At 35.9% G+C, this 144,179-nt stretch overlaps 3 protein-coding genes and 1 long non-coding RNA gene across 4 annotated transcripts; 2 read left to right on the plus strand and 2 right to left on the minus strand.

Annotated features, from left to right (window-relative positions):
- Window positions 1–15,166: 15,166 nt before the first annotated feature.
- LOC110689353 lies at window positions 15,167–16,263 on the minus strand. The gene is made up of 2 exons (XM_021866135.1): window positions 15,794–16,263; window positions 15,167–15,545 (listed from the first exon to the last, which is right to left on the minus strand). The coding sequence occupies exons 1-2, from the start codon at window positions 16,261–16,263 to the stop codon at window positions 15,167–15,169; spliced, it is 849 nt and encodes a 282-aa protein (XP_021721827.1).
- Window positions 16,264–63,955: 47,692 nt separating this feature from the next.
- On the minus strand, window positions 63,956–70,371 carry LOC110689362. Its single transcript, XM_021866142.1, has 5 exons — window positions 70,013–70,371; window positions 69,332–69,570; window positions 65,021–65,704; window positions 64,637–64,900; window positions 63,956–64,536 (listed from the first exon to the last, which is right to left on the minus strand). Exons 1-5 carry the CDS (start codon window positions 70,369–70,371, stop codon window positions 63,956–63,958), a joined length of 2,127 nt encoding a protein of 708 aa, XP_021721834.1.
- Window positions 70,372–71,390: 1,019 nt separating this feature from the next.
- Window positions 71,391–105,282, plus strand: LOC110689828 (exocyst complex component SEC6). Its single transcript, XM_021866661.1, has 25 exons — window positions 71,391–71,822; window positions 73,959–73,997; window positions 74,117–74,205; window positions 77,984–78,074; window positions 78,204–78,293; window positions 78,375–78,454; window positions 79,218–79,310; window positions 80,167–80,193; window positions 83,940–84,047; window positions 85,511–85,637; window positions 86,980–87,024; window positions 88,670–88,725; window positions 89,407–89,515; window positions 90,508–90,648; window positions 90,765–90,944; window positions 94,154–94,237; window positions 94,331–94,417; window positions 98,552–98,596; window positions 100,048–100,126; window positions 102,642–102,711; window positions 103,452–103,539; window positions 103,661–103,750; window positions 103,860–103,976; window positions 104,130–104,192; window positions 104,824–105,282. Exons 1-25 carry the CDS (start codon window positions 71,694–71,696, stop codon window positions 104,953–104,955), a joined length of 2,259 nt encoding a protein of 752 aa, XP_021722353.1. The 5' UTR covers window positions 71,391–71,693; the 3' UTR covers window positions 104,956–105,282.
- A 12,894-nt stretch (window positions 105,283–118,176) lies between these two features.
- LOC110689836 lies at window positions 118,177–121,123 on the plus strand. Its single transcript, XR_002504963.1, has 2 exons — window positions 118,177–118,464; window positions 118,618–121,123. It is a non-coding gene; the product is annotated as an uncharacterized LOC110689836 (long non-coding RNA).
- The last annotated feature ends 23,056 nt before the right edge of the window (window positions 121,124–144,179 follow it).

Genomic DNA, 144,179 nt, shown 5'->3' on the forward strand with positions numbered 1-144,179 from the left:
GTCTTCCTACAAAGCCAAGTGGGAGTAAAGTTAGATCTCGATGAGATTCGAGACGAGCAACAAATGGATGTGGATAACACTACATCAGAGACGAAGGCATATGAAATCAGCTAATTTGATAAAACATGTGTCGAAGCAAGCTAATTCCACTAGCAAGGCTTCTATCGTCCTCCTAGAATGAAAGGCTTCAAAGAGTTGAAGACAATAATTCTACTGTCGCTCATACCTATCGTAGGTTACTTGGGATCAAAGCAAATAGTTTGTTGAAATTCTGAGAAAAGGTGGATTCTAAAACTTTCTTATTAGAACGGTTAGAATTCATGGTCTACAAGAAAGCTTTGGATAAATGCCAACTCAGGAAATGGCTTGAAGCCATGAAATCCAGTATGGACTCCATGTTTGTAAAGATGTGTTAAGTCCATAATAGTCTTACAAATAGGGTCAAACCTATTAGTTGGGTAAGCCTATTCGGATTATTCTAGTTATGGATATCAAAATCGCCTTCATGAAATGTTCTTGATGGTGAGAATGTATATGATACAACCTAAGAGTTTGAAATCCAAAAAATCCTAGAAAGTTTTGCAAACTTCAGAAATTCATTTATGGATTGAAGTAAGCATTAAGGAGTTGGAACATTCATTTTGATTAGGCAATCAAACAGTTTGATTTCCTTTGTAGAACAAAATAATTCTTGTAGAGAAAAGAAGTTTAGTGGGAGATATTGGTCTTCTTAGTCTAGTATGTAGTTGACATACAATTCATATGAAATGATATGTCAATGCTAGAATGAGTCAAGCAATGGTTAGAAAGATTGTTTCTATATGAGATAATTAGGAGATGTTGAGTACATATTGGGAATCAAGATCGATCCATGAAGTGAATCTTGAAGAATGATTGGAATGAAGCGAGAGACTTATGTTGATAAGGATCTTGACAAGTTCATGAAGCAAGACTCTAAGAGAGGATGTCTTCCCATGTTTCATGGTATTTACACTTAGTAAAACTCAGTGCTTCGTTCAAAAGCTAATAGAGTTGAGTTGTATGGATAGTGTACCTTATGCTTTTGCAAAAGGTCCATTACATGTGCCATGAAATGTACAAAGCAAGATGTTGCATATGACTTGTGCATGTGTAGCAGGTTTCAAGCAAATTCAGAATAAGCAAACGGAGAATTACCAAGAATAGATCCTTGAGTACTTGAGAAGCACTAAAAGGAATATTTCTAGCTATTGTGTTAAATGGTAATTTAAGCAAGTTGTCAAAAGGTTACACGAATGCAAGTTTTCCAAACAGGCAAGATGATTCTAGATGGTGATCTAAATGCATATTTGTGTCTGGATGGAGAAGGACATTGTGCTTGAAGAGTTCAAAGCAAAGCACTGTTGCATACTCAATGTCAGAATATGTGTATTAAACTATAGTAAGATAGTTACAGAGGAAGTTTGGATTAAAATGTCATGTGACTCACAGGTCACCTTTGCCCAAGAACAAAGGAGCCAGAGTCACATCACAAATCCAAACAAAAGCATATAAGATATCACCTCAATTATGAGATCATTGACCAGCGAAAGGTCATGTTCTGCAAAGTTTTATTATGAGTGAGAAATCACTAAACTCCTTCCATGGACTAAGATATGAGAGTCATATTAAAGTCTTAGGATTGAAGCAAGTTATGTAATTCAAGTTGTATATGTTTTGAGAAAACATATTACATGAGAAATGCATCAATTTGCAGAATTATGTTTAAAATAGAAATTATTATTTCTCTTATTTAATTATGGTTTTGGAAATTAAATAAAATGTCCAAAATAATTATGAATTGATGGGCTCATCAGGTTGATGACCTGGTGAATTGAAACCCCACAGGTGAACAAAATTCATATATTATTTAAAGTTCCTAGTTCGAGATCATTAAAGTGGACATAAATGATTTCAATAAATGAACTAGCATGTAAGATTGATTGGATAGCACAGTTTCATGGGCTATAAGGGCATAGTGATGCTCGATCAATCACTTGGATATGCATGAATGATGCATGATCGAACTATTGACCTACTTTGAAGTTCAAGTATAGAGCTTCCATATATATTAGTGGATTCCTTTGACATGAGTGGAACATTGATCATTTCATTCAATGGATGTTGTGACTGTGGTATACTCAAACGTCTAGCCGTAACTGGAGATTATAAAGGGTGTTTCCCGGTTATTTCAGAAGTTGAGTGGGAGTCATGTTCCCACAAGATTGGATAGAGTCTACCTATTAAATTAGGAAATGTGTCATGGCCGCTTGAAAAGGGAGAATTCAGAAAATATGTGGCCACGTTCAAATGCATTACACAGTAATAATTTGGTTTTGTAATTCTAACTCAGATTTCAAGAAACGATTTGTAGATTAATATGATCTCGACATGTGATGCAATCATATTATCAAATCGACACATATATTGACTTAAGGAATTTGAATATTGCACCCTTGTCTCAGACAAGTGGGAGATTGAAGGAGTTATGTCTTTATCGTGTGCAATTACTAGATATATAAATGGATCAAATTATGGAGATAATTCAGTTCGTACTTTTGGGTCGTCGTTTTTCCATAGCTAGAGGTACTAACGATATTTGGACTAGTAAAATAGCCCAAAGCCCAATTGGACGGATCCTATAAGGTCATACAAAGGGTCTAGATCGAGCATTAGAGGACGAGGCCCATCACGGGCCTCATCACTGTAGGTGGCCGGCCATGTAAGGGAATTAAGAGGTTTTTAGGCTTTGTGCCCTAGTCTAATTATAATGAGATTATAAATAGACTAGGTGCCTAGGTTTGCAGTATAATATGCAATTAACTGATCAGTGTGATCAAACCCTAATTAGCAAACACAAAACCCAACCCCTCTCATAGTCCTCTCTCTCACACGGCTCTCTCCTCCTCCTAGTCGCCGGTGGTGTCCCGTGGTGGTAGTGGTTCGTGCGGTGGTCGGTTGTCCATAAAGGTGGTGATTGCGGTTTTCCTCAATCACTCGACCAATCTACTATTGGTGGACGGCTTGTTCGAATCTCGTGGACTAAGTAGAGGAGAAACACTTGGGGCTCTATTCTCTCCCTGATTTGCCTGTTGAACAGCTTCGTGGAATTCACGCGTCAAAGGTATGATTATGTGTCTTATGTGTTATGCATGCAATTTTGGGATAGGTACTTGATTGAATATGATTCATGTTAATTCCGCTGCGTAGTACCTATAAACTCCTACAACCCCAACACCGTGGCTCCGGCAACTCAGACCCCAACGCCGGTGCCGGCATTAGCGGCGCACTTGAACCCCCTCCCCTCAACCACCTCCCTCTCTCACGAAACCAAGCGCGCAACCACCGTCGAGTCCCCTCCCCAGCTCCCCTGCCCCTCCATACCCAGCCTGGCCTGCCTGCCTCCCTCCCCGGCATTGACGCGCCAAGAACCCATCCCCAAACCCAACTCCAGCGCGTGACTTACCCCCTCCCCCTCCCCTGAACCACCAAACCTCTCCCTCACTCCTTCCCCCGCAAAAACCCAGGCGAGCCACCACGATTTAACTCCCTTAAACACAGCTCCGGCGTGCCGACCTCCTCCATCCCAAGATTCTGGCCGCGTCGATCTCCACCGTCCACCGTTTCCAGCCACGTCGTCGAACTCCCCTGCCCCGATTTGCTTAGGTTAATGGAGCTTTGGGGTTGGGTTAAATGGTTAATGGGGTTAAAGGGTTGGGTTGGGTTGGCTTGGTGGGATTTCGGTCAGCGCAGTGGTTTCATGTGTGGGTGGGATGGTGATTCAAGGGTTAAGGTTGGGCAGTGGTGGCTGAATTGGTGTGGCTTAGGTGGTGGTGGTGGTTTTTTTACTATTTTTTTTAATTTTTTGACTAATCAAGAAGCGACACGTGTTAATTATACTTTAAAAAAAAATTACCTACTCAACCGGTTCCAAGTAAAATGGGACCATTTATAGCGGAGTGGGTATAAAGGTGGGATTATTTAAAAATAATCCAAAGGTGGGATTATTTTTAGCGGACGACCTAAAGGTGAGATTATTCCGAGCAATTTTTCCATTCAAAAAATTATGTTTTTACAAACACCTTTTATTACAAGCGGCTAAGAAAACATCAACTATTAATAAAACAAAATTTTATTTAGGGTAATGCTATACATGACCCTTAGGGAGATATATATAAGCATTAAAAACACTCTTGAAAATTTTATAAAATTAGGAATTCATGACAAAAATATGCATAGATCAGTGTAATTAGAGTGAATTTGTCATGATGCTCATACACAATATTTTTTTCAAGCCATTAATGGTATTCCACTAACCATGAAGAGAGTCAAACGGAAATTCAGTCTCAAAATCGAATTATCAAGACAAAAAACAAATAAATAAAATAAATAAATAAGCTGGTTATTCATGAAAAACAGAAGAAACATAATATTACGCAGAGTACTCAATAAGTTCCATTCTACGGAGTATAAAACATCAACATCAATTTTATTTCCACAATTATTCTAATTGTTACATACTTTGTATTGTACTCAATTATTCATACATCTGACTAAAAAAATAAGAATATGCAAAAAAAGTTTAGAAAATTCTACACAAATAATTTTTTAATAAAACTATTATCACTGAATTTGTTACCAATATGTTTTTTAAAAAAATTGTTACCAACATTTATCTCCATATCTTATCTAATATTCTTATTATACATTTACACCCCAAACCAAATGATTTTTGTTATTTTAAAAAGACTAGCCATGAATTTGGGTAAAAAAAAAAGATTATTATAGAAATAAAATACGAAGTATACTAAATTGAAGAACAAAAATCAGATGCAAATAAAATGAGAAACTAGAAAAATTACCCAATTGAATAGGACATTAAATTGGGAAGGAAGTGAAAGAGGGATATATATTAGATGAGGATTTTAGGCTGTAATTAATTATAATTTTTGAAAATTGGAATATTCATCTTCCCAAATTGAAGGAGTTGATTGATTGATTTCCAACGTCCCAAGGTTAAAAGAAGGCAAAAATTTTACTACGGAGACACGGGGTATACGCCTAACGCCTATGCAATGTTACTTTTTTTTTTTCTTCTATTTGGGCTTCTTGATATGGGGCCCTAGGCAGCCGCCCCGCCTGCCTTGGTCCAAATACAGGCTTATGTTTGGGACATCCTAATACAACATCATGCGTGGAAACCAAGTGAAGATATTGTTAAAAAAAATGCAAGCAAAAGACATCCACTTAAGGAAGTGATTCAAAGAGATCACATATCAATGAAAAAAGCAACTAATCATTTTCATCAAATCCAGAAACACCAATCAGTGGTGATATTAGGTATTCAGGCTTCCCTTCTAACAACAATCTAGCAAAAACAAAGGAGAGAGCAAGATGGAAAACATGCCACTTTGAGCATTGTAATACCCCATATATTGATACGTATTTTCTTAATTAATTATTACTTCTTAAAAAGGGTATTTTAGTAATTTAACTTACTATTTGAATTTTGGAGCCAAAATTTTGTTTGAATTTTGGCGCCAAAAGTATTATGAACCTAATTATTATTTTTAGATTTTGAATAAGATTTATTATCCATTTAACTTATTTTAAAAACCGGATTATTTATATATATTTCGGATATTTTAATTAAATAATATTATATTTTATTATTTATTTAAGATGGCCGAAAATTCCTAATCTAATGACTATGAATTTTTGATTTTCTATGTATAGAAAATTTGATTTTCTTAGATATTTTATTTAGTGAATAATTGGTATTTTATTAATTAATTATTTTATACCATAAATATTATTTAAACAATTATTTTCAATTCCTTAAAACTATCAAATTAATTCCATAAATATCTAAAGGGAGGTCCGATAATATGATCTTAGGAAAGCTCAAATTTTCGACCACCATGATGGATTTTTAATATGATCTCCTTGCAATCTCTTATTTTCCTTAATTTTATTTTTCCATCTATTAAATGTTTGACCATCTTATTTTCCTACCTTATATCTTCCTTGATTATTCCCCAAGTAATCTCTTTGCCATATTATTTTTCATGACAACATACTTTCCTTAATTTTATTATCCTTAGTCACCTTAATATCAAAACTTTCCATAATTCTTTATTCTCTTCTCCAAGTAATTCGTTAATTGTTTTTACTATAATTCTTCCTAAATTTTCCTACCATAGTTCATGCATGAGCTAGCCTATAAATACCCATTGATTCATGACTAAACACTCGCACCGATTCCCCTAAACTTCTCTTAATCCTCTCTTAATTCTCTTCTCATTATATTTTCTTTTCTTGCGCCAACCATCACCACCAAATACTACCCTCCACCCCCAGCGCCACCTGCCACTAACGTCGCCACCATCAGTCGTCGGCCCCTTGCCACCACCTCTCCTCTTCTTTTACTTTGGTTTTCTACCTTATCTTCTTCTCTTCTCTTATTTAATTAATTATAATTAATATGAGGGATTTATAAAACTTACTATGAGCAGTTTAAATTAATTAAAATCATATATTTATTCATATTTATGAGGAAATAATTTATAAGGTTCATGTACATATAGTTGGGGGTTTTTAATTTAATTGTTGTGAGTATTTGTTAAACTTATATTAATTATGGTTATATTTTTTTGTATGGTGTGTTTGACAAGAGTTCTTGAAGTTCTTTGTGTGATTTCTAGCAAGTATCAAAGGTAAGTTTAGGTGGCTTGATATCTTTGAAATTGATTAGATTGAAATAGCATGTATTATATGATTTTTATGATGATTTAATTAAATCGAATTGAATTATGATTTATGAAATAAAACCATTGGTTTTAATAAATGAATTGGAGTATTGATTTTCATATCATGTCTTAAATGATTTAAAATTATTTACCATGCATTAAAGGCTTGAGTTATTTTTTGGAACTATTGAGTTAGAGGTTTATTGATTATTTAAAAAGCTTCATAAGCATTTTTTTTATGAATACCACTATAAGGATTTATTAAAGACTATGGACTTTGTATGCCCTAGTCTTTCTCCAAGAATAGCCTTGAATTAGTAGGAGACTAGCTTGGGGGGTGGGCACACTTAGAGAGGAGATTGAGTTTTTAAAATAATTGATTTCATTGATCATTATTATTGAGTTATTGAAATTGTTTGAGAATATTGAGAATCGGTTATGAATCATGAGTTTTGGAATTTATTGGAATCGGTTTTGAAATCAAGTTTAATTTGCTAATAAATTGAGTTTAATTATCTTGCACTTATCGTACTTAGCATATTTTGCTAATTCGTATTTCTTATTTGTTTTGGTTCGCCCTGTTTGCCTTAATGGTAAGCAGTGTTGACTAATTTTAGGTGGAGTCAATATATGAGCATATGGAGTCCCAGGAATGTCTTCATATAGATTAGGAATGTTGGTCCTTGTTTTAATTATGAGTACTCATGACAATAGTTACTATTTATGGTTTTCATTAATAAAGAAAGAGTATTGAAGTTTTCCTCTGCAAAATATTGGTTTTCAATTAGTAAGTTTGAGTAGCCTTGCGTTATCACTCGGCAGTAATACACCTAAGTCTCTCCACAATGTAATTATACGTATTATACGAGTATTTTTGTAGAGGGAGATTTGGGGGTGTTACAAGCATGTCAACAATGGCTGGACATTGCCTAGATTATGAACCTCATTAAGCAATAAGAAAACCAAGTGGAACTTACAAGGTTGCAACTAGAAAGGGAGATGAAGCAAGGAAGAAAAGAAAAATTAATATGGAGTTATTTAAACACCTCGATTCAGAGCTAAACTTATCTTCGGAAGATCAAGAACTAAGGAGCAATTTGTTAAAGAAGTTGTACCCCTTAAACTGATGTATTAGTGTATCATTGATTATAGTTTGGGAAATTCTCCTTAGTGAACTCAGGCTTTTTAATTTTCTCAGTGTAAACGGAAAAAAAAAATTTATTATCATTGGCAAACCCTAATTATTTCTACTAATCTAATGCTAACATTAATGATGATTTGATGTAATTTTTTTTAATGAAAAAAAAATAAAATTCCTAAAATGCCCTAACTTAACCGCAACCTATCATCTTCTTTCTCATCTCTTTCTTCCTCCTTAGTCCTTACCTTTCTCACTTTCAAGCTCCCACCCAACCACCGCCGGCCAGCCACCTCTCCTCCACCCCCACCAAGCGGCGCACAACCCTCCCTTGCTGGTGCACCGACCTCCCTTATCCCTATCGCGCCTCTCCTTCCCCTTAACCCACCACCCTTCCCCAAACAATCCCCCGAATCCTCATTCTCTCCTTCTTAAATGATGAATTTTGACTCAAAATCTCCTTAATGTCTACAATTCCTCCTCCAGATTGTTGTAATTTCCTTTGTGTTGTACTTAGGGTTGAATATGGGGTAAATTATTGTCCTACAAATTAATCAGAAAATCAAACCTAAAACATGGAATAACATTGCAGTTAAATTTGGTGAAAATTATAGAAATCAGAGATCCAACGAAGAAGAAGAAGGATCACCGATTGAAGCCTCCATAGAACCGCCAGGAAAGGTAGAGCTAGTCGACATTTTTTTTTTCTGATGAGATTTCAGCAGCGAACGACACATGGTGAAGAGGGGGAAGGGCTGGGATAGCCGGCAAGGGAAGGGAAGGGGTTGTAACTGCCGGCGAGGGAGGGGAAGGGTTGTGACGACCGGCTATGGAGGATAGGTGTAACACCAAAGTAATTCTCTCTTAAAAAACCCGTGAATAACCTGAATAATTCCAAGAGAATTACTGGCGTGCTACCGCCACGTGTTCAAACGTTAAGGCTTTTTTAGAAAATAGCAGCGTAAAAACTAAAACAAATATATATAAGTTTCAAAACCAATAACCAAAACCAAATTAAATCTTACAACATGGAACCCTTAAGGCCCTTATTCAAAACTTAAACAATTAGAAATAGTATAAAAGTAAAGTTGAGTATAAATAACTTTAAATGTAAATAGCAATTAAAAAAAAAAGTAACCAACTCTCCACTCAAGATCCCACCATCTAGAACAGATGATGCATGTGTAAGAACCTGTGGTTAATCTGCTCCCCAATATTACAAGTGTAAAAAATGGATCGTCACAGGGTCATTGAAAGGCGAAGGCCATGACCAAAGAAAGACACACACAAAAGCACGCAATCAGCAAAGTTGAGTACATCAAGCTGCAAAATAAATTAAGAAATACCTAACATGCTACTAATAATCAAGCAGAAGCATCATTAAAATACAGACTTAACACATGCCTCAATTATCAAATTTTTTAAGACCACACTAGTTGATATTAACAAACTCATTTATTTATTTCATTGGATTTAGCAATAGACAAGGTTGTCCAACCCATGTCCCATTTGGAACATCAATAAAAGAAAAACCCCATGAGATCTCACCTAACTCCTAGTTTAAAAAAAATTGAAATAGGAGACTCATAGATCAGACGACCTCGATAAAAGTACACGGCTAATACCCCATATACCCCAACCCCTGATTGTCATTACTCCAGACGTGCACCAATCCAGAGTTTTATTGCTCATTCGTCTTGCACTTTACGTGATTTACAGGTTTAGACTTGGTGGTGACTCATATGCATAACAATACAAACATTCCAAACACAATTCAATCAGACAAGGCAAATTTCCAATTTAAATTCTTAATAAACAACATTTATTATTTATTCCTTTACTACCTCGGTGTATAAACACCTTGAGTGCATAAGGCACCCCAAACCTCGTCTTATAAGACTTGAATCCTTTACTCATCCTGTTTGCATAATCATGAATGAGTAATAAATTAATCTTTACACCAATCACATACCTTTGCCTCTAAGTGCACCTTGCATAATTAGAGCACAAATAATACTTGCAATACAAAATAAGGCACATCATTTGAAATTCACAATCTATAACCAAACAATTTAACCCACTCAACGCTATACATGATACTAAGTTCTCGATCCGTCCTTAAACATGCACCTACAAGCAAGGTTTCGTAACTTGTACATACCTTGTGTAAACAATTCGGTTTGCCACTTTGAAACTAGAAGTCGCCTTCTACAAAGTCCTATCCTAAACCAAACAATGAGAAATAAATCAATACCCAAGCAAATAAGTTTAAAGCAATACTAAACTACTTTAAACCTCTTAAATCATCAAAATAAAGCCTTTAAATTGTCCCCAATAGTCAAAGTTAATAATATAACATCCCAAATATAAGTTTATATGTTAAAATTATGAAAATATAGTGTATAACAAGAAATTCCAGCAGCTTTAAAGTAAGTAAATAAATCTGAAAATTTAGATTAAGTATATAAAATGACCCCATAAGCATCATTACTTGAAATTATTGTTATATAGCAAGTTAGTGTGTTAAAAACCCAAAAATATGTCAATTTAATGTAATTAGAGGCTTCAAAATAAAAAGTATGAAATCTGAAAATTTGTACTTGAAGTTGTAATTTAAAGTTCAAAGCTTTTTAATCATAAAATACCCACAATAATTATTTTATAGGCTGAGAAGCATAAAAAACATGACATTAACATATATTGCTCATAAAAATCAAAACTTAAATAATCTGAAAATTTATATATAATCAAAATAATCATACTTTGATGTAATTTAAACATAAAATAATTAGATAACTTGATTAGTATGTTATCAAGGCCTAAAATATGAAAAATCATGGTTTAAACCCTAAATTATACAACATATATAATCTGAAATTTTATATAATAATTTAAACATGCTAAAACTCATAAATTTATAATCTTTTATAATTTAAACATACTATCAAACCATAATAACCATAATTAAGAATTGAAATCAAATAAAAATTAAAGCTTTAAATCAAAATAACAAAATAAAAGAAGTGAGAAAAAAGGGAGGAAGAAGGGCAAACTGCATGGGGGGCGTGGCTGGTCCGTCGGGGGTGGCCGGAGGTACGGCTGGCGGCGGTGGTTGTGCGTCTGGGCAGCGGTTGGAGCTTCAATTTTTTTTTTTTGCTGATTTTGCCGTGAGAATTGAGGGAGGAGAAGAAGTTGAGGGTTTTATTTTTTTGTTTTTTCTGTTTCACGTGAAAGAGAGAAGAATGGGTGAGGGTTTTTATTTTATTTGGGTTTTATTCTCCTAGTTTTATTAGGAGTGGGTTTTGGGTAATTTGGGTTTGGGTAGGAATTAAGTAATTGGACCACTAATTTAAGGAAAGGGCTATAATTTTAATAAAAACTTAGTAGTTTTAATTTACTAATAAAGAGAATTGTATTACTTTTACATTAAATAATCCATACTTATAAAACTGAAATTAAATTATTGTAAAAATAATAAATGATTATATTAGAAAAATATGGGGGATTACAATCTACCCCTCTTAAAAGAAGTTTCGCCCTCGAAACTTAACCCAAAAATCATAATTTCTCCAAAACTGTTCAAACTTTTATGTTTTGTATTGCTGTAAATTACTTGCTCCTTAACAAGTATACTCAAGAAACTAAACTTTGTGCTCAATGAACTCATACTTGGCCAGAGTTTACATACTTTTATTGTATGTAAACACAATAATAATGCATAATGATAATCAAAAACATGAAAATTCAAGCAATAAATGGTATAGTTGAGGTAAAAGCGCGAAATTACATCGCATTCTACCCCCCTCAAAAGAAAAGAGTTACGCCCTCGTAACTCACCTCGTCAAACAACTCGGGATACTTATTTCTCATCTCTTCCTCGACCTCCCAAGTAGCCTCTTCGTACTCCTGGTTCGACCAAAGGACTTTCACTATCTTCACATCTTTGGTTCTAGTACTACGCACCTTGTGATCTTGTATCTTGACCGGTCTTTCTTCATAAGTTAGAGACTCATCTAGTTGAATAGTCTCCGGCTGCAAAATATGGGTTTCACTAGGCACATACTTCTTCAATTGGGAAATGTGGAACACATCATGCATTTTCTCGAACTCCATTGGCAAAGCCAATTTGTAAGCCACTTTCCCCACACGTTGGAGAATTTCATACGGACCCACATATTTTGCACTAAGCTTCCCTTTCTTGCCGAATCGCATCACACCTTTTGTTGGAGAAATCTTTAGAAAGCCCTTGCCCCCAACGCTAAACTCATCATCCCTCCTCTTCAAGTCGGCATAACTCTTCTGTCTATCTTGTGCTGCCTTAATACGCGACTAGATTAGTCTCACCTTGCTCACCATATCCTCCATGAACTCTGTTCCCAAGGTTACTCGTTCACTGTAGTCATTCTAGCAAACTGGGCTTCTGCACTTCCTTCCATACAATGCTTCAAATGGTGCCATCTTGATGCTTGCATGGTAACTGTTATTGTAGGAGAATTCGATCAAAGGTAGGTAATCCTCCCAATTCCCTTGGAAATCTAAAGCACAAGCTCGTAACATATCTTCCATGGTTTGGTTTGTTCTCTCAGTCTGACCATCTGTTGCAGGATGAAAGGCATTAATCATCATCAATGATGTTCCAAGGTTCTCTTACACTCTTTGCCAAAACTTTGATAGAAATCTTGGGTCTCTATCTGACACTATGTCCTTGGGAACTCCGTGCAACCGAACTACATTCTTCACATAGACACTTGCTAACTGCTTTTTTTTCCAGGTCTCTTTGATAGGAATGAACATCGCTGACTTAGTAAGTCTGTCCACAATCACCTAAATCGTGTCATTCCCAGTACGAGTCTTTGGTAAGCCTGTCACAAAGTGCATGGATATAGAATCCCACTTCCAACCTGGTATTTCTAATGGTTGCACCTTTCCCATGGTTCTTTTGTGGTCTATTTTCACCTTCTAGCATGTCAGACACTTTGATACAAACTCAGCAACCTCTCTCTTCATATTCGGCCACTAATAGTACTCTTTCATATCCTTATACAACTTATCTCCCCCATGGTGAACTGAATATGGTGCATTATGGCATTCCTCCATGATTTTTCTTTTCATCTCTTCGCACTTTTGTGGTATACACCATCTCTCCTTGTATCTCAGACTGCCTTCTTCATGAATCTTGAATTCAGTCTCTGCACCACTAGTCACTCGATCTCTGATTTTCTACAATGACTCATCTTCTAATTGCTTCACTATAATCTCCTCAAATATGGATGGTTGGATTATCAGGGCACTCAGCAACCCCTCTAACTGTCCTTAATTAACAACCTCAAGGTTTAATCTTCTCATATCCTCACACAACTCATTGGCGACAATTAAAGCATTGACATCATGGCTTGACCTTCTACTAAGGGCATCTGCAACAACATTCGCCTTTCCCTCATGATACTAGATGTGGACATGGTAGTTTGTGAGAAACTCTAGCCATCGACGTTGCCGCATATTCAAGTGATCTTGGGTGAAGATGTACTTTAGACTCTTATGGTCCATGAAGATCTTACAAGAAACACCATAAAGTTAGTGCCTCCAAATCTTCAAAGCGAACACAACAGCTGCAAGCTCCAAGTCATGGGTAGGGTAGTTGACTTCATTTTTCTTCAGTTGTCTCGATGCATACGCGATCACCTTTCCATTCTGTTGTAGGACACATCCCAGACCATGCTTCGAGGCATCACTATACACTTCGAATCCTTTTCTCCCATCAGGTAATACCATCACTGGTGCAGTGGTCAATCGCTCTTTGAGGGTTTGAAAAGCTGATTCACAACTCTCGTTCCACTCAAACTTTCTCTGCTTCTTCATAAGGGTAGTCATGGGTCTGGCTATCCTCGAAAAATCCTTAACAAACCTTCTATAGTATCTAGCAAATCCCAAGAAACTACGAACATCAGTCACATTCTTAGGTGTAGGCCACTCACTCACCGCTTTTATCTTCGCAGAATCCACAGATACACCCTCCTTCTAAATGTAATGCCCCAAAAATGCAACTTTCTCCAACCACAACTCACACTTAGAAAACTTAGCATACAACTTGTTCTTCCTAAGGGTTTCAAGGGTAGCTCTCAAGTGCTCAGCATGTTCTTCCTCATTCCTTGAATACACCAAAATATCATCAATGAACACGACTACAAACTTGTCCAAGTACTCATGAAACACTCGGTTCATCAAGTCCATGAATATGGCTGGTGCATTGGTTAACCCAAAAGGCATGACCGTAAACTCGTAATGTCCATATCGAGTTCTAAAGGCTGTTTTTTTAATGTCTTTATCTGCAACCTTCAACTGAAGGTACCCTGACCTCAAATCAATCATCGAAAATACACTTGCCCCCTTCAACTGGTCAAACAAGTCATCTATCCTAGGTACAGGGTACTTATTCTTCACAGTCACATTATTCAACTCTCTGTAATCAATACATAGCCTCAAACTTCCATCCTTCTTTTTCACAAATAAAACAGGTCTCCCTAAAGTGATGCATTGGGCTTAATGAACCCCTTGTCTAACAACTCCTGCAATTAAGCCTTTATCTCACTCATCTCAGCTGGTGCCATTCTATAAGGTGCTTTTGAGATAGGTGCAGCTCCTAGAACTAAGTCAATGGTAAACTTAACTTACCTCTTAGGTGGCATTCCCAAAATCTCTTCTGGAAAGAAATCTAATAACTAATTCACAATAGGTACATCCTCCATCCGCCTACTCTCACTCATACTCAAATCTTGAACACAACAAAAGTACAATGGACATCCCTTGTTCACTAGCTTCTTGACCTTCAAAGCAGAAATGATCCCAAAACCCTTAGGCTTCCCTAAACGTCTGTAGGACACTGTTTTACCCAAAGGATCACTCAGTTGCACCCTCTGCATCTTATAATCTATCTTTGCCTTGTATAAACTCAGCCAATCCATCCCCAGAATTACATCTAAGTCCCCTAATTTAAACTCAATAAGATTCGATGGAAAGATAGCTTCTCCTATTTTCAAAGGCAAGCCTTTGAATATTTTATTACAATGAACAAGTTTGCCCGTAAGCAGACTGACTGACACATCAACATGACTCGATTCAGTTAAGTTTAAATTACGCATAACAGAAGTCAAAATAAAAGAGTAAGCTGCTCCAGAGTCAAATAGAGTGTTGACATAGACAGAATGAATAGAAAAAGTACCAATAACTACATCCGAGGACCTCTCAGCTTCTCCCTTGCTCATCACAGACAAGCACCCGGGAGTGTTGTTTCTTGCCTAGTAACCATTGTTGTTGTTGCCTGAGTTGTTGTTGTTGTCATTTCCAGACCTATTGTTGTTGTTGCTACCATTCCCAAACTTCCCATTTTGACCATTTCCCTTATTCCCTGGTTGTTGAAGTTGTTAAGCCTCTGCTGGGTGTTCTCACCATTCCCACTATTTCCCTGTTGTTTCTGCTTGGTGTAACACTCATACTCCCTGTGCCCCCTTTTGTTATAGAACCGACAAGTCACCAAATTCCCATCACAGTCTCTCCTGGGGTGGTTCCTCCTACACCTCTTACAGTGGTAGGTTCTCTCTCCATTGTTAGCATTATAAGAATTGCTAACATTTTGGTTACCCCTATCAAATGAGTTCCCATTTCTAGTCCTCTTAAAGTTACTCTAGTTCTCAAATTTTCCAAAGTCCTTCCTTTTCTCCCCAGCCTTAGCACTCGTACTAGCACTCCTAGTATTCAGATGGTACAGGTGTGCATCTCTCTCATAAAACTTGTCGAGGGTTTTAAAAACTTTTCCGGCTAGGTCCTTTTGTAACTCGTCAGTCAATCCATGCTCAACCCTCTGAGCCTTCAGTTCTTTAGTCGGTACAACCTCAGTATCGGATCAAACCTAGAAAGGGTCATAAACTTATTATAATACTCAGAGATTGACATATCTCCCATTACCAGGCTTATAAACTCCTGAGCCTTCTGTTTCTTCAGGAATGGAGGGTAAAACTTGTCCCTCAAGGAGGTCTTAAACACTTCCCACCCAAAGTTAGGTTTGGCCCTAACGGTCACAACATTGTCTCTCCACCAGATATCAGCTTCGTCCCTAAGGTACATAGCGGCCTGGTCCACTTTCATACCCTCAAGAGAGTTGAGTGCCACGAACAGCTTGTCAAACTCTCGAATCCTGTTTTCTAGGAAAGTAGGGTCATCACCTCCCCTAAAAACTGGTGGCCTAGCCTGGGCCAGCTTCTTAAACATCTCAGCTTGGGGTTTGACTTGGTCTCCTCGATTTTGGTTCAAATTTTCAGCCAACAAACGAATAACATCAGCTAAGGCAGCGTTCTCAGCCATTCTAGCTCTACGCCTGAATTAAAATAAATATGCACTCCATTTAAATGAAACCCAAATACTATTCACACATATTCATTGAATCACAATATTACATTTTGTCACATAAAATGGTTCAAAAGGGTACTTTGAAATTGCACCCCCTTGTCCCAAGCAAAACCACACAATAAAATCACGATTCATACGCGGGATCAAATGAAGTTAAGAAGATAATTTCCCCATCCCGCGACACTCTTACTAAATTTAATCATAGACAAAGAAATTCTTCCCAAAATTATATGATCAAAAAAATTAAACTTGCTCTTGCTCACAATTAAAAATAAAATGAAGCTCTTAAAGTAAAATATCAACTTCTTATAATAACTTATATAAAGGTATCAATCCCAAATAATAACTCTGTAGCACTAGTTACTTATTAAAATTAATCATCCAAATCATACTATAATGAGGTTCTAATAACCATTATCAATGAAAAATGCCTTATTCATGCTAACACCACCCTAACAAAAATAATCCTCAAGGTATCACATTGCTTTTCTTATCTTTCTTCTCATTATAATTATTAACATCAAAATCAGGATCATTTTCATCATCTGAGTCTTCAGTAATTATTGCCTTGAAAAGTGGATTCGGATTCCTAGTAGCTTTCTTCCCAGCATTTGGATCTTCAGGTGGTGGTTGTAGCCATTCAAGCTCATCCTCATTTGGAAATTCAATAAGAGAATACTCATGGAACATTCTTTGGTAGGTTTTATTCTTATGCTTTTTATTCTTTGATGTCTTAAACTCATGTATGTACTGCTAGTCTTCCTCATCAGGATTAGTTGGCGTAATAGTCCTTCAAACCTCTCCAGAGTATCTTCACTTCGAGTATCATTCTTATCCTCATACACGACAATGGGGTTGTTCCTAGTACCATTATTCATACTTCCAGACGTAATTACTGAGTCGCTCATCTCTTTTCTATGTGAACCCAACGCAACGAATATTCAAAAAGCATAACACAAGCACATCACAAAATAAATCAATTAGAACATAATTACAACATGTTAAATAAAAAAGAAAATAACACTTCATGTGATAATTAAATGCAAAGATATGTATGAAATATGCATGCAATCCCTTCTTAAGTCTACCCAAAGCTCACCAAGTAGACTAAAAAAACTTCAAATTTTTTTTAAATAAAATGGTTTAAAACATACTTAGTTTCAGATAAATAAATAAAAAATTTAGTCTTTAAAATTTAAAATTTCAACCATTGAATAGGCGCTTAAGTCATACTAAGTTAATTGGCTTTATTGGTAATTTAATCTAACCTAAGCTCCCAGATACCACTTTGTAACACCCCAATAATTCTCTCTTTAAAACCTGTGAATAACCTGAACAATTCCAAGAGAATTACTGGCGTGCTACCGCCACGTGTTCAAACATTAAGGTTTTTTCAGAAAATAGCAGCGGAAAAACTAAAACAAATATATATAAGATTCAAAACCAATAACCAAAACCAAATTAAATCTTACAACTTGGAACCCTTAAGGCCCTTATTCAAAACTTAAACCAATAGAAATAGTACGAAAGTAAAGTTGAGTTTAAATAACTTTAAATGTAAATAGCAATAAAAATAAGAAAAGTAACCAACTCTCCACTCAAGATCCCACCATCTAGAAACAGATGTTGCATGCGTAAGAACCTGTAGTTAATATGCTCCCCAATATTACAAGTGTAAAAATTGGATCGTCACAGGGTCATTGAAAGGCAAAGACCATGACCAACGAAAGACACACACAAAAGCACGCAATCAGCAAAGCTGAGTACATACAAGCTGCGAAATAAATTAAGAAATACCTAACATGCTACTAATAATCAAGCAGAAGAATCATTAAAATACAGACTTAACACATGCCTCAATTATCAAATTTATTAAGATCTCACTAGTTGATATTAACTAACTCATTTATTTATTTCATTGGATTTAGCAATAGACAAAGTTGTCCAACCCATGTCCCATTTGGAACATCAATAAAAGAAAAATCCCATGCCTCCTTTCGGAAACATCAATAAACATCCAACGACCACGGGCACGACTCCGTGACCATAGTTAGTATGAGATCTCACCTAACTCCTAGTTTAAAAAAAATTGAAATAGGAGACTCATATATCAGACGACCTCGATAAAAGTACACGGCTAATACCCCATATACCCCAACCCCTGATTGTCATTACTCCAGACGTGCACCAATCCAGAGTTTTATTGCTCATTCGTCTTGCACTTTACGTGATTTACAGGTTTAGACTTGGTGGTGACTCATATGCATAACAATACAAACATTCCAAACACAATTCAATCAAACAAGGCAAATTTTCAATTTAAATTATTAATTTATTAGTGACAAACAACATTTATTATTTATTCCTTTACTACCCGGTGTATAAACACCTTGAGTGCATAAGTCACCCCAAAACCTTAACCTCGTCTTATAAGACTTGAATTCTTCCTTTACTCATCCTGTTTGCATAATCATGAATGAGTAATAAATTAATCTTTACACCAATCACATACCTTTGCCTCTAAGTGCACCTTGCATAATTAGAGCACAAATAATACTTGCAATACAAAATAGTGCACATAATTTGAAATTCACAATGTATAACCAAACAATTTAACCCACTCAACCCAATACATGATACTAAGTTCTCGATCCGTCCTTAAACATGCACCTGCAAGCAAGGTTTCATAACTTGTACGTATCTTGTGTAAACAATCCGGTTGACCACTTTGAAACTAGAAGTCGCCTTCTACAAAGTCCTATCCTAAACCAAACAATGAGAATTAAATCAATACCCAAGCAAATAAATTTAAAGCAATACTAAACTACTTTAAAACCTCTTAAATCATCAAAATAAAGCCTTTAAATTGTCCCCAATAGTCAAAGTTAATAATATAACATCCCAACTATAAGTTTATATGTTAAAATTATGAAAATATAGTGTATAACAAGAAATTCCAGCAGCTTTAAAGTAAGTAAATAAATCTGAAAATTTAGATTAAGTATATAAAATGACCCCATAAGAATCATTACTTGAAATTATTGTTACATAGCAAGTTAGTGTGTTAAAAACCCAAAAATATGTCAATTCAATGTAATTATAGGCTTCAAAATAAAAAGTATGAAATCTGAAAATTTGTACTTGAAGTTGTATTTTAAAGTTCAAAGTTTTTTAATCATAAAATACCCGCAATAATTATTTTATAGGCTTAGAAGCATAAAAGACATGACATTAACATATATTGCTCATAAAAATTAAAACTTTAATAATCTGAAAATTTATAAATAATCATACTTTGATGTAATTTAAACATAGAATAATTAGATAACTTGATTAGTACGTTATCAAGCCCTAAAACATGAAAAATCATGGTTTAAACCCTAAATTATACAACATATATAATCTGAAATTTTATATAATAATTTAAACATGCTAAAACTCATAAATTTATAATCTTGTATAATTTAAACATACTATCAAACCATAGTAACCATAATTTAGAATTGAAATCAAATAAAATTAAAGCTTTAAATCAAAATAACAAAATAAAAGAAGTGAGAAAAAAGGAGGAAGAAGGGCGAACAGCAGGGGGGCGCGGCTGATCCGTCGGGGGTGGTCGGAGGTGCGGCTGGCGGCGATGGTTGTGCGTATGGGCGGCCACAGGAGCTTCAAGTTTAATTTTTTTTTTTGCCGCTTTTGCCGTGAGAATTGAGGGAGGAGAAGAAGTTGAGGGTTTTGTTTTGTTTTAATTTTTTTTCTGTTTCACGTGAAAGAGAGGAGAATGGGTGAGGGTTTTATTTGGGTTTTATTCTCCTAGTTTTATTAGGAGTGGGTTTTGGGTAATTTGGGTTTGGGTAGGAATTAAGACCACTAAGTTAAGGAAAGGGCTATAATTTTAATAAAAACTTAGTAGTTTTAATTTACTACTAAAGAGAATATTATTTTTACATTAAATAATCCGTACTTATAAAACTGAAATTAAAATATTGTAAAAATAATAAATGATTATATTAGGGTTTGGTGGTTGTGTCGACGGTTGGGCGGTGGTTCTGGTTGTGATGGCGGCTAGGCGGCGACTATGGTTGCTGGGCGGTTGTTTTGGTTGTTGGGAAATATTTTTTGGATTGAAGTCTTTTTTGGGGGAAAGTTATTAGGGTTAAATTAGTTATTAATTCTTTAGTTAACTAGGGTTAAGCTTATAATATTATTAAGTTCACCATTGAATAAATATAACTAATTAAAGTTTACCAATGATAGTAAATTTTTTTTAATCATTTACCACTGAGAAAATTATAAAGTAAAAATTTACCAAACAGAATTTCACTTATAGTTTAATGTTGCTTGATTTCAAATATATTTTTTTTAATTTTCTGTTTTAAGTACCAAGGTCCGATTTTTATTTTTGCAACTTTTAATGTGTTGTTGATTTAGGATATGAATGTTATATTGTAATGTCATTATTAATAAATAAAAAAATAAGTTAAGTACATGTCTCGACTTAAAATTATATTGTACGCTTTATATGTATTAACATATAATTATTATTGATCTGACTAAACCCATCAATTGACTTTGACATATCACTGCAAAAGATGTACATTGATTTACATTACACTGAAAAAGAATTGATGTATTCAACACTGAAAAGAAAATACTAGATACTAGACACTGATATTCTTAACACTAAAAATGTAATAGTGGAAAATATTGCACACTGTCCAGGCCCGTTTCTAAGATTTTGGAGGCCTAGGGGTGGATAAATGAATGAGGCCCTAGTTAGCTAACGATTGAATTCATTAAGAGAAAAAATTAGTTATGAAAAAAAAGCAATACTTTATCATATGGGTATGCAATAAAAATTTATTAGTACAATATAATAACGCTTATACAAAACATTATCAACATTTTCTCGGAAACATTATTAAAATAAATAATACACCATACAATAAAGTTAAAGAATTATAGCACCGAATCTTGCAAGGTGCTATTAGTAAAGCCGGAAAGTCCAAAAGTCATCAAATATGGTAGAATGAGCAACACCTACACAAACATAAATATTGATAGCACAAATTAAAAATTCAGTACAATTGAATAATACATTTATGTTTATTATTTATCATTTGATAATTCGACATACTGTGATATTGATAATTCATTCATTCATAATTAAAAATTTATTAATTGACAATTTGATATACTATGATACTGATCCTTTTAAAAATATATATACTATGATACTAAAAATTCATAAATCATAATTAAATGTTTATCATTTATCATTTGACAATTTGATAATTCTTAATCATTAATCAAATATTGTAATTCAAACAAATTGAGAATTAACTAGAAAAATATAATCCGTATGAGGAATGACATTGTAAAAACTATAATTCATTTAACATTGTATAAATTATTATTTCAAAACTTCTCATGTAAAATTGAATAATTCATAAATTAAAATAACACTAGTACATAACTAACTTTAAGTAACACCTAAAAAGTATTACATAATATGGTAAAAGTGTTATTATAGACAATAGGTAACACTTTAATGGGTGATACATCCGCCCATGTTACCTAAGGTCTTATGTAATACTTTGGCTGACGTATGGTACCATTTTTAAAAGTGTTACTATAAACCTTCTTATGTAACACTTTTCATATTATTAGTATCATTTTTAAGGTGTTACTTATTATTTCTTATGTAACACTTACTTACCTTTAGTATCATTTTTTTTAATCATACAGTAACACTTTATCTGACATTTTGTATCACTTTTGTGATCTAATGTAACACCTTATTGATTATTATGTAACATTTTTCAATCATCTTTTGACATATAATAACACTTTATTTGACATTATGTATCACTTTTTGCAAACTAATGCAACACATTTTTAATTAATAAGTAACATTTTGCATATCCTAATTATTATTATTATTATTATTATTATTATTATTATTATTGTTATTGTTGTTGTTGTTGTGACAAAAACCTACAAAATCGACCGAATATATGAAAATATGCAATTTTTTATATTTTTAAATATAAAAATAATATAAACATGTACAACAACCAAGAATATGAAAATAAAATACATGATAGACCATAATTTGAATTGATATAATTTCATAGTTTTTTTTAAAAAAAAAAAAAAAAAATTCATCCATAAACACTAATTTGTTTGTTTGGCTAAATAATCTAATAATCAAACAAAAAGAAAATTAACTTCGGTCTCTTGAGGCAAAATAAGTCAGCAACTCAGCACAGCAGCAAAGAGACCGCAGTAATAATAGCAACTAGTAGTAACAGCGAGCGGATAGCAGCAGCTAGCAGTACCAGCAGATAGTAGCAGCTACAGGCCAGCAGACAGCAATACCAAGCTAGCAGACAGCAGTAGGCATTAGTAAACGTAGTAACAGCGTAGCAGGTAGCAATAGCAGCATACAACAGTACCAGACCAGCAGATAGCTATAGAAAGCAGTGTGTACTAGCTGTAGGCATCAGTAAAAGCAGTCATAGCAGCATGTAGTAATAACAAGACTGTAAAAATAAAAACTAACTATTGTCAATATTCTCGCTTTCTTAAAGTAAAAGGAAGACACTGAGGCTAATATATCACATGAAATAAAAGTGGTTCATAACACGTTGTATCTCATCTAAAACAATCCAAGTCCACTACTCCCACTGCACATTATTGAAAGATAGTAAAAGAAATCAAATATAAGAGTATTGATCTATGACTGGCAGATTGTCAATTCTCTCTTGCCTTTTATTATTTCAATTTCTTGAAGGAACGACTAGGTCCCGAAGAACTTTATACTGATGTAGACAGAATTAGCAATTCTTGATATAAGATATACTCTTTCAGAAAAGACTAATTACGCAGCCTGATTTACTAGGTGAATGAGGAGTGACTGGGTAAATCCATAGTATTTTCAGGTAAAAAACAAGAAAAATGGTAGCATCAACATCTTCCATAGCAGTAGAAAATGAGCTTACCTCGCCATTCCCGTTGGGTAGGAAAAAGAGTTGCAGCTGCTAACAACAAAGTCATCACTACAACTAGCAAGAAGTTGTGGCTGCTGTAGCTCCTTAAATTGAAATAAAATTAACATCTGAAAAATAAAGAGCATTAAAATCATCACCAAATGATGATAGAAACTTGTTTCAACATTCCACGGTAGCATAAGTGTTCTAAATTTTAATTAAAATAAAAAGCTCCCCCTTCAACAACATTGGCTATTTTTTTAAGACAAACACGGGGAATTAATTTATTAAGTTAAAATCCGCCACAGATATAATACTTTGGGGGATAGAATCCATACAAAAACGTTCATTACTAGTTCCCGTATCCCCTCTAGCCATAAAGTGAGCTACGGTATTCCCCGCCCGTCGAACATGAACACAATTAAAGAATATGGTGGAGTGATTCCCACATATATCTAGTAATCTTATAAATAATTTCAGAAGCCTTGTTCTAATTTCTTGTGAGAATGATTGTAGGGAATATTTCAAGCGTTAATCCCTAGCTCAAACCCCACTGTGATCATACACTAAAGTACGGTGACGTCCAAAGGGAAAGAAGATAGAGCAAAAGAGTCGCCAACAAGTATTTTAGGAACTTGTAAACCGTTCACGAGGTGAAGGTTACACCCCTTAACGATCCAAGAGATCGTCAACTTCATAAGTTCTTGAACCAAATAGGGTTCGCGGATGAATGTACAAATCCAACCTAAAAGAGATTGAACCTGCCCTAATAATAGGCCTCTACTTTATTCTGATCGTATTCATGTGCGCTTTCTGACTAACATGCAATCAATAGGATTAACCCTAAACCTGTTTATCTATGTTGGTTGAATATTAATGCACAAATAAATCTATTATTGGCGATCACTTGAATTATAATCATATTAACCCTAAATAAGATTATTAATTATCTTATTAAGCGTGATTACAAGTACAAATTCTCATTAAACATGCATAAAAGGCGTGATCAAGCAATAACAATAAATATCATCAAGCAACATAATAATAATCATCATAATAATAATTATAACAATCATAAAATTATAATCATCATCATAAAATAATCATGTTAAAGTATAATAATAATAATAATAATAATAATAATAATAATAATAATAATAATAATAATAATAATAATAGCAAGATCCTAGGCATGATACTAACAAGATTAATAACAAACCCTAGCATGTCACTAAGCAATAAAGATCAAAGCATTAACCCTAACATGATACTAACAATCATAAATATTAGGAAGAACATAAAAGGCATCATACTTTTAATCATACTTGATAGTAAAGTTACCCTAGACAAGATAATAGGAATCAAAATAACAATCTAAGCATGATTTCTACAAAGTAACATCAATAAAAACCATTAAAGTACTTACTTTGATGCCTCGTACCTCTTTCTAATAACAAAATACACACGTTAGTAACTTGAAGGAAAGTAATAAACAAAACAATTAAATTAAATAATTGAAAGAGAGATTTGGGACCAAACCCTCGGAAATTAAACCTTTCACGTCTAGGGCGAAGGCAACTTCGAATATGGCTAGGTGTATCTAGATCTAATGAATGCGGAATTTTTATATTTGAGAAAAGGCTAGTTTAGAAAAGAGAGAGAGAGAGAGTAATTAAGAGAATCTTGATGAGAGTTGGTGAGAATTGGTAAGAATAAGAATTGATGAATGAAAATGGAGTTTTTACGAAGTTATTTATAAAGAAAATCAGCCAAAAAGATAAAATATCAAAAACAGAGTTCTGACGCGGATAAAAATTGATTAGCGCCATGCGCTAATGTTAGCGTCTAGCGCTAATGTTGGCGTTAGGCGCTAATCCCGTTTTTAACGCGTTTTCTAAAATCATATATAATTTAACCGTACAGGAGGATAAAATTGTATTTTCCTCAAAAACATTCTTTTATTCTGATTAAAACTCTAAAAAGTCAACAAAAGTCAATTTATCAATGCTAATTGAATTACGAATGAAAAGAATCTTCTAGAAGAATCTAGAAGACTAAAACCATTCCTAATTTCATTAGGAATGATAAATCCATATTAGGCTCTCCCCTAAATCATTGGGCCGCATATAAGGCTCAAACCGGGCCCAGTTCAGTAAATTGACAATAACTTCCTCAATATTCATCGGAATTAGGCTAATAATATATCGTTGGAAAGCTCTTATCAATCCCCATCCAACTACACTACTATTGGAACCATATCATGGACCAACCAAACTGGATTGGCTGTTTTCTTAAAATAAATTTTCAAAAACAGAGAGAAAAGAAAAGAAATTAAAACTATCCGCAACACTAGACTTTCCACACTTTCATTTCATTCGATTATGATTCGACGCGAAAGGTACTCATCACTGGGTTTGATTTTGGGGAGACACAAATGGGTGTCTACAATGATCATCTCAAGTATTACTGCACAGAGGAACACATAAGCAATTCATCTCATTTTCTACGTTAGAGGCTAAAAACATGAAAATATCCATCAAGAGATCGAACTCAGCAACATATGCAATCATGATCGTAGGGGCTACAACAAGATAATGATCTTGGCATCAAATGCCACTTTCTTTGCAAAGGAAAATACTTTCCTAATAAATTGGATGCTTTTAACGGTAAATAATCCACCTTCAATTGACATTATTAGGGAATTGTGGAGGATCAGAGCATAAAACTTTAGGAATGAATCATATATATAGAATAATGCAGAAATTATTCATGAAGCTTAAGAGTTAGTGAACCCAGCAGTGGGACTAAAACTAAAGTTTAATGTAAAAATGTGAAGCAAATTAAAACAAGCTTGCAATTATTGTATTACATAACTTACATCTACTAGTGTAACTACCATGCGTGTAGTGGAAATTTTTTAACCATCAGCACCATGAATTTTAACGCTTCTAACATTCTAGTTCTAGTCCATTACAATAGTCTGTAATTTGCAAAAAAAGAAAAGGAAAAAAAAATCTTACTGTCAAATTGTGAGAAAGCAACAAGACAAAGAACCCAAATATCAAAGAAGTCAAACCAAACAGAAGCTAAATGAAATGAACCCACTAACCTAATCTTATACCTAAGTTTTTAGGAAACGGTGTCAATACAATTACTTTTCATTCCGAAAATTAATGGACAGACTATAAGTCCAATCCTTCATGTCACCATTAGGCCTCAATATCTATATGAAACACAAGTAATTAAATTTAATTATGCCAATCTAAGTTGGTTATCAAGAAAATATATACAAATTGATTGTAGTTCCCAATTTAGTACGATTCGAGAAACATACATACTACAAGTACCTCTCAATCTACATACTACGACAGTTTGAGCAATTTCTAATCATTCTAGTTAGTTGACGGGATTTAAAGTGCCAGAATTGCATTTCTAATCAAACCCATTAGCAAAATTAAAATGGGAGCTAAAGTTAATAAAATCAAAATAGTAAGACTAAAAAATGGAGATAATTTCAGCTATTTAATTAGCTTATTAATCTAATTAGCTTGGAATGCAAATCAAACTGATTTTAGCACAAAGTATAACTTTTACTTTAAAGTTTTAGTTACTCCAACGTACCACCACAACTCCAATTAGTAATCACAAATTCACCATCAAACAATAAAAACCGTCAAAATCAACAGATAAAAATCAAAGTAAAAATTACAAATAACCCAAAAAAAAAACAGAAGAAAGAGAATGAACCTCAATAAGCACCACCATTACCGCCTCTTCGTCGCCGCCGGCACCACACACAATCAATAACTTCTTCACTGCAGTTTAAATGAAGAATAAGTAGTGGGAAGAAATTTTAAGAAGAGATTTATCAATTTGTCACATCACGAACCTTGAAAAACCCTAATCCAGTCGAATCTATTCATACATAGATACAATCCCCTGAAATTTAAGATGAACCACAACCATTAGAGCGGTGGCCAAAATCCTCAAAATCATCCATTGGAGCGATGGCCAAAACCCTAGGCAGAGGACGCTTTCGCACTAGTAGCCGAAACCCTTTTATATCAGCCACCTTGCACTGGTGGCCGGCAAGCCGGTTACAATTAAAGAGGGAGAAAGAGGAGGGGCAGCGACCTGGTGCAGTCTTGATGAACGGCGTGGAGAGGACAAGGGAGAGCTGTTTGAAGAAGATGCAAAAGGGAGGAACATTGTATTAAATTGGAGATTAGAGCGTAAAAAAATAAGTGAAGGAGTTTTTTTTTTTTAATAATAATAATAATAAGTTATGGAGTAATAAATATATGTAATAAAAATAAGATAACACTTCTTAATGTTACCGTAAAATGTTACCTATTTTAAAAGTTTAAAAGTGTTACTTTGTAGTGTTACTTATGTTAAAGGTGTTACAGTAAGTGATACATTCTAAAAAAATGTTACTAAAGTGCTACTTATAAATCCAATAATTTTACATTTCAAAATGTGTTACCAACATGTGTTACATAAAATCAATTATGTACTAGTGTAAATTAATAACTTTTAATTTTTGGAAAAAAAAAATTAAAGAACTTACCAATGACTTAACAGCAGACTCGTAGTGTTTCTGATTTCATCTTCGAACGTTGAAGTCAAACTCCATAATAATGGTGAAAAAAAAAACAAATAGAAAAAATTGATTAAGGAAATTGATATGTGAAGAACAATTGAAAGAGTATAATTTTATTCTTAGATTTTAGTCCCGTTGAAAGTTGATGGCAAAGAAGAACATTTATGGGGGGAAATCAACTTTTTAGAATTAATTTGGGAAGGAAGATGAAAGATCAGAAAAATTAAGGTAATGATACAATTAATTGATTTCATGGATGAAAATTGAATATTACACGAATAAATTTGGTTAGATTATGGGAACTAGTTTGGCAAATTTAACTTCCCCAAAATGAAGGAGTTATTTTCTAGGAGAAATTAATGTGAGGGGATTATTAAGGGAATAATTTGATTAGTTGACTAATAAGAAATGCTGCTTACTTTGTAATAATCAGTATTAATTTCAATTTAAATTTAATATTTTTTTAACAAATATGAATTTCAAATTTTGGGGCCCTGGGCAGGTGCCCCGGCTGTCCCAGCCCAAATACGGCCTTGCACACTGATGTACTTAACACTGAAAAGGAAATAGTAACATTAATTTGTTTTTACGTACATAACAATGCTAAGGTGATACAGACAATACAAATGCATGCATCTACATAAGTGAAAAATTACTTTCTGAATCAATGCATGCAAGACTTCAAATTTGTCAAATAAGAGAATAAATATGACTACATACCATACACATTGGTCCTATAAGATGGATGAGACGCATTTCACTCGATCAACCATCCATTTTCCCCCTAAAAAACTTCTACCTTCCATTCTCATATCAACTTAGTTTTAATAACATGTCATCCAATGAAGTTCTGACTCTTCTATTTCCTCTTCCAATTCAGAAAATAGTCAAACACAACGATATGAAAGACGAAGGCATGCCCATCGTCTCGTTGACCAAATAATGGATGAAGTTTTATGTCCAATCCAATTGAAGTATATCAAATGTTAAATCAAGTTACAAGGGCTCCAAGGTTGATTGTTCCAAGGGATTGTGAGGATGGACACAATCGTTTATGGAATGACAACTTTGCTGACCATTTTGTGTTCCCTCCACAGTCATTTCGTCGGAGGTTTCACATGAACAAACCTATCTTTCTCCGAATAAAGCAAACTTTAGAAGAATTTCAACCCTTCTTTCACCAAAGACAAGATGCTGCAGGAAGATTTGGTGCTTCCGGATTGCAAAAATGCACAGCTGCTATGAGGCTAATAGCTTGTAGCACCTATGCTGATTCTATGGATGATTAAATTCAAATTAGTGCATTTCTTGCAAGAGATTCACTACAACATTTTGTGGAAGGAATCGTCTCTTACTTTAGTGATAAATATTTTAGAAAGCCCAATGAAGAAGATCTGGTAAGACTACTAAGAATTGTTGAACATCAAGGATTTCCAAGCATGATAGGTTCTATTGATTGCATGCATTGATGGTAGAAAAATTGTCCACTTCGATTAAAAGGTATGTTTTCTGGAAGACCAAAAACCCACATTAATATTGGAAGTTGTGGCATCATATGATCTTTGGATCTGGCATGCTTTTTTTAGGACACCAGGTAGTCGTAGTGATATTAACGTTCTTAATAGATACCTTTTGTTTAACGATGTTTTTGAAGATCTTGCACCTTCTATTAACTATGTTATGAATGATCGTTAACACAACATAAAGTATTATCTCACTGATGGTATATATCTTAAATGGACAGGATTCAATTCAGTCCTACAATATCACTGCCAAAATAATGAAAAATAAGATCTTTTTGCCAAAGTACAAGAATCTAGATGAAAGGATGTTGAATGTGCTTTTAGAGTACTACAAGCTCGTTTTGCAATAAAACGGATGTATCATTATGCATAATATGACCGTTGAAGATGAAAGAGATACGTATAAAATGTATTACAATCCAAATAAATATGATCAAGCTACAAATGCGCTTCGGGTAATGGAAATAATGAAGAGCTTTTTCAGTTTGAAAATAGCAACAACCGAATTGCTAGTTTGGAAAATTAAATGTCTAAGAGAGCTCGTGTTCGTGATGAAGCTATGCATAAAGCCTTGAAGAAGGCCTTATTTGAACATATGAGGCTCAAATTCGGTTTTAATAGTAGGCAAAATAATATGCGTTAATGGAGGTGTAATCGTTACATTAAATTATTGTACTTGTACTTAGTCACGGTTCGTTGTTATCTTTTAAAGATTGTTGTCATTTGATAGAATATGTATTTTTTAATTATTATTATTGAATTTAGTAAAGTTGCAATTATTGTTTATTTCTTAATTAATGAATAATTACTTACTAATTAAATCTCAAAATGCATTAATTTTAAACATAACTGATTATTACCAAGTGCATTAGTTATATATACTGATAGGGTTTAAGAGATAGATTGTGTGGTGGGGTTGGGTTGGGTAAAAGTAGGAGAGAGAAAATATATATTCAAAAAGTTGTGTTAGCTATTAGGATATATTGGTTATTAAATGGGTATAAGAGTGTTATAGGTGAGGTGAAAGATGGAGAAATTAATAAAATAACCTATAACCACAATAGTTGTTGTCAACCATTGTGTTTACTGATAGGCTTAAGTCGTATCACCCAATCAAAAGTAATTCCAAAATCCTCTAACTAATGCAGATAGGGAAGTAGGGTCGAATCCACAGGGAAACTGGTCTTTATATTCCTAATTAATTAAAGCAATCTAATTTATTAAGTAACCAAATTGTTATTAAAAAGGAGAACTAAACTACTAGGAGTAAAAGTGGGAAGGAATAAAAGTAGGGGGGAAATCAATGAAATAAAAGCCTAGGGAATAGGTTCACCAATAAACAATATTCCAAGGTAAAACATAATAATCAATCATCAATGCATAAATTAATCAGATCATAAAGGGCTTTCGCTACGTATTACAATCACAGAATTAATCTACCGGTATTAAATCTCATCTCTCGAATCTCGACTTAACCATTTATAAATTAATCTGCCTATTGAAACTAGACCTAAACATAAATTCTCATCTCTCGAATCTCGAATCAATAATGTCAAACTCATGTATAAAAGATCAGACCTAATCTAGTCACAGAGCATTAAATCAATCAATAGGAAATTAATCTAGCATTAATAATCAATAACAATAAGTTACCCCTTCATATTATTTATGGATCCCCATAAACCCTAGAAAGAAAACTACTCACACATAATTAAATATAAACTAAATAAATCAGTTAAAGGAGACATGATGAAAGAAATAAAGTAAATAACTGAGATTAAAGTAGAAGAAATTGTTACCAAAGTAATCAAAATTATGGAGTTGAATTAAGAACAAAGTAGAGAACAAAGTTGTAGAGCAGAGAAACTAATCTAAAACTAAGTAGAGAGAGAAAGTCTGAGAGAAGAGATACTAATCAAAAGGATTAAAATCGTATTTATATCTAAAACAATACTCCTAATTAAAACTAAAATAAATTGCCGGAATTAGCACTCTAAAATTCTCGTGCCCGATCGGGCGAAGGGCCGCACGATCGGGCCCACCTTTTCTTCAATAGGAGCTTCTACTTTTCCCCGCCCAGCCGGGCACGGCTTCAGGAGGGAGCTCTCTTGGCCTGGCCCGGGCACTTGGGATAGCTTGGACTTTGATTGGGCTCCGATTCTTCGGCCCAATCTGGATTTCCTCTTCAGGTCTTGAATACTCGGTCCAAATGCAAATCTCAAATTCTAAGCCTTTAATCACCAGTTCGATGACTCTAACCGGCCTTGGGCTATAAAAACTGGTTGTGCTCCTCCAATGCTTGTAGTCACTCCATGATATCTCGGGAAAATGCTCCAAAAGTGCAAATCCCTACAAAAGCCAACCAAAACTAGGAAAACACTAGAAAACACCAATTAGTAATAAAAGTGGCTCTAAAGAGCCAAGAACTAACACTACTAATTAGGACCAAGGGACGGGGGTAAAATAATATATAAAATGGACATATCATTGAATTAGGGATATATTCATAAGAAATATAAATTATGGAAGATTACTTTCAAAAGTCTGGTGTTATGGTACATACTATATAGTATTTAGCTATAAATATTTAGTTTATGGATGAAAAACAATTGAAATTATACTGACTTGATTAACAATTCTTGGTAAAGTTTCATTTTTAAATTTTTTTTACCCTAGTTAAAAGAAAATATAGAGAATTGAATATAAAACCTTTAATGGTGCATATATAGCCTCTTGTGGTACCTAATTTTTAGTGGACAAATTAGTCTATAGAGGTTCCACTTAAGTGTCTGGTAAGACTTTTAGTTAAAAACTTAGAGTTGCCAGCTTATTTTTACTCGATTAAGGATGAATTGTAAAACAATCAATTTTAAGAAATAAAACTAAAATCAACTACTAACTCCATAAAAAGAAAATTTAAGGCACAGTCTTGGGTTCGGGATTTAGGTTAAGAGAATCGAACGTCGGGAACTCGTCTTCTCTTCCGTTCTAAAGAATGGGCTCTTACTATTGCGTTGTTTAAATTCATGTTTTAAGGCATGTTAGTCAAATAAAATGGTATAATAATTAATATAAGGTAGGTTTGAGCACTGAAGTTGCACTACGTACCGATCATAGTGGGATTTTGAATTCACTCACGGATCAGAACCTTCGTAGTTTGGACTGATAACATATTTTAAATAACTAACCAATTCCATTGTTTTTTTTTTAATTTTGGTAGTTGACATAAACGTCATTTTTGTAAATGGGATTTTAGTGATGTTTAACGGATTCACTCATAAAAATAGAATGGACCACCTTGGTTGAGGAAAATCCCCCGATTAGTGATTACCAAAAATGTCTTTTGAACAAGACAATTCAACAAATGCATCCCAATTGATGACTTTTTTTAAGTGGATCAAGGGTTTTTTTTTTGAGTGAAACGATAAGAGTTCGCTATATAATCTCACTTTGGGTTTAAAATCACTCGAGGGTAATTTTTGTAATGTTTTAAGGGTTATGTGTTTGGACTAATGGAAGCGGCCAAATAAAACATAACACCTGTCAAGGTCTTACTTCCAAATAAAAGGGAACAATAATCTATTTAATCATATCCGGTTGTCAATTAATCCATCGAGGAATTTTTTTATTTATTTTGAAAAACATCATCAACCGGGCATTTTATTAAACTTAAATCAAATCAAGTTCCGCCAAAGTAGTAATACTTTGAGGGAACGAGTTCATACGAACATACTCTACATTACTACCCGTATCCCATCTCACGACAAGATGTTACATCGTATTACAAGCCTGCTCAACATACAAGATTTTAAAACTACTCAAAGAGCTCAAATTTTAGCAATATCCTCATAGTCACAAAAAATAGGAAAGTATCCCTTCCCCCCTAACCTGACAACTTGCACAACAGCAAGTGCATCACTTTCTATCCAAACTTTGGGAATTATAATGGGATATAGGCTTATTTTTTATATATAGATGGATAGTTATTACAACCTTATACAACTAAATAATTAATCTTAACCTCATGTTTGGAAATGAGGTCATAACCTTATATTCAAGTATCTAAAGTTATGATTCATTCTTGTGTTACAAAAGGATTTTTAAAAAATGTTCACAAAATTATAAATGATTTTTATTTCTAAAATCGTCTTAAAATAAAATTAAAGTTTCTTAAAAGATCTTTTATTTCTGAAATCATCCTAATAAAATTTAAAGTTTGTTATGACTTTTTATTTCTAAAGTCATCTTTAGATAAAATTAAAGTTCCTTAAAAATTCTTTTATTTCGAAAGTTATCTTTAAATAAAATTAAGACATTCTAAAAAGAACTCTTAATAATTAAAATTTTATAAGTTAAAATTTCATAATATAGGTTCCATGACACCATTAGTTTCTTAAAAATAAATTAATACAATTTTTAAAAGTAATTAAGAGAAAATTGTGTCTTTTAATATTTTAGATAGCTTGAAAGAAAAAAAATCATTAAAAATCATAGAACATCAAAAAAATATATTGGGAGATATGGTTAGATAGCTCTTAAAAAAATACTATCACTAGAGCTAAATAAAGGGAATTGATTCCGGACGTAAGACGTGTTACATTGGCAACCTTTAGGACGTGGTAAGTTACTCTTTATCCTTGAATATTCTTTACATAAACTCTTAATTCCTTAGATCTTTAAACTCACCTTAATCAAGAAATTATTCTTACTATATATAATTTAAACAAACACAAGAATACATTAACACTATATTTTTATATAGTTGTAGGGAATATTTCAAGCGTTAATCCCCTAGCTTGAACCCCACTGTGATCATACACTTAAGAATGGTGGAGTCCAAAGGGAAAGAAGATAGAGCAAAACAGTCGCCAACAAGTTTTTTTAGGAACTTGTAAACCGTTCACGAGGTGAAGGTTACACCCCTTAACGATCCAAGAGATCGTCAACTCCATAAGGTCTTGAACCAAATAGGGTTCGGGGATGAAGGTACAAATCCAACCTAAAAGAGATTGAACCTGCCCTGATAATTGGCCTCTACTTTATTCTGATCGTATTCATGTGCGCTTTCTGACTATCATGCAAGCAATAGGATTAACCCTAAACCTGTTTATCTATGTTGGTTGAGTATTAATGCACAAATAAAACTATTATTGGCGATAACTTGAATTATAATCAAATTAACCCTAAACAAGATTATTAAATATCTTATTAAGCGTGATTACAAGTACAAATTCCCTTTAAACACGCATAAAAGGCGTGATCAAGCAATAACAATAAATATCAAGCAACATCAAAATAATTATAACAATTATAATCATAATAATAATCAAAACAATAATCATCATAATAATAATTATATTAACCATAATAATAATCATGTTAAAGCATAATAATAGCAAGATCCTAGGCATGATACTAACAAGATTAATAACAAACCCTAGGATGTCACTAAGCAATAAAAATCAAATCTTTAACCCTAACATGATACTAACAATCATAAATATTAGGAAGAACATAAAAGGCATCGTAACAATCATATTTTATTATTATAATGTAACCGGTTGATGTTTTCTACACCATAACATCAATAAAAACCATTAAAGTACTTACTTTGATGCCTCGTACCTCTTTCTAATAACAAAATACACGCGTTAGTAACTTCAAGGAAAATAATAAAAACAACAATTAAATTAAATAATTGAAAGAGAGATTTGGGACCAAACCCTCAGAAATTAAACCTTTCATGTCTAGGGCGAAGGCAACTTCGAATATGGCTAGGTGTATCTAGATCTAATGAATGCGGAATTTTTATATTTGAGAGAAGCTAGTTTAGAAAAGAGAGAGAGAGAGCAATCAAGGAAATCTTGATGAGAGTTGGTAAATGAAACGGAGTTTTTACAACGGTATTTATAAAGAAAATCAGTCAAAAAGATAAAATATCAAAACAGAGTTCTGGCGCAGATAAAACTTGATCAGCGCCAACGCTGGCTATTGGCGCCAGGCGCCAACATTAGCGCCAGGCGCCATGCTAGCGCCAGGCGCTACAGCTGGTGTTTGGCGCTGATCTGGAAATTCATGAGTTTCCTTAAAATCAGATAAAAATTGTCGTACAAGAAGACAAAATCGTATTTTCCTCAAAAAATGTTCTTTGATTTTAATTAAAACTCTAAAAAGTCAACAAAAGTCAATTTATCAATGCTAATTGAATTAGGAATGAAAAGAACCTTCTAGAAGAATCTAGAAGACTAAAACCATTCCTAATTGCATTAGGAATAATAAATCTATATTAGGCCCTCCTCTAGATCATTGGGCCGCATGTAAGGCTCAAAACCGGACCCAGTTTAGTAAATTGGCCATAACTTCCTCAATATTCATCGGAATTGGGCTTATAATATATCGTTGGAAAGCTCTTGTCAAGCCCCATCCAACTACACTACTATTGGACCCATATCATGGACCAAAAAACTGGATTGGCTATTTTCTTAAAATAAGTTTTCAAAAACAGAGAGAAGAGAAAAGAAATTAAAACTTTCCGCAACACTAAACTTTCCACACTTTCACTTCATTCGATTATGATTCAACGCGAAAGGTACTCATCACTGGGTTTGGTTTTGGGGAGACACAAATGGGTGTCTACAATAGTAAACAAAAAAAATGCAAATGCAACTAAACCCCCATTTTCATAACCTATCACCTCACCAGTAGGGTTGACTTTCTAATTTGGAGTAATGAAAGATTTAGGGCTAATTTAGCACCTAATATCATCATTACTCCTATTGGTAACATCACATTAGTTAGCATAATAATAACAATTAAGGAAACTGGTGAGAAAAGTAGGGAAATAATACCTTGAGCTAGATGTAGCTATTTTTTAGATAACCCTTTTTGCTTAACAAGGATAAAATATGAGACTTCCTTAATTAAAGTGAAATAAGAGAAGACTAAATGATATATTTTTTGGAATTTTGAAATATTAAAACAAACTAGTGAAAATAAAGCTAATGAACCTTTTTTTTTTAGATTTTTAAGTAAAGAAAATAAACTTTAATTAATAAAGCTAGATTTTGAGGAATAAACTTTTTATTTTTTTAATATAGACTAGGAATACTTAAGAAAATAAACTATTTTATTTTTGTTTAAACAAAGATAAGAAATAACAATAATACTTGAAATAAAAATATTTTTTGTGGTTTTTTTTATAGGAATTAGAGATAATAACAATACTTAAATAAAAATAGAAGTAATAATTTAACTAGATGATGCGTTTTACAAGCTAATAAAGCTAAATTAGAGATATTTTAACTAAATCAAGAGATTAGAGGAGGATCTTTTAGAGAGAGAATTAGTAGGATTTTTGGTGCCCTATGTAACACTCTAGAAATAAATTTCTTTTAAAATACCTGGTTTACCCTGTTTAAAACTTTAAATAGGAATATCTAAGACATTACTGCCACCGTGAAAACGGTTAAGGCAATTATCTAAGACACACAGCGGAAGACTAATTTTAAAACCATTCAAAATAAGTCAACTTAAACAGTCAACCAACGAAAGTAAAGTCAAACCAAGTAAAATAAAATCAACCTACAACTTGGAACCATTATAGATCCTTATTAAAACCAAACCAACTTCAAAACTTTTGCGTTAGGCATGCATAATAATAATGTCACAAATAATTAAAGAATTAAGCACATCATATACTTATAGAAACTAGAATGATTCGCTCTTCACTCATGCCCATTCATGAATATGTAACATCACCTGAAAAGCTTCTCTTTACTTGTTTCCACTACTCTCCATTAAAAATGGGTCATCATAGGGCCAAGATAAAGACAAGGCCAACAAACACACAAAGCACACAATCAGCAAAGTCGAGTACATAAGCTTAATAAACATATTAACATGCAATTACCTGTCAACACACAACTTACCTTGTTGCACCTGTTTTTCAAGCATACTACATTCAACAAAACTTCTCACTAGACAACTACATAATTTATTTAGCGTTGATTATGCATCGAACGAGTTTCCCCACTAACCTCCGCCAATAAATTGAGGTTACTGACACGGGAGCTAACCGTGCCAGCATCAATAACCACTCGTAAGTGGCGGAATTCCTGCGCATAATAATACTAATAAAAGGAATGTACAGCATCCTGTACTCTAGTAGAAGTTATGATCAAATATAAAGTCACATAACTCCCCCCATATGTTCATACTCAAGGTATATACATTCCAAGAGTTTTGGTGCGTAATTTCTTTCACTTTACGTTATTTACAGATTATTAGATTGGGTGATGACTCTCAAACCATAATCATTCAATCAACAATAATTATTCAAACAATCAAACATACCAATATAATTCTTAAATAATTAGCACTACAACAAAATAAAGCAAAGGTAACAGTGCAAAACCATTGCCTAATATATAAAAAGTATTTCCTTGTAGCTAAGACAACACATATGAGGCGTAGTATATGCCTCCGTTGTTTATTCATAAGGCAACAAATTTTTATTCAAAAAGCAACAATTTTGAAAGCCAAGGTAAAATGATACATAAGGCAACACTTTTATAAAGACAACAAATGAAAAATGTTGCCATCTAAGGAGACAATTCAAAAATGTTGTCACTCCCAAACATTTAGTAGTTAGTAGGGCTCAAACTTGTGAACTCAATGTCACAAGGTGAGTTCCCCACCAACTCCACCAAACTTGCTTAATATAACACTCGCCATAAAAGTAACATCTTAAATTATGTTGTCTTTTTAATATAAATGTTGCCATAGATGGCAACATATATAAATATTAATGTTACATTTTCAAACAATAGTTTTGTTATTGGTATCTTTTCATCCAACAATTATTATGTTTATTGTCTTAAACCAAAAGAAGGTAACACTTTAAGCGACTGTTGCCTTATATAGTTTAGAGCAACAATTTTTTTTCTGTTACTTTAGTTCAAGGTAACAAATAAATATTGTTGCGTTAGATTATTAAGAGTAACAATTCTGTAAGTGTTGCAATCTTAGGTGTTGCCTATTCTCATTTTTTTTGTAGTGTAGTGACCACATAATATTTAATGTTGAACCCTTTTTTATTCTACCTCAGTGCCAATGACACCTTAAACGCATAAAGCGCCACAAATCCTATCACTCGGTGTTAAAAACACCTTAAGTGCACTAAAGCACCAACATATAATTTATTCCTTGTGTACTTAGACACTTACATAGCTCTTTTCCCATGCTTAAAGCATCAATAAAAATTATATGAACCAAAATAAAATTCCTTTTTAATATTCCAAACCAAATTAAACATTTATTTTAATTAAACATGCTCTCTAACATGCCAAGTTCATAAACAATATTTCAAACTATAATTTTCCATCCATTAATTCATCACGAATAAATCATGCTTCATAATTCAATCACCAATAACATCCAAATCATAATTTATTTTCCAAATCTAGCATGATACTACTTGTAATCAATTAAACACATTTAGCATGCTACTAAATCAATAAAATTATGCTAAGTACGCGAACATACCTTGATCTTAAAATCGCCACAACTAATAGAAATCACTCACTTCGAAGTCTCCTACAATTTAAAATCATAGAATTGAAGAATATTAAAATCCTCTCTACACAAATTTCCAACAATATATGCTACTATAAAACCCCTCATAATTTAATTAAAATAAGATGAAATTATATTTAAAACATCATACTTTAATCCCAATTAATGGGTAATTGAAATTCCTTAATGGTGTGTTTGGATTCTAGAATTTTATTTGAAATTCCGGAATTGGGACAATTATAGTGTTTGGATGTCCAAGAATTTCAAATGAGGAATTTGTCCAAATTATACAACTACCAAGTAATAACCCATGAAGGTAAGGATTTCAAATGACAAGGTAAACCATGTCATTTGAAATACTCAAATTCAATAATTCAAATGATGCATTTGAAATGAAATCTATCTTCCCAAACACAACCTAAAGAAACTTGATTTTTAATGCACTACCAAAAATTCCAGCATTATGTTTTAATGAAAACTTGCTGTAATTAGGCTTTAAAACACTTAAATCAAATGTTTAAACCATTGTATATCATAATCCTTCAATAATTCATAATTCAAGAACCTAGTGTTTCAAAAATTGGGGCTTTTCAATTAAAAATAAAATCTGAAAATTAATTTACATGATACTCATAATCAAACATCATAATTAAATCACAAAACACATAATCAATAATTAGATCTAGGATTAAACTAGTTTTAAAACAAAAGATTTTTTTTGTTTGAAAAAGGAGGGCAACCGACAGTCACCACGGTTGTTGCGGATGTTGCTAGCGGCCGGCGGCCCAGCGATGGTGGTGGTGGTGGTCGGAGGTGAGGGTGAGGGTGAGGCCGAGAAGGGGAAGGGGGAAAAGGAGAAAGAAAAAGAAAAAGAAAAATAAAGAGAAAGGGAAAGAAGTTTACCTTAGGTTTTCTCCACTCTGGACAAAGTTTGATTTGTCACAAGTGTTGAATATTTATACCCTTTCTCCAGAAACCCTTCTCCCTAAACTTTATTTTTTTTTAATCTTTCCTAATCCCTTTCCTAATAAAACTTTAATAAAATAAAACTTTCTTAAATTAAACCCCAACTTAAATAAAATAATTAATTAAATAAACTTTCCTTTTATAAAATATTTCTCAACTTATTAAAATGAATAATTAAAATACATTAAATAAAACATATCAATTTAATTAAATACTTCTCAGAATAGTTATTTTAAATAAAACATGTACAAAAATACGAGGTATTACACCCTAAAATGCGAAAATTAGAGGGGTATTTATAGAAAAATAAAGGGGTAAATTTGTAAATAAAAAAATAAATAAAAATATAATTAAAAGATTTAAATTGTATTACATATAAATTTTGTCCCTTATTAGAACGAGACATCTCATCATACGACAAAATCTTCTAAGAACGAGTATTTATAAGCTCTTGCCCTTAGAAGATTTTGTCGTATGATGAGATGTCCTTTTGTAAATTTATATGTACTGTTTAATAAGGGCAAAATATGAGTATTACAAACAATGACCCTTAAAAAAAATAAAAAGATGAGGTATAAAGTAATGTAAATTAAATAAAGTCATACAACATAAAATTGACGTGGACAAAGTAAAAAATATACTATATAAAATCATACGATTACAACATGAAGTTGACATGGTTAAGGGCCTGTTCACTTCAGCTTAATTTCAGTTCAGTTGAGCTCCAATCAGTTCAGTTCAGTTCAGCTCCTAATTTCCTTCTCTCATAAAATATTCATTTTAGCTCAGTTTAGGTCGGTTCAGTTCAGTTCAGTTCAGTTTATTTCAGTTCAACTCATTTCATTAAATGTGAACAAGCCCTAAGAGTTAAAATTATTCCTTAATCGAGCAACCTTAAAAAGTATAGACTTTTAAATTGTCTTTATCTATTAAAACACAAATTTATATTTATCAGGGTCATATTATTTCACTATTGACATTTATATATCAAACGCCTTACAAGAAAATTGAGTGCTATGATAAAAGTATAAGAAAAGGATACAAGATCCATTCCTTACGCTGAAACTTGTAGAAAACTTGTAGAGTTAAAGATGGAATCGCTATATGGGTAGGCCTAGTCACTATTACGCATTTCAATTCTATCAACTAACATACATAGACACTATTACATATTCCAATTCTAGCAACTAACTTACGTGCACAACCAAAATCCTTCATATTTCATTTTGATGCATAAATATTCCCCCTTTTACTCTTACCCATATATATTACAACATTTCAATTATCCTTACACAATTATTGATTTGGTTGATCCGAATTGATATTTATTGGATCCAATATTAAACGGTAGAATTATTTTAGTATGCGGCTCCTCGTGGTAAAAAGAAGTGTACATTCAAGAAGGCTCTTTTAGCACTACGACGTGTAATACATTTTTTTGGGTGACAATCTTTATTGTAGGAAAAGAAAAAAGAATGTTTGTTATTTCCCTACCTTTGTTGGCCATTAGACTTCGGAGTAGTGGACTTTATAGGTAAGCTGGCCAAATTTGAGTATTGTTCACAGGTCGTAAATATTAATATATAAAGAAAAGTACTCTAGCATTTTAAATGAAAATACTAATACACTTAGTGGAACGCTAAACGTCGTCCTCAAATCTTTAGGTAACTCCCACATTTATATCAAAAAATACGTTCCTACCCTTGTTATAAAATTAACCAAATTCACATAAACTTTCCACTTTCACTCTCCACAAATAGTTTAATTGTCATCTTTAGTGGTCACAAGACAGTCAGACACCCACCACCAACGACCACCATTTAACCACCGACCACCATAACTTTCAAAATCAACCAAATGATTCCAATTTTGCAAAATTAATAATATTAATAATAATAAATAATAATGACAATACTAACAAAAAAAATAATATTAATAATATTACAAAGTAATTAGTGATTGCGTCAGTGTTTAGTACTACGGAGTAGTATTTTACAAGTGACAGTTATTCTTCACTTTACTTCTTGCTGCTGAGGTAATAGCTTTTCTTTTGTCAAAAGAATAGGAAACCAACTAGCAATTGATCTGACTGCTTTGCCTAATTGATATTTCTCTGTTTTATCAGAAAAAAAAACAATCTGGAGTATTAAAACTAGAAAACAACTTCAATAATGGGTGTTAAAAATACTTTTTGGGAAAAATGCCCATTTAATTCGCACAATCAGGCTGGAAAACGCCTAGAAATTTCGAATCTTGGACGGTGGTTCGAAATTTTTCGGCAGTTTCACATAAAACGCCTAGAAATTACGAATCTCCATCGAAGATTCGAAATTTTTGGGCGTTCCCTCCAAGAGATTTCGAACTAATTAGGCATTTCAGCCTGTTTCAGAAAATTTAAAAAAAAAATCATTTTTACACATAGACATCCTCCCCTTGTCCTTCCTCGGCATTTTTTGCGATGGTGATGTGTAGATCTACACTTTTAGGATGTTTTTATAGTGTGGTTGGTGGTAGGGGTGAGCAAGAATATTGGGTACCCGGTCCTGGACCCGTAGCCGATCAGGACCTGTCGGGACCAGAACTGGAACTGGTGCAACCAGTTCCGGGTTTAAAAACCACGAACCGGTTATATCCAATTCCAGTTCCAACTCTTGATTTTATGGACCTGGTACCCGAAATTGGTTGCATTGCTATGTAGTTTGTGGCCCATGCATTCTGAACATATGGGACATTATAATCTGTTGGGCCTTATAATTTCCTAGCCCACACTTTATTTCTAACCTAATTAGAAACCATATTGTCCTTATATATAAGGAGTATTTTTTTTACCATTAATTGTTTCATTTCACCAGCCACCAAACCCCAACTCAACATTTCTACCTTCATCCGTTAAACATCAAACTCTAATTTGATGATTGTCCCACCCAACTTAAATTATTCACATAATTTTTATCCTTTTCCAAATTCTTATATCTAAACTCACTTTTATCCATCATTAATTTTTGGAAAGAGATAAACGATGAAGGTGTAAACAGTGTTGATGAAGAATAAATTTTCTATAAAGATGAATCAAGCTTCCATACTATTATTTGGAGATTTTGAAGGAGTTATGTCTTTGTCTCGTGCAATTACTAGATATATAATTGGATCAAATTATGGAGATAATTAAATTTGTACATTTGGGTCGTCGTTTTAGCATAGCTAGAGGTACTAACGATCTTTGGACTAGTAAAATAGCCCAAAGCCCGATTGAACGGATCCTATAAGGTCACACAAAGGGCCTAGATTGAGCACGAGAGGACGAGGCCCATCATGGGCCTCATCCCCTATAGTGGCCGGCCATATAGAGTGGATAAGGGAGTTTTAGGCTTCGTGCCCTAGTCTAATTATAATAGGATTATAAATAGACTAGGTACCTAGGGTTTGCACGTATGCAATTAACTGATCATTGTGATCAAACCCTAATTAGAAAACACGAGACCTAGCCCTCAGAAACTCTCCTCTCCTCTCTCTCTCACGGCTCTCTCCTTCCCGGCGCCTCCTGTGGTGGTTCGTGGTGGTGGTGATTTGTGGTGGTTGGTCCTTGTCCCGAAAAGGTGGTGATCACGGTTTTCCTCAATCACTCGACCAATCTAGTATTGGTGGACGGCTCGTTCGAAGCTCGTGGACTAAGCAGAGGAGCAACGCTTGGGGCTATATTCTCTCCCTGATTTGCCTGTCGAATAACTTAGTGGAATTCACGCATCAAAGGTATGATTATGTGTCTTGTGTGTTATGCATTTGATTCTTGGGATTAAGTGCTTAATTGAATATGGTTCATATTATTTCCGCTGCATAGTACCTATAAACTTCTACAGTGGTATCAGTTATCCTCTTGCATGAACGCGCTAGATCATAATAATACGATTATTTGATGTCTATGTTAATTTTATAATCAATTAAGAGGGAGAAATTAATTTAATTATAGTTCAATTATAATTTTAATGTGATTAAACTTTTAGAATCGATTAAATGTGATTTAATTATGCTCAAATAGTCATGAAGATGACCGAATTTTAGCTCTAATATGTTCGAAATTTTCGAAACCCCTAACCCTAATTTTCGAATTTTTCGAAATTTATAGCCCTAAAATATGATTTTTGTGCTTGATTTTTATTTAATTCGATTTATTTTGTAAAATTTTAATCGAATTGATTTATGCGTAAAAGTGTTTTGTGTATGATCATCAATTTAGTTTTAAAAGTTAAAAATTAAATTGGGATTAATTTTATGAAGAACCCTAATTTTAAGATTGAATGTTGATTTAATTTTAATTTTTTGGACTGATTTAATTTAATTTAATTTTAATATTTTTTTTTAATTAAATTAAAACACAAAAAAAAATAACTTAGAGGCGACGACCACGGTGGCTGCCGCCGCTAGTGGTCCAAGAGGGAGGGGAAGGGGAGGCGGAGTTCGGAGGGTGGCTGTGGCCTGTGGGCAGCAGCATGCAAACGTTGCACGGCTGCCAGTGATGTTGTCGTGCTGCTGCCCTTGCGGCAGTGGCTGCCGTCAAGGCAGTCAGCCACCGTGGCTAGCTTCGGCTAGCCAACCACGGTGGTCGACAGTGATGACTCACGGTTTTCAAAAAAAAGTTATTATTTTATTTTTAAAAATATTTCAAGATAAATATGATTTATTTTGGATATGATAAAATATTTTGAAAATATGATCTTTTATTTTAAATGATAAAATCGGTTTTATTTTGATAAAATCTTATATTTTAGGATAAAATCAAATATCCAAAAGTTGTTATATTTGATATTATCCATATTTAAAGTTGTTAAATTGGTAATTATCTATAATAAAAGTGGTTAATTTTGGATAAGATTGATTAGGATATTCTGAGCATATTCCAAACGGATAATAATTGATTTAAATAATGTGATTATCTCATAATTATATAGGATATAATTGATTTTAAAATTATTTGATTGGCTAGTAATTAGGATAGAATCTCCTAAATTTATTAGGATAATTATCTTTCTAGATTAAAATATGATTTGATTCTATCTCATGACTAAATTAAATGTATGATATTTTATAAACGGTCATGAATAATATATGATATTATCTAATTATGATTAAAATATAATTAGGAAATGCGTTGACTTTATTATGAACATTCGATGTTGTAGTTTAGACAAGCATGTTGAGTGATTTATTATATGGCACTTTTATAATATATGATATTATGTTGCTATATATAGACTAGTATGGCCCATAGATTCTTAAATACGATCTGCACATCGTGATGTATTTTTGTAATCTAAATACAGTCTGCGTATCGTTAAGTATTTTTGTAACTTTTATTTAAAGTAAATAGAATAGTTATTTAAATAGTGTTAGTCCAAAGAAGCCCATGAAGTGAAGGCCTAAAGGAGCAAGGTGGATGGAGATACATGATGATTCAAGTGGGAGCATTTTCATTTCTAGTTTTCTTAGGACTAAGGGGTCATACTATGTCATGCTTTATTAATTGCATTAGTAGATTATGGATGTTAGATTTTATTTATGTTGATTGATGATGAGCTAGAGTTCACTAAATAATCCACAACATAATAAATCTAGGTCTCGGTAATATTGAGGTAGCTTTTCCAATTAAAAACCCGATGAAACCTGTGATATTTATGATGGGTCATGCCTCTGGGTGTCATATTATATCTTTGGGGAGTAGGGGTAAATCACGTTTTACACTTTTAATTGGTTATACTCAACAAGGTTACCTAAAGGGTTTAGAACCTTGAAGCTAAGGGTAATAATTAAACATGTGGTGATTAATTATTCAACCAAGAGTTACAAGAGTTGTAATCAGTAAAGAGTTTACTCACCTTGAAAATGTAATGGTTGATGGTAGGGCCTCAGTCCAGTCAATTATTGCACAAATAAAGGATCTTTGAATAACTTAAAATTCAATTGGGATCAATTAATTATTAAATAAAGTGTTTTACAGTTACCTAATGAATGCATTTATGGTACTTTAATTATTAAATTAAACATAATTATTAAACTTTGCCTTATTTTGACATAGATGAGTAGCCGTAACAATGATGACAGTAATTCTTTACCTCCAACAATGAAAACAAGGCTTAACTTTCTCAACTTCAACGATTGGGAAAGCGAACTTAGAAGTGTTCTAAGGAACGAAAATCATGAATTTCGTTTAGACTTACCAATCAAGGGCAGATTTAGTCCAAGCATGACTCTTGAGAAGCATTTGAGAAATGTTTCAGATTGTGAGAGAACTACGCATGTGATGTTGTCTTCTATTCCAGAGGATTGGGCTAGAAGATTCATGAACTATGAACCTTATCTCTTATTCAAGTGCTTACGTGATGTTTGCTATGGAATTCTGAATTCCCATGTTGATGGAGAAATGGATGAAAACGTCAAGGAAATCATTAATATGGTTCCCAAGAATGACGATTCCTGGACTGGAAGTATTAGGTTTGAAATCCACAAGCTCAATGGCAAGATAATTTCAAGAAAACTCTTGCCAGGCCAGTCAGTACAGATTCATGTGGATACGATGGTTGAACTATTTGACCGCATGAGTATGTTAGGGGAGACCATATGAAGATCATCAGGTTCATGATATAATTATGCATTCTCTACATGATGGTTTTGACCTCGAGAAACTTTGTCAAGATGATGAAGATTCTGCAGTCAAACTAGTTGATTTACTCAAGAATCATGGAGAGGATTACTTGAAAAGAGAATAAGCCAGTGCTTGAACAAGGATGTCCCCATTTTCATGAGATGACAAGTAAGAGTTACCTAATACTCTTGTTATAAACATTTTAATTTTCACTTAGGTATGTGATACCAAGCTGCAGCGCTTAACATTATGAATGTTGCGCAAGAACTGCAAACAAGTGAAGCTAGCAAGGAAATGGAGCTTGAAGGTGCACTAGAAGTGTTTGAGTGGCCAAAGATAGCTTCATAGTTTTAAATTTTGATTATTTTATAATGATTTTAGAACAAATTTCCAGTTTTGATGAGACAATATTTCAGTTTTGTTAGAATACTGATTTGGTTTACTTGGCTTGGGCAAGTGTTGATCCATGACCAAGGTAATAAACTGTTTTCATTTTGCTAGATATGAGTTAATTTTGTTTTATAACATTGATATAATTAGATCACAAAATTAAAATTTAGATGATTTAAAGTACACTTACTTATAACAAGTAAAGTTAGGTCACATAAACCATTTGCACATCCAAAGTTATGGATGGACTCTTATTCTTATATGATTATGAATCACTTGAGAATTAGAAGTCATGCTTGATAAGTTAGGATGACCAAGTTTCCTTTTAGTAGAAAGGGTAAAAGAAGCTAAAATGACCTTATGGAACTTATACATATGATGTATATGAACCAATAAGTTAAAAATTAACAAAGAGATTTAACTACTTCATTGCTTTTACTAACGATTTAAGTAAATATATTGATAATTACTTAATGAAGTAATGCTTGGAAACATTGAAATGTTCAAAATTCCAAAATGAAATGTAAAATCAGTTTGAGATAAACAATTTAACACCACAATATGATTGTTGTGATAAATATTTAATTCAAAAGGAATGATCATCTAAAGGGAATTGTTGAATTAATTCACAATCCGGAAACACAATTAAAGTGTATGTTTATGAAGAAGGAATCAAAATTTGCTTGCCATTGTTCGATCCAAGACTTAATGATTTACAAATATTGTTTTGAGGATATACATTACAACAACAATTGCGAATATACTAAACAGGAAAATTAACCAAAGCAGTAGAAAAGATGTCATAAGAGTTATGATTTGGAAATGTTCCAAAAGTTATCTTTTCTAAACAGGATTAAGGGTTATGAAATCAATATAAAATGTTTACAAAGATGACATAATGCACCCTAAATCAGAAAAATAGTTCTGCATGGGTTTTCTCATGGAAACTAAGAGGTATTATTCCTACAATCGCGTAGAAACAAAGTGTTTGTTGCTCGCGATAATGTCTTTATAGAAAGAAATCTCTTCCTACAAAGCCAAGTGGGAGTAAAGTTAGATCTCGATGAGATTCGAGACGAGCAACAAATGGATGTGGATAACACTACATTAGAGATGAAGGCATATGAAACTAGCTAATTTGATAAACCATGTGTCGAAGCAAGCTAATTCCACTAGCGAGGCTTCTATCGTCCCACTAGAATGAAAGGCTTCAAAGATTTGAAGAGAATAATTCTATTGTCGCTCATACTTATCATAGGTTACTTGGGATCAAAACAAACAGTTTGTTGAAATCCTGAGAAAAGGTGGATTCTAAAATTTTCTTATTAGAACGGTTAGAATCCATGCCCTACAAGCAAGCTTTGGATAAGTGTCAACTCAAGAAATGGCTTAAAGCCATGAAATCCAATATGGACTCCATGTTTGTCCATAATAGGCTTACAAATAGGGTCAAACCTATTAGTTGGGTAAGCCTATTCGGATTTTTTCTAGTTATGGAAGATCAAAATCACCTTCATGAAATGTCCTTGATGGATGGTATGTATATGATACATCCTAAGAGTTTTGAAATCCAGAAATCCTAGAATGTTTTGCAAACTTCAGAAATTCATTTATGGATTGAAGTAAGCATTAAGGAGTTGGAACATTCGTTTTGATTAGACAATCAAAAGGTTTGATTTCCTTAGTAGAACAAAAAGGGAATCTTGAAGAGACAAGAAGTTGTGGGAGTAATTGGTCTTCTTAGTCTAGTATGTAGTTGACATACAATACATATGAAATGATATATCAATGCTTGAATAATTCAAGCAGTAGTTAGAAAGATTGTTACTATAAATCAATGATGATTAATAACATATTATTACAAACTATAAATATACTATTTGAGATTTTTTTTTACTATTCATATGTCATCATTGATTTAAATTTTTACCAATATATTATATATAAATATGATCATATAATATGTTGTTGGATTTGTCATAATATCTACTTTTATAAATTAATTTTTTCATAAAGTTTACAACTCTCATAAAAAAATTGATGTTCAAAGTTGTGTCTCGATAAAAGTGCAAATTTTACTCTAGCTTATAATTAAAAAAACAGAGGAAGTATATTTGAAAAATAATAACTTTTAGGAAAATTGATATGTCCATTTTATATAGTGTTTTACCCACGTCCCTTGGTCGTTATTAGTAGTGTTTTTGGCTCTTTTGGGCCACTTTTATTACTAATTTGTGTGTTCTAGTGTTTTCGTAGTTTTAGATGTATTTTACAGGAAATTGCACTCTTGGAGAATTTCCCCGGGCTTTATGGATCAACTACGGAAGCTAAAAGGACATGACCACTTTTGGAGCCCAGGATCGGTGAGAGCTGGTGATTAAGGGCTCGGTAATTGAGATCCCGAGGCATTTGGACCAAGTATTCGAGACCCGAGAGGAAACCCAGATTGGGCTGAGAAATCTAGCCCAATCGAAGTCCAAGCCTCAAGAGGAGCAAAGACCCGATCGGGCAACCTCTAGCCCGATCGGGCGCGGCAAACCATAGTGATGTGCATGCTAAGGCGCGCCCGATCGTGCGAGCATCTTGCACGATCGGGCGATGCTGCTGGGTAGGAACGCGAAGAAAAAGGTTTGCCCGATCGGGCGCGCGTTTTTAGAAGACCTGATTAAGTTAGTTTTAATTCTTGTTTTAGAAAACGTTTAAATACGATTTTGTACGGAATTATTAGATTACCTTCTTTCTTAGACTTTCTCTCTCTACTTAGTATTTTTCTCTCTCTTAAATTCTCTCTCAACTTTTGTTCTTAATTCTTCCTTTAATTCCAGATTTATTTTTGGTAACAATTTCTTCCTCTTTAATTTCAGTTATTTTACTTGTTTTCTTGATTATGCTTTTATTTATTTACTTGAGTAGTTTAGTCATGATGATTTGTGAGTAGTTTAATTTCTAGGGTTTATGGGGATCTAATAAATGATATGAAGGGGTAATTTTGTGTTTGTTAATTATCAACGCTTGGTTGATTTCCTATTGATTGATTAAATGCTATGCAATTAGGTTTGGCCAGATTTAATTGTATGAGTTTAGCAATATTAATTCGAGATTCGACAGATGAGAATTGATATTTAGGCTTAGTTTCAATAGGCGGATTAATTTATAAATGGTTAAGTCGAGATTCGACAGATGAGATTTAATACCGGTAAATTAACTCTGTGATTATAATACATAGAGAAAGCCCTTTATAATCTGATTAACCAATGCTTGATGATTGCTTATTATGATTTGCCCTGGAATATTGTTTATTAGTGAACCTTTGCGCTAGGCTTTTTAATATTTGATTTTCTCCCTACTTTATTTCTTTCGACCTTATTCTCCGTAGTTTAGATTTTATTCATAAAAATATTGGTTACTTAAATAATTTAGATTATAATAATTAATTAGAAGTGAAAAGACATGTTTCCCTGTGGAGTTCGACCCTACTTCCCTATCTACTTTAGTTAGAGGATTTAGGTAATTATTTTTTATTAGGGGATACGACTTTACCCTGTCAAAATTTTGTTTTCTGATTATATTTTTGTAGTCTAGATTATCCCCCTTTTTGCCTCAGAGAACATTAGTTCTTTGAGGCAATTCTCATATTTATCTTTAGTTCTTTGTTTATGCCCAGGTGTTCCAGATCAGGTTACCTCCCTTTTGATCCTGAGATCGAGCGTTCTTTTCATAGGCAAAGGAGACTCTATAGACAAATTCTGGCGGGTTCTGAGGAGGACAACGATCGAAGAGATCCTCCCCCTGATTCTAGTGACACAGATATTCCTTCAGATTCAGAATCAGAGATGACGGCCCATAAGAAACTCAGTGACTATTCGCAACCGAAGCTCACAGATTTCCCGCACCTTACTCCCACTCCGGCTCTAGATAGAGTTCAATTTGAGATCAAGCCCCAATTTATCACTATGATAGAGAGGAAGCAGTTCAGCGGAGCTAAGGGTGAAGATCCTAATCTTCACATGGCAGATTTCTGCCAATATTGTAACACCATTAGACAAGCCGGGGTCACGCAAGACCAAATCAGGGAGAGTCTTTTTCCCTTTTCTTTATGTGGCAAAGCAAAATTATGGTTTAATGGTTTGAATAGAACTGCACTTGGTATTACTGACTGGGAAACTCTTGCTTTGAATTTCTATAATAAATATTATCCTGCAGAGAGAACAGCGGTGCTAAGGAGTGCTATTCAAAACTTCGCTCAAGAGGCCGACGAAACATTATATGAGGCTTGGGAGAGGTTCAAGGATCTACAAAGAGAGTGCCCCCACCACAATCTAGCACAATGGCAATTGATCCAAGCATTCTATAATGGACTTGGAAATTCTTCTAGATCAGTGCTAGATTCGGCAGCTAGTGGGAGGTTTATGAATTTAAATGTGGATGACGCAGGACAGGTTATCGAAGACATGGCAATACACAATTCCCAATATGGGAATCCGAGAGGGTTTGCAAATAAAGGAAAACATAGTGTCGATTCCGTATCCTTTTTGCAAGCTCAATTAACATCTATTTGTCAAAAATTAGATAATCTTACTGCTGCTCCTAACTCTGTAGCTAATGTTTCTGCTTTTGCTAACCATGAAGCTTTTTGTGAAAATTGTGGAATTATAGGTCATTGGGAGCAAGATTGTAGGAGCTCTATGGAACAAGTTAATGCCTTCCAAACCTATAGGCAAAATAACCCCTATTCCAATTTTTACAATGCCGGTTATAAAAATCATCCTTATCTTTCATACCGGAGCACCAATGTACAAAATCCTCCACCTCCACAACAACCACAACAGCAAACATCACCACAGCAAAAATATTATCATCCTAATTCCGGCCAGAAAAGCCAAGCATCACCCTCATCATCTTCCGACCCTGCCATGACAGAAATTAGAGCAATGCTTGCCAACATGCAAAAGCATATGGAGAGTAGGGATGCGCAAATTGATTCTATCCTAGCCGATAATAAAATCATGGACAATAAATTTGCACAACTTTCATTTACCCTACAATCCCGTCAGCAGGGAGCTCTGCCATCGCAACCTATCCATCCTATAGATCATGCTAATGCAATCACTCTAAGGAGTGGTTCACATTATGATGGACCTCCTATGCCAAAGGAAGATAGACCAGTTCCTGATCTAGATTCCTCTATACCAAATGCTAATCCTGCTAGCCCTGCAGGGCTACAAATAGATACTAACCCTACTAATGTTTTCGTGAAGGGTAAATCGCAGGATAAAGGAGGAGATGTGTAGAGCCCGGTTATCAAACTTCCATTCCCTAATAGACAACTAAAGAGTAAGTTTGATAAACAATTCGGTAAGTTTTTAGAGGTTGTGAAAAACCTGCAGGTAACAGTTCCTTTCACTGATTTAATCACTCAAGTTCCTGTCTTATGCTAAATTTATGAAAGACATTCTGACTAGGAAAAGGGCCTTTAATAAAGTAGAAACTGTAGCTTTCACAGAGGAGTGTAGCGCTTTATTGCAAAACAAATCCCCTCCTAAATTAAAGGATCCCGGTAGTTTTTCTATCCTTTGTCACATTGGGAATGTTTTTATTGATAAAGCTTTGTGTGATTTGGGTGCTAGTGTCAGTGTCATGCCATCGTCTGTCTGCGCTAAATTAAATATGGGAGAATTAAAAGTTACTAATATAACTTTGCAAATGGCAGATCGTTCGGTAAAATACCCCTTGGGTATTTTAGAGGACGTACCTATCAGATTGGTAAATTTTTTATTCCTGTTGATTTTGTTGTTTTAGACATGGCAGAGGACACACAAATACCCATTATATTAGGTAGGCCTTTCCTCCATACTGCAGGAGCGATTATTGATGTTAAAAATGGTAAACTAACCCTTTCTGTAGGTGACGATAATGTTACTTTCAATTTAGGGAAGGTTTTGAAAGGGCTTATGTTAGAGGAAAATTGTTTCCATTGATATAATTGATATAATGATGATATTTGTGATGATAGCTTGCCACAGGTTCTTGCGAAGGATCCCTTAGAGGAAGTTCTCTGTGGGAATTTATCTAGCGACAATGCAAGTCTTTGGGGTAATGAGGTACAGGATATTGAAAAGGCTCTTTCCTTAAAAGAGTTAAGCCCCAAGGAAACAATGAAGGTAGTAAATTTAGTTCAGGAATCAAAACCTTCAGAGGTCAAGAAACCTGAGCTAAAACCTCTCCCTTCTCATTTAAAATATGTTTTTCTGGATGAACAGGAACTACACCCCGTGATCATCAGTACTGCACTCACTGATCTACAATCTTCCCAACTTCTAGGGGTTCTCAAAACCCATAAGAAGGCTATAGGGTACAGTATTGATGATCTCAAGGGTATTAGCCCTGACTTTTATATGCACAGGATACATCTAGAGGAAAATTACAAGCCCTGCATTCAACCCCAACGAAGATTAAATCCCAACATGCAGGAAGTAGTCAAGAAGGAGGTGATGAAATTACTTGATGCAGGTATTATCTATCCTATTTCTGACTCCAAGTGGGTAAGTCCTGTGCAGGTAGTGCCAAAGAAGGGTGGGATGACTGTGATAACAAATGAAAAAAATGAATTAATTCCCACTAGAACTGTAACAGGGTGGCGTATGTGCATAGACTATCGCAGATTAAATATCGCCACTAAAAAGGACCACTTTCCTCTTCCATTTATTGATCAAATGCTTGAGAGGTTAGCCAATCACAAATTCTTTTGCTATTTGGATGGGTATTCGGGATTTTTCCGAATTCCGATTCACCCTGAGGATCAGGAAAAGACTACCTTGACATGCCCTTATGGCACTTTTACATATCGTAGAATGCCCTTTGGTTTATGTAATGCACCCGCTACCTTTCAACGTTGTATGATGAGCATTTTTTCTGATTTCATAGAGTCTATTATGGAGGTCTTTATGGATGATTTTAGCGTATATGGTTCTTCATTTGATTCATGTTTAATTAATCTCGCTAAAATTTTGAAAAGATGTGAAGAGTGCAACTTAGTCCTTAATTGGGAAAAATGTCACTTTATGGTGACAGAGGGAGTAGTCTTAGGTCATATTGTATCTGATAAGGGCATACAAGTAGACAAGGCTAAAATATCAGTGATTGAGCAATTACCTCCCCCAGTTAATGTTAAGGGAGTTAGAAGCTTCTTGGGTCATGCGGGGTTCTATCGCCGCTTTATCAAAGATTTTTCTAAAATTGCTAAACCACTGACACAGCTTTTGCTCAAGGATGCCCCATTTATTTTTACTGACGAGTGTCTTGAGGCTTTTAACAGGATTAAGCAGGCTTTGATATCGGCACCCATCATATGTGCTCCCGATTGGAACCTTCCTTTCGAGATCATGTGTGATGCAAGTGACTTTGCTCTATGAGCCGTGCTCGGACAGAGGAAGGACAAGGTTTTGCATGCTATTTATTATGCTAGCAAAACCTTGGATGAAGCCCAAGTTAACTATGCCACTACGGAAAAGGAGTTTCTTGCTGTCATTTATGCTTTAGAAAAATTTAGATCATATCTAGTTGGTTCTAAAGTTACTGTTTTTACTGATCATGCAACTTTGAAATATTTGATAGCTAAGGCGAAATCAAATCCAAGGCTACTCCGGTGGGTTCTCTTGCTCCAAGATTTCAACATAGAAATAAAAGATAAAAAGGGAGCAGAGAACGTAGTGGTAGACCACTTGTCACGTATCAGGTATGATGAGGGTAAGGATTCTCTACCTATAGATGATTCTTTCCCTGGTGACAACCTATATGCAGTTGTAGAACAACACCCATGGTATGCAGACTTCGCCAATTATTTAGTGGGTGGAACTCTGCCTCTTGACATGTCCTACCAACAAAAAAAAAATTCCTTTCTGATGTTAAACATTATTTTTGGGATGATCCTTTTTTGTTTCGTGAGTGTGCAGATGGCTTATTTCGCAGGTGTGTTCCCGAATGGGAAGTCCACGGTGTGCTTACTAGTTGCCACACCTCACCATATGGAGGACATCATGGCCCCACTAAAACGGTGGCCAAGATTAATGAGTCATGTTTTTATTGGCCTACAATGTTTAAAGATGCTAACATGTTTGTGCAGGCTTGTGACTCTTGCCAGAGGACTGGCAACATCTCACGGCGGCATGAGATGCCCCAAACTGGAATTCTAGAAGTTGAGATTTTTGACGTTTGGGATGTCGATTACATGGGACCGTTTTTCTTCTTTAAAAGGGAACCGCTATATTCTTGTTGCCGTAGATTATGTATCCAAGTGGGTTGAATCTATCGCCACTCCTACCAATGACGCCAAGGTTGTCCACAAACTTTTTAAGAAGACAATCTTTCCAAGATTTGGTGTACCTAGAGCTATAATAAGTGACGAAGGATCTCACTTTCATGAACGGAAGTTGGACACCCTCCTCAAAAATTATGGTGTCTACCGTAGGACAGGTCTAGCCTACCACCCCCAAACTAGTGGCTAAGTCGAGGTTTCCAACCGCGAGATCAAGGCCATTCTAGAGAAGGTGGTGTCAAAATCAAGGAAAGATTGGAGTGACAAGTTGGACGACACTCTTTGGGCATACAGAACTGCATTCAAGACCCCTATAGGTACTACTCCGTATAGACTCGTGTATGGAAAATCATGTCATCTCCCGGTTGAATTGGAATATAAGGCATATTGGGCTATTAAGGAGCTCAATATAGATGCCAAACTAACGGGGAAAAGAGGTTACTTCAACTTAATCAACTCGATGAGTTTAGGTTGACGGCCTATGGTAGTGCTGGAGTCTACAAAGAGAAGACGAAGAAGTGGCACGACAAGATGATCCTTTCGAGAGAATTCAAAGAGGGTGATAAAGTGTTACTATTCAACTCACGACTTAAACTTTTCCCAGGAAAGTTAAGGTCAAGGTGGTCGGGTCCTTTTATCGTAAAAAGGGCCAACAAATTTGGTTCTGTGGAAGTTTTCGACGAACATGGTAACGAGTTCAAGGTTAATGGCCAAAGACTCAAGCAATATCATGAGGGGGCTACAATTTGTGCGGTTGATATACTTCACCTAAGTAGTTCCGATTCACTCTGAGTTTCACTGTGGTAATAGGGTCGTGCGGGATCTAGATAAACCAGCGCTTTCGGGAGGCAACCCGTATTTCTTGCTTTCTAAACTAGTTTTCTTTTTATTTTTTTTACTTTAGAGAGGCGAGGAGAGTGAAATTTTACCGTTTATAAGTGTTTTTATACAGGCATAGGTTTAAGAGGTCAAAAGACTTAGAAGAATTTGAAGAAGAAGAAGAAAAGCAAAGGAAACGACTGGGCACGGGCCCGATCGAGCGAAGCTCGCCCAATCGGGCGAGCAAGGAGGGTTAAAATTCAAGCCTCCTCTCGCCCGGTCGGGCGCGAAAGGAGAGCTGAAATCGAGCCTAATTTCGCCCGATCGAGCGGAGTTGCCCGATCGGGCGCGCAAGTGCAGTCAGAAACTCGAGCAAATTTTGCCCGATCAGGCGCAAATCAAGTGGAGGAAAAGATATATCGGGCGAGCCATAGGGCGAATTTTTTGTTCGTGTTCGCGCCCGATCGGGCGCGCAACTCCAATTCTGGAATTCAAATGATCCGCCCGATCGGGCGCGCCTGTTTTTTTGGCCGTCCCTTATATTTTTCTTCTTTCTTTCCTCATTTTCTTCATACTTCATCTTCTTCTCCTTTACTTTCTCTCTCTAAAACCTCCATTTTTACACCTTCAAACTCACTTATTCTTCAAGATCCTCTCCAATCCTTCCATCAAAACTCAATTTTTTTTTTTACATATTTCTAATCCTTTCATCTTTCTCTGCAATCTAGACCCAATTTCTACAATTTTCTCTCAATTTTCTTTAAACCCTAAGAGAGAGAAACCACTCAATTCTTATTCTTTCCACCATCAATGGCTTTCAAGAGGTCAAGAACGGTGAGGGGGGAAGGCTCAAGGAATCAAGAGGCGAGAATAGACCCGGACTTGCAAATTCCGGGATGGGAGAGGGTGGTCATCACCACCCAAGAGCAAAAATAGAGGATGCTTAACCTCATCACGAGGCAGGTAATTCCCACTTGTTTCATTCATCACCCTACCCTTATTAGACTAGGAATTGATAAGCATGTAGAAAAATTATTCAAAGGAGTTGGCATGAGCGGTTTCTTTAACATTCATTACGATACTTATGATTATTTAACCTTAGAATTCGTTTCTAGTTTTAATGTCATAAAATCAAATGCCTTAATTTCTCATGTTCAATTTCGGTTATTCAATAATGATATTGGATTGTCATTGAAAGAGTTTGGTAAAATTTTTGAGTTGAAATCGGATAGGCCTCTTGAACCACCCCAAGACAACATTGTCGTTGTCTATCAATCCCTTACGAGGGATCCTAACTTGAACCTCCAACATGCTAAAGGTACTTGGATACAACATCCCCTGCCAAAGATTTGGCAACGGTTTGTTGGCCTTACCATTTTTGGAAGGCATGAACCCGCCAACGTTAGGCGGGATGAGCTTGAATTACTAGGGTCAGACATGATCCCTAGGAGTGAAAAGCTCAATATAGTCCATAAAATGGCCAACCACTTCCAACGGGTGGCCAATGCGGCCGAGGCGGGTAGGTCTAGGGTACCCATTTACTTTGGTGGCCTAGTTACACATATAGCGGTCAAACACCTTAGCTTTGTCCCTAACGATGATGGTAAGGTAGCCGGCCCAACTCTTATGGACCTAACCTATCTAGGTAGCCTTAATTGGCTTAATGTCATGGGAGGGGATACTTGGTGGGTGATTCAACAGGAATCGGGTAGGAGGGATAATGCTTTCACTTTACCCCACCCCACCTTGACCAAATTTGAGAAGGGGAAGCCTTCTTACACTTTTCAGCTTAACGGTCAAGGTGAGGTGCAACCACCTCACCCTTCACCTCAACCCCATCACTCTCCCATTGACCACTCACCTCCTCACCATTCACCACATTATCCACCACCTCAAACCTTTACACACGATATCCCCACTTCCTCTACCAACTACAACATAGACCCTAACGCCCCTTATGACTTCTCGGCTTTTAGGAGCCAATTAGATAGGATTGAGACGGGGCAAGGGAGAGTTAAGGGTTTGGTTAAAGATTTGGATGCTAGAGTAGGGTCTCTAGATAGAAGGGTAGGACATGTGGAGAGGAACCTAGGGAGGGGTTTATACCCCATGTATGATGACTACGCCCGTCCGGGGGCTATTCCCCCCGATTCACTTGTCCCTGATTGGTTCTAATATCCGCATGGTGGATATACGAACCCAAGTGCCTTTGGTACCTACGTCGACTACTCATCGGTCCATGGTTATGGGACCGATGTACCTTTTGGTGAGCTTGGGGGGAATGTGGACCCTAACTACTTTGCAGGTGGTTCGGCGTATGGAGGTGGTGGCTCTAGCCATGGAGGAGCCGGTTCTAGCCACGGCGGGGGCTATTCGAGGATGGATGAGGATGAGGAGTAGGCTACTCTTCCAAGTCAATGAGGGCATTGCTTGATTTGGCTTGGGGGGGTGTTCTTTCACTTGGTAATTCTCTTCCTTTTCTCTTTTTATTGCTTTCTTAGTATAGTTTTTATTGCTTTCCTAGTGTAGTTTTTATTGCTTTCTTATATATGAAAAATACAATAAAATTGAAAAATAAAAAAAAAATTCAAAAATACGTTCCAATGAATTATGAATCATACTTCCCTGTGCCCCGTACTTGAGAAAAATTTGTTTTGATTCTTGGTTATTGATAATGAGCATTGTGGATTTGTTGGTCATGATTTGAAGTTTAATTGCTTGGATTCCTAAACATGAGTCAATTTTGTCCAACTACTTGTGAATATAGTGCTTGACTAGTTGATTTGGTTAGGAAATGTGTGATAGTTCCATAATTCCTGGTATGTCAATGAATTTGAGTATTGATTTGCAACTATGAGTAGTGTTTCATGACCTGTTATTATGCACATGAGGAGGACGAAGGCGTTCATTCTTTTGGGTAGCCTTCAGAGTATTAGATACATTTGTTCCCTTCTTGTTACCCATGTTGTTTCTTGTGTCTTTTTATTGTTTATTTAGCCACATTACAAGCCTATATGAGCCTGACAGGGTAAAGTCGTATCCCCTAATCAAAAGTAATACCTAAATCCTCTAACTAAAGTAGATAGGGAAGTAGGGTCGATCTCCACAGGGAAACAAGTCTTTTTACTCCTAATTAATTATTATAATCTAATTAAGTAACCAATATTTATAATTAAGTAAGAAACTAAACTACTAAGGTTGAGAATAGGAAGATAACAATATATGAAAGGATATAGGGCATAGGTTCACGAATAAATAACACTTCAGGGTAAAACATAGTAATCAATCATTGACATTGCATAAATAATATGATTAACAGGCTCTCGCAATTTATTAATCAACATAGATCTAACAGGCTCTGGCAATTTACTAGATCTAAGTTCTTATTGAAAATAGCCTTTAATATCAAATTAACATCTGCTCGATTCATCAATTTAATATTGCTATACTTTTACAAGCCGCAATTGTAAAACATTAAAACAATCCAATAAGAAATTATCATGCAATACCAATAATCAATAATAGTCAATCATCAATGCATCAATTAACCAGATTGTAAAGGGCTCTCGCTACGTATTACAATCACACAATTAATTTACCGGTATTAAATCTCATCTCTCGAATCTTGACTTAACCATTTATAAATTAACTTGCCTATTGAAACTAGACCTAAACATTAATTCTCATCTCTCGATTCTTGAATCAATATTGCCAAACTCATGCATAAAAGATAGGCCTAATCTAGTCACAGAGCATTAAATCAATCAATAGGAAATTAATCTAGCACTGATAATCAACAACAATAATTTACCCCTTCATATTATTTATTAGATCCCCATAAACCCTAGAAATTAAACTACTCACACATATTAAAAATTAAACTAATCAAAGTAATAAAATAAATCATGATGAAAGGAATAAAATAAATAACTAAGATTAAGGGAAGAGAAATCGTTACCAAAATAAATCTGGAATTAATGAAAGAATTAAGAACAAAAGTTTAGAGAGAGATTAAGGGAGAGAGAACTAAGTAGAGAGAGAAAATCTAAGAAAGAAGAGATACTAAAATCGTATTACGTAGGAGTATTTATACTCCGTACAAAAATCCTAAACTAAAACAAATTAAAACGACGCTAATCATCTCCTAAAAATACACGCGCCCGATCGGGCGAGGCACCGCCCGATCGGGCGCGCCTTTTTGACTCTAACACTAATCTCGCGCCCGGCCGGGCGCGTCACCGGGCGCCAGACCAAGCTTCTCCCGCCCGGCCGGCCGCGCCTCCGGGCGCCAGCCTTTTTGGCCGGGCGGCTCATTTGGGCCAATATTTGGACTTTGATTGGGCTCCAATTCTTCGGGCCAATCTGGGTTTCCTCTTTGGGTCTTGAATACTCGGTCCAAATGCCCCGATATCACCTATACCGAGCCCTTAATCACCGGTTCGATGGCTCTAACCGGCCCTGGGCTATAAAATCTAGTCGTGTTTCTCCAATGCTCGTGATTGCTCCAAAATATCTCGAGAAAATACTCCAAAAGCATAAATCCCTGCAAAAGTCAACCAAATCTACGAAAACACTAGAAAACACCAATTAGTAATAAAAGTGGCTCTAAAGAGTCAAAAACACTACTAATTATGACCGAGGGATGGGGTAAAATACTATATAAAATAGACACATTAGAGCCCCATTGGTTACTAGTCCCAAGCTTGGCTTGGGGGAGCTATTAGTTGGTGAGGTGAGGGAGTTGTGGTGTGCACATTATTTTCACAATGTGGGAATAAAATAAGAGTGATTGTTCTTTGATTTTTTTATTGGAAAATATTGATATGTTGTGTTTCAAAGTTAAAATTTCCAATATGAGTTAAAAAGAGAAAAAAAAAAAAAGGAGCAAAAGAAAAAAAAATAATGCTCAAGTATTCTATTTGAAGGTTGTTCAAGAAAAAAAAAGAAAAAAAATTCAAGTTTGAAAAAAAAAGAAAAAAAAAGAATGAGTTCAAGGTTTGTTTTTCACTCAAAGTTCTACATTATCATATTTTTATGAGTGATTATTGTGAGTGTTGGGATTGTTTATGATGATTAGAGTTGTATTTGGTGTTGGAGTTGGTTATGTTGATGGAGATGTATGATCATCATTATTTTGATCATGGGTTTATTAGGTTTTGTCTCCCTTAATGCATATCTTTTCTCTCACATAATCCCAAATCTATCCTACCTTTACCCCAGCCTTACATTACAAGCTTAAAAGACCTTTCGACCTTGTGCGTAGAAGTTATGTAAATGTGAAAGTGTTGTTTATCATTGCAAGTTATGACTTGGCATATTTCGAGTCGACTAGTAGGATGAGCGTTCATTGTTTTTATACACACGAGAGTGTGAGTTGGGAGGGCATTGTTCACATTAAAGGGGTTGGTTGGGGAGCGATCGAGTACATCCTTTACTCGCCACATAAATGAGAATTGAGTGTGTGAGTACTAGTCTTGAATTCTATATGCTCTTGTGGTTTGCTCTACTTGACAATTGTTGGGGAGGAAAGGTGATTAGATGAATAAGATTGATTGATGTTGAAGCGTGTTCATTAGATTTGCCTTGAATCGTTGGTTTTTGATTTGATGATTGGGGTGAAGTATGTTTTATATGTTCATTGATGAGCTCTTTTCTTAGGGACAAGCAAAGGTTTGGCTTGGGGGAGTTTGATATGTCCATTTTATATAGTGTTTTACCCCGTCCCTTGGTCGTTATTAGTAGTGTTTTTGGCTCTTTCGGGCCACTTTTATTACTAATTTGTGTGTTCTAGTATTTTCGTAGTTTTAGTTGTATTTTACAGGAAATTGCACTCTTGGAGCATTTTCCCGGGCTTTATGGATCAACTACGGAAGCTAGAAGGACACGACCACTTTTGGAGCCCAGGATCGGTGAGAGCCAGTGATTAAGGGCTCGGTAATTGAGATCCCGAGGCATTTGGACCAAGTATTCGAGACCCAAGAGGAAATCCAGATTGGGCTGAGAAATCTAACCCAATCGAAGTCCAAGCCTCAAGAGGAGCAAAGACCCGATCGGGCAACCTCTAGCCCGATCGGGCGCGGCAAACCATAGTGTTGTGCATGCTAAGGCGCGCCCGATCGTGCGAGCATCTAGCACGATCGGGCAATGCTGCTGGGTAGGAACGCGAAGAAAAAGGTTTGCCCGATAGGGCGCGCGTTTTTAGAAGACCTGATTAAGTTAGTTTTAATTCTTATTTTAGAAAACGTTTAAATACGATTTTGTGCGGAATTATTAGATTACCTTCTTTCTTAGACTTTCTCTCTCTACTTAGTATTTTTCTCTCTCTTAAATTCTCTCTCAACTTTTGTTCTTAATTCTTCCTTTAATTCCAGATTTATTTTTGGTAACAATTTCTTCCTCTTTAATTTCAGTTATTTTACTTGTTTTCTTGATTATGCTTTTATTTATTTACTTGAGTAGTTTAGTCATGATGATTTGTGAGTAGTTTAATTTCTAGGGTTTATGGGGATCTAATAAATGATATGAAGGGGTAATTTTGTGTTTGTTAATTATCAACGCTTGGTTGATTTCCTATTGATTGATTAAATGCTATGCAATTAGGTTTGGCCAGATTTAATTGTATGAGTTTAGCAATATTAATTCGAGATTCGACAGATGAGAATTGATATTTAGGCTTAGTTTCAATAGGCGGATTAATTTATAAATGGTTAAGTCGAGATTCGACAGATGAGATTTAATACCGGTAAATTAACTCTGTGATTATAATACATAGCGAAAGCCCTTTATAATCTGATTAACCAATGCTTGATGATTGCTTATTATGATTTGCCCTGGAATATTGTTTATTAGTGGAACCTTTGCCTTAGGCTTTTTAATATTTGATTTTCTCCCTACTTTATTTCTTTCGACCTTATTCTCCGTAGTTTAGATTTTATTCATAAAAATATTGGTTACTTAAATAATTTAGATTATAATAATTAATTAGAAGTGAAAAGACATGTTTCCCTGTGGAGTTCGACCCTACTTCCCTATCTACTTTAGTTAGAGGATTTAGGTAATTATTTTTTATTAGGGGATACGACTTTACCCTGTCAAAAATTAGTTAAAAAAAAACCTTTAAAAAGCATCATTCTGCGGAAAAAAAAACCTTTTCAAAGCTTTTGGACAAAAGAAAATCCAATTTATAGCTTTTTTGCAAAAGAAAACCCGATTATAATTTTTTTTTTGTTAAAGACAAACCTAGTACTTCTAATTCACTTGATTAACTTGTAATTTCTTTTGATTAGCCTCTAAATATAACATAACCATTTAATTATTTAACTAGTTCAATACCCGTGCGTTGCACGACTTATAATATTAAATAAGATTAACTAATTAATATGCGAAATTAATCCAACTTATGAGTAATAAAAATATGAAACAAAACTATCATCAACTGTATAGTGTGAATGATATGTTGTTGTAGAAGTGTTTTTGTTAAAACTTCTTGCTCCCTTATCATATAAGTAATCAAGCAATAAATAATTGTTTTATATGAAGAAAAAAATAACACAAACAAATCTATTTAAAGTCCAGCCCAACACATACAATGTTTGAATAAAAATTAAATTATTTGACTCTAACCACAAAAATCTAATTAAAGTACTTAATGCCTTTCAATCTCTACCTACTTCGTTCATTAGTTGGGCATTAATAAAAGTCCATGAATTGTAGCACTGCAATGTAAAAATTGATTACAAAAGTTAGAGAGTTTAACAATGTAGATTTAAAACAATGTTAGCAAATGATGAATATTAATTTATATATTAATTAGTGTTGAGTAATACCTTCTCATGGCAAATTTTGAAATACTTCTTTGTATACTACATTGTTTGTAGTGTTAGCAATATTTCCGTCCTTATCACATATTAGAACCTTCAAACCTTTCTTGTTTGTAACTTTGGAGATTGCAACATAAAGCTGACCATGACTAAAAACCGGTCTTGGTAGATATAAACCAACATGTGAGAGTGATTGACCTTGGCTTTTATTTATTGTCATAGCAAAACAAACTACCAATGGAAATTTTCTACGCTGAAGCTTGATTGGCAAAGTGGTAGTATCCGATGGGCTTAGGACCATTCTAGGAATGAACACTTTATGCCCAATGTTACTACTTGAAATTATTTTGGCTTCAACAACATACTTTCCTAGCTGAGTTATCAACAATCGGGTACCATTACATAAGCAAGAAGACTGATCAATATTTCTGAGAAGCATGACAGGAACACCAACCTTCAATATTAGCCGGTGATTTGGCAAACCGGAGCATCTAATGGTGTTTAGGAACTCGGGTGGATAAAAGTCTTCAATTCCCATGGTTGTATCTGCTTGACATATGCTGTCAGAACTCAAGTACTCTATTTCTTCACCTAGCATTAAAGCTAGCAAGTAATAGTCAATAAAAATCTTATATATTAAATTAAGAAGTAATCATTTATAAGCAAGTAATAATTTAAACTTTATTTTCACCTAGCATTAAAGATAACATATAATCATTTATAGCTTCAACATTTTCGTGAGTTGGTGCTAAAATTGCTCTATCTAGAAAGTATTTTGGATCCCACAAATTCTGAAGAATAGATGGATAAGTACTATCGACAATTGCTTCGATCGAATTTGTTGCTTCCTTTATCAGATTGTCATCAGGAATTTCTATAGTACCTTCACCATCATTTGGCTCTCCTACCGTACCATCTCCAATTTTTAATATCCACTCTGAAAATTCTCTTATATCTGTATTACTTGAATTTGATCATCCTACTTGAAGCCTCATATTTCTTGTCAATTTTAGGACCTCACAAAAATTCCACAAATAAGATGAATTGATTGTTGCAAACACAATGTCTTGTCTACTTCCCTTCGAGATAACTGGAAGGATTTGTTGAAATTCTCCTCCAAAGACAACTACCTTACCCCCAAATGGTTGTTCTGAAGGCCTTAAAACATCTCTTAAACTTTTGTCTAGTGCTTCAAAACATAATTTATTTACCATAGGAGCTTCATCCCAAATGATAAGCTTTGTCTTTTTTAAAAGCTCCGCCAAATCACTTCCCAATTTTATATTGCATGTTGAGTCTTCCGTTACATTCAAAGGTATTTTAAACCTAGAGTGAGTTGTTCTTCCTCGGGGAAGGAGAAGTAATGCAATTCCACTTGAAACAACAGGGAGCACAATTTCTCCTTTGGATCTTATAGCAGCGCATAGAGTTCTCCAAATGAAAGTTTTACCCGTGCCACCATAGCCATATATGAAGAAAACACCTCCCTCATCTTTTGAAACCGCACTCATGATTTTATTGTACACCTCTTTCTGCTCATCGGTAAGACTTGAACAAAGGGCCTCATGTTCTTGTTGTAATGATGATTTATCATACTGCAACTCATCTTGAATCAACTTGTTTCTTCCTTCTAACATGAGCATATCATCTGGAAAAGGTATCATGGGATATTTTCGAAGTGTGCTACCATTACTTTGCAAAAAAATTTCTATTTCAGATAAAGTGAAATTCTTTAGCTGATCATCTGTTAACTGCAAATCTATAATATAGTTGAAATTATGTCAATGATTTGCATTAAAGCTTATTGTAAGTATATTATTCTATTAAATGATTAAGTGAACAATCATAATGTGAAAATTGTGAGGTACGTAGAACATAATTATGTATACTCAATTATGTCCAAATGCATCAAGGAAATTTTCATGGATCGATCCTTCTCACAGTTAACATGGCCTAATATATTACAAAAAACTAAAAAAGTAAGTAGTGTAGATATTTATAATTGCATTCACATGCATGAAAATAAAGAATAACATATGAAAACCAAAAGGATATAACGTAAAGTATGTAAAATAAAAAAATAAAAAATCTTTTTTTTTAATCAAAATTGAGTTAGTTAGATGTCAAAAAAAAAAAAAAAAAAAAGGTTTCAAAAAAAAAGGAAAAAAAAAAAGAACAATATTGAGTTAGTTACGTAAGTCATGGTAATTTGCATTCACATGATCACATCATATTAAATATCTTATAAGAAATAGCAGTAATATTATATGTTAGAATATATTGATAAGTATCAACGTATTCTTATTGTATATTAGTTATAGTTATATATGCTTAGTGTATATTTGTCTTCCATTAATTGTAGGAAATTAGGCCTACTTTATAGCTTACCATACGTAGCTTACAGTGTATATAATGCATTTGATAGGGTTGTTAATATTTGAGGAATTATCTTCTTTTATTATAAACATAATATTCTAGGGAGAACGAATGAGGAACCTAATTAAGATCTAAAATATCTTACAGATTAAGATAATATTCTTTAAAAAAAAGGATATTCAAAGTATACCATTCTAATATTATATATAGGAAATTTACTTATGGTAATTTGCATTTGATTATATATATAATAGCCTTAGAAATAAGAAATATTCTATACATAAAATTGGGAAATAAATTAAGGAATTTATAAAAAAACTAGTTTACCTTAAGAAGTAAGATAATATATATTCTACAAAATATCTTAGTATACTACTTTTTTCTTTTGATGGGTACTATCTTACCATAGTAACTTACATGCTAGATGCTATGTTGTGTGTGTGTGGGGTTTTTTTTTAGTATGATATTAAAAAAAAAAAAATTGATTCCATGAGAATTGCATTACAAGTTAGAGAATATATACATTGTACAAGTTATAAGCATAGAGTTACAGCTAGTGGAACGACATATGTTTATAGTATACAAAGACCCACCTAATAAATAATCCAAATCTAACAGCTTAAGAAATAACATATCAAGGGAATTACAATGGTCACCTATATTGGCTATATATTATGAATGAAGTATCAAAAAAATGAAAAACAATCAAATCAATTCATATATATAGCTTAATCTTAATTACAAATTAACTATTAAACTTAAATTTAATCTCAAGTATTGACAAACAAATATTTGCTTACCTTAAATCTTAATTACAAACAAGTATTGACAAACAAAATTAAATTGGTCTTCTTAGTCTAGTATGTAGTTGACATACAATACATACGAAATGATATATCAATGCTTGAATAAATCAAGCAGTGGTTAGAAAGATTGTTACTATAAACTAATGATGATTGATGACATATGATTACAAACTATAAATATACTATTTGAGATTTTTTTACTATTCATATGTCATCATTGATTTAAATTTTTACCAATATATTATATATAAATATGATCATATAATATGTTGTTGGATTTGTCATAATATCTACTTTTATAAATTAATTTTTTCATAAAGTTTACAACTCTCAAAAAAAAATTGATGTTCAAAGTTGTGTCTCGACAAATGTGCAAATTTTACTCTAACTTATAATTAAAAAAACAGAGGAAGTATATTTGAAAAATAATAACTTTTAGGAAAATTAGTTAAAAAAAACCTTTAAAAAGTATCATTTTACGGAAAAAAAAAACCTTTTCAAAGCTTTTGGACAAAAGAAAATCCAATTTATAGCTTTTTTGCAAAAGAAAACCCGATTATAATTTTTTTTTGTTAAAGACAACTAGTACTTCTAATTCACTTGATTAACTTGTAATTTCTTTTGATTAGCCTCTAAATATAACATAACCATTTAATTATTTAATTAATTTATAAATTAAAACAAAAACCAAAAACCACCACCCCACCACCAACAAGCCACCTCTTCCCTTTCCCCCTCCCCTAGCAGCACCGCCTGACCCCCCATCTACAACCCCACAACCACCAATCCTCACCTGACCACCATACGCCCGCCTAACTCCCTAAAATTGACCACCCAGCCACCATGAAACCCCTAAAAATTAACCATCTCGAAATCCCCAAAAATCAATCACCGCAAAACCCAATCATTACTCCATTTGCACCATTGTCTTTCATCGAAATATCTAATTGGTTGTTGTTAATTGATATCAAATCACACCCATTCCCACCACAATAGCCGCCGCATTCGCCACTTTCAATCAGTCGTGTAGGTGGTCGACTTTTGGGGATTGGTAGGATTTTTGGAATAGTGGTTAGGTCGATTTTGGGGTTTTGGGGTGGAAGGGCAGCTTTGTGGGAATCTGGTAGAAAATAAAATTGTGTGGAAGCTTGAGAAATTGTCCATTCATGGCAGAAATTTATCTTCCATTTTTTTGTAAAATTCTCTCTCCTTGCAGCAGTGGTTTTCGTAACTGAGGTGGTGGATAAGTGGGTTGAAAGGGGTTAAAGTCTAGGGAAGAGAGTTAACTGACGATAGAGGTGGGTTTTCAGGGTGAGGGTTCAAAGGTGACGGTCAATTTGGGGAGGGGGTTGCTGCCGAGGGAAGGGGAAATGGAGGGGGTAGCTAGCTGGTGGTGGAGGTGGTGGTTTTTGTTTTTTATTCTCATTTATAAATTAATTTAATTATTATATGGTTAAGTGAGTAATAGAAGGTAATTAGAAAAAAAATAGAAGTTAATTAAGTGAATAAGAGGTACGTTAGGTTTTAACAAAAAAAAAAAAAAATTAACTTTGGGTTTTTTTTTATACGATATAACATTTAATATTTTTTTTTTATTTTAATTTTATTATTACAAAATGGTGCATTGAAAAGGTTTTTTTTTTTATACAAATTTTCCTAACTTTTATAGTATATGTTTATGCTAAATTTTGTCAAGTGGGATTGAATAACAAAATCTAGGTTACGAATTAACTAAATAAAATCTTAAAAGAAGATAATGCAAAAATAAAAGGATGACACAAGAATTGGTGACGAGGAAAATCCAAAGAAGGTAAAAACCGAAGGTAGAATAAGGATCTACCAAACTTTCACTATGTAAAATATTTTTTTTTTTTTTTTACAATCAAGAAAACAGAGAAGACTCATATGCCCTTTCTTGCTGTAACTGCAAGTTTATGGGCTTCAAAGACTCTACTTCTATTTACTTTCCTAATCGCAAAACTTTGGAATGAGAGAGCATATTTTTTAACTTCTTCTACAATTTGCTTGATCTCCCTTCTGGCTTTAGTATTATCCGAGACTGCTTGGGCCAACTCCATAGAATCAGTAAGCATCACAACGCTGTCCCTTTCTAAATTCGAGTTTTGTAGAGCCATTAGTGCCACTTTAGCCTCAGCTTGACAGGGGGAGGTAGCAAAAACGGGACTTTTGCCCCTATCAGTTACCTCTATCTTTAATTACCCACCCAACAGCTGCTCTCCATGCCTTGCTAAGCTTGCTATCCACTTTCTTCCAAGCACCATCAATGATGATAGTGTACCTCTGGTTTGCTGGTTGGTCATTGGCTTGGTTTGCACATGAACTCTGGTGTCTGCCCTCAGCTTCCCTGGTGGCTGCCATTCGACCCCTTTGTCCATCAGTTTTAGTCCCTGAGTCCCATCTCTGCTTCCAATGCTGCGTCAATCTGATAATACTATGCGGGGAGACTAAGGAATTATTGAAGCTGATGTTATTTCTTGACAACTAGATACTCCAGAGAGTACTCACGAATTCCATGGTTGAATGATTTTGATCGTCATCCGTTGAAAGCAAATAAAATAAGAAGTTAGACACCCAAGTATTTATGTCAAGATTCCTTCCTATTTCTGAATTGATGCCCAGATTGCTGCATTTCCAGATTCTTGTAGTCACTTCACACTCCCTGAACAGGTGGCTAGTGGTCTCTTCTTCCGCGTTGCATAGTTTGCATTTTGTGTCAATGTCAATGCCTCTTTTCTTTAGGTTACTCAACGTTGGCAGAGCATTGTTCTTCAATTTCCAGATGAAAATCTTGTGCTTAGGCCAAATTTTCGATTTCCACCATATTTTCCAGAAGCTAGAAGTCGGGGCTCCATTGTTATTGCTACCCTGTGCTTGCCAATATCCCGATCTTAAAGAAATGCCCTGTACTCGAAGGACCCCAATCCCAACCATCAGATTGCAGTTGGTTACCGGGGTGAATAGCAAGGATATCCTTTGCTATAACGGGGCTAAACCATTTCCATACTAAACCCACCTTCCATTTGCCCTGCTCGTCAAGCAAATCACTGATAAGAACTGGTTTTTGCACTGTGGAAGTAAGCTGACTGTCCTTGCATTTGATAATTTTATCAGTCACCCACCAGTCATGCTCCACCTTTATGCTCTTACCATTAGCTATGGTTCTTCTAAGGCCACCTCGCAAGTGATAAATACTCTTGAATATGCTTCTAGCACCCCAAGACATTGAGGTCTTCATCTCACCTCTTCGTCCTCTGTCAAACCGATCATCCTTGTACTTTGCTTTGAATATCTTTGCTCTAACCCGCAACTATGTAATATATTAATTGGAAAGGTTACAATGTATGCTCAATGTATTTTCGCAGCTAGGTTTCAATGTGTTTCTCATGGACGAAACTTCTTCCTCTTATAGATGATGAATAGGGTTGAATGTAGCTGTAGTAGAGTGATAAGTTGCCTTCCCCAGTATTTGAAGTTATCCTTTTAATTGCTAACCCTCAACTCAGCCCACTAACGATTGTATTTGGATGGCTAAAGACCAAGTCTTCAATGCTTATCTCGTTCTGGAAAAGAGGGAAGCTGTTTCTTGAGTTTCGTCCATCGAAGCTGGACTCCTTTCGTAGAAGCTTACTCTCCCGTCTTTGAACAATGGCTTACTTTCATTGACTTTGACTTATGAAAATTTACCCATAAGAGTGTAAATTGTGAGGAATTTTAAAGGGAGGAATGTTAGACATTTAGAAATGCATAACAAAGGGTATTCATGTAATTATGCATATGTACAAACGAATAAATATTCTGATATCATTGGATGATCAAATGGTACCATTGAATATACAGTGATACTATATATGCACATAATGGTATTATATATGCATTTAGCTATACTAAATTTATGCGTAAATAGTACCACTGAGGATTCAATCAGCATGTGGTCCACCATCACGTGATACAATCCGATCAAAAAATAGGTGTGGTCCACCAACATGCCTCTCTCTTCCTATCTCTCTCCTCTTTTCACTCTCTACCATGTGTTTTTATAATATTTTAATCAATGTTATGCATTAGTATATGCATAACTTTCCTCCATTTTTAGTTCCTCATAAATTGTAACTTTAATTACTTTGTAAATTAGCTCGTCTTACAATAAATTCTCCCACACCTGCTATTTTGAGAATTTGTGTAACTTCATTAAATCTGTTACTCAAATTGATAAATTGGAGCTCCTTTATTTTGTTGCGGTCTGTTAGTTAAAATAATAACCCCGTCTAACCCTGCGTCGTGGATTCCTCCTATTGTACATTTGTACATGTTTCTCGGAGGTAAATCGAACAAACGTGAAAGAGAATTCAAGATTTGCTGAGTTCAACTTTCCGAATTCTGCCAAATCGCCAACCCTCATCATAAAATTCTTCCTAATCCTCGAGAAATTCAAATTGCCAGCTAGAATTTTCTATGATTGATTGAGATCGCCTGAAATTCACGAAAATTGAAGTTTGAGCTCATCTTTATCTATTAGATTACATTGATTTTGATTCTAAGGCAAAAATGATGGTGGAAGACCTCGGTGTCGAAGCCCGAGAAGCGGCGGTGCGCGAGGTTGCCAAGCTTTTGCCTGTTCCTGAGCTTCTTCAATCCATTTCTTCGATTAAGGCTGATTACATTTCGCGTCAGCAGGTAAATTAATCTTTTTTTTTTTTTTTTTTTTTTTTTCTGTTTTTGTTTTGTTCTTTTAGATTTGATGCTTTTTAATTATTGCTTTATATACTGCAATTGTGCGCTTATAATTCTTAAGTAGGAGTGGAATTTGTTCTTGGTGATGTGGGATTAAGTTTTAGCTAGAATTGTACTCTTTTGTTCGAAATTAATAGTCGTGTTGATAGTGAAATTTGAATCGGAATTCAGTAATGTGGATGTTAGGGAGTTGTTAATTAGCGGTGTTGCAAATTGATGATGAACTCATACTATTGTGGATTGATAGGTTGAAAACATGTTTGGATTGGAGGGTTTACAACCCTTTATTTGTACAATTAGTAATCACTTTTGCCGATTTCCTAATGAAGATAATGTTTCGCCTTTATTGAATCTTCATACCCGTGTTCCATGCTGCCGAAAAATGGCTGTGTTATTGGATACTTAAAGTTGCTGTTCGTTAGAATTTGAACATTATTATGCTATAGCATCTTTGGGATTAATGCTGTATGAATTAATTATCATTCAGGCAGGACATGGATTGACGTGGTGGAGAGTTATGTTGACTGGCATATGTTATTCTAGACGACTACTTTTCAGGATGCCAATGGACCTCTTAACCTGAGAAACTTCAAATATGAGGAAACATGGTTCTACTTAAGTATAGATAAAATGATTTATGAAGTTTGAGATGCCAGAAAACCTAGATATTCTTTTCCTTGCACTCGTACTACGAATGATGCCTTGAAATTTTTTTAATTATTCAGTTTTTCAGTGAAATCAAGTGAGCTTATCATCCATAAATTGAACTAAAGCATATTTACCGTTAATTGCACTGTATCTTATGGCCTCAAATATTTGTGTGTTATTTTCAACTTACCAACCTAGAACTGAATTAGAAAATGTATTTTTGTTAAGGGTTAGGTAAAATTTTATAACTTTCTTAGTTTGTCTTTGACCTTGATGGGATTTAGACTAGGTGCTGTAATCATGTTTGACTCAAACAAGATTGGCCTTGGAACTCCACAATTATGCTAGGATTTTCATTTTCTTGTTTTTCTTTTTATTCCTTAGCAAGTTAAGCCTATGTATTGATCGATGTATATCTGCAGTTGAATGGCAGTTTAATGGTTTAAAACTTTATTGTTTGGAGATTGAGCTGGTAAATTTACCATAGCATTGAGCTGATGATTTTGGGATTGTTTCGACAAAATTTTGGCAGCCTGAACTTTATTAGACCGCAATGGGGACCTCTATGGCTACTCTTCCACTTTCTAACTTCACTAGAGCCTACCGTTATCCATTTTCAGCATACTTTGACTAAGCATGGTTGCATGGGTAAATTGCCTACATGAATTCACTCTAGAATGTGGAATGACGCTGCATTGGAGCGTGAATTCACTTGATATTGAAGGGACAATTTGTTTGGATTTGCCAATGAATCTTAAAAGAAGATTTATAAGCTTTGCATGGCTTTAACAAACATTGATAATTGAAGGGACATAAAACATGCTAAGGTTTCCTATCCAACTACTATCGAAGGTTTTTTTTTTGGTTGACAATGTTGACACAACTCAAAGTGGATGGAGTTGGTCTCTTTGGTATTTAGGTGATTATTGATAGAGTATTATGCAATTTTTTTTTTGTTTTTTTTTTTTGTGGATTATATTAGTTAACATGACTACTTGGTAGTTTGTACTTCTTCCATCCTTTTGGATACGAGACGCACACCTTTTGGATACGAGACGCACCGCAAGTGTCAAAACACTGTAAAATCACTCTATAGCAATATATAAGCTTTATATATTCAAAATAACATATTATTAATGCATAAAATAGAGAAAGGACCACAAGATACCGCCAAAGGCGGTAATGGCATAAAAGTCTTCAATTAAGAGGTCTAAGACACAATTCACACACTCAACATAAAATGAATATGTAAAATAAGCAGAGAGAAAAGCAAATATAGTAGTGCTTCAAGCTTGCTACTTGGCATACTAAGATACTAGTAATCTATCTCATCAATGTCATAGCATCCTCTTCTTCTTGACTAATGTCCTCTTCCATAGTATATTATGGCAGTCCCTTGACCTGACTGCAAATTTCTATTGTTATGATCAGGCAAATGATGCTCAGCTTAGCACCATGGTTGCCGAACAGGTATTTTCAAGCTTGTAAATAGCTTCAATATTTTCCTAATATTTGTGTAGCGTTATTGTTGTTTGGTATCTTTCATTGCAAATCTGCCGACATTTGACCAATAATATGCCTTTTTGCAGGTTGAGCAGGCACAATCTGGACTTAAATCACTTTCCTTGTCAGAAAGAACAGTTAATAATCTTCGAGATAACTTTGTTTCCATCGAGAAGTAAGTTGTTTAAGCATAGCCTCACACTAACCTTAAAGCCTTCTTTTCTTATACATCTTGAGTTTTGGAGATTTGACCTTTTATCCACCTAATCCAAACCCATATGAATATATGATATTAAATCATGCTTTTCTTAGACATCATCTATCATTCCTATTCGAGAGAAGAAAGGGGTGGGTGTCTAGTATGATGGTAAGAGTTTGAACAAGGCGTAGAGATAGAGGTGTCGTTCCCTGGCTTCAATGATTAGCTGCTGGTTTGATAAAAATTATCTAGAAAGTACACCATAGGTTACTATCTAGTCTTTGATGGACTCTTGACTCTATTCTGTGTCAACTTAATATTCTTTTATACATCTGAAAATATGTTTGTAGGTCATTTGATATGGCTTACGAGCTATTTCATTGCTGAAAAAAAGATAAGAGTATTTAGTGGCATGAATGCTCAACAACTTGTGGTGTGAGGCTGAGAACAGCGGAAGTAGTTGTCCTGTTTTGGCTTGCTGGAAGAGTATGTTCATAAAATGGATTGGCCACTATTTAGGTTGCCAGTGAGCAACCTCATAATTTATTCTCAATGTGGATCGTTAGTGGTACAAATTTAAGTTGGTTAGTCTTATGGAAAGCTCTGCTACTAGCTTCTATTTTCTGTATATTGTAGACTAGTTGTTTTCTTAAAATATACTACCTCCGTTACAGTTATGTTCAACTTTGGGTGGAGGAACGGACTCCAATGCAAAACTTCTTAATGGTGCTTAACAAAAAGTAAGGGTATGTCATTAATAGTTAATCAAAATAAAAAATATAAAAAATTGAAAGAACCATACAACGTCCCGGCCACCGAAACCCATCGACAGAACCACCACCTCCACGAACACACACCAAAACCCATATCGACGACCACCCTCCAAAGCCCACCGACGGAACCACCAAAACCCACCCACCAGAACCCAGATCCACGATCACCCACCAAAACCCACACACCAAAAACGACCACCCACTGAAAACGATCACCCACTGAAACGACCAACCCACCTGAAACTAAACCCCCAACTCGAACCCAGAACCACGACCCACCCCAATTTGAACCCAAAACCACCTAAGAAACCGCCACACCCACCGAATACCCATCCAACCCAGTGACAACAGCCTACGTCGTCTTCTTGTTCGTCGTACCAGATCTAGAATGAGTTTGAAAGAGGAGAGAGAAAGGTAACGTAGAAGATGAAGAAGGTGAAAAATTAGGGTATGAATGTGGAAACTGGATGATTTTGAACTAATTTGGTTGATTTCAATGAGTTATTGGGCGAGATGAATTAAATTTGATAGAAGTAGTTAGATTAATTAGGTTAGATTAGTAATTAATTAATTATGTTTTTAAGAATGTAATTGATGTTATAAAGTTTTAAGTAACGGTATTTTTGTTTTTTTTGTTAATTTTTTTTTACTAAATATGGAAAAGTTTGGAAATGTTGCACATAATCTTTAGCGTCCATTTTTGGTAAAAGTTACAGATAACCATGAACGGAGGTAGTATTAGAATAACATAGGGCCCATTTTGTATTCTTGGGAATTGGGGTCGGCTAACATCAATCGTCATAAGGAATTGTCCAAAAAGGATAAAGAGCATAGCAAGATAATTGATTGAATAAAAGTTGGGTAAAAAAGAGGTGAGTAAAGTGAAAAAAAAAATAGAATTTACGAGAATTTTAAAGAGTGGCGAGGGATAAAAAGGAGAGGAAAAATGTGCGAGTAAAAAACAAGGTTTGAGAAAACCATAGCAAAGGAAATACGTAAAATTTGCAAAACACGAGTTGAGTAAGTAAATACTAAAATAGAATAAACAAAAAGTATATATATATATATGACACGTCTTCCACGTGAATTTTCTTCCTCCACTTCGCCTATCCAACACCATATTATCCTCAATCCCTAAAGCACTCATATCACTTTTAATCACCCTTTTCCAAGTTTGCTTAGGTTTCCCCCACCCCTTTTGATCCCTAACACTTTGCCACTCTTCAAGCCTCCTTACCGAAGCGGCGTGGCCTAACTTTGTCTCCCTTTTACGTGGCTAAACCACTTTAAGTGATTCTCCCTCATCTTGTATTCAATGTATATAACCCCTATTTTCTTCCTCTTTGACCCTTTCTTGTATGGCCACTCATCCATCGCAACATACACATCTCTGTCACATTCATTTTATGCACATGACGATACTTCATAACCAACATTCGGTACCATATAGCAATGCAAGCCTAATTGCCATTCAGTCCTTCGATCTATTAGGCATGCTAGGATCACATAAAAATTCCTTTTCTTCCAATTCAACCAACCTGCTTTGATCCTATGAGCTGCATCTCAATCTAATTCTCTATCCTTTTGAATAATAGATTCCAAATATCGGAAGACCTCATACAATATTCCATCCAATGCCTCCTTGTTTCTTACTATGCTAAACTTACATTCTAAATACTCTGTCTTACTTCTGCTCACCTTCAAGCCATGTGATTCCAAAGTCCGTTTCCACATTTCCAACTTAATTTCCACGCCTCCCTTTGTCTCATCAATCAACACAACATTGTCAACAAACATCATACACCATGGTATTGGTATATCATCTTGATTGAATTCGTCAATTCGTCCATGACTATGGCAAAAAGAAAAGGGAAAAAGAAAAGGGCTAAGTGTGGAACCTTGACGAACTCCAATTGTGATAGGGACTCTTCAGCTTCTGTTATAGACCAACTTCGACAGTCTGTAATAACAATAAATAAGCAAGAATATAAGAGGAAATCTTGTTGATTGATAAAAACTGATTAATGGGGGGTGACTCAATCTCATTAGTAACTTTAGGCTATCAATCTCACTAGTAGCTTTAGGCTTCGAGACTCTCAACAAGTGTTTTCTCTCAATTTCTGGATAACTTGTTATACTACTTCTTTTACTGCCTTTTTATACTCAAGCTCTATTATGAGGATCAAACCTACATTTAATTGCATTGGTCTTCTTCTGACAAAAGTATCACAAACTCAGAGAATTAGTCACCACTCTCACAAGTGCTTCATTAACTGCTTTTTTTCTGTACCCTCTTTTGGCTAATTTTGCTGTTCTGTTGCTTGTACTCCTGTCTCCTTGGCCTTGGTTTTCTTTCGAGTATAGACCCATATCGGTGGAAGGTCCGAATCAAGTGTTGGGTTACTTAGGTCAATGACATCTTCCCAACAGTAGTGCGCACTCTTGCACTAGCTCCCTCATACATGTCCTTAATAATGTCTATATATTTCTGCAAAATGCCTTTCCTTGTTAAACCCCATCAAAGTATCTCCCTTGGTCCGTTAACGTTGGCTTTCTCCAAATCAATAAATTCCACATGTAAATCATCCTTATCTCAATGAGTCTGTAAGCAATTCTTTATAAATTATCCATAAGAATATCCAAATTTTCGTATTCATAATGCACACCTGATCTATGAATTCTGAATGGTTCCTATCTCATTGTGTGAAAAATACGATCCTCATACCACTCAATAGGTCGGTGTACCTTCATCCGACATTTTTTCAGGAGTGATTGGGAATTATAATTTCTCAGAAGGTCCAACTTTTACAGTAACAATGTGTTTTGCTTAGCAATTGTAAAAGGTATGAAAGAAGAGAGAGAGAGGATGGTAGGCTGTAGTAATATTCCAAAATCCCCCCCCCCCTTTCTGGTCTCCCCCTTTAATTTCTCACATTGCAATATTCATGGCTCACTCAATTTGATTTTCTTGTTGATATCAGACTATGCCAAGAATGCCAAACATTGATAGATAATCATGATCAGATAAAACTCCTGAGCAATGTGAGGAATAACTTGAACAAGACTCTGAAGGTTGGATTCTCAATCGACCCAAGCTTGGTTACTCTGAAGAGATGTTGCTCTCGGTCAAATTTTACTATTATTGATTTGTAATGATTAATTTATTATTTTAAAAAATTTAATTAAATGAACCTAATGCAGGATATTGAGGGAATGATGTCCATATCTGATGAAGCAGCTGAGGCACGAGAATCACTAAGTGATGATAAAGAGCTTATCAACACATACGAGGCAAATCAAAATTTTGCATACTTCTCTCTTTTTAGGTGTTATGTTTTTCTCCCCTATTCTTAGCCCTGTTAATTATGGCAGAGATTGACTGCTCTAGATGGAAAAAGGAGATTTGCGTTAGCAGCTGTTGCATCACATAAAGAAGAGGTTGGAAGAATAAGGTAACCTTTGTTACATGGATGCTTGGTAATGTTTATTGGTGATTAAAGAAAAGTGATTATCAATCATCCCAAGCTGTTACTTGGTGATGATATGTTTTGTCTTGTGCTTATGTTTGTGTAATTATCTAATTTCTTACCATTTATACTCATATGACACATCCCATCACAATGGTTTCACCTAAAAAGCTATCAAGAAACTCAGGTTTGGCATATCTAATCAAATAGTTCCATTAGACATGGTGTCAACCACCACCTTCTTTAGGATGAAGCAAATACAAGCATTGGTAGTGAGGAACCTTAGGTGCTTAGATCTAGTGCCAGTAATTGTTCAAACTATTTAGAGACTCGAGAATCCTATTCTCAATTGGCTTATCTGTATGAGGACATTTGAATTTTTATTATATATTTGCTGTAGATCTTGATTCTGGAGTATTGTTTTTTTTTTATTTTTATTTTTTTTTTATTTTATGAATTTGGTTGTATAGTTAAAAGAGTAAGGTTTATTTTCACATATAGGATGAGTACCCTGTAAAACAAATTTCTCTTGTATGATTTCGGATCTAAGATGATTGAACTCTGCTCAAACAAGAAAGTGACCTCATATACTAAGTCATCTCAACTCAATAATTGACCAAGATTATACTGAAAACTGTGGGGTTTTTAGTTATTTTTTTTTCTTTGGCATTAATATGTTGATGTATTTGCTTTCGGTTTCCTTTATCATGTGATGCTTTCAAGACTTACAATATTGATTTTTACCCAGAGAATATTTTGAAGATGTAGATCGAACTTGGGAAACATTCGACAAGACCTTATGGGGTCATATTGGCAACTTCTATAAACTTTCTAAAGAAAGGTATGTGCATTTATTGTTTTTAAGAAGTAAAAATGGCGTTACTTTCTCCAGAAATTACTCTTCCTAGATTTTTATGATTCAAATGCAGACTGGTTATTTCAACGGTGTAGTTGAATTTTATTGATAAGAAAATGCATGCTCTTTCTTTCTTGGTTGCTTACACAAACACTTAGGGTGAAAAGAGGGGAGAAAGGGGCAGACACTAAGGGAAAAAAGTTGCCATCCTTAGTTTAGCTCTTTGTTGTTATTTGCTTGATATTTGTAACAAACATGGATGTGATTAATGAGCAACTGGTACATGAGAGTACTACCTTCTTGAAAGAAAACCAGGCAAAAAAAGGTGGACCATTTCAGTGATTTATTTTTAAAGTGTGAATGTATGATCAGCTATTGGGAATTGTAAATTGAATGCTTTGTTGTAGTCTGTAATATTCTTTAAGTTCTGATGAATATGTTACTGTGCACTTTCTGTATAGCTATTACTTATGACTTGTATTACTTAATGGTCATTCAAAGATTCAAGAGTTGAGAAGTTAACTAGGCGCGCCAGGTTAACCTTGATGGGACTTTATAAGTATTTAGAATAGTTAATGGGAACAGTTGTCTAATTCTTTATACACTTTCAATTAGAAATGTTTAAGGTAGGTTCACTAATTAAATTGATAAGTGAGGGTGGAAGATTTTGTATGGGTTTCAAAATTAAAACACACTTGTCTCTGATTTTTGTTTTTGCTTCAACTTGTCTTATGTAAATAAAATGCTTTTCGGATTGTGATATCAACCCTTATATTCATGTTTTGCCTCAGCTATTTTGTATTCCGAATGTGCTAACTGATACCTGCTATCTTCTTTGCAGTCCTCAAACTCTTGTTCGTGCATTAAGGTACACATATATGTCTGAATCATCTATTCTATATATCACCAGTGATGGGTGTCTACGATTTTTTTAGTAAAACCTCTGTCTGTTTTGTACTGTGAGTTTGACATGGATGGTATATATTATGAAACCTTTTTCATGATTGAGATCATAGATTTTTCCTTTCTTGTTTTTCTAATCTTCTATATGTGGAAATATGAATCATATTCCTCATTTCCTCGAGGACCATAATCTTTTAAATAAGCATGATTAATCAAATGAGGCCAACCTTAATTAATGTGTCATTACAGATCTGAATTAGCTCTGATTCCACTTGTGCTACTTGTCCGGACATAAAATAGGGACCATGGCATTTAAGGTTGCGTTTTTGAACTCAAATTTACTTTCAAATACTGAAATGCTTTGTGTAATGTCAAATGATGAATTTCATTTCCAATACTTGTTCTTTGGGGATAATTATCTTAATTGTAGAATAGTGAACACAATTTGGAGGGAAAAATGTACGCATGAAATCACTTTGAACAAAACTCCTCTCATGATGGTAGTAGGTTTTACCTTGTAAAAGACAAGAAGAAGAGGTATCAAAAATATTCCTAAATCACACCTTTGATTCTCCTATGTTCTACTCATAATAGTCATGGGGATACAAAGACCATACAAAGACCAAAGAATATCAAAAGAAGCCATATAAAGTGGAGCCTGATAAGTTTAAATGTTTTACCGCAAGTGCACAGTGTGTGTTGAGACTTAGCAAACACAGGTTGATCCAACATGGATAAGAAATTCGACTATTTTTTGTACAATTAACTTAAACTATATTAAGCAAACAAAGCTGATTTGAACAATTTCAAACTATTGCAAATATTGAAAATGTGAGCATACTTATTTAATTAGATTCTAGTACTTTTTACGTTCCATCATGCATATACCAATCCAAGAACACAAATCAATTCAAAAATGGAAAATGTTATACATAGCCCTTAGGGCTACATATAAGCATTAAATTTACACTTGAAAATCGTAAAAAGTTAAGAAATTATCAAAATATAAACACTAATAACACTAATTTACGCGTGTTTTTGTCATAAATTCCTAATTTTATACAATTTCCAAGAATAAATTTAATGCTTATATATAGCCCTTAGAGCTACATATAACATTACTCTTCAAAAATATATAAAATAGGTCAAGTAATTTAGGAAAAATACATTTTAATAATCCCAACTATTGCCGATTTACCTACAATGATCCCAACTGAGGTTTATTTTTTAATAATCCTAACTATATGCCCAACTTTCCTGCAATAAGCCCAAAAACCGGCTACCTGCTAAAAGGGTAAACACATAATTGGCTTATTTTACAAAAAATTAAAAAAAAGAAAAAAAATATCAGAAATCATCCTAGTCGTCCCCTCCTCCCTCGAGCCACCTTACACCCACCATGAATCCCTAGGCCATGGCAGCTCCACCCTTTTTCTTCGCCCAACACCGCGGCTCTGCCGCCGCCACCATCACCTCGATCACCTGCCCCTTCCCACCAATTGCCGTCCCACGCTGTCTGTTCATGACCACTAACGAAACTCCCTTTTCTTTCTCCCTCTCGTGCCTCTTTCTCTCTCCTCTCACTGACGATCCGAACTATTGCCAGCGCCATCCACCTGGATCGCCACCGCCACCGCTCCCTGCCTCTCCTCTTCCTTCCTCCTCCAACCCAAAACCACCGGTCACCCAAAACCACCAATCGACATGCCTCTTAACCCCCAAAACCACCATCCACCGACTCAACAACTATTGCTACTCCCGCAAATCAGCCCCACCGACGACCCTCCTAACCCCCAAAACCACTCGCCACGATCCACCCCACACCAACCCCTAATTGCTCGCCTCTTGGTCGCAGCAATTCGACCTCCATTAACCACCCCTCTTTTCCCTCCCTCGCCGGAAAATCGAAAAAGAACCTTAGTTGGGGAGTTTTGCTAGTGGATCTAGGCGAATCAGAAAAGGGGATAAGGAGGGAGGTTGGGGTGGTTTCGTGAGCGAGGTGGTTTTCGGTGGATTGGAAAGGGAAAGGGGAGGTTGCCGGCGAGGTGGTGGTGGAATTCGGTTGGTCTAGGTGGTAGGGAGGAGGGTTTTTTTCTTTTTTTTTTTCCTTCTGTTTTTTAATTAGTTTTTTTTATTTTAATTTTTAATTTTTTTGAACCACTTACGTGATGCCACGTGTCGGAGCAATCTGTTGTATTAGGTTGATGACCGGTTGGGTGTGCTCTAGGAAACCTGGGTGCATTGTTAGGATTATTAAAAAATAAACTTTAGTTGGGATTATTGTAGGTAAATCGTAATCAGCAATAGTTGGGATTGTTTAAGTGTGTTTTTCCAGCAATTTAAGTATATGTTAATACTACAGTCAAATATTGAGGTTGGAGCTTTTGGAATGGATTTGAATGGAGTTAGAATCCATTCCATCCATTTTATTGTTTGGTATATGTAATCTCATACTAAGAGGTTTCTAACTCCACCTAGCCCTCACCTTATAAGATTATTAAAAACCATTTCAAATTGTAAACCAAACAAGTTTAGACAAGTATGTTGGGTTTAGAATCCATACCTCCCTAGTATGAGATCTCCATACCAATCCATTCCATTTTAACAAACCAAATGAACCCCCCCTTACATTTCTGTATATGTAGTATGATTGCTAACATTATCAGATTTTTCAATCATAATCAACCTCTAATGTAGTCCCTGCCTATGTTTTAGCAAGCGTGGCACTAATGCAGCACAAGTGTGGCCATTGATTGTATTAATTGCTTGACAACAAGCACAAGGAAGATTACAATTGCAATGACGAAGAACAATTAGTCGTTGGCGTCTTGGCGCTTTGTTGCTTAGTGACAGTGCCACAAAAAAGCTTATGAGTTCCGAAAACTGAAACTAATGATTCTTAAATTTGACCTATCACATGAACATTCTTATCTACTCAATGACAATGACTTCTCTATTTGTACTAAGGACTATTAATCTATTAAAGTAATATTACTAGAATACCTATACTGCCCTTGCTTAGGTAATTCTATTACACACTGCTATTTGAATCTTTTGTACCCAGACACTTGATTTCACCATTAAGTTTTAGTATATAAAACATTGTTTGCAAGTACAATATATTGAATAGCTATGAAGCTTAAAATATTGCAAATAAAGCCACTGTCAGTATGCCAGTCTCAATTTAAGGAGTAGTTCCTCACCTAGAAATCAATTTACCATATAAAATTTAGGGTTTAGGTCTCTTTGAGTATTTTCAATCTCCAAGTAGAGAGCTAAAAAAAAGAAAAAATCTGTTCCATGCAGCTTCCTGGACCCAAATTCCTATTCGTTGGGTGTTCTGAATGCCACTAAGTTGAAGCCTCTTCTAAAGCTTGTTTCCATGCCCATTATACCCCCCTAAATGCTGGATTCTCTCTGTTTCCGGGGCCTGTTATTTACATGGCATGGTAATGTCCCTCTCTTTCCTATTTGAAGGAGATACAAAAAAAATAAAAAATAGTAGTGTCATGATAGGATATTCATTGAATCCAAATGTCTTTGTTGTTTGGTTGAGTGCTTGTTCGTATTTAAATGTCGAAAGAGTTTTGCATTGCATGCTCTTCCTCTGAAGAAGTAGATTTTGAATATTATATCATTGATGTCCAAGTATGTCAAATGGACATTTATTGTTTCCCTTTTGCTGTCTTCAATTATTTGTGAACTTTACAGGGTGGTTGAAATGCAAGAGATTCTTGATCATCAACTTGCTGAGGAAGCTGCTGAGGCTGAGGGAGATGGAGCAATGGCATCGATTGGAAATGCTCGTCGAACCACAAAGTAAACACCTTTTGTCTGAATTATTTGCATTGATTCAGTGCAAATTTATCTTAACAAATCTTTCTTCACTTATGCATGCTTGAAATTAGTTCTCTTTCGATGGAAAATTTTATCTGTGAATACATTTGTTTTCTTTATTACTTGCGCTCATTTATCTAAGGAATTCTGCAACCTACAAAGTATATCAAATCAGACAATTTTGTTTAAATCAGTGTTGAAGAATCACATTAAGAGGTCACTCAGGGGGTGTCAATCCTGTACAATAGGGAGGATATGGTAAAAATTATATGCTCCCTCTGGATCACTTGCAATTTTCCTGAAATTAAAACCTGAAGATAAATTGAAACCCTCTATCATGCATGGTCTCATCAACAAATTTAAGGAAACAGAACTGTTGTTCATTCCACTTAAGGTTCCAACTGTTAAAGAACCTCCAAATATGGAACTTCAATATTTGGTATGCGACTTTCCTCAGAAAATCTAACAATAACTCTCCTGCAATGAACTTCCCTTGTAGCCAGAGGACATACTTCCTTATTAATGTAGATCTCTTGTCCTTCATCTCTATTATAAACGGATCATCTCTCTCATTTGTTGTCTTCCTCCTGTTAGTTTCCCAAGCGAATAAACTTCTTTAAAAAGGGGCCTTCAACTTCCAATTGGTCTCAGAAGTGAAGAAAGTGTTACCAGTCCCTTAAAGCTTGATGCATATTTACTAATAGACTAAACACCTACACATACTACCATACCATATAATCATCCTCATCAGATTTGGAAATTTTCTTATTTAGCAGTAACATCATGCTGTAAATTGCTACTGCTGTCCTTTCAATTAGGGGTCTATACTAGGATAGATCTAAATGCATTTAATATCATTTGATAATGCCACTGTAGATTCTTGAGCCCCGTTCAGGCTTTAGTACCGATGCTGAACACGAGAATATGGAAAGAAGTCTGTTTCCAGGAATTGGAAATGACAAGAAATCTTTTTGTTGATTAAAAATTTTCTGTAATGGTGTGTATTTAGTTGGGAAATAAATGAGCTTGAAGCAAGTTATCAAAGCAGTCATCAGTTGACCACCACTGCCTCTGGACATGCAAAGTTTCCGTATCCAGTTTCCTTATGATCCCCTATTTATAATTTATCAAATGACCTGGCTATTTTTCAAGATATACTAGTGATAAGCTGATAAGACATTCGCATTATGGTGGGAAAGCTACCCACTGCTATTTGCTTCTTTTGCTTATAGCTGGTTATTGACATTATACAGTGGCCATATGTGCTCATTAAAAACATCCCTTGATATCTAGAATTATGATTAGTGCTATTGTTTCTAACACATTACAATATTTCACAATTACTGAACCACATTTTTTTTTAAAATTTCTGATTCAGCTGCCTTTTCTCCAGGAGCAATTCAATCTGAAAATCTCTTTCCTAATATTACTGCTGTTGTTGTTAGGGATGGAAAAAGAATTAATGCAACAGCATCTCCTCAGCTGAAAATTCAGGGAAAAGGCTACAAGGACAAATGCTATGAACAAATAAGAAAGACAGTAGAGGACCGGTTTAGCAGGCTTCTTACAGAGGTTAGTCTTTCCCATCAATTTCATCCATAAAGCAGTGTGATGGTGCTCTGTGATATAGTTTTGATAAGTGCATGACCATATCCAAGTTGCCTATCCACCGTCTCCTACCTTGGCGTCTCGACGAATAGGTGATACTGGAAATTGTTCAAAATGCAACTAATATGAAACCTGCAGTGAATAAACCGATGGACTAATAATAACCACTGTGTGCATGATATATGTATCCTTATTTTACAGACTGCAGAGGTAGAGGGATGGGGTCAGTATATCTCTCATCTGCAGATCTTAATTCCTGTATTGGCTGTATATATCTGATTATTATATTATGGGTGGATCAACATAACAGTTGTTCAATTTGAAACATTGATTATCCTACAAAGATAATTTGCTTGCATTAAGTATTGGATTAGGAATGAATCTCTTTAACCAGTGTATGAATTTGATACGCTGGATTTATCTAGGTCTGTCTTTCCTGCTTAATGTCTCCAAAATGACAAATCTTTTTATATGCTGTGCTGGTCTTCTTTGCTGAAATACTGAGTGGTTTTATGAATTTGAATGCCCCAGTGGTTGGGGTTAAATTGTTAAATGGATTTTAGCCCCATTACTCTTTTGCCTAGATGCATGTGTGGCTTGGTTATCATGTATTCTTTGGGGTTTATGATAATTTGACATTGAGTATGTTAGAAAAATTCTATGTTTTATTTTAAAGGTTCAGAGGCTTGTGTTCTCATCTGCGCACATTTTGTGTCTTGCTAGCTGAGAGACAGGTTTCTTCTAATCTAAATTGGCTACTCAGAAGTGTTTCAGTGGTGCTGAGTGAGGTGGGAATTTATGGTAAACATGTGTGCGTGTGCGTTAACATGTAATACGGGTTTTTGAATTCTTTTAACAGTTGGTTTTTATTCATATATCATGAAAGCAATTTGGTTACAGATGCTCATACTCGATAAAGATTGGGAAAATATGTCGATTTTCTTTGACAGTGTATCATATAGATGAAAGGAATAATGGAGTTAAGGCAGTCAAGCTGTTGAAGCACTGACAATATTGCATGTTTCTTTTGAGGGAGGGGACAAGTAGGGTTGAAATGATTTCTTGACTCATACTGTTGTATTCTTTTGAAAGTGCTTTATTTATTTGATTTACATCTATTTGATAATTGCTAGCAATATTATTTTAAAATAATCTCTTAATAGATCACTGTCCATTACTCCTTTCTTTAGAATAAGGGCCTTTGTTCATTTTAATTTGCAATGTGAAACATGTTTTTCTTGGTAACTTATGGAAGCAAATAGAGCTATTCACTAACAGGACTTTCTAACTATTGTCTATGGGCCAGCTTGTTATCGAAGACCATAAAGCAGCACTGGAGGAAGCTCGTGCGGTATGTTTATATCTCTGCTGCTCTTATTTTAGTTTAAACTTGTAACTTCATCATTTTATTACTCAGAATATACATGTTCATCACTAGTAAATGTCATACTTGTAATTGGCAAATCATTGCTGTTTAATTGTCAGCCATTAATCATAATATAACTGCCATGTTCCCTACTGATTTTAGATTCATCACTCTTACATATTAGGTTAAAAACTCGAAAGATAAGCTAGTTCAAACATTGATAAATTGTAGGTTCTCATTTGTTCGTTCCCGATACTCTGTATGCTGTTCTATATACATCTCAGGTTCATAGAATTGATTGATTAGAGTGATCCATTTGCCCATATTTACTGTGTCTAATGAATGGCACATACATTTTGCAAAGTTAATCACTAAATCACATTAAATAGTTAACCTTTTAAAGGAAACTAACAAACTTTTTTCTGACCTATTTCTTGTGTCCTCACATTGTACATCAAAATTGTGGATCTTTGTCTTTTTAATTTGTTGAATCTTTCTAACTGCTATGATGTTGACTCAGAAATCCCTCACTCTTAGTTTATGTACTGCATTGGAAACCTAAAATTATGAAACATTCTGCAAGATTTAGTTTGTCACATCTCTTGACATGAGCCACAATGATTTAGAGTAGAACTAGGATGGGTGACCTCATGGGAAGTCCTTATGTTGGTTTATGTAGCTGGCCCAACTTATGGGATTAAGGAGTTCATTTAGTTAATGGGCTGGGCTGTTACATTGGTTCATATATGAGGATAATCTAATTCATTTACTCCCTTCGTCCCCTTTTGATAGTCCCTTGTGGGCATTTTTCACGGGAATTAATAAACACAAATAAGAATAGTAAAAGTACATTGAAAAAATAAATTGACATTGGGTATGTAAAAAAGTAGAGAGAGAAAGTAATAAGAGTATATGGGAAAACAAAATTTACATGGGAAATTTAAATTTGCACATATATTGTTGCAAATTGGAGGGAATTTTGGTAAAAAATTAATAGTAATGGTTGTTGGAAAAAGCAAATGGGGTGAACATTTTGGGACTAAAATTTGCCCATAAGGGACCATCAAAAGGGGACGGAGGGAGTAGTTGAAAGAGTAAATCATTTTGAACCTATTTAACTAAATAGACTGAAAAATCTCTATTGCTATTATTCATATCGTGTTATTATCATTAGGTGCTGTGTTAAGTTACCTTTCCAGCTGATTTCTCATATTTTCCACAAGGCTTTCTAAAACACAAGGAATAGTGTACAACTTATTGCCAATAAGAAACTAATCATCCTTGTAAGAAAGACAAAGAAATAAAATAATGAAAGAAAGTATGAAACAAAGAGAAATTTGCACTCCTAGTGCACAGGTACTGCAGTATGTATTCAAGTTTAGTAATTAATATGTTTTCTGTAACCCTACAAAGCATTTTTCCTGATACGGAAACCATCTGCTCGTCTGGGCGATCTGGCACTATGTATGGGTAGCTAATTCCAAATTATTAATTTTTGGCATCTATTCTTATTGAATTTCTTCTAGGGACCTGGGAAAAGAAATTAAATCTGGATTTAATGAGTACTAGAATAATAGCATTCTTACTCATTTGCTTATGTTATACTTGAGTTTTCTTTCTTAACTTCTAGATTGGAGAAGAGCTTGGAGATATTTATGACTATGTGGCTCCTTGTTTTCCACCAAGGTTTGTGCTCTTTAGATTTATTTTAAAATTATTTTTTTATCTCTGTTATTCTTTCATTATTTTGTATGAGGAAATAGTATTAAAAGAGCCTAGTATTGATCAAATATTGCTCCATAGCCATCTTACTGGGTTAAGATCAGGAATTGCTTTTGGTGTGGTTTCATATAGAACTTTGCCTATTAGAAGTTTATTTATTGATTAATTTAATATTTTCTAGGTATTTGATTTTTCTATTTTGTTATTGAAATAAATTTAAAGACTAATAGATCATTCTAGAGCTGCAAATTGCTGTGTTATGCAATCCTTTAATTGGCTTTTAATTTGTTATTTCTAATAATTGAATATAGAAGCAAAGCATTTGTTGATGACATGGACTCCAATTTTGTGTTTGCACTAATGCTGACGAATAAAAATCATTAGAATACTATGAACCAATTTTCTTGTAATAAGATTCTGGTGCTTAGAAAAAGATGTCTGTGAAATACATGGTTGAGCATTCTACCAAGTACTAAGCAAATCATGCAATTTGTTAGATTTCCTAATTCAAAAGTTTCTGGTGCTTTTCTTCTGGTCTATCTATTGCATAATGTTACTAGGAGTATTCTAATTGACGTAAGTGATATGTATGCATACTTTTATCATCATTTTCTAGTTATGTTTTTCCTATTTTGCTGATGACAGATATGAAATTTTCCAACTGATGGTCAACCTGTACACAGAGAGATTTGTTCAGATGCTTAGATTGCTTAGCGACAAGGCAAATGAACTTACCAACATTGAAATATTGAAGGTAACTAATTATATCTAAAAAGACCATATGTTTCAGATCTTCCCTTGGCAAATTACTTTGATGGTGTAGAATGGGACAAAGTTAGATTTCTGTCAGTATTGTTAAGTCAGTTTTGAAGCATTTGTTACCATAGGTCAGTGCACAGTTTGAGTTCAAAAGCTTATTCTGTGAGTGAGTGTGACACCTTATCAATCTCAGCCTTGTGAGCTTGGACTAGATGGGTCTATGTTGGTCTGTTTGCCATTCCATGTCCAATTCTTACCTATCAAGGAAAGTGAATAAAAGAGTAGTGAAGGGAAACAATGATAATATCAGACCGGTAACAAAAATATCTTAATGCGGAGGAATAGAATTCCTCTTAGTTCTCAACAGACATCAGCTGCCATTTTCTTTGTTCTTTGTTTCTTTTTCAAATTTACTGATGATATTGACTCCCGTAGTCCCGTACTAACTAGATTGCCCATTTTAGCTGGGTACATAGATTTAAGAATTGTCTTTTGGCAGGGCATTGTTGAGTGAAGATGGAATTAAATATTGAAGTGGTGGTTCTTATAATTCTTTTTTAACTTTTAACTTTTTATTTTTTAATTTTTATTGATGGATAGATAGAGTGGGACACTTGGGAAGAGAGGTAAAAATTATAATGAACAGAAATGAAAAAATAAAAGTTTAATATTATTATATTGAGTGGACAGTCTGAATAAATGAATGGTCGACCTTTTAAAGTAGACTTAACTGGCGAAATGGACAATCTTTTGAAGAATGGAGGGAGTAATATATTAAGAATAAATGACCACTTTGTAAACTAAATAAAATGATTTTGACTGTTATGAAGGGTAACTAAATGCATTCATTTTCTCACGTACTTATTTTGTATAGCTTAGCTTGACATGTGAACTTGCTTATTTGTTCGCTTTTGTATTTGCATCAGCTTTCCACAAATCTTTTGTGGTTGACTGACGTGTATCTGCTTATAATTTGCTTATGTCCAGGTAACTAGTTGGGTGGTAGATTACCAACAGAATCTGATTGACCTTGGTGTGGATGAATCTTTAGCTCAAGTTTGCTCTGAGAGTGGTGCAATGGATCCTTTGATGAATGCTTATGTTGAAAGAATGCAAGCTACAACAAGAGTAAGATCTTTTTGGTCATGTTAATTATCACTTTTAGTATATGTTTCTATATGTGTACTCTTATATTGCTATTCCTCAGCAGTTAGCTGGACACTGATTCTGCTTCTTTGTTTTAGAAATGGTACTTAAATATTTTGGAGGCTGACAAGACACAACCTCCAAAGAGAACAGAAGAGGGGAAACTGTACACACCAGCTGCTGTGGATTTGTTCAGAATCCTAGGAGAGCAAGTGCAAATTGTCCGTGACAACAGTACTGATGTCATGCTGTACAGGATTGCATTGGCCATCATCCAGGCAAGTTCATTGACACAATCTCTGCTGAATTTAAGATAAAGGTGTCAAACTGCTATGTGCCATGTGTTATTTGAATTTTTTGATTTTTCAATTTTCCTTTTATGATCTTCCACCTAAGCAGAGATTCGTTGTACTTCTCTTGTAGCCCTGCTCATCTGATATACATTCTTAGTTTTTAAGGTGAACTGAGAAGGAGGGGGAGGGGGAATTATCATGTCCATCTTGGCTGACATTCCATGCTAATCTTGCTAGAGTACAACCAGCACACCGGTCTTTCTATCACGTAAGAGAGAGAGAGAGAGAGAGTGTGTGTGTGTGTAAAGGTGGGAAAACAAATGGGAAAGTAGTGGTCAATCATCACCCAACAATGCAAGTGCATAAGCTGTGGTGGAGTGGTGGGCTCCCAAGCATTTAAAAAAGCGCGCTGAGGCGCAAGGTGTTAGGATTAATGCACTATTGTGGTCTAGGCAAAGTGAATTTGATGAGGTGCGGCGAAGGGGCACCCCTTGAGGCACAACATTTTTTAGGAATTTTTTTCATTGTTTATTATAGGCGTCTCACTTCAATGAAGGCTTTAGGTGCAGGGAACTTGTGATGGGCTTCGAAACGCCTTGAGCTTTTGTATACATTGTGCTCCCATAATGTAATATTGTACTCCCTCCGTTTTTATTTGTGCCCCATTGAGACTTTTTGAACTTTTCACTTGACCTTTGATCAATATTTGTGATTTATACTCCATATTTTATTACTTGCTCTATTTCTCCATGCATTGAGTTTTAGGAGGAATAGTGGAAAGTAATAAAATATGATGGAAGTTGGGTTGGTTGAAGAATAAGAAAATTTAAAAAAGCTAAAGTGAAAGTGGGGAGAGGAGAGGATATGAAAAATATTAAAATATGATGTGAGGGGACCACTAGTGGATAGGAAAATAATAAACTATTGTTATAAGTTTCAAAAAACGGAAATGGAGTAAGTAATAAAATGTGGCCGCAAAAGGAAAGTGGAGCAAGTAATGAAATACGGAGGGAGTACATGAGAAAAAAATATAGTCTTGTGGGCAGTTGTTAGAATCGCCTCGATGAATAAATTACTAATATTTAATTGTTAAAATTTATGTTTATTGATATAATTAAAGATATTATTGGCCGAAGTTCATTGGCATGTGTGCCAAATCAATATGAGACACTTAAAATAACATAAATGGAATAAGGTAAAGATTGAAATTTGAAATAATGGGAATGGGCTTAAACAGAAAATGCGAAGAACTAACAAAAAGGGAGGGTAGCAATTAGCACTTTCTTTATCGTTAAGTAATGTCTATACCTGTTCTACTGGAACATTAGGTGGTTTATTACTATCCATTACTCCCCCTCCCCCTTGAAATATCTTTTGAATGTTCAGTGTTCCTTTTTAAATACCATTTGAACATTTCAAATCAAGTAAACCCAATGTTTGCAAATGTAGACCATACATGTGACTACTTTTGCTTTAAAGAGGAGAGAGATAGAGTGTTAGAAATTTATTTGATATAATTGGACTTCACAAAGTGGGGTTGTAGTTGATAAATAATGAATAAAATTTTGCTATAAAGGCATAAATAAAAGTGAAAAGAACTTAGAAAAACAGATGAAAACGGAAAATGTCCAAGACTTAGGTAAACAGAGGGAGTAGCTATAACTTTGAAGAAGATAGTTGATCCAGGGGCAAAGGGAGTGGTTAAATTTAGTTGAAACTGGTAATGCAAGCCCATATTGATTATAGAAAGTAGGTTATAATCTATTTTTATATTTAAAGTTGCATTTAATTTTGAATTAGTTTTCAAAATAAAGTAAACATATCTTTTTATATTAGTCTTCCATCACCCGGTTGACTTAAGGCAGAGATGCAACTAGATCGTTCAGATTGGATTTGGGTTGTGTCACATTCGAGTAATTAATAATTTTGTTTTACTTTGGGATTAAGTTGCTTTGAGTTTAGTCAATTTCAGATAGAGTTTGTATTAGTGTAATAACAATAACCAGGGTTTGCTATGGGTTAAGTTTGCCAGGTCTAGCTTCAAAATTAGAAGAGAACTCCAATGCTAATCAACAATTAAAAGAATCATAACAACTTGTAGCATTAAATGAACACCTTTTGTCTAATAAATAGAAGCAGATGGATTATCATTTATGTCACTTGAAAGGCATCCTCAATGTATATTATTGAACTCTCATTGTTGCTCTCTTTCCCCTTTGTGTAATAAAATAATTCTGCTGAGTAACATTGTATACTGTCATAATGAAAATCGTGCACCTGCCATCTGTAAATGATGTTTATTAAGGATAATTTATGGTGGTGTGATGACGCTAGGGTTGCTAGCCTAGTAGTTATGCTTCTAGATGGTCATTGACCTTATTATGGTTATATAACACTGCAACGCAAACATAATATGAATCTCAAAACACATTAAGAAAATGGCAATGCAATATAGGATGGCCTCTTCCTGTCAGTTCCTCCTAGGGCTTTTCAACGCATAGTACTACCTTTGTTCCTTTTTGTGTTACACCTTGTTTTATCTGATTTTGTTGGATACAATTTTGCTTTGTCAAATTTTGTCTCACACAAAGCCCACTTACAACAGTCTCTTACTTTTTCTTACAAAAACCCTGCCTACAACTCTCGCTGCCACTTTTAAACTTTCTCCTACCCTCGGTCTCTATTAGTGCAGTAAGTGTAACTGTCATTTAGGAAAGGAGGTAGTATAATAATAAGGTGAAATGTCCAATTTATCGATTCGCTTCTGAAATACAGATGCAATTTTCCCAAGGTGGCATATATGATGTTATTACGCTTAAATCTGACTATATTTTTGTCCCATGATTCCATCGACAACAATTGTTGCCCTGAATATCTTACCACTTGCAGCTCAGTGTTGCTAATAATTATATAGGTATAAAAATTAAAGGAAAATTAAAATTCTTTTTCTAGTTTCTGGGAAGAGAAAAATCATAATTAAGCATTATTGTAGCACGAGGTAATAACATCAGTAGGTTCTTCATATCAATCTTTGATATCTTTTCTTTCATGTTTAAAGGACTGTGGCACAATATTGTTGTCTTCTGCTTGCATGGTGCTTGTTTAAATAGGAATCAACTCGTTAGTATTTTTTCACTAATTACCATCGATTAGTCACCTTAAAGTCATCTGGCATATCAATTTGCTTCCTTCAGGTAATGAATGATTTTCAAGCAGCTGAAAGGAAGAGGCTTGAAGAACCTGCATCAGAAATTGGCCTTGAACCCTTGTGTGCTATGGTTTGTGAATCATTCTATTTTCTCTTTCTGTCCTATATTACTTACTTGAGGTTCATATGTTATTGATAATTTTTTACGAACACTGCAAAACAGATCAATAACAATCTTCGCTGTTATGATCTTGCAATGGAGCTCAGCAACAGCACTCTAGAGGCTTTGCCTCAAAATTATGCAGAACAGGTGATTCGCCTTTGTTGTCGATATTATTCGTTCTGTATTTCCTGTATCTGTCACTTAGCTGTTTGTGAGTTTTCCTCCTTTAGCATGTCGCTGAGTTGGGTGTTTGGTTGGGATTAGGGATAGGGAAGGATAGGAAACCAAAAAAAGAGAAAAGATACAATTTGTCATGATCTCCGCCACCATACATTGTAGAAGTGTAGATCATTTTCTTTCAAATTCTGTCTCCATTTAATTGTCAGCTGCAGCAAGATTCTATTCGTTGTGGTTGAATTTGATCAGAGGCATCAAATCTTGAACATTCCTGGCCAAGTTCAACCATTTAAGTTATTGTCAGAATCATATTTGTGGAGGTTGATTTTGTGATGATTGTTCCTTGGATTTGTGGTGGTGGTAGTTTGCAATGTTGATGGATAGGGTTTTCAATTTTCGGTGTTGGTAAATACGGAAGTGTCCCGGTTCAGTTTACTGCGTTGATGGAGGACTATTGGTTGTCTGATTGTTCTGTTTCATGTGACAATGATAGGTGAGGCGTGGTGATGTTAGGTGGTAGCTCGGTGGAGTATTGAAACCCAGATGTTTGTCACAAGTGGAGGAAGATGTATGGTTGCTAGTGGTGGTGGCAGTTGAAGTATTGCAGGGGATGAAGGCTAAGGCTGGGTGTGACCATGCTGGTGGGACAGATGGTTGTCAAAGTTGATCAAGGTGGTCACTGTGTAGAGGACTTTGGAGCCTTGTCGGTTATATACTTATATTGAAACCTCTGGGAGCTGATGATGGGGGAATCATTTTAGAGTTAATAGGGGGTAACCCAAAATGAAAACAAGGTAGAGGGTGTGAGAATAATGACTGTCCAAACAACAGAAAATGAGTCAGGATTCCCTCTCCCTTTCTTGAAACCCCCTATACAAACTTCCCCTTAGATTTTTGTCTCATCTTATCATTTATAATGACCGATCAATTGGTGGCGTCTAAACCTGGTTGTTCGAAACAAATAGGGTTGTCCTAAGTTGATAAACACATCCTGAGGTTCCATACTTCAAATATTTTTTATATTTCTGTATAAAATAGGGTTTGGCCTAGTTATGAATTTTGGGTTCAATTTTTTCCATTTGGTGTTCAAGCTACACTAGTTTAGTTCATTTCAAATTGCTCTGTCCTGTATCCCTCCGAAAAGGCTATAATAGACTAGCTTGGAGGGGTAGTATAGGTATTTTAGTTTACTAGGGTTAATAGTCCTTAGTATAAATAGAGAGGGAAGGGAAGGAAATAGGTAGGCAGAATTTTGGAGTGATTCTTAGGAGAGCTGTGACCTCTAAGTCACTACTGGAGCTTTGTAGGCTAACCCTACTACTATCGTTTGTAAGAAACCATTAATTTGTTTACTCAAATTTCAGAGTTTTCTCCTTCGTTGTATAGTTATTATATCGAGTAATATTAGTCCATTACACTTGGTATCAGAGTGGTGTTCCTGGTGTCCGGTGCCGGAAACCACCACTACGAAAAAAAAAAATATGGTGTTTGTTATTGCTGGAAGAGAGGCATCACAGCTTATGCAAAATTGAATCCAGGGGGGATTCGCATACATTTCCAGCAAGAGAGAGCGTGGAATTTCAGATCTGAATGACGAACGAAGAGTCCGGTGTGAGCTTCAACTTTCTGAGTTTAATGGGAGGAATCTAACTGGGTACTCCGACTAGAGGATACTTTCCAATTTTTCCAGTTAGACGAGGAGGTGAAATTGAAGGCTGCCATTATATGGCTGAGCGGCGAAGCGTTGGAGTGGTTTGAATGTGGGCACAGGTGGCTACCAATACGGGAGTGGCGGGTTCTGAAGAGAGTATTGGCGAGTCGTTTCGGCTCGTATAATGCATTGGCATGAGCAACCAACTCCAGTTTTGCCACTATCAATCGAAGTGGAAACGAAGGTGTCACCTCAGATATTCTCAAAGAAGATAGAGGAAAGCACAAAGAGAATCATCGAAAATGTTCAAAGAAATATGGACAAAATCGCTAACAAAGCTTCTTCTCCAATGAATAGGGAGGAAGGAGATTATCAAGCGAAATTGGAAGATGAAATTGAAAATGCAGATAAGTGGAGGAGCAGGTACACCCTAGATTAGAGCCTTAGAGGATGATAAGGGAATTGGTAGTTCGGTAAACCTTGGTGGTGAGTTGAATTGCGTAGATAAGGGTTTTGGAGGAGTCAAATCTAGTGGTAGGCTTGGCGATTTTGGGGATGGATTCGCTGGTGGAGGTCAAGATGGAGCCGACGGCAAATTTGGTGGTGGATATCATGGGCTTACTGGTGGTGTTCAAAATGATTTTGAGGAAAGTAATTTGGGAAAGAAGCTAGTTGGGGTCTTAGGTGGTTCACCAGCAAAACAATTTGAGAAGGGAGGTGCTGGAAGAGGTGGGTTCGGCGGTGGCCTTGGATCCTTAGGTGGAAAAGGTGAGTTTGGTGGTAAGGCCACCACTAGAAGCGGCCTGAACAGGGACAGGGTTGACTTCGTGAGAGGCGGATCAGCAGCTAGTGAGTCCGGAGGAGGACCTGGTGGGTCCGGAAAGGGTGAGGATAGTGGTAGGACCACCACTATTGGTGGCCTAAGTATAAAAGGAGGTGTCTTCGTGAAGGGCAGATCTGGTGCATGTGGGTCATGTGGGTGCAGGAACAAAGGGCTACAGGTGGTCTGGGCTATTTGGTCGCCGGAGAAAATGGTGGGGGATTGCGCAGGAACGTCCATGGCAGAGGTGGTGTTGGTCGTGGTGAATTCACGCAGCAGAGGAGTGGTGATTTCGCTGGTGGTTTTACCGGCGGTGGTGATCTCGTCGGAGATGGACTAGTGTCTTTTGTTGGTGGGGGGTCTGTTGGTCAAAAAGGGTGGTACTGGGTGTTGAAAATTTCAGAAGTGGGGTGTATGAGAAGCTTTGTGGAAATTGTCCTTAGCTTGGAGAATAAGGAAAACCTGGAAGGGGATAGTAAGGGTATTACTGTCAACGGAACAAAAGAATGGCTTAGATGGCAACCTGATGGTATTTGGTGTAATACAGCATGGGTTAAACCATTCCCAAGTAAGTGGGCTTACTCTTTTAAAGCCCAATCTATCACATTTGTGGTGACTCAAGGATTGTTCAAGTTGCTTACAAATTAGATTTGCCTTATCCTTCATGTTTTGAGCTTGTCAACTTTAGGGCCATTCATCCAACATTGGTTCTGAATTCCAAGTTCATAACCCAAATTTTCCACTATCATTCTTCTAACCTTGAGCCCCCAAAACCATCAGCCTGTAGTCGTCCTCCTAACACATACTCTCATTTCTTTGGCCAAGGGTTAAACCAAAACATTCATTTCAATTTACAGCCTTACAATCCCAAGTCAACAAATACCAACTCTGCCCAAAATTTAATCAACTATCATGACAAGCTGGTACATTATTTAGATTTTTCTGCCATAGTAACTTTCAGCTATGAACAGAAATTCTCGCTGCAGCTCGCTCTTGGTTTTGGCCATTTCAAGAGTTGGATTGGAGATCACTATTGCCCAAGCCGAGTTTCAAGTGTTGATTATAAACCACCTTGAGGATAAGGTTGAAGTTTAGGGGGCCGGTATTGTAATAGACTAGCTTGGAGGGGTAGTATAGGTATTTTAGTTTATTAGGGTTAATAGTCCTTAGTATAAATAGAGAGGGAAGGGAAGGAGATAGGTAGGCAGAATTTTGGAGTGATTCCTTAGGAGAGTTGTGACCTCAAGTCACTATTGGAGCTTTGTAGGCTAAACCTACTACTATCGTTTGTAAGAAACCCTTAATTTGTTTACTCAAATTTCTGAGTTTTCTCCTTCGTTGTACTGTTATCATATCGAGTAATATCATTCCATTACATAGGCATTCAATAAATCATGAAAAATTTGCAAGGGCCTTGGTAATGCAGCACTCATTGAATTTCTAGATGATATTTGTACAATTTGTTACTAAAATTGGGTCTTAAATTTTTCAGATGAAATATTAAGGAGCTTCTTGACTAATTGAAGGATATTATCAAACATTTTTTGTGTAGAAATTGTGCTATGAAAGAACCTATGGATTTGGCTTCATATTTTTATTGTCAAGATAACATGGCTTTCTATGTGGTGGACAGGTCAATTTTGAAGATACTTGCAAAGGTTTTTTGGAAGTTGCAAAGGTAAGCTTGAACATTTTGTGGTTTTATGGTACTTATAAAAGTTTATTTTTGAGCTGTTACTCATTACGGCTTGTCGAGTAGCATCCAATGTAATAACATAGTTATTTAGAATTAATATCACATTGTGCTTTCAAACCTTGTTAGATATAGCTTAAAACCTTTTTGGAACTGACTTAACTTAATGGAATGGCTAATGGTGATGTTCAATGCACATATAGAAAAAATAAATTTTATCTTTTTTAATCTTCCAACTTATGTTTTATTCTTTGTGGAAAAAAAAATTCTCTCTTTACCCTTCTTCACCCCAATACATAGGTTCACTTATACTATTTAATAAAAGTTATAATACCATTCTGTCTAGATCATGGTTCAAAAATGTGGTTTCGGTTACGATCACGGGAACGGTTGCGGTGTCGCGGGAACGCTTATGATGCGTTGATCGCGGACCATGTCACGGTTGTATCGGTGCAAATATGATTTCAAGATAGTAGAGGATTAGAGCCATTAGGGAGGTGATATGGGGGCATAATAAAAGATTTGAGCCATTAGTGGGGAGATATGGGGGAATCTTTCACTATATCTTTGAATAGAAAGTAACTTTTGTGTGAAATAATAGATGTAACTTTCAATGCGGAATGATTTAGGGTTGAAATGTTTGGTTCGGACAAAATCGCGGGGTTTTTTTAATACCCCTTGTTGATGCGGACAATCTCGGTTCGGTCAATTGAATTTCCTTTACAAAACGGCCCAACCAAGACGTCGCGGCCTTGTTTTTATACCATGGTCTAGATAACATTCTTTCCTATGCAAAAAGTCAAAACAGGACCCACTTTCCACTAATTCTCTTGTTTCCTAGTTTAATGTTGCTACAATAAATAGGAAGATCAAATAAGAGCCGAGGGAGTAACATGCAATCTAGATTCTAATATTTAGGGACCAACTTTAGTGTTGAAGCTAGTTGTTAGCTCATTCACAAGGTGTTGAGTGAAGCAGTATAATCATTTAGGTTATTTTTTATTGGCTATGTTACTAAAGCAATTCAATAACTTGTCATTTGCATTTTCAACATGTAGACATATACATGGTTGAACATGCAAATGACACCTATGCTGCGTCAATCTTTCCCTTACATAGAGGGTTGAGACCCCTGCTTAAGCGTGATGTTCATCGGAACAAGGGCAGCTGCTGGTGTAGAATATAGCTACTGGCCATTGTTTTGCACATTACCCTTTTTATTTTACGTCCTTTTCCTCTCTGTGTGTGTGTGAGGGGGATTAATTTTTGGATAAAGGTTTAGCAACTTCTTGTTCTCCCTGACTTTTTGTGTCTTCTAACTTCTACACTTTTGATAGTGGAAGCATGCATTTAAAAGCTTGTCCAATTTTTCTCAGTAAAATTATGCACTGTATACTTGAGCACTATGGATACTAAACTCTTTTCATGATTAATAGGAAGGTGTGCATCAAACTGTTACTGTTATATTTGAAGATCCAGGAGTGCAAGAGTTGCTGGTCAAGCTCTATCAAAAAGGTAAAGTAACTTTGCCTAATATTAACTTTCTTATATGACTCTAGTGCTGTACATAGACTTATATGAAATTTTAACTTCTTATAGTAAAGGTAATGCCCACTTTCCTTACAACAGGATCCTTTTACTTCCAGTTGGTAGCTGATATGTGTCTATAGCTGTTATAAATATTTCGTTTCCATATAGCTTTCTCAAATATCCCAAGGTGTTTTTTCTTATTTTTTTTTTAATTTTTTTTCATAATTTTATAATTGAAAAAAAAGAAGTTAGAAGTGATTAATATATTCTCGCTACTGTTTTATTATCTCTTTTTCTTAATCTTTAAGTTGGGTACCTTTCTCCGCTGCATGCAATCTTGCTCATTTCATCCTCTTTTTTTTTTTGTACTTATAAACTACATCAGTCAATCAATCAAAGCCTTAATCCCATATGTGGGGTCGGCTACATGAACCAAAGATGATTATTTCGTATACTCATACACAAAGATCTTCTTCTTCCGTCCTTTACAATCTAATGCCTCATGCTCTTGCAAATCCATATACTTCATATCCCTCCTAACTCCTTCCAACCAAGTCATTTTTCGGTCTCCCTCTCCATTGGTCTTATGGAAGCCATGTAAAATTTCCCTTTCAATTGTACTTATAAACTACATATTGCATTAAAATCATCTGCATGACTGCACCTCATGTCACACACTTCCTCCGAATTTATTTAGATGGAACACTTTAAAATATACACTATTCTCACTATGCAATATTTTTAGAGATTTTTTTCATGTTGAAAAACAGTCTTATGGAGTCTTGTTAGGCTCGTCTTAATTTATACTTCCTCTGTTTCTATTTAGATGACTAACATTCCTAAAAAGGAAATGTCATATTAGATGACCTATACTATTTTGGAAAGTTTAACTACCATACTTCCTTCCTAATAAAGCCTTATGTTCTGTACTACCCAACTCCAAACCTTCAAACCCACCACCCTTGTCCAACAAACCACCACCCCTTTCCACCAAACCACCACCCAGTCCACTGAACCACCACCCAGTCCACCGAACCACAACCGTACCTGACCTCCCAAAACCACACACTCCCTAGAAAACATCGCCCTCCTCATCGAACGACAACCCAGCCACCACAATTGCCGTCACCCTCAGGACGCAACTCCATTTTCTCTCTGTTACCATCTTCTTTTCTTCACGGCACTACCTTCACTATCAGCTCTTTATTTTCTCTCCTAAGCCCCTCTCCATAACCCACATACCTCCCATCGTCGTCGCTGCGCAAACCACCACCACATTTGTTGCTGTTTTGGAGATCGAAAAAGGCAAAAGAAAGGAAAAAGAGGGGAGAAAATCCAATGTGTTGTAGAAAATCCAATATGTTGTAGAAAAAGAGTTTTTATTTAAATATGTTAGGGCCATTTTAAAGATTAGAACAGGGCATCAAAATAGTTTGAGAAAATCCAATAATGCAAATGGGCAAATTTTTTGTAATATAAATTATAGTTAGTATGCGAGAGAAATGATAAATAAAAAAGAAGTGTAAGTGGGGTTGGTAGGAGAGATAATATCTGTAAAAGTAGGGTTAGTAGGAAATAGAATTAATAAAATTAATAGTGGGTCCTGACCAAATAAGGAAGTGTTGCAATTATTACGGAACTGAGGAAGTAAAAATTTAAAGATTTCAACGGTTGAAGATATGCATAGGAAAGTGGGAAAACTGAAAGGTTTTATCTAATAAAAAATGAAGTATTTGTTTGTGTGGACTAAATACTTTTTATACTTTAATTTTATTATTGTTAATTTTTTTTTAATCATGTAGATCATAGAATTCTTCCTCATTTTAACTTGCTGGTGATGTGTAGCTGCAACTTCATTGGGAATTGTTAGTACTAACATCAAAGGATTCTCTTAACTTTAAATACTAACCCACCTTTTTATTAGTTTTGCTTAGCCTTATGGTGACCAGTATCAAGCTCTTCTTATGACTATTATTAACTACTCTTGCGTATCCTTTTCCCTACGGTTTTGCAGAATTGATTTCTGGTCGCACATCACTTCCCCTCCCCCCCCCCTCTCCGGTTCTAAATCAAGTAGCTGTGTTAAGCTTATTTATTTTTCATTTACTTCCCTGCTATCAATTTTCAACGTACTTCTTTTTACCTTTATCATATCTGATTGCCCATACGTGGAAAACCCTGTATCCATACTTGTATAGGTTTTGTACCATGTGACAGTGTGACCCTGGTCAGTACCCACACGGCCACACCTTAGTATAGTAACATAATTCTTCTAGATGATAAGCGTCAATATTATCTTCCTGCTATATTTGACCTTGTAACATGTCCTGTTGCAATATCACTGAATGTTCAAACTAAAAAGATTCTCAGATAGTCAGTTGCAATTTTTATTTTTTTATTTTTTATTTTTTATTTTTTATTTTTTTTTACTGTAAATATTTATATGTTTTGGTTTAATATTTTATATTTGGCTGAACTTGTACCATGTGCTTTGTTTCAGAATGGTGTGAAGGACAGGTAACAGAGTACCTGGTAGCAACATTTGGAGATTATTTTGCCGACATAAAAATGTTAGTACTTTAATATGTTGTGCTTAACAAAGATTAGTTTGCATGAAGCTACTTTACATTGCTATCTATATTGACATTCATTCTTGACACTACGCTACATGGCATTAATAGTTTCAAGAAAAAACAATCAGGTTACCTCCTTGCATGAGCATTAGAACAGGATTTTAAAAAACTGGACTGCTTGTAGTTACACTCTATAGCATTGCAGTAAAAGCCAATTCTGTTTTCTATAAGCTTGTAAATTCAATTGTCCTTGGTTGCATTTTCTTCTAATGAAGCTTTGTGATTATCTATCTTGATTAACTTTAGGCTGTCGGGCACACTCAGACCTTGAACAATTTGAACAGTGCTAGATACTTTTAAGCTGAATCAAGCATTAATCCAGCTGAAAACAGAATGGGATAATAAAGAGCTAGAGGGTCTTAAGAACATGGTGTAATTATTATTTACATAATTTAGACTTGCACATTCCAATGGAAGATAACTTCATCTGTTGCGGTGCTGTGGTGGTTGATCTATCATAAATTGTACCTTTTTTTTCTGAATTAGTGAAATATTTCACTCTCTCTTATGGTGTTCATAACAGTGCTACTGACTCAAGCCCAAAAAAAAAAAAAAAGAGATTATTATTTCTGAGTTTTGTCTCTGTTTAGTCCTTAACTTGCTTCAGCATTGGTATATGTATATTGCAACTTTATCTAAAGTATGTAATCTCTATAACACCTGGATCTGTAATATAGGTACGTTGAAGAAAGATCATTCAGAAGATTTGTGGAGGCTTGTCTAGAAGAAACTGTAGTGGTCTATGTGGATCATCTTTTGACACAGGTTGTCCTAGAGTTGTGGATTACTCAATCATGACCAGTAGACTTGGTTAACCTATCAGTATCATGAATTCCCACTATATTTATATTTTACTCACAGCTTTGCCATTGCCATGTTTCTGCAGAAAAATTATATTAAGGAAGAGACTATTGAGAGAATGAGATTGGATGAAGAAGTGTTGATGGATTTCTTCAGGGAATACATCAGCGTGTCTGTGAGTTTCTAATCAAAACGTCCAAATGTCAATATACTTTTGGTGAGCTCTACAATTTTCAGAAATTAAGGCTTTGTACTTGGTTGTGATTTTTTATTCTGTGCTTCAGAAAGTAGAATCCAGAGTAAGAATACTAAGTGATCTGCGAGAGCTTGCTTCAGCTGAAAGTCTTGATACATTCACACTTGTATACACAAATATCTTAGAACATCAACCAGACTGCCCGGTAAGACTACTAATTTGTTTGATTGTTTCCCAAAACCTTATCTTTTTTAAAATGGGGAAGAGCTATTCTTGTATAACTGAAATCTCACTGATTCTGCTAATTTTATCCACCATTTCTACGTTGTTTATGAAACTGTATCGTTTCTCTGTGCAGGCTGATGTGGTTGAGAAGCTTGTAAGCTTGCGAGAAGGCATACCAAGGAAAGATGCTAAAGAGGCAAGTCTACCTTGTCATTTCCTAGTGTACACGTCAAATATTAGCAGAAATATGAACCCGGTTTTTTCGGGAACAATGAAACCAAATATGCCTTCTGTTGTGTTGCAGCTAGACTGTATATATTTGATTTAAATAGCTCTTACAACTTTACAAGCATTAATTTTATCTTATATATTCTGAAGAGTCATCAAGTTATCAGTGGTTCGTCAAAACCTTACAAAAAAAAAAAAAAAAAAAAAAAAAAAATAAAATCCCTTCCAAGATTAAGTGAGGTTCCCTTTTAAATCAAAATGTTACATCAGTTCAAGTATGATTACATGTGCTATTGCATCTATAGTACCAGAAATATCAATGAACTTGTTTATTATAAAGGTCTGGATTTCATTTTTAACTTCTACTGTCTGTCTCTTAGTTCAAGACACTACTGATGGAGAAAAGAATTTGTTGCAAAAGCCAACCTCTTGTGAAGTTTTCAGAGAGGGACTTCTGTCTCTCTAGTATCTATCTCTGGTGTTTCAGAAAGTTTGATAGACAGAAATAGTGTTTACTAGTCTGCATAGGAATTTGAAATAATCACAAAAACCCTGTTTATTTGCAGTTCAAATGTCTAAAATTCACTTTTATTGTTCAGGTTGTACAAGAATGCAAAGAAATTTACGAGAATTCATTCGTTGGTGGAAACCCTCCTAAGGCTGGGTTTGTTTTCTCCAGAGTTAAGTGCCTACAAGCATCAAAGGGCTCCATATGGCGCAAACTAACATAGGACTTAACTGCATAGCTGGTTTAGAATGTGGATGTTTGCATCCAGATTACGTAGCTGTTTTCAATAGGTTGTCAATTTGTCATTATTCTTTCTTATGAAATTCCCCTCTTTCGTATCTTTCACCCTCCCCATTTTTATAAGTAATTTCTCATTTTTTGAGGTTGTATTATAGGTTAAGTGTTCATGTTATTCGTTTTAAGTTACAGGTCAACAATAAGAGACAAAATTAAATTAGCTTCTGTTTGTAAAGAATTTATTATTGTTCATCTTAATTTTGTTGTACTATATTGACTATTGCTAATTCTATGATAAATTAATACTTCATTATTTTTTGGAGTTAAGAATAAGACAGGGTTGTCTGATTTTTCACCATTTGAGTACTTTTATTTTTATTTCTTTCTTTTTGCTTATAGTTTGAGTACTAATTAAGTATGGCTCAAAACATAGTCCCTTAGGTTAGAAAACATAGGTCCTTGGGTAACCTTTGGGTTTACATTAAAAAGGAAGCTTTTGACATTCAACATTTTTGCATTTTTTTTTATTATTTTTTATAGGATAATAATAATAATAATAATAATAATAATAATAATAATAATAATAATAATAATAATAATAATAATAATAATAATAATATAATAGTTGTTGTTGTGGTTGTGGTTGTGGTTGTGGTTGTGGTTGTGGTTGTTGTTGTGGTGGTTGTTGTTGTGGTTGTTGTTGTGGTGGTTGTTGTTGTGGTGGTTGTTGTGGTGGTTGTTGTTGTTGTGGTTGTTGTTGTGGTTGTTGTTGTGGTTGTTGTTGTTGTTGTTGGTTGTTTTTGTTGTGGTTGTTGTTGTTGTTGTTGTTGTTGTGGTTGTTGTGGTTGTGGTTGTTGTGGTTGTGGTTGTTGTTGTTGTTGTGGTTGTGGTTGTGGTTGTGGTTGTGGTTGTTGTTGTTATATCTCAAAAACAAAAGTCATACAACCTACAATAGATTAGTGGGAAGCCGAGATACAATCTGGGCCCCCACTCCTCTAGAAATAGCAAAGTCTATCCTAGTAAAAATATGAGCTGCATCACTTGCTCCAATGTCTTGCGTCGTCGAGAATCTCATTGTAAAGATTGATTCTTCTAGTGAAAATTTTTTCCTTGAGGGTTTTAATTTAAGATGTGGTTTATGTTAGCTGATGCTTGTCATGTAAAAATTGGCTTGATTGTTGCATTGGGTTTTTCAGTTTTTATTTTTTTATATTTTATTTTTTTTAAATGAGGGTACATTTTGATGAATGTTGATGATTGAAGACGTTTGCTACAATGAGTATTGATCTAGTTTATCCAAGCTGGCAAACTATTTTACAATGAATTTGTATTTTTAGAAAAATAAATAAATAAATGATAGGAAATTTCTGTATCTGGGTTACTGAGATTATTGGTCAGAGGGTGTTCATATGGTGATGACCATGATGATATTCTTGCTAAAATCAATGGGTTTTCTGGGGCGTGGACAATTGAGTTTCTCGTAAAGTTTTTGTGCCAATTTGCATAATGCAGCGTTCTAATACATGTACGGTTCGTTTCGCGGTGGTAATGGGAATAATTTTATATGTAAATGTGCTATAACCCATAAAATCATCTTGAGAGTGAGGGATAACTCAAGTGGTTAGAGCTCTCTTCCCGATTTCAAGTGATCTTGGGATCAATTTTTATCATCCGTCTTTGTGGCTCTCCAAACCCCAATAAAACTCATGAAATCATCTCCGTTGTTGCTGTGTATTATTACATAGGAAATGACCATACAACGGTTGTTATGAGTGTAGGTTCATCACAATTGGGGATTGATGAAAACGTGGCTTATAGGAATAAGTCAGGGTGGCTTAAATGGAGAGCGGCTATGGAAGTGTTATGTGTTTGAAACATTCCCTTACAGTTGAAGGGGAAATTATACAAGACTGCCACAACATCACTGTTGCTCTATGGTATAGAATGTTGGGATTCTAAGAAGCAGCACATTAGAAAGATGGAGGTTACAGAAATGCACATGATAAGGTGGATGTGCGGATCACTCTAACAGATAGAGTCAGAAATAAGGTTATTCACAAGAAAGTATGGGTCGTAGGCATTATAAACGAACTAAGGTAAAATATCCTGCATTGGTTTGGACATATAAGACGAAGACCCGAGGTGCACTAGTACGAAAAGTGGAAGAGTGAGACCATGGATGGGTTAAACAAGGGAGAGGGAGACCGTAAATAACTTGGTTGGGAGGAGCTAGAAGGATATGAAGCATATGGATTTGCATGAGGATGAGACCAGGTATTAGATCGTAAGGGATGGAGATTTTGATAGTGTTATTGATTTTAGAAATATAAAATATTGCATCTTCTGTTTGACTTAGTTTGATTAAATTGGTAAGTAAGATCCTGTTCTCATCAGATTATTTTCATTTTAGTTCTGTTCAGCTCCTAATTTCCTTCTCTCGTAAAATATTCATTTCATTTCAGTTCTGTCCAGTTCAGTTATGTCAATGAGAAAAGGCCCTAAGTCAATGTGATCAACATGGTGAATTTTGTATTAAAATAACTTAGGGAGGTTTTGCCAATTCTTATTGATTAAGACATATATGTGATGTTGGTTCTTCTACTCTTAATGTCATATTGTTAGTTGACACATTTCTAAATTAGTGTTAGGGTTGGGAATTAGTGTTCGAGGTTTTGTTTAGAGTTAGAGTTAGGGTTAGGGTTTACTGTTTAAGATTAATAACGATATGATGTCATGTTTTATAATTGAACATTGTCATTTTAGGCAATTATTATGAGATATAATTGATTATAATCTCATTTGAATTCAACGATGTTATGAAATATAACAATAACTGCAATATCCACAAATCTTTAACTTAATTTCCTATTCTCAAAACCGCAAAATGATAACAAAAGCAAGTCCGATTTATGTGCTTATAATTTTTATGCAAATATTACATTAAAGGATAGTCCTTAAAATAACATTTCCAATGATATATCATAAGCCCAATTTTGATTTAAATCATAGGAGATAAGATCAAAATACTAAACCCGGTCTAAAACCTACACCCTTGCACTATTTTGGCCATATCTTAATATCTAGAAATGATATTGGCCTGATTCTAATTGCGTTAAAAATTAGATTTTCATAACTTTTCAACAATATATTATTTGTCTTAATCAAAGTACGGGATCAAATATGTAAAAAAAAAAAAGAAGCAAAAAACAGGAAAAACAAACGAATTCTTGATGTTGGAACTCCACCAAAAAAAAAAAAAAAAAAAACTACTTAAACTCCGGAGATGACCTTGCCTCGTCTTGTGGTACACTACTACAAAAATGCTCAAAGAGATCTCATATGACAGATTTATTAATTAAATATATATTAGGTCTCTTTGTTTACAGAAACCCAATATTTCAAATAATGGGGCTCTTAGAGCATCCACATTCATTGGAAATTAGGGTCCCCATTTGACAAAAAGAAAATGGGGACTTTCCCACCAATGTTACTACTTTCCGAGCTTGTCTAAAGGGAGGTTTAATATGCATGAACAAATGCATATCAAGGGACAATTCTGTAAATTTGCATGCTTTAGTGGAAATCCTCATCATTTCCCGTTATGCTTTTTGTCAGCCCGTTTCCAGAATTATGTCATATTTCTTAATCGTATTTGGGAGAAATGTACAACTTGTCTTCTTCTTTGGTCACATGCAAATCTCACTCTCTCTCTACCATTTGAAATGTACCCTTCTCTTTGTCTTCCCTCTATATTAATTCAAACTCTTTCTCTATCTTCCATTAATTATTCTCTCTCAATTCCTTCTACATCGACCATCTTTCTGAAGTTGTCTCTCTATATTCCCTCTATCTCCATAGTCGTTTCGGTTCGTGGAGAATCGATGCTTTGTTTCTAGGTTTGCCGCTTGGAGAATTGAAACCCTCTAGGCAAGTTATCGTGAAGATTTTGACAAAAGTAAGTAAATTCTTCATAAATTTATAATTTTCCCCAAATTAATCATATAATTTTAGTATAAGAAGTTTCTTAAACTTAATTTCAATGTAATCGTTTGACCCAAATTGAGTTAGGGTTTGTAAAATGTAGATGTATTAGGGTTTAACGCGGGGGCTGAAATCCTCCGTATTTTTAAATATGTTATAAATGAAATTTAATTTTATTTATAATATTGATTTGTATTTTTCCGTAATCTAATTTCAAAAGATTCAAATTATTAATTTGATTTGAAAATTATTTTAGTACAAATTATTTTATGAACCTTCATTCTATAATTTATTTCAATACAACTAAAACTTAGTCCATTTCATTCATTTGACCCAAGAGGCCCAATCTTTCCACTTACCCTAAGGTGTTCATATCCGGGTACCCGGGTTTTCGGGTACCCAAAAATTCGGGTACCCGGATCTTCGGGTAGTTTGATACTCGGCCCATGTCCCGACCCGAGAAGACCGGATACCCGGGTTTCAGGTACCCGCTTTTCTCGGGTCGGGTCATAGGGTACCTGGATGTCCGAATTAGATATGACAGTTTTCCAGATTAAAATGTGAAAAAATTATAAACAAAGTAACAATCTACTGCCCAAACTTCACACAATTAGAAGAAGTTAAGAACAACAAAAATTACATACAATTGGAAGAAGTCAAGTACAACTAAATTAGATCTTTTAGATGTATTAAACATTAAATAAAAAAAAAAAAAAGAAACCCAAATTTTTGTTATTACTCCGTAGCTTACATCATTTACCAACACCAACCATCATCATCAACAGCAACTATTATACACCATCTTCCTCCATTAATTCACACCCAGAAATTGAAGACCCACTATCAAGGAGTATCAACCACCATGGCCAAGCCACCTTTAATTTCTTTGATTATAACCCATAAAATGAAGACCCCTTCACAAAATCGAACTACCTACCTCCACCATTACGAGATCTACTGAAGAATATAGCGCAAGTTAGAGATAAAGACATTGAAGAATTACAAATGAATATATAGAGATTAGAGATTAAGAGGATAACTAGAGAAAGAGAGAGGTATAGATGGAGATTAGAGGAAAACCAAAGAAAGAAAGAGAGGAGAGGAAAACGATTGTGTAGAGGATAAAGTTTGAAAAGACAATTAACTATAAAACCCTAACAAGTAAAAACTAAAGATTCCAGAAGGAAAAAAAAAAGACTTAACGGGTATTTCGGGTACCCGCGAGCTACATAGATCGGCCCATGACCCGACCCGACAGCAACATAGGTTTCCCGGGTCGGGTACCCGACCCGAAAATTGATAAGTTTTTTAAAAATACCCGGCTATTTTACAACGGGTCATCGGGATAGCGGGTCGGGTCATTCGGGTCGGGTATTTTTGAACACCCCTAATAAATACCCCATTAATCTTTTAAAATTTTCCCACATCAAAAGGTTACTTCTAGTTTTCCTTCTCCTTTATTTTATTTTATTTCATTTTCCTTTTCCTTTATTTTACCTTTCTTTTTTCTTTTTTTCTTTTTTCTCTTTTCTTTTTATTCTTTATTTCTTCCTCCTCTTCCTAATGTCCCCACCTTCCGCTGCCGCCTGGTCGCCGACGACTACCCAGCCAGCGCCTGCCATCGCAACCACCTTTTCCCCTTTCTTCCTCCCTACTTTCATTTACTTTGTATAATTTTAATGTATTAATTTTGGGTTTTGATTTATTTTGTTTGAAATTAGTTTTATTAGTATGAAAAAATTATATTATATAATTTTGTTGTTGAAATTCATATTTTCATATTACTAGATTGTTAATTTTCATTTCTCATAATTTTATGAAGTTAGAGTTTTGAAATACTAATAAAGATATGATTTAGGGTTCTAATATCAAAGAAATTTGGGGCTTTTGTGTACTTAGTTATTTTAATTGATAATTGAGTATAAAAGTGATGTGTTGATGAAATTTTGAAGGGTTTTAATTAATCTAAAGTGCTGAAAATAGTTTCTAAATAATACTTTTGATGTTTTATAAAAAGGGTTTAATCACCCATTAAAAAGGGAGATTATTTAGGGGGTTTTAAGTAATTTTTAGATTTTTATAAAAATTTAAACTTGTTGTAATTTCATGTATAAGAGTGTATTTTAAGGTTTTTGTGAAGAAAATTTAAAGAACTATATAAATGCCATAAATTTTAACTAAAGGAAAAGTTTTAAAGTGTTGTTTAATTGGATGTGAAGGTTTTAAAGTAAGTTAGTATTGATGTAAATTTGATTGTTTGGGTATTGATTGAGATTTTGTTGTTTGGTTTAGGAGAGGACCTCATAGAAGGTGTTTTCAGTTGGAAAAGCAGTTTTCCAATTTGTTTATTCAAGGTACGTACGAGTTATGAAACCTTGCCTTTAGATGCATGTTTAGGGATGTATTGAGAACTTAGTATCATGTATAGGGATGTCAATGGGGCGGGGCGGATGTTGGCATCCCTAATCATGTATTGAGAAGTATCATGTATAGAGAAGACTGGGCTAAATTGTTTGGTTATAAATTATGATTTTCGTATATTATGTATGAGGAATGTATGAGATATAAGTATGACTACGGTTGTGGGTGATTTATAAGTGATTGTCTTATCTATTGGATGTGTTATGATTAATTAAAGGTTATGGATTCTTGGTTGTCTATAAGTGGAATTAATTTTGATAATGGTTCCACGAGGTTAATTTTTAAAACTCTTTCATGAATTAATTATGATTTGAGTAGAGGGAGTTTATTAAAGTCTTTTAAGACGAGGTTCAGGATTTAAAGTGCCCTATGCACTTACGGTTTTTATACACAGAGGTAGTTAAAGGATTCAATACTAAATATTGTTTGCCACTAAGAAATCAAGAATTAAATTGGAAATTTGGATTGCTTGGAATGATGTGATATTTGATTGACTGTATTGTTTTGTATACAAGTCAACACCAAGTCTAAACTTGTAAATCACGTAAAAGCAAGATGAATGAGCTTGAGCAATAAAACTCTGGATTTGTGAACATCTAGATTATTGACAATCAAGGGTTGGATTATTAGCCATGCACTTTTCTAGAGGTCGTTTGATCTACGAGTTTCTTATTTCAAATAATTTTAAAAAACTAGGAGTTAGATGAGATCTCATACTAGTTATGGTCACGGAGTCGCGCCCGTGGTCGTTGGATGTTTTATTAATGTTTCTGAAAGGAGGCATGGGGTTTTTCTTTTATTGATGTTCCAAATGGAGCATGGGATGGACAACCTTGTCTATTGCTTAATCCAATGAATAAAATAAAATGAGTTAACTACTATTAACTAGTGAAGTCTTAGTAAACTGACAGTTAAGTCATGTGTTGAGTCTATAATTTGATGATGTGTGATGATTGATTATTAGTAGCATGCTAGGGATTTCTTATTATGTTTCGCTGCTTGTATGTACTCAGCTTTGCTAATTGTGTGCTTTTGTTTGTCTTTCTTTGGTCATGGCCTTCACCCTTCAATGACCCTGTGACGATCCAATTTTTACACTTGTAATATTGGGGAGCAGATTAACCACAGGTTTTTATATATTCATCATTCGCATCAAGTTTGTGGGATTTTGAGTGGAGTGTTGGTTACTTTGCACAACTTAATTTGCTACTTACTTTTGAATTCATTTAAACTCGGTTTCATTTTTATACTACTTCTACTAGTTTGGGTTTTGAATAAGTGCCTTAATGGTTCCAAGTTGTAAGTCTTAATTTGGTTTCGTTTTTTGGTTTTGAAACTTATTCATAAATGAATATAACACTAAAAGCTCCAACTTCTCTCTACTTTCTCTCTCTACATTTATTCTGTTTTTCGGTCACTAACTTGATCGTCGGAGGCGAATCTCCGATCACCGGAGATTCGTGTTCTTGCAGGTGTTCGAGTCTCGTAACCAGGTAGAGCGTGACCAGTATCTCGAGGGATTCCAAAAAAACCCCGAAATACTAGCCATACTTCCTCCTCCTGTTTCCCCCTCTTACTCCACGTTCTCCATTGAAGCGCACTCAACGTTCTCTAATACTTGTATCCCCCATTGAAGCAGCTTCTGAGGTGAGTTGTTTTTTTTTTTTTTTTTTTTTTTTTTTTTTTTGTAATCATAATGTCAATTTCACAATCTAGGGTTTAGTACTAAGATTATTAAAGATCAGAAATAGTGATTATTTTACGAGAAAATAATTTCATGAGCCTAATCTGATTATAGAATCAAATATCCCTAAAATTATTTTATTTGAATTTTCATTGAATTAAATTTGGTTGCTAATGTATAGCACAAGTAGTAAGGCGGACCTACACGTGTGCACACTTAGGGCCTGTTCCGATTGACTGAACTCAGCTGAACTGAACTGAACTTATTAATTAGTGATTCTTTACTACGGATTAGTGATCTTTGATTATTTATTGATTATTTATTACTATACATATGTGTATATACAAATGTACATATTAAAATATTTACGAAAAATATACTATATAATTATAAAATTTATGGAAAATATATTAAAAACTTGAAACCTCTAAACATTTTAAACACATATTGATTATTATTATTATTTATTGATTATTATTATTAGTATTATTATTATTATTATTATTATTATTATTTTTGTTGTTGTTATTATTATTATTATTATTATTATTTATTGATGATTATTATTATTATTTATTGATTATCATTATTAGTATTATTATTTCAATTATTATTGTTATTATTATTATTTATTGATTATTATTATTATTATTATTATTATTATTATCTCAAAAACAAAAGTCATATAACCTACGATAAATTAGTGGGAAGCCGAGATACAATCTGGGCCCCCACTCCTCTAGCTATTGCAAATCCTACCCTAGTGAAGATATGAGTTGCAGCACGAGCCCCAATGTCTTGCGTCGTCGAGAACCTCTGAATCCGCTTCATTAACGCAACAACCTCTTTCTCTAATTCTCCAAGCGAAGAAAAGGAGAAGGGAATGAAACCATATCCAATCGCCTGACATCGAGCTTCATACTTAACCCGCTTCCGATGAGCTGCATCAGCCACAACCCGCCCAGGAATGAAGTCAGATAGCCCTGACTGTGTCAAAGGAGAAGACCATATCAAATCAGCATAGACATCGCGACCACGGTCCCATGAATAAAGTAACACATCCGCGGGTCTGAGGGCCTCGTCGTTCCCTCCGGCCAACCCAATGTCAACCTCTTTTCTCGCTGAAACCCCAGAACGATAGCAAACATCAACAAGGGTATCCCGAACAACATTATGCCGATGTTTAATACCCACAATACCAGCACAAGACACCGCGTGATCACCGAAAATATCTCCAGCAAAAACCCTCGAACAAGCAGAGCATAACGTCGAGATAGAGAACAATGGAACACCCAACCGATAGGACAACACACAACGATAAGTCTTGGCGTTCATCGTCTGACCCAACCCTGAAATAGGAACCGCCCGAAGCCAAGCAGAGGTGTGATCACCCTGCTGTGATTTTCATAATGCTGATTGTCGAGGAGTTAAAGAATAAGCAGATTCCGCAGAAGCGGTAACCTTTGTGAAATATATATCTTCCAATTTCTTCATGAGTTTAGGGGCAGCGACCTCACTAGGATTACTCAAAATGTCAGACTCCACTGTTCCATTAAACAGACTCAACGCATCCTCAAAGGCTCGTCCAAGACCAACAATGCTAGCATGCCGAAGAAGTTGTGTCTGCAACCCAGCAGACTGTAACCGAGAAGCAAGAAAAGCATAGTGACGAACATCACCTGCAAAATAAACACCAAGCCCTCCAAACGCAAATGGTAAGGTGGCAAGTCGCCACTGCCAATCACCAAACCCAGGCCCCGAAGCAGTAACAATACGCTCTATGGAAGATCGAAGAGCTGCATCAAAAGTGCGCTGAGCCACCTCAAAAGTACTAGGAGGACAAGTACGCAATGCAAAGTAGAGTTTTGAAACTCCAGTACATGCCCTAAGTAACAACAGCTCACACTGAGGATCATCGAGCATAGCGACCTTATCCATAAGGGCAATGGTCTTGGTCACCCATTGCATCACAAGCTCACCACTAAAACCAGAATCGGAACTAGCGGGACCTCCAAGCAACCTAACACCACGCAAAGGTCGAGCAATATTAGGTGGAAAGACACCCACCAGCCTGCTTCGAGGGTCTTCTGTAGGCCAGAAAACTTCAGTTTTTTCCACATTAAGACATAACCCAGAACGAGGTCCTTCCTCCATAATCAACTGCAGAACTTGCCCCACCACCAAAGTGTCACCAATAATCGTGCCGTCATCTAAATACCAAGCCTGAAGACATACATCAAAAGTCTCTCTAATTTTACACACCAGGGGTTGTAAAACCAAAGAAAAAAGAAAAGGACCAAGGGGATCACCCTGCTGCACCCCTTGAGATGACTATAAGGTTTGGTCCCCATAGTACAACCTGGCTAGATTAGAATAGCAGAATTCTACCCATCGCGAAATGCCCGGACAACGACGACGTACCTCACGTAACATGACCGAACGATAAACCAGATTGAAGGCATTTTGAAAATCCACCAACAACATAGATAGACCAACATCAAAACCACGGTCCTCAATCAACCGATTCACCGCATGAAGAATTGCCTCACCACCTGAAGAAACCCCAACACCAAATTGAAGGCCATCAAAGTAACTCCCTAAAGACTGACCAACCATAACAGCACCCACCTTCGAAACGAGACGCCGCCAAACCATACCCACAACAATAGGACGGATACCACCACCGGGCTTGACAAGTGGCGTAAGAGGAGCACTAGCAATGTACTCTCCTAATTCCATAGGACATCTCCCAGCTAGAAAGAGATTAACCACCCCAGTAATAGAGTCAACCAACTCATCTGAGACTGCCACAGCTGCACCACTCAAGCAATCCATAAGATGTTGAGCACGCAAACCATCCCTACCACATGATGTGCCACGAGGGAAACTCCTAATCCGATCCAAAACAACAGCAGAAGTCGTAACGAGATGAAGGTGATCAATAGGTATATCAGGCAAGGATGGAGCTGGAGATGAAGGGTGCTTTGACTGTAAATCTGCAAGAGTGGCGTCATTATAAGGTGCAACGCCTGAAGAAGAAAGAACCCGAACTGCAGCAGTGTAATGGCCATCGCAAATCTTCCTACGACACTGCTTAATATTACGCTCTTCCAAATCAATGTCCTCATCATCAACCATCGACAAAGTAGGAGAATCCTCTGCCAAAATTTCCCTCACAAGCTGCAAATTACCACCCGCTACACTCCAAGAACAAATAGCACGAGAAATACTCTCTTCTTGATGCCGACGTCTTACCGAAGACCGAGACTCACGACTACTCCGCGGGCGAAAGATTTTAAGGATGCAAAGAGGTAACACCAACAAAGAGACCCAATTAGAAATGTCATCAGGCTTAGAGATCACCTTATCAAGAGCACCTTTCAGAACCCCAGAAAACCCCAAACGACACTTGGGAGGGATATACTTAACAGAGCGAAACCCCTTAGAGAATAAACAATCAAGGAGGGCCACATCAAAACCACCGTTATGATCTCGCACCAATCCATCCATATGGTAGGAGAAGAAGGAGATTGCGGCTTGGTGAAATTATGAAGCACAAAACGAACAACACCATCTCCTTCATCAGGGGGTGACACATCCTCATCCCCACCATGACGACACTTAATACGTACCGTGTGCATTTTATAGCAAACTCCACATAACCAAATCCCCATACGCCTAAAAGTAACTTCTGCCTCATTATAAACAACCAAATTAGAAGTAAGAGAATGTCGGGTGATATCTCGCGCACCGATACAACAATGACAATCACTAAGATGTTTGATTAGAGAACGTCGAGTAAGGCCATTGCTCATTTCCACTCCCATCTTGACAACCACTAAGACCCACAAAGGGACAATGAAACTTCACAACGGCAGCCGACATAGCTGACTTGCACCACCTAAAATTGAAATACGCCCGAAAGAGCACCAGAAACTGCCGCAAAACAGTACCCAAAACTGCACCCAAGAGCTGCCGAAACTGGACCAGAAACTGCACCAGAAATTGCTGCAAAAACAGCACCCAAAACTGCCCAAAACAGCCCCCAATACCAAAAATCGCTGGAAATATTGATCACCGAAACCCAAAATAGAAACCAACAAAGAACCTCCTCTGAACCACTGCAGAAACACGCCCCAAATACCACTGAACCGACTGCAGAACCCTCCTGAAATGCACCAGAAAAATCGCCAAAAACACACCAGGAATTTGGATACAAAATGCACTCAAAATAGGACCCAAAAGCACACCAAGAACATACTAGAAGCTGCAGCAAAAAGATGTTGAAAATGCAGAATTGTAGCGCTTAAAACACCCCCAAACACTAATGAACACATCCTGCAAAACTGCACCTAAAAACATCCCAAGGTACAACCAAAACTGCACCAAACCCACTGCCTAAAAACTGCACCAAATGACCAAAAACACCAATATTTGCGAGAAAAGCTGCCCACAAAATGACCCAATAACAGCTTGAAATTGCACCCAAAACGCACCCAAAAACAGAGCAAAACCACGCTTGAAAACACAACAGAATTGCACCCAAAACCGCAGCCTAAAAACTGACCAAAATAGCCCAAAAAATACCAAAAAAAAACGCACCCTAAAGACGCTTGAAACAGCCCGAAAACCTGAGGAAAACAACGTGAGAATTCGCCAGAAAATCGATCAAGAAACCACCCACAAAAGCCGCCTAAAAGCCGCCTGAAAACCACCCGGGAAACCACCTGAAATCCACCCAAAAGCCGCCTGAAATACCCCTGACTGAAAATCGCCCACCTGATCACACCTTACGCCAGAGATGATGTCGGAAAAAGGACTCGGAACTGCACCCAAACAGCCTGAAATTGCACCAAACCAACCCGAAACTGCTCCAAAATCGCACCTAAATGACGAGGAGTTTGTAACAAAAAAAAAAACCGAGAACCCACTCCTGACTAGAACACTAACCTGATCGCTGGAAAGCGCCGGAAAATCTGCCGGAAAAGAACGTGGAAACCTACCCTAATCGCCCCTTATTATTATTATTATTATTATTATTTATTACTCATTGATTATTATTATTATTATTATTAATATTATTATTATTATTGTTGTTGTTGTTGTCGTCGTCGTCGTTAAGAGCTGAACTGAACTGAATGAACTGAATTTCAACGGAAGAAAATAGACCCTTACTCACGTGACTCAGCAATGCCAAAAAAAAAAAAGGGGGGGGGGGATTTAAACGCGTGAAGAAAGAAGCGAATAGCCAAACTCATCACAAGTCACAACCCACCTAACTCCCTCTCTCACATCAACCAGCCGACCAAACACCCCCAAATCAAATTTCCCACTCTCACTTCTGTTCTTCTCTTGCAAATTTCATCAATTTCTTCTCATTGTACTTAGCTTTCACATGGTGACTCACAGGTACGGAAATCCTGGATCCGCCAATAGGATTAACTATGAAATCAGACTGCTTTTTCCTGGCCCCTGCCCTGAATTATACATATAATTTGAAGTTGTACTAGTAATTACTTATTGTTTTGGATTTTTATGTTTGATGTTTCTGTTGTAAAGCAGGAGCATACAAATACAAATAATTTGTGGGAATTGGAAAATAAAAGGAAAGAAAAAAAATGGAAGGAAAGACAATGAAGAAACTTATTTTGGTGCAAATCGCGTCGAGGCAGAAGTCTGATTATTACATTGTAGATTTGGAAGCAAAGAAAATAGAGAGAGCTCCTTTTGAAATCCTGATAAATCCTTTAGCAACCATGATAAATGAAGATGGAGAAGGTAGCACACTGTCCTCTATACCGTGGGCGGTAAAATATCAACAGATTATTTTTGTCATAAGACAACACATGTAGACCACTTGGGCGCTTCTTGTTTAGAATTGAACATACCTCATCTACTCTCATTGATGAAAGGAGAAGAGCTACAAGCTGATGAGGATTTTTTAAAATTAGGGTCTAATTATAATAAGTGGAAGCCTATCCCTGCTATGCATTATGGCCGCAAATTTGCAATGAGTGCTCCCCTGGGGGGTAGAATATATGTATTGGGAGGCGCAGTACCATGTTCTTGTGTAGGCGAGGTGTTTATTCCCCAATAGCGCAAGTGGAAACCCTTGGCTCCACCACCCTCCAATCTTCATCTGGAGTGGAAGTGTGTGTCTTATCCAGTGATTCCTGATGAAAAGAATGAGCGGATTCTTGTGCATTTTCGTAAAGATGATTCCCTCTATTCATATTATCCTGCTACTCAAGAATGGGATTGCTTGGCCAAGAATTTCAGGTGCTGGAAGAAACCCGCAGCTTTGGCTGATGATGTTCTTTACATTCAACTTAGAGGGAAGTGTGATTTCCTTGTTGCCTATGATTTGTTAACCAAAGTGTGGTTGGACGTTAAGTATTCCTCTAACTTTACAGTTGATATTCGCAATTTTAAATTCTTGAACATGCTTTATCTGGGCAATGGCGCCTTGTGCTTGGCCCACTGCGTCCCCTTTTATGACGCTCCTTCGCGTCAAACTAATCTCCAGTTCATCAAATTTAGAGTTGAGCGCCTCTCTCCAAGAGTGGTGCGTGTCAGTCCTGTTGCTGTGCACTGCTTTCCATTTGAAGGTTACGTGAGAGCCTCACGCCCCATCCTGCTCTAGGTAATTCTACTTTATCAACCATATTACTGCTACTTGCATAACACTACTTATATATTACACTTGCTATATATATAGTTGTGGATCTGTGTCCTTTGGTTGCGGTTCCCCTAGTTGTTAACGATGTATAGTTCGATCGTAAAATGTGTTGTTTGGTGTGCTGTTATGAGAAGTTTCTGAATTAACATCTTACCTGATTTGAGAATTCTAATTCAGCCCAATACCCTCTATGATGAATTGAATACATTTGCTTTGATTTGAACCTTAAATTGAATATTGGAATTAGATGCCTAAATTTTTATTATTGTTAAATAGAAGTATAATTTGGACATTTGGATCTTTAATGTGATTGAGAAGCATCAAAGATTATGTCGACCTCCCAATTGTTGGCGGTGGTGAGAGGAAAGATGACAGTGAATCTGAAGGTTAGAAAGGAAGTTCCAATTTCAATTTTTCTATTTTTGGATTTAAAAGCCAAAATACTTCCCAAACAACACAATGAATTTGGAACCACACATTTAAATTCTTAAGACTTTTCCAAACAAATTATTTGAAGTAGAATATTGGAATTTCAATTTTCAGAATTGAAATTATGGAATTGAAAAAAAATCAATCATCCCAAGCACTGCCTTAGGTTTTTTGTGCATTTTGTTTTGTCAAGTGGTGTTCATTAGACAATTCTAGATTAAGCTAATACACTAAAGTGTGGTTGCATAGTATGGAATGTGGACTGAATAACATTTTTCAAGTCAGTCTGTTTGTTTAATATTGGTACTTGTTGAAATTATCGAGTAGTGATATTGTGTGATTTTTTGTTTCCCTTTACTTTAGGAGGACGACATTCTCAAATTAGCAAATGAGTTTGGATTAAACATATTTAAAGAAACTTCATTACATGCTATAATCTTAAATATATTACAGTGGGTGAGAAACAATTTCAAAAGATTCAACATTTGTTGGATATTGATTGTTTTTTTTAAAAAAATAACTGGAAAGGCACACGGCTCTATAAGTCTCCCTATCATAGAGATAGATCATTAGAGAAGCTAATTGTCCCCCCAGCTCATGGTAGTTATGCTTACTTGTCATCAAATTCTTTTAGTTAAAGTAAAAATGTTTTTCTTTGCAGGGATCTCTGTTGATGGATAAAGTCGTTGAAGATTTATCATAAGGCTTATTTTCTGTTTATTCATATTTCTGTTTTGTGTTCTGTTGCAGTTATGCATTGCAATTACATTGCAACACATCCATGGCTGCAGAGGTTTTTTTTTTTTCCTTTAATTCGGTTGTTCCGATTATCTTTTTATTCCGTTTCATTTTTTTTATTTATAGTTTCCGTTTCAACTTTTCAATGACTTGTTTAATGTATTACTGAGTAATTTATGTGTATCTTAAACCTGTCAACTTTAAATATGATTTTTTATTTTATTTTTGGCTCGTGGTGTGTGGTTCATGTGATCACCAGATTCACCAGCGGAGGTTAATTTAAAGGTGATTCCATTTATAGGTTCAAAATTAAAGTCTCCATCTATTTTACTCATTTAGAATTTAATGGTAGTTGTGTTTTACAATGGCCGAGATAGAGAAAATCTTTTGATAATAAAACCAAAGTAATTTTTTTTTTTAAATTATAAGGCTTTTTAAATCTGAAAGTCAAAGCAGTTAGGTACTCCCTCTGTTCCACTTTAGTCGCCTACTCTCTCTTTTATTTTTTTCCTTATATATTGAGATAATAACAGGAGAGTGTCCATATAGTTGGACAGTTCATGTTTTTCATGCAAGCAGGACAGTCAACTTAGTGGTTGACAGATTAGCCATGATGGGGAGAACAAAGATGAAGACAGGAGAAGTTGTTCCTTTCTCTTATCCTCCATCAGGTACCTTTGACTTATATGCTGCAGAGATTCCAGATATGGCTACTTAAGTTCAGGTTCTGCCCAGCAACTCTTTTTGATATATACCAGTTGCTGAAGCATATCTACAAAAGTGTTCATGCGAAGTCCAGCAGCTGCTTTTGATTGTTTTAGGTTGCTGAAGTATTCCTCTTCTAGATATTATAAGCTTCATCTTATTTCTAGTTTCTATAACTATATGATATACTCAGCTAACTTTGAGCATATTCATATGTGCTCTAAGTACCTGCTCTTTTGCCCTGTATGTCATCAGTAACTTTTACAAGTAATTAATATATTATAGTTCCTGTTTGCGTAAAAAAAAAAAAAAAAAAACAGGAGAGTGTCCGTGGGTTTGGGAAAGTTTTGAGTTCCAGGATGCTAAGGATATTTTTAGTACGCATGTCCCAATTCAAGAATTGGAGGTTACTGATATATGGAGCCATACGATAACAAGGGCCTATTCAACAAAGTCGGGTGTAGCTATGTGTGGAGGGCGATTCCGTCCATTGCAAAAATCAAATATTAAGCTGACTTTCGAAGCTCGGTTTCGACGCTCCAAGATCGTATTTCCAACGTCTAAATATTAATTACTCAGTCGACTTATTAATTAATTCGTCGCTTCGGTTCGTTAGTTGCTTGGGTGTGACCCGAAGGTTCAGTCAAGATTAAGCTGTAATATTAATTATGCATTAATATTACTAATCGGAAGCGGCCTCTACCCAGGCATTCCGATCACTTGACCTTACTGAATATATTAGCTTTCTAATAATTATGAACCCACTAACGAAATAGTACACTTGTTCGAGCCGCGCGGGCGCTTAACCTTGCAGCGCTGGAGAGGGCGCGCGCCTCTTCCTGCGTGGGCTCTCCTCCCTATTTCCGGCTTTGTTTGTTTTCCTTTTCCGCGCCTCTATAAATACTTTTCTTTAACTGATTTTTGTAAGAAGTTTTAGACATAATTTTGATGATATTCTTAGCTTAGTTGAGAGCTTCTCTTTCTAGTTTTAGGGTCAGTTTAGGAGTAGATTTTAGAGAGAGAAAGTGAGGAATTTTAATGGTGATTGAGAGATTGAAGACTCAATGGGGAAAATTGTGTTTAAGATCTTCTCTATTATCAATGAGCATTTCTAACTCTATCTCATCTTATTGTTTTGTTTGATTTCATGTTTGTTTGGCTTGATTTTGATGTTTGATTCTTAATTAGTGTAATGATGATTCTAGAGTAGTTGTTTGGCTAGGAATTGGGTAAAACTTGTATGATTGATTGATTGTAATTAATTTGGGAGTTGTGTTGATTGATTGTTGATATTAAAATGATTAATGGAATTGTGCATTTGTGTAATTCGATAGGCCTTGAGAATTATGCTAGATTGCATTGTAATTTCTAATGACATGAACAATTGATTTAGGAATTACAATTATCAATTGGTTTGGATTGTGATTCTCTTAGTTTGTTATTCGTAGAGACATCTAGTTTAACGATTAGGAGATAGTTATTTGATTCTAATTGATTGCTCTTATCATTTGTCTTCACAACCATTGATTGGCATGTTTGTCCCAAGTTGCTGCAATTGTCATGATTACTTGTTGATCCTTGTTCCTAGTGTTTTATTTCCCTGATCCTTTGTTTGTTATTTTTTAGTTTTACCTTTACCTTTGGCTTCGACCTAGCTTAGGTGCCCAAATCGAAAGCATTTGAACATTACCGTTCTTTTGGGTTTGACCCTTCACTTGCCTCTATACTTGTATTTAGGTTGGTGTAGACACCTAAATGTGTCTCCCTAAAACCAAACCCAGTGATGAATACCTTTCATGTCATTTGATTATCGAACGAAGCGAAAATGTGAAAAGTCTAGTGATGTGAATGTTTTTATTAAAATATCTCTTCTTTCTGTTTTTGAAAATATTTCTTTTCTTACCTTATTTTTGAAAAACATACATTCCAGTTTAGTTTGGTCCATGATAAGGGTATAATAATAGTGTAGTTGGATGGGGCTTGAAAAGACCTTTTCAACGATATATTATAAGCCCAATTCCGATGAATGATGAGGAATTTATGGCCAAAATATTAAACTGGGCCCGATTTGATTTTTATATGCGCCCAATGATCTAGAGGAGGGCCTATTATTAATTATCGTTCCTAAAACTATTAAGATTGATTATATTCTTCTAGAATACTCTAGAAGGTTTTCTTAAATCCTAATGGAGTTAGGATTGATAATTATGTTTCAAAGAGTTTGAGATTGAATAAAACTACTCTTTTTTAGAATCCTTGTTTTGTACGAAGTGGAATATATTCAGATTTTATTTTCGTGCCTCCTAATCTTTATCTAAAACTTATATGGTTGGATAGATCTTGAAATTATCTTTCCAGTGATATATTATAATATTAAATCCGAGCTATAACGAAAAAAGATATGATTGAGATATGAAACTCTATCCAAAACTAACACCCTTCCACTATTTCGGCCATATCTTTTTATTTACAGAAGATTTTAATCTGATTCCAATTGGGTTGGAAAGTAGACTTCTTTCCAACGACATATTATATGACTTAATTGGACTTCTGGATCAAAAGATATGATGAAAACCAAATCCGCAAAAATTGTTTTCCAGCGCCTGGCGCCACTCCTGCGTCTGGCGCCAGAGTCTAGCGTCTGGCGTCAGAGTCTAGCGTCTGGCGCCAGAGTCTAGCGTCTGGCGCTAGAGTCCAGCGTTTAGCGCCATGTGCGTGTTTGACGTTGCGGCCGTGTTTTATTCTTTTCGAAACTCTGATTTGTTTTTCTATCCATCCGGCTGATTTTCTCTATAAATAGCCTTCTAAAACCTCTCTTTTTCAATCACCAACTCTCATCAAGAAATTCTTGATTCTCTCTCTCTTTCTAAGCCTAGATTTTTACAAACACAATTCCTCATACATTAGCACTAGACACACCTAGCCATATTCGAAGTTGCCTTCGCCCTAGACGTGAAAGGTTTTTAATTTCTGAGGGTTTGGTTCCAAATCTCTCTTTCAATTATTTAATTTAATTGTCTTGATTATTATTTTCCTTGAAGTTACTAACGTGTGTATTTTGTTATTAGAAAGAGGTACGAGTCATCCAAGTAAGTGCTTTAATTGACTAATTGATATTATGATGCTTAGATTGTTATTTTGATTCCTAGTATCATGTCTAGGGTATCTTTAATATTAAGTATGATTAAAAGTACGATGCTTCCTATGTTCTTCCTAATATTTATGATTGTTAGGGTTAAAGATTTGATTTTTATTGCTTAGTAACATGCTAGGATTTGTTATTAATCTTGTTAGTATCATGCCTAGGATCTTGATATGCTTTAACATGATTATTGATTATTTATTATTATTATTCATGATGTTGATTTTTTATTATGTTGCTTGATACATATTATTTTATATTGTTATTGCTTGATCACCATTTATTGCATGCTTAAAGGGAATTGGTATTTGCAATCGCGCTTAATAAGATAATTAATAATCTTGTTAGGTTAATTGTGATTATAAATTCAAGTGATCGCCAATAATAGTTTATTTGTGCATTAATATTCAACCAACATAGATTAAACAGGTTTAGGGTTAATCTATTGATTGCATGTTAATCAGAAAGCGCACATGAATACGATCAGAATAAAGTAGAGGCCTATTATTAGGGCAGGTTCAATCTCTTTTAGGTTGGATTTGTACCATCATCTCCGAACCCTTATTTGGTTCATGACCTTATGGAGTTGACAATCTCTTGGATCGTTAAGGGGTGTAACCTTCACCTCGTGAACGGTTTACAAGTTCCTTAAAAACTTGTTGGCGACTCTTTTGCTCTATCTTCTTCCTTTTTGGACGCCACCGTACTTTAGTGTATGATCACAGTGGGGTTCAAGCTAGTGGGATTTTTAAAGTCTTGAAACTATTCCCCACAGTTTTTGGCGACTCCGTTGGGGAGGATTTCTATTTTAATTCCTGAATTTGTTTCGGCAATGATTTAGAATGAGTGGATGAGACTCGAAAAGTTCTAAGTATTTCATGTAAGTAATTTTGATTAACATTATTTTCATATGCATAAAAAGGTTCTCATTGGAAAGAACATCCGTAATGAGTAAAAAACATAGGATTTTACACGTAGGAAATTTGAGAAATGTCTTTCACAACTAGGACTGAAATAACACCGCGCGAAACTAGATGATTTTATTAAGCACAGAAAGCTGCTGAGGCATGTGGGAAGTAGCGTCAGGAGCCAGAGCTTGGCGCCAAACGTTTAGCCATAGCGCCAGACGCCAGTATTGGCGCCAGGCGCTACAGTTAAAAGTTGGCGCCAGTCTCTGTTTGCTGGCGCCAATTTCCCCCAATACCGAGCTAGAAATATGCGTTCTAATTTCGACCGGTTTTTCGTATTGTTTGCTCGATCCTACTTCCTGATTGAATTTTTTCTCACTTTTCTGAAACCCATATGTGTTCTACATATGGACATAACCCTCTAGGAATTCATGCTCTATTTACCCGATTGAACGCTCCTGGCAACAAAGGGTACATCTGAGAGGTTGAATTCACCAAACCATGGAAGTGAGTTTTTCTAAAAAAACTCGCGGTGTTCTATCCACACGCGTTAACCCTTCACGGTTAGGCTTCTACGCGGTGCATCTGGACAATTAACCATGGAACATATTTGACTAAACCATATCCCGAACTTCAGAGAACTAGAGCCATGGTTAGGTTGCGAACTCATTGCATCATATTGTGCCTACTTGCCTAATTGTGCATTATTTGTTGTGCATATATATCCTATGCTCTTCTTAACCGTTTGTTGATTTGTGTTGAGATTATAATTAATGACTTAAAGAACTTTTCCTAATTAATTAATTAATTAATTAATTTGAGTTAATAAAGTTTTTTCTTCTTTTAATCGGAATTGACCTAGTACGACTTTAGGCATACCCCAGTTGACTAATAATACCGAAAACTACCCCAGACCGAGGCTCCAATATTGGTGCCAAAGTCTGAGCTGTAGCGCCACTGTATGGTGTGTAGCGCCAAACATTTACTAAAAAGTCTGGCGCCAATCACCATATTGTGACGCCAGTCATGTCGCTTGGCCGGCAGTTCGGATTATTTGTCGAGTCATCACCTAATGTCTAATTAATCAGTTTCCTGTTTAATTCGGTTAATTTTGCTGGCAATAATGCTTAATTGAATCAATATTCGAGTTTAGGCACTAAGTCCCATGGTCTGACACAAGAGTCCAAGCATGTCACTTACACTCAATACACACACCAATACACATGTCTTGGCCATGATTAAGGGAGTCTTGTGTGCGCGCGTCATTTTTCGTCATTTTTTTAAGGGGGGTAAGTCGGATATTAATCCTCCAATAAATAATAGTACTTAAGTTCCCTAAACACATGTACATTATTGCTCCCTAAAAATATACATTATTGCTCCCTAAAAATATGCATACTTTTTACATACCCTCTTTTTTCTTTTTTAAAATAAAAACCATAAAGTCAAATTGATTCGAGTCAAGTAATTAAAACGCAAACTGGCTTAATTTACAGCGCGTGGTCAAGAAAGGAAGGACGATTAATCAAAGATAACCTCTTCGTACAAGTCCAACTTTTCGACAAACCTATAGCTTACAAGAGGAAAACAAGAGTTATAATGGAAACTCAGGAAGAAGTTAACGATCTCAAGAACCAACTGACTACTGTAACCGAGACACTAAAGCTTCTCGCACTTAAGATCGAGGATCCCGCGAAGCAACAACAAATGGACCTCATGCAAGAAATCCTAAGCAAGTTGTCCATCGGCTACAATTTTCAAGAACTCACATCCCAAGGGGTCTCGGTGGATAAGGATCTTCTTCCGCAGAAGTTCAGGGCCAACGACATCCCAAAGTTTAGGGCAATTGACAACCCATACTTCCATCTAAGGGCATTTGAAACAATAATGAGTATCAAGGGTATCGATAAGAAAGTCTTCCCTTCTCTGTTCTCGCTATCTCTCGAGACCGTTTGCCAACAATGGTTCTTTTCTCTTGAAAAAGAAAATACCTCTACCTGGGAATCCATGGCAAACGCTTTCGTCGATAGGTACAAGTGTAACGTTCAAGTCGAAACTGACCATAGAGAACTTGAAATCCTCAAACAGAAGGAGAATGAGGGCTTCACATCTTTCTTTAACAAGTGGAGAGAAACCTCAGCTAAAATGATTGAGGTACCAAGTGAAAAAGAGTCCGTGAGACTGTTCATTAAAAATCTCCAAGAAAAATATTCAAAACATCTTAAATATCAAAATAACCTTCATACCTTTAAGGCTGTTTATGATATTGGGATTAATATTGAAGATGACTTAGCTACATCTAAAGCTGCCAACAATAACTCCAACAGTGGCTGGAAAGGAAAGAAGAATGACAATCCTTCTTCTTCCAAAACCGCCCACTCAAATAATGTTAGCGCCTTTAATCTAGGAGAAGTCCTCGCCATGAATAATCAAGGAAAAAAGAAACCGTTTAGAAGCAACTTCACTCCTATTGGCATGAGTTATGACACCGCGTTTGATCGGCTAAACGCAAAAGGTCTTATAACTCCCATTGGACCATTTGGAGATCCACCAGTCGAGAAGAGGTCGCCTAATTAGAACCCCAATGCACACTGCAAATATCATCAAGGTAGGGGCCATTCTACTGAAATCTGTTGGAAACTTAAGAAAGCTATCCAAGACCTAATTGACAGTAACAAGCTACCGTTGCCCCCTGCCAGTAAGAAACCGAGTATTGACAATGCACCTCTAGCTCACACATTGGCTATCTCCAATGAAGAAAGCAAAGTTGACCCCTCATCCCTCATTAAACCTGTCAAAGCAACCAACGTCGAAGAGAAAGAAGAAAGACCTTTTTCGATGTCGAAGATAATCTTCCAGAAACAGCAAATGAGGTAGAAATACGAATACTCACACTGTATCTGAGGGAGACATCGCAACTGTTACATGAAACTCTCAAAATTTTGAATGAACTTCACAAGGAATATGATGAAGAACCTAAGAGAGAATTCATACCAGTAAAAATGACTTATGAGGAAAAATACTTTCCCTTACAAGTCACCGAAAGACCCAAGAAGAGCAATAAAGTTTATACTCCAATTGGGATCCCGTATGCACAAATGTTTGAAATGCTCTCCGAGAATGGCAAGGTCAAACCTCTCGAACCGAGACCATTTGAATCATTAAAAAGGACAAATAGATATTACTGTCAATACCATCAGTCAGGAGGACACACCCTAGAAAACTGCTTCAAGTTCAAGGATTTGGTGCAGAAAATGATTGATAGAAAGGAATTAGTCCGAGTTCAACAAGAAGAGGACATAAATGTTAATGGAGTATGGGACAGTGATGAAGAAGATGTCTATCTAAAAGACATAGTAGGACCTTCACAGTCTGTATCATACACCACGGACGACATTTGGGCTGAAGAAGATTCATCAATAGACGTCCTCACAAGATCCGGGAGAGTACAACCTCCCGTTTCAACACAACCTATGCCTACTGTACAACAAGTTCCCATACCTATCATCGAAGACAATGACATCGTTAAACAATTCAAGAAGACAAAAGTGGAGATGAATGTATGGAAGCTTCTGGCAACATCTCGAGAACATAGGTTAGCTGTGATGAATGCCTTGGACAAAATCGGGATAGATTCTGACACCACTCCTGAGGGACTAGCTAACTTCCTCACGAGTGACCTGCCTAGTCCGATTAATCTAATCACCTTCTCTGATAAAGACTTACCCCCGGAAGGTGACAAACACTACAAGGCGTTAAACCTCACGGTAGTCTGCAAAAGAATGAATGTTCCCATGACTCTTGTAGACAATGGATCGGCTATTAATGTCTATCCACTTAGGACTGCAAGGATGCTTGGAATAAAGGATGAGGATTTAACTCCATCCACACAAGGAATAAGAGCTTACGATAATACTCGACGTCAAGCTCTCGGCAAAATAACCCTAAATGTGACGGCAGGAGCAATATAACATGCTACTACTTTTCAAGTGGTAGACATCAAAGCCTCATTCAATCTGTTGTTAGGACGCCCTTGGCTCCATGACCTAAAGGCTGTCCCTTCATCTCTCCACCAACAAGTGAAAGCCATAGTTGGAGGAATCCCCATCACCATTGATGCTTCGCCAATGAGGATCAAATCAATAGAGAATCCAATCATCAACGTGGAGCACGACGAAGATGATGAAGACCTATGGGGCTTTAACGAAGAAGTCTCCTTAATCCAAGAGGATGAAAGGACATCTCTTTGCCACGACCCCCATTCCAACATGATTATCAACACTATGCTAAAGAAACAAGGACACTTCCCTGGGATGACCTTAGGAAAGAAGAAGGGGATAGCAAAATCGATAGAGTCACCTGGCCTCCCTAAGCTAGATACTTTCGGACTTGGTTTCGAACCGACTAGGAAAGATCTCAAGTGAGCCCAGGACAAATTGAAAGCACGTAGGGACGCTCGTATTCAAAAGAAAGCAATTCCAATGGATCAGTACCCCCTTACGCTTAATGGTCAGTTTATAAAAGAAGGAGAGGACTATCCATGCCATGAATTTCCCGAACCATTTGTTGTAAATGGCATACGACAACCAGGATTCGAGATTTTCTTGGATTTCTACTTCAATGACGAAATCCCAACTCCCGTCCATAAGGAGAAAGCACCTCCATGCTTTGACTTTAATGTCATGGGATTACTATTTGGGCGAGAAAAGAATGAGTCAGTTTATGAGGAAGATAACTCTTCACTCATTCAAACGGTCCTACAAAGTGAAAACTTCGACCCCTCAAAGCTAATTACTCCAGTCGAAGGATCGCTGTAAGGGTGACGCAAGACTATCAAGGTGACTACTCCGAGTGGAAGGAAGATATCGATCACGACAGGACAAGGGACGATGTTTGAAGAATCGTCAGAGTCAGAGTCTGAGTCAGAGTCTTCCCCTTTAGAACCTTCTAAGGCTTTAACTATAACGTCTTCCCTTCCTATTTCTTCTCCTATGATAGTTAGTGATCAAGTCCCTGAGGACATATCACTCTTTGATGTAATGATCTCAGAGTATAATAATATCGCTCATTCTCCTTACTTCTCGTGTTCTTCCCTAACCCTAGATGACAAACATTGCTTAGCTAACGATGAAAAAGATAAAGAATTTATTAAAGCAATGGAAACACTTGAAAAGAAAACACCAGTAATTGAAGAGACTGAAACAGTTGACATCTCAAATGATTCAACTCATAAAAGAGAAGTTAAAATCGGACTAACATTGAATAAACAAGAAAGAACCGATTTAATTAACTTGCTTAAAGAATTTATCGATGTATTTGCTTGGTCATATGAAGATATGCCAGGCATTAACAGAGAAATAGCTCAACACACAATACCATTAATTCCAGGAATGAAACTTGTAAAACAAAAGTTGCGTCGAATGAAACCCGACATAGCACTTAAAATAAAAGAAGAAGTTCAAAAACAAATAACTGCAGGTTTCATCAAGGTATCCAAATACCCCGAATGGGTCGCCAACGTCGTCCCTGTTCCAAAGAAAGACGGAAGGGTAAGGATGTGTGTCGACTATCGAGATCTAAATAAGGCAAGTCCAAAGGACGACTTCCCTTTGCCACACATCGATATACTGGTAGATAACACAGCAAAACACGCGCTTCTCTCATTCATGGACGGATACGCAGGGTACAATCAGATTCTCATGGAGGAAGAAGACATGGAGAAGACAACTTTTATCACACCATGGGGCACTTACTGTTACACGGTAATGCCTTTTGGGTTGAAAAACGCATGTGCTACTTACCAACGTGCAGCAACTGCCTTGCTCCATGACATGATGCACAAAGAAGTTGAAGTATATGTCGACAACATGATTGTGAAATAAAAGGACCGTCCAGACCATCAAGTAGCCTTAAGGAAATTTTTCGAAAGGCTAAGAAAATACAATATGAGATTAATTCCATCAAAATGTGCTTTTGGAGTCACCTCAGGCAAGCTCTTGGGGTACGTCATAAGCTCTAGAGGAATATAAATAGATCCAACCAAGATTAAAGCAATCATGTCGATGCCACCGCCCAAGATCGAGAAACAGATTCGAGGATTCATTGGCCGGTTGCAATACATAAGCAGGTTCATATTAAAACTAACAGCGACATGTGAACCAATCTTCAAAAAGCTCAAGAAGAATGTACCAGTAATATGGGATGACGAATGTCAAGACGCCTTTGACCGGATCAAAGCCTATCTCGCAAATCCTCCCGTATTAGCGCCAGCACTTCCCGGAATACCTCTTAGGTTATATTTGACGGTTACCAAGGAGACAATGGGAGCCATGCTAGCACAAGAGGTAGAAAACAAAGAGAATGCAATCTATTACTTAAGTAAGAAGATGCTCGAATACGAAACACGCTATACACCACTCGAGAAATTGTGCCTCGCTTTGCTGTGGGCCACAACTAAGTTGAAACATTACATGTTGGTGCATACCACTTTCGTGGTATCTCGATTAGATCCACTCAAATACTTGTTCGAGAAATCAACACTCAATGGACGTATTTCAAGATGGATAGTCAACTTAGCCCAGTTCGATGTGCGGTTTATGCCACAAAAAGCCATTAAAGGATCTGTGGTGTCAGACTTTCTGGCAGATTTTCCAATAGAAGACTCGACACCAATACAGGACAATGAATTTCCAGATGAAGATTTGATGGTCACCGAAGATGATACTTGGACCTTGTATTTCGACGGAGCCTCAAACCAAAAGGGATGTGGTGTCGGAGTGCTACTAGTATCACCTAAGGAAGAACATGTCCCAATCTCAATAAAGCTTGATTTCGACGTTACCAACAATGTTGCTGAATATGAAGCATGCGTGATAGGCCTTGAAACAGCCCTGGCATTGGGAGTAAAGAAGTTAAGGATATTTGGAGATTCCTCTCTAATCATCAATCAAATATCTAAAAGGTGGAAAGTAAGGAGCGAAAGCCTAGCCCCTTACCAAACTTATCAGGAAACTCTTACCGATCAGTTAGAGAAGGTAGAATACACATATCTACCTAGAGAAGAAAACCAATTTGCTGATGCCTTGGCAAGATTAGCCTCAATGGTTAGGATTCCCACGGATATTGAGCAAATGCCTCTAACTATCGAAAAAAGGCACAAACCGGCATATATACAGGCTATAGAAGACGACGACCCAATCTAAGATGAAGATGAAGAACAAGAAGAAGAACCATGGTACACAGACATTCTCAACTATGTCACCAAGGGACAATACCCTCCTCATGCTGACAAAAGAGCAAAACAAGCCTTGAGACTTTTGGCTTCTCAATATGTACTCATAGACAACGATCTACATAAAAGGGTACCTAAAGGTCGAGCTCTCCTATGTGTAGGGAAGGTGGATGCACAAAGAATAATGAGAATGGTCCACGAAGGAATCTGTGGAACTCATATAAATGGCAAAATGTTAGTCCTGAAAATAATGCGAGAAGGGTATTATTGGACTACCATGAATAGGGACTGCCATCAATATGTGAAAAGATGCCCTAAGTGTCAAATTTACGCCAATTTACAACACGTTCCTCCATCTTTGCTCTACACCTACACATCACCATGGCCATTTTCTACATGGGGAATTGACATAATTGGCAAGGTCACTCCTCCAGGGACAGGAGGCCACGAATTTATTCTAGTAGCAATTGATTACTTTACAAAGTGGGTTGAAGCGCAATCATACGCTAAACTCACTGCAAAACATGTAGCGCTCTTTATCGAGAGAAATATCATTTGTCGATATGGAGTCCCACATGAAATGATAAGTGACAATGGAACTCACTTTCAAGCCGAATGTGAAGAATTGCTACATAAATATGGTATCCAACATCATCATTCGTCCCCTTATAGACCTCAAGCAAACGGAGCAGTCGAGGCATCTAATAAGAATTTAAAGACTATCATCGAGAAAATGACAGAAAATTATAAGGATTGGCCTGACAAGCTTCACTTTGCATTGTGGGGTTATCGCACGTTAATCCGTACGTCAACAGGAAATACACCATTTTATTTGGTATATGGAATGGATGCCGTACAACTTGTCGAACTAGAAATACCATCTCTACGTATTGCGCTAGAGAGTAGACTCGATGAAGTCGAATGGACTAGGGCAAGATATGAAGAATTGATCCTACTCGACGAAAAACGACTAGAATCTCTACATCACACTCAGTGCTATCAAACTCGTATGGCTAGACATTTTAATAAGAAGGTCAAGACAAGAAATATCAAAGTAGGAGATTTAGTATTAAAAGCACTAAGGAAAAATGTTTTAGATCCAAGGGGAAAGTTTAGACCTAATTGGTCTGGCCCCTACATTGTCAAAGCAATCCTGTCAGGTGGTGCAGCAAAATTAACTGACATGGATGGCAATGAATTCTCAAACATGACCAATCATGACCAACTTAAAAAATACTACCCATAATTACTTGAGTAGGACACTCAAGAGAGCTACGTTCGGCCTGATTCCTTAGGAAAGGATACGTAGGCAACCCATTACGGGTGCGACCACTTTAGTTTTCGACATCTCCGCGTTCCAGAATCAACAAAAAGTCAACAAAAGTCGGAAAAGCAACTGGCCTCACAAAACAAAGTCTGGCGCCAGCCAAAAGCCATTAGCGCCAGACGATGGAATTGGCGCCTAGCGCCAGACCTCAATAGCTGGTGCCAATCTGCAATTACTGACGCCAATTCAGTCATAAAATCTGGGCGAATTTCGGTGTTTTTTCGGAAAATTTTCGACTCCTGTGCTCGAAAGATTTTTGGAAAATTAATTTTTTTCGGTTTTTCATTGCTTTAATAAAATAAATTTAAAGTGACAATTTAATTGAAAGCTGAAATTTCATTAATAAAATAAAATTGCATTGTTAATGGAATTCAAATAAGGCTGAAATAAATTAACTTTAAATAAAAATTAAGAATCTAGTAAATCTAAAGCTAAGCAATGTTCTAGTATTTCTTCTCCTTCTTTTCTCTTTTCCAATTCTTTTCCGCCTCCTCCTCTTCATCCATCACTTTAGCTAGTAGGCATCCTTTAGAGGACCTACATTCAATTTTGGAATAGATTGTTTCTCCTTCAGCTAGTACCCCATGCTTCTTTTCCACCCAAACCTTTTTGTCTGTAGCTTTCCTTTTCCCCTTGTCTTTAGTAGTATTCTTCTTCTTAGGCATTGTAGGTGTCTTGAACTCAATTCTTGCACCTAAGCGTTCCTTGGCCGGTGTCACCCTATCACCTATACGATTCTTCACATCGGTTCTACCCTGATCAATTGAAGACTTCTTCAGCAACCACTTCTTTACATCATTAGGTAAAGAAGGGGGAACCTTTTGGGTAATCACTTCCCATAAAGGTCTAGCGCTCCAGTAAGTGTCAAATTTATCCACTTCTTGAGATACGGGATACTCATAGGGAGGACGAAGATCCCCGGAAGGAATATTTTGAAGCAAGCCATATTGTCTCTTTACTCTGCAGGGGTAATAATATGTCATGCGAGACAAGCTTGGAAGACGGCAGAAAGGTTGCTTGTTAACACCAACCATCCTTTTTATTTTCCACCATGGGATGACCCACTTGATAGCGAAATCACGTGATTCAAAGACTTTTTTCCACCCATGGCGCCCAATTTTAGGGATGCGCTTCTTTCTTCTCACAAAGCAAGTGGGCGTATAATTTTCAATGTCGTTCGGAGGGCTAATTAATCCTAGCCTCTCCATTAACCACATCTGTAAAAAAAATTACAATGCAAATAAATTAATATTACAATACAAAAATATATTTTTTGATTTCTGTAATTAAAAATATTATTTTTCTACCTGTAATAAAATTGGAGAACCGCGAAGAGGTGCTTTTGAGTCCCTTTTCAATTCATCAAGACTAATCATAGTCTCTCCAACTATCAATGGCATTGGATTTCTCCCTGATTCAATTTGTTCTAGCACAGTGGTTATAATTGATTAACCATCGTTAATTTTACCACTACTAAGACAATATTGATTAAGCATGCAGAATAAAAACGCCCTTCTTCTATATATGTGAAAAGATTCAGAAAGCGGTTTATCAAAATAATAGCGTGCGAATTCTTTTAAGTTCACTACATTGCCATCTACTATTTTTGATAAATCCCTTTCCTTCAAGTTAAAGAAGCGCTCAAAATCCTTATAGTAATATGCATCTACTCTAGGGATTACTACCAGGTCTATTGCAGGGTAGCCTAAAATAGCACCAAATTCCTCTGGCAAAGGGCTAATTTCATCATACCCTATTCTAAAACAATGTATATCAATGTTCCAATATTCTAAAGCGGTATGTATGAAGTCTATGTCTAGATCTACCCCTTTAATGCCATATATTCCCCCCCCCCAAGTGAAATAAATCCAATTATTTTCTTTCTCTAGCATTAAGAGATCGATACCATTCATGAGAATATTGGGTGAAGGTTTTAGTGGCTGAAGACATGATTATTATTTTTTCTAAGGAGAAGAATAATTTTTTCGCTGGAATTATGTGAAGAATCGGTTGAGCAGGGGGCTATTTATGCACAAATTACGAGGAATTTCAATCTAAATGAAATACGGAGTCAGCGTCAATTGGCGTCACACACCCGAAATTGGCGTCACCCATCTGTTTTTGGCGCCACATGCTAGGTGTAGCGCCTGGCGCCACGCACCACAGGCTGGCGCCAGCTGGCGCCAAGTCAGCAGAACGGTCGCGCGTGCTCAGTTTGCGTTTTGATATTAAATTGGAGTCGGTTAATGACTTTATAGCCCCGTTTTTATTTTTCTAAATATTTTTCTATTTATTAATTAAATATAGCAGTTATTTTTAGTTAATTTTTATTTTTATTTCTTTTTTTGATTAATTTTCAAAAATCAGCTTTTTTCTCCGTTTTATTTTCTCCTTTTTATTTTTTCTTTTTGGGGGAGAGATTCGGATAATACCCTCCATCAATAATAAAAATGACGGAATTTTTGCGCAAAATTGTTATCACATTTGCACACACTAACATACACTAACATAATAATAGATAAATTCACAATAACATAAAGTACAAAGTATCTAAATAACAAGTCAAAGGCAAAGTTCTATAAAAAGTCAAAATAAAATGCATATACAGAAATGAACTATGGCGCCGGAGGACGTAGGCCCATCATGCCATAAAACTGCGCCGTCCGAGGAGACACTTCTCCACCAGCTCCGGCCTCAGCACCAGCTCCAGTCTCCGTAGGAGGAGGGAAACTCAAAACAAGACCGCTCCAGCCAAGGTTAACCTGAGGCTGAGATCGCGGAGGCTGCTGCGATGACGAGCCAACCTCGTACATCCCACCACCTCTGAAAGCCGAGGTAGCCTCTCCCACCGGTGCAGCAGGAGCACCCTTAGAAGAAGACCTTGAGCCCTCAGCAACGTCGGCTCGAGCAGCATCAGAACGACCACCTCTACCTCCGGACGAAGTGCGACGACGTCTCGAGCTAGACCTCGTCGGCTCTCTCCGCCCCTCAGGCCTCGTACGGGTGTGAGAAGCAATGGCTGACCCTACAAAAAGAATTAAATCAAAATCAAGGTAAAAGAAGTGTAGTGCAGATATAATGAGTAAAGAAAAGTTACCTCTCGGACAGTGTCGTCTCGACGACAGGTAGCTGCGTTCCTCATCCGAACGAGTTGGCTCCGGAAGGCATCTATGCATCGTGCCATAGCCGAAACCACTTCGCGTGAGAATTGTCAAGGAAAGTTAAGTCGGTAAAAATGCATGATAACTGAATACAAGATCCTGAATTAGAGTTAGGCTTACCCTGGTCTGGTGATAAGGAATCGACCGCTCCACGAAGCGCTCGCCCTCAGGAGCCGGAGAAATTATCTCCTCGATCGGCCCGTACATCCCCTGGTAGTGGATGGACATACGGGGTGGCACAAACTCAGTGGGACCATCCTGATAAAACAGAAAAGAAATCAGCAAGGTATTACTTGGGGGCTACTGAGCGAAAAACAAAAAAGTTAAGGATCTTACCCTCACATCCTCGGCCGGCACAGGGGCTGGAGCTAACAAAAGAAGTAGCTCCTCAGCATAACTCCGTTCGAAGATCACATGCGACCGCCAGAGGGAACCAGACTCCTCAGTCATGCTCGACAACTCTCTCTCGTCGAACATGTGACGTGGTGGAAGAGTAGGAACAACAAAAACATCGGAAGAGTGCTGTCTAGCAACTCTCTCTCTTAAGTACACAACCGCTCCGTAGGTCCCCAGAAAGTAGCGGCGCTCAGCAGAGTACTGTGCGGCTAATCCAGGGACTGTCCAACCACCCCATGGTCGGTATACTACCTCAGGTCCCTATAAAAATACCAATCGGGTAAGAACATGTCTAAAACGGCGTAGAAGAGCAAGATAAACACTAAAAGTCGTACCGAGATGATCCGACTCCGGATGCGTGCAGTATACAGGTCCACATGGTGGCCGCCCCAAGAGGCGCTCACCGGATATCCCCTCAGCGATGGTCTCGCCGGCGCAATGGAAGGAAAATACTCATAGAACCAGATCTACAAGAAATTAAACGCATGAGTAAAAGCTAACTAACATATAGGGCTAAACTTTATAGGGAATAATGTTTACCTCTACGAATTTCCAGAAAGAAGACAAAGCAACGTTTGTCCTAAAAGACCGGTGGCGACACGAGTCCCTCAGTCGCGAACGAAGTCAGTATAGGCCAAGCTGGCCCAGTCATAAGTCCCGATCCGCCGGAGATCGCGAACAGCAGGGAGGTAGTAAAGCAACACCCTACTACCCTTGTCAGGGGAGAATGTCCCTGACAACAACATCAGCACGAAGATGTGCACCCGCTGCTCTCGGGTGGTCGCATCGTCATCAAGAGCCGCTGCCAGCGTCGAGCGGCGAATCCCCCTAGCACTGAACTGAGTCGTCTCGACCTCAGCTCGGGCCCGAACAGCAATCGGCCCCAATAGTTCCTCGACCTCTGGAAACAAGACGTCGATACCGCCGTCGAATGGCAGCGGCACAGAAGAGAACTCCAGTCCTGTGATGAGACTGAAGTCTGTAGGGGTGACCATCATCTCGCCCCATGGAAAATGAAAAGTGTTGGTGGTGTCCTAGAAGAACTCCACCAGAGCGCGTACTACGTGGTGACCCCCGATGGAGGCAACCATAGCCTCGGAGGTCTCAAACAGGGCAACCAGTCAGCAAGACTCCCATAGGAGTCTCGTCTCTCGATCTCTGGCAATGTGCATCCTATGCAAATCGCCTAGACCATCACATCTAGAGCCGTGATGCCGTGTCCTCCCAGGCTCGGTTCCCCGTCTCACCCTCTCAGAAATGTGGTGGACAGGGGAAAATAACAGGGTCTGCTCATCCCACTCTGGGAACCGACCAAGCGAAGTGGACGGTGTAGTGTCGTCCTCCTCGGGCTCATGCTCCCGTCTAGTGTTTCGGGACCGTGAACCTGAGCCTCTTTGTCTAGCCATGCTACATTGTGCAGAATCATCATAAATTAAGGTTCTATAGTATCTAAAGGTTTGCCTATCCGCATGATACTATGTTCGCAAAAACAGAGTACGTAGTACTAAAACAGAGCACAAATTCAAATTGAGCATGACAACTTTTTTTCAAGCAATCAAACAATTTCTTGCAACACTATAGTTATTATTGCGACAAATTGAACAAGAATTGCTAGCAAAAACATCAAGAACGGGCCACATTGTTCTTCACGACCTTAAGAGGTCCAACAATGGTGGATTTCTCATTTCTTCACCAAATTGAGTCAAACAAGTCTCAAATTACTCCCAAGGCGACATACAAACATAAACAGGCAATTTCATGGCATAAAACTTAATAAACAAAGCAAATTGAGCATTATAAGTTTCGAATTTTCATGAAATTCGTGAATGAACATGCCAAGAATTCATAAAAACCGGTGTGAGTTGGAGGAAAACTTACATAGATCAGGAATATGGATGAGAAGAGCTTTGATTTGCAACAAATTTGAGCAAATTCGGTTGAGAAACGAATGAGCAACGATCAATTGAAGTTTTCGGACTTCTCTCGGGCTGTTTCGCGACGAACAGAGCAAGAAATAAAACGGAAAACTGTTTTTAAAGAAGAATCCGTGCTGGCGCCAGTCCCTAGGCATTGGTGTCATATTCTGTGCTTGGCGCCAGACGCCAATGCCAGCGCCTGGCGCTAATTCCATATGTTTGGCGCTGATTGATTTTAAGCGACGCCAAAGCAGCCAGCCACCTGTTGAGGTTGTGCTAGCCTTCTGCGATATATTTTGGGTTCCTTGGTACGCGAGTTAGCCCCTCTAAGAAATTTTACATGATTAAGTAATCGACTTGATTATGTAAAGTGATCGACCTGATGAAAAGATCGTCTCACTTAGCTTAAAGCTCCTAAGCATTGGCTCATTAGCAAAAAGCACCGACATATAGGTTCAAGAGCATAGGGCACCGACATACAGGTTCAAGAGCAAAGAGCGCCGACGTACAAGCATAGCAAAAGCAAAGTTCAGGCAAACTTTTAAAGATCGACAGGCGTGGATCTTCGATATTTTCCTTTGGAAAATTATCGCATCAAATGAGGATGACTTCAAGAGAAGATGTCTTCGACATCATTCCCTAGCTTGCGGAAAGTTGTCACAAACAACTGAAGGTAATTTCAGGGCGAAATTGTCTTTGATCATAGTTCCTGAGGCATGGAAGATGATCATAATGCGGATGAGAATTATTTCAAGAGAAATAATTTTCGATGATATTCCCTTGGACGTGGAATATTATCACAGCAAAGAAGGTAGTTTCAGGCGAAGCAATCTTCTAATTTGGAAGCAGTTACAAGGCGTAGCGGTTTTCAGGCGGGATGACATTCTCTAGCTTGCAGGAGGTCGTCAAAACAACAATACAGAAACAATCGGTTACTTTCAGAGACGTGTGCTCGACGGTGCAAGATACGCGTTTCTTAACTCTTTTATCTGTTTAACTAATGTTGGTTTTGCAGGTATCGGTGTTATAAGATTGATTTCGGATCGATGTTGATCGCAGAACGTTCTCAATCATTCTCCGTCCCTATCGATACTTTGGCTTTCGTTTTCGAAACTTGCGTTTCTCCAAACTCAGTCAAAGTGGGGGCTTCTGTAGACACCCATTTGTGTCTCCCCAAAACCAAACCCAGTGATGAGTACCTTTCACGTTGAATCATAATCGAATGAAACGAAAGTGTGGAAAGGTCTAGTGTTGCGGAAAGTTTTAATTCTTTTCTCTTCTCTCTGTTTTTGAAAACTTTATTTTAAGAAAACAGCCAATCCAGTTTGGTTGGTCAATGATATGGGTCCAATAGTGTTGTAGTTGGATGGGGCTTGCAAAGGCCTTTCCAACGATATATTATAAGCCCAATTCCGATGAATATTGAGGAAGTTATGGCCAATTTACTAAACTGGGCCCGGTTTGAGCTTTATGTACGGCCCAATGATCTAGGGGAGGGCCTAATATAATTTATCATTCCTAATGCAATTAGGAATGGTTTTAGTCTTCTAGAACATTCTAGAAGGTTCTTTTCATTCCTAATTCAATTAGGATTCTTTAGAGTTTTAATCAGATCAAATAGCATTTTCAATTGAAATTATATTATTTTATCTTCCAGTACGGGAATTTTATCAGAATTTCGAAAATGCATTAAAAGACAATTTGGCGTCCAACCCCAAGCCTTGGCGCCTGGAATTAGGATTGGCGCCAGACGCCAGCCATTGGCGTCTGGCGCTAGCCACTGGTCCTGGCGCCAATGAGCCAGGGCTGACGCCAAGGTTGTTTTGTGGTCTTCAGACTCTGTTTTGATAAATTATCTTTTTTGGATGATTTTCTCTATAAATATCGTATCAAAAACTCCGTTTTCATCATCAATTACCATTCATTAATTCTCTTCATCTACAAACAATTCATCTCTTTTCATCAATTTTCAATAACACTAATTCTTTAGCATTCTTTTCTTCCTTGTTTTTTCATACAAAATTCCGCATTCGCAAGATCTTGATACACCTAGCCATATTCAAAGTTGCCTTCGCCCTAGACGTGAAAGGTTTTTAATTTCTGAGGGTTTGGTCCCAAATCTCTCTTTCAATTATTTAATTTAATTGTCTTGATTATTATTTTCCTTGAAGTTACTAACGTGTGTATTTTGTTATTAGAAAGAGGTACGAGTCATCCAAGTAAGTGCTTTAATTGACTAATTGATATTATGATGCTTAGATTGTTATTTTGATTCCTAGTATCATGTCTAGGGTATCTTTAATATTAAGTATGATTAAAAGTACGATGCTTCCTATGTTCTTCCTAATATTTATGATTGTTAGGGTTAAAGATTTGATTTTTATTGCTTAGTAACATGCTAGGATTTGTTATTAATCTTGTTAGTATCATGCCTAGGATCTTGATATGCTTTAACATGATTATTGATTATTTATTATTATTATTCATGATGTTGATTATTTATTATGTTGCTTGATACATATTATTTTATATTGTTATTGCTTGATCACCTTTTATTGCATGCTTAAAGGGAATTGGTATTTGCAATCGCGCTTAATAAGATAATTAATAATCTTGTTAGGTTAATTGTGATTATAAATTCAAGTGATCGCCAATAATAGTTTATTTGTGCATTAATATTCAACCAACATAGATTAAACAGGTTTAGGGTTAATCTATTGATTGCATGTTAATCAGAAAGCGCACATGAATACGATCAGAATAAAGTAGAGGCCTATTATTAGGGCAGGTTCAATCTCTTTTAGGTTGGATTTGTATCATCATCCCCGAACCCTTATTTGGTTCATGACCTTATGGAGTTGACAATCTCTTGGATTGTTAAGGGGTGTAACCTTCACCTCGTGAACGGTTTACAAGTTCCTTAAAAACTTGTTGGCGACTCTTTTGCTCTATCTTCTTCCCTTTTGGACGCCACCGTACTTTAGTGTATGATCACAGTGGGGTTCAAGCTAGTGGGATTTTTAAAGGCTTGAAACTATTCCCCACAACCCCATAACAAACACAGCTTATATCGAGAAAGAGAACCAAACTGAAAGATGGCACAAGTTCTTGGCGGTAAGTACCTACAACTTTTATTCATTACTATGATGCTATGGATGAACTATAATGTCTTGTAACTTTCCGTTTCCAGGACTCTCCAAAATGTGGGTTAGTAAATAGCTACAAATGGGATAGAAAATACAAATTTGATGGAGCAAATATTTCAAGATACAGCAGCTATAGGTGTCGGTGGATGCTTTTCACCAGCAATGGCAAGGGGTACTTTATACTTGTCAAAGAATGTAGCTGGTCTTTCTATAAATGATGACAACGAAGAATTTGTAGATGATGATGAAGAGGGAGAATATGATGACAGAACAATAGAAGGTTCAGGGGATAACGAGAACATTAATAGTGATTATGTTCGTATAAATGTCAATGTTTCAAGCGCTGCCCAAAGTGTATCCCCTCGAAAGACTGTGCAGAAACAAGTTAAAGGTGGTACTAGTAGTAAACGAAAAAGTGAAGGTAGTATTGATAATTTTGATGAAAAAAGACGAAAAGCTTGTATTTGGTTGAAGTATTTCTGATTTTGATTTGTTTGAACTATGTGTGCTTTTATTTCAATTGAACTTTGTGTTGTCTTTTAATTCGGTGAACTAGTTGTGTTGTTTTATTATGGCTTAAATTTGGTTTGTCGAGACTTAAAAGTATTGTTTATTGTTTTATTTGGGGTTAATTACATGGACATCTTATTTATCATTATCTTGTTTTGTTTAATGTAGAATAGGAGATGAAAACATAAAACATACATGCATGATTCTTGCATTATTGCAGGAACTTCACGATTCAGTAAAAGACAATCTTGATACAGCGACGACCCAACCGACAAGGCAACCGCGAAGAGAACGAGGGGAAGTGGAGCTGAATTTATACATATGTTGTTAACAGAAACTCCGACGGAATGTCAAATTCAATTAAGACTTGATCAAAACATGTTTGTTCAACTAGTGAACTTGATGATTGAAAGAGATCTACTACATGACGGTAAATATGTGAAAGTAGCGGAACAAGTAGGTATATGTGTATATATCTTAGCAAAAGGAATTTCATATCGTGATGCTTCCGAAAAATTTAAGCATTCTATTTCTACAATATGCAAGTATTATAACGAAGTGTTAAAAGTGTTGGTTAATTTGTCCATCGATATCATTAGACCACATCGTGAATTATCCAAGGTGCCTCCAGAGGTAGCTAATAGTACAAGATATTGGCAATATTTCAAGGTATAACTTCATTATTGTAGACACCTAAAAATGTCTCCCCAAAACCAAACCGATGATGAACAACCTTTCATCGTCATTATTGGTCGGGTTGAGTATTTAATATCTACAGTGCTTAATCCATATTTAATAAAAATACATTTCATAAACAACCATAACTTATTTTCCTC

The sequence above is a fragment of the Chenopodium quinoa genome, unplaced genomic scaffold (genome assembly GCF_001683475.1).
Source record: "Chenopodium quinoa cultivar QQ74 unplaced genomic scaffold, ASM168347v1, whole genome shotgun sequence".
NCBI classification, from domain to species: domain Eukaryota; kingdom Viridiplantae; phylum Streptophyta; class Magnoliopsida; order Caryophyllales; family Amaranthaceae; genus Chenopodium; species Chenopodium quinoa.

What these genes read in the sequence shown, in the direction of transcription:
- LOC110689353 (XM_021866135.1), bottom strand. Translation starts at nt 16,263, where the DNA reads ATGGCTGAGAACGCTGCCTTAGCTGATGTTATTCGTTTGTTGGCTGAA. An exon ending in AGGTTTGATCCGATACTGAG is followed by an intron (nt 15,546 to 15,793) that starts GTTGTACCGACT and finishes CTCATTTGATAG; the next exon opens with GGGTAACCAAAATGTTAGCA.
- LOC110689362 (XM_021866142.1), bottom strand. Translation starts at nt 70,371, where the DNA reads ATGTCTTGGGGTGCTAGAAGCATATTCAAGAGTATTTATCACTTGCGA. An exon ending in GGGATATTGGCAAGCACAGG is followed by an intron (nt 69,571 to 70,012) that starts GTAGCAATAACA and finishes TAGTATTATCAG; the next exon opens with ATTGACGCAGCATTGGAAGC. An exon ending in GTGGGTAATTAAAGATAGAG is followed by an intron (nt 65,705 to 69,331) that starts GTAACTGATAGG and finishes ACTATATTATAG; the next exon opens with ATTTGCAGTTAACAGATGAT.
- LOC110689828 (XM_021866661.1), top strand. Translation starts at nt 71,694, where the DNA reads ATGATGGTGGAAGACCTCGGTGTCGAAGCCCGAGAAGCGGCGGTGCGC. An exon ending in CCAACATTGAAATATTGAAG is followed by an intron (nt 89,516 to 90,507) that starts GTAACTAATTAT and finishes GCTTATGTCCAG; the next exon opens with GTAACTAGTTGGGTGGTAGA. An exon ending in CAAGGAAAGATGCTAAAGAG is followed by an intron (nt 104,193 to 104,823) that starts GCAAGTCTACCT and finishes TTTATTGTTCAG; the next exon opens with GTTGTACAAGAATGCAAAGA.